Source organism: Agelaius phoeniceus, chromosome Z, assembly GCF_051311805.1.
Source record: "Agelaius phoeniceus isolate bAgePho1 chromosome Z, bAgePho1.hap1, whole genome shotgun sequence".
Lineage (NCBI taxonomy): Eukaryota > Metazoa > Chordata > Aves > Passeriformes > Icteridae > Agelaius > Agelaius phoeniceus.
This window is the reverse complement of record NC_135303.1, coordinates 79,625,556-79,769,734: the sequence shown is the minus strand read 5'-3', so window position 1 is coordinate 79,769,734 and position 144,179 is coordinate 79,625,556. Positions and strand designations below refer to the sequence as shown.

The following is a 144,179-nucleotide window of genomic DNA, read 5'->3' as shown; positions in this document are numbered from 1 at the left end:
AAACCAAACAGAACAAAAACAAAACAAAAAACCTACCAAAAATCAACCAAACAACCAACGTAAAAAAAAAAACGAAACTCAAAACTACACAGTATGAAAAAACAGAACCAGAGCCGTATCCTTGTTCTGAACATCAAAATGGACTCCTAGTACCAGCCTCAATATGCTCTTGGTGACAAAATGTTTCCTGCCACAGGGATGCCTGGATTGCCCAGGCTTTCTGGAAGAGGTGCTGGGGAGCAGAGGGACCACTCCACTTCCCTGCTCCCTGGGGACTGGGCTGCCTGTGCTCCAGGCCACCACTGGCTCCCACGTCTCAGGCAGCCTGGGCTGGGGCTGCCCTGGAGAAGGCAGTGTGATGGAGCTGTGGGGAGCCTCCTTGACTACCTCGTCCCTTCCACCTGGGAGCTGTGTTCAAGCTTGGGCCATTGCCAGAGGGGCGCCATGAATGTGCCTGTGCATGGTACCGCCCTTGCTGACCCTGACCCAGTGACTTGACTTCCCAGCTTCACCTCCGACCTACTCTGAAAATCTGGACTCTTGTTTGACCCTGTTTTGCCATCGCTGGCCCCGCTCTGCACGTTTGTTTGGGCACTGTGAGAGCGCGCCCTTGGTGAGGTCACTGGCCTGCCTGCTGCCTTGTCATGGCTCTGGCTGCTCCTGGCAATGCAAGCCTGGGAGCCTGCACTCACCTGTGAGGGGGGTTCCTTCTGATAAAGGTCTTACTTGCTTTCAAAATGGCGATGTCAGAATTGGGTTCTGCAATTTTTTTTGGTGCATGTATAGTCAACACTAAATGGAGATCTTAAAAATGCAGATCTTCTACAGATGTCATAAAGAAACCCTGCCAAAATTACTAAGATTAGCTTGGGGAGGTGAGCCACGTTATTGCTTTCTTTCCTATAGTCTATGTATCTCTACTCTCTATTTAGAGATTTACCTGGTCTTTATACTGCTAAAAGCATTGGTTTTGTCTCCTCAGGATGTTTATGGATCCAGATGCTAATTTAAATTTATATGAAGTCCAGACATCCTCCTCTTGCAGACTGGTTTGATGACTAAGCCTTTATAGCCTAAGACCTAGAACCTACTTTTTCTTATTAATCAGTGCAATTTATTGTATAATTGTTGTCAATAGTGTTATTATTTTTATTCAGCTTTATGACACTATTTGCTTTTCCTGCTACAGACTGTATTACAAGGGAAGACTTATAAAAAATTGCAGTCATTTCTTCACAAGAAAGGATCTGCCTATGCTGCTGTTGCAATAGTCTACAATTGTTTTACATTAATTTCTTGTAAGGATTGCATTAATATCATTAAAGTTGTTGGTGAATCTTATTCCAAACCTCTTAGTTAATTAATTATAGTTTTCTAACCAAATTATGCTCCAGACATGCAACTGCACTATTTCCAGCCCAGCTAGTGAGAATCCCTTTCGTGGCTGTAGAGCTTAACCAATCTGCCCAGAGAGATATTCAATCAAAAATTGTATTTGCAAATTGTGTTTATTTGTTTGAACTAAGAACAGGTTGTTTTAATAAAAATGGTACTACCAAAGAAGCTCAGCATAACTCAGAATAACATTGTCTCAGAAATGTGCTCAGGTGTGCTAGTCAGGGGTCAAGCAGGCATCCTCTTCCTCTGTTAAAATCCAGGCTGTTTTGGTAAAAGAGGGGTTTGAATTAGAGCCTCTATCAACATTTTTCAACTGTGTAAAAGAGTGTGGTAACTCCTAACCTAGTGTTTTGAAAGAAAAGTGTTTGCAATCTTATGACTCTAGTCTGACTTCTAATTTTAAGCAAGAGTATGAAATTCAGGGTGCTGGTTTTGCTTGAATAGACCCAATAGATTCTTTGCTTTTGTTAGCACTTCTTAAGCAATGCTACCTGTGATTTCTTTAAAGCATCCTAAAGACTTAGAGGCTGTCACATTAAGTTAATAACTCTTAAAATAAATTTTAAAAGTGGATGATAATAATCTATTAAGCTGTTTCTTAAAAGTGGTTGAGTGACTTTATTGCATTTCTCAAGAATATTAATTACAAGTCTAATTTGGACTTAATTCAGTGGAAGTTGCACTTCTAAGCCACTAAGATACTCACTGGTGTTTTCAAATGCATCCAACTATATCTTTTAGGCACCTAAACTTATTGAAGAGAGAGCTTTTTTCAGCATTTTCAGGGAAAACAAAGTAATGTGCCCTAATAATCTCTTCCACAAAACAAGATGTTGAGATGACTTTAACAAAAAAGGCATTGATTTTATATTGCTGCCAAGTACAAAATAGCAAAGGTCAAAAATAATGCTCAGGTACAGAGAATATGAGATCATTCAAGTGAAGGTTTGGAAACTGGAAGATTTTTCTTCTACATATTTGTGTGGCAGCATTCAGGGCTAAATGAAACTGTACGAGGCAGCGGATCTTTCAATTGTTGTTTTTGGTACTTTATATACCAATACCAGGAAATAAAGTTTTTATTAGATTAAATGACTGGTATAAGTTATTTCTAATTCAATTCCCAAAAGAATGCACAGTAACCAGAACTTGAAATACAGCTGGAAGCAGGGAGTGGACTTTGTAATCTCATAATCTCTCAGACTGATCTACTGATTCCAGAAGAACCTGACAGGAGACATCACACTGATGAACTGGAAGATGTAAACAAAAATATCAAAGCCTGTCTTTAAAGTAGGTCCAGTAAATGCAAATATTTCAATAACATTTGCCTTGTAGATCTGATTGGGTCTTTAATTTCAATACAAAGAAGGAATTGCTAAACTGATAAGAATCATAGATTTGGAGGCCAGAAAGGCTGACAGTACAAAAATCAGTTACTAGTATCTGTACTGCTTTCCAAATGGGAGGGATAACTGCAGCTGTGCTGTGATCCTACAGCTGTCAGAGTTGGTCTGCAAGCCAAGACTGCATGGAGCTTCCCAGCAGCCTGTACCTTAATCAGCATGAACCCCTTCCCTTCCCTTCCCTTCCCTTCCCTTCCCTTCCCTTCCCTTCCCTTCCCTTCCCTTCCCTTCCCTTCCCTTCCCTTCCCTTCCCTTCCCTTCCCTTCCCTTCCCTTCCCTTCCCTTCCCTTCCCTTCCCTTCCCTTCCCTTCCCTTCCCTTCCCTTCCCTTCCCTTCCCTTCCCTTCCCTTCCCTTCCCTTCCCTTCCCTTCCCTTCCCTTCCCTTCCCTTCCCTTCCCTTCCCTTCCCTCAGCTTGGGAAGGTTGTTCCATACTCTGTGAAATGCTGTCTCCCATAGCACAGCCATGGAAATTAGGGTACAGCCCATGCTTCAGTCAGTATGTTTATACTCTCAAAAGGTCACTGGTTGCATTGATGGCACAGCTCTGAGGAGCTGAGATGCCATCATAAACCCACCTAGAAATCAGAAGGAAGCAAGAAGGTTCAAAATCTGAAAGGCAGAGCAGAACATGAGGAAGAAAATAGAACTGCCAGAAAGAGCAATGTGCTGCTCCCATATTGTAAAGTGCTTCAGCAGTTTTGCATTCCTGGTGCTCTGCTGACCTGGGCCCAGGGGGTCTGGATTCTGTGTGATACCCATTAGCTAATTATCCGTGTGGTGTCCAGGCAGTGCAAATGAGAGGTGGGAAGCGTGTGCCATTTCAGCTTGCATTAGCCAGGGTCACATCCTCTGCCTCAGCAGTGTGCCAAGCACAGGCTTGGGAGGAAGAGCCTCTGTGCACGCTCGGAGTCAGAGAGGGCAGCCCCAGCTCCTGCTCCCAGCAGCAGGCTTCCTGCACGCTATTCCAGCAGGCAGAGGATGGGGCTGTGCCAGTGTACATGCTGTACAAAATATTCCCTAGATTCTGGAAGAATATATCAGTTGCCTCATCCCTGGCAGTTGGCTCATTACAGCAGTAATTGTTTCTCTTACCTGTTTTGAAAGGAGTCAGGTTTCTTTCACCAGATTTGCATCTGTATATGCTGTTCGTCTCTAGTGACCTTGCTGCAGTTTTCATCTTTCTTATTTTTAGGGAACCTACCAGCATCTGCTGCTATCCCCTGTCATCAGACTTGCTTTCTCCCATGCTTGCAGGATGTAGCTTTACATAAAAATTTCAAAGCAAACACTAGAGGCAACTCAGAGGATCTCATTTAAGTCAAATGCAGTCATTGAAAAAAACCAGTAATTGCTAGGGGAAGAGGAGAAAGAGCAGAAATGTGCTGCTAAATTAAGTATTTTTGGCTTATGAGATGTGTACATTCTATGGCACTGACTCTTTTAAAGACCTCTCTTCTCCCTATTTGCTGCTTTCTGTATACGTGTCTGTGAGGAGAAGTGCTGTTGATGACATGTCTTTGTGGAAATACTAAATTACTTTGAAGTTTCCAAGGAAGGAGGGAGGGAATCCAGACTGTGCCACACAGGAGAAGGCAGTACTGTACAATGGAAGAGAGGCGCTGGAGTGGGTAGCCAGACTGTCATCATTGCTAGTCTTTGAAAAAAGGCCTTGAGATGTAATCCTCAGTCTCAATTATGAGAAATTCAGCAAAGAAAGTAGGAAGGACCCATATGAAGGATCTGAGTATTTGAATGAACAAAACTGAATGAAATAAAGCAATAGAGATGATATTTATTGCATAGCTCTGAGGGCCACACTTTGAGTCTTGTGAAGAGGATCAGGTATTATCCCTGAAATTGTATTTCATGATAGTAACAGTTGGGAGCAGAGATTGTTTAAAAGAGGCAAAAGACATGGTTTTGGCAAACAAGCTGGAAGTATCTGAAAAAAATTTTGTAAATCAATGTAAAATGAATCAAAAAAGAAAGATTAGTGACTGAAAGACAGAATATAAACAAGGCAGGCAACAGCAGAAAGATGATTGCAGACCGGAAAGAATAGGGACCAAGTATAGGACTGGGAAAAAATGGAGGACTGAGAAGGAGCAGCATGTTAAAACAGAAGTCACAGGGGAGGTTGCCATAAAAGCAGGGTGAGAGAGAGGAAGATTTAAGTCTGCCAAAATATTCAGGAGGTACAGTGAGCACTTGCTACAAGACACTACCAGGAACACTTTGTCATTTGTCTGATCAGCATCATTCTGAGTACAGGTGATGTTTTCTGCCTCTGCTTTCTCTAGCACATAGAGATTTGAAAAGTAATTTTAGTGCTACAATAGTCCATCAGTGGTGAAATCTGGTATCCTTGCCCACAGTGCCATATGCCACAGAATCTTCATCATGGGTCATTTTGCTTCATTTTCCATCATCTTGCTTCATTTTGCTACTACTTCTGTTCTTTCTCTCTGGTTCTTCTGGTTCTTCTCTGCTTTCTAACATGAGATTTGCTCCTGTGAATCTTGTGCTTCATCTTCTTCATCATTTTTTCAACTTTTCTGTTCCATGGATTCACACAGAATTTTCTACCTTTCACGTGGAGACTAACATTTAAAGAAATGGTTGTCAGTTTCAAAGAAAAAAAGTAAAAATCCCAGCTTTTAAAAATCATCATAATTATCACCCACCTATGAAAACCACAAAGTTAGACTTGGTTAAAGTCTAACTTAAATTATAAGTTAAATTATATTTTATGCTGTGTTTAAATTATATTTTATGCTGTGTTTATTAATTTTTTTCTGGTTTAAAATACATTAGGATCTAAGTTTTACGTTATTAAACTTATATTCCAAAATCTGTAAAAAGGCTTTACTACTTCAGTGCAAAAAGAACCACAGTGCAAAGCAGTACATTTCTATGGCAAATAAATAAGCAGACTACTGTGTAGTTATTATGACTGTGATGATTATCATGCAAAAGTCTAGGAAATGTACCAATTTAATCCAAATGGTGTGATATTGTACCAGAAAAAAAAATCAGATATATGTTTATGTACAAAAGTAAAGCTGATTTAATGAGTTTAGGCCAGGGGTTTATGGGATAAATAATTGGAAAAAGCAGAGAAGTCTTAAGGTGCATGAGTAATTTTTCAGTTCTGAAAATAAAGCAAGTGTCAATGAAGGCGGAATAATATTCAGTATTATTACTGAAAAAATAATTAACTTTTAACAATCAAGTTTAAATAGCACAAGGAAGGATAGTTCTTAAATCACATAAACCATTGTTTTTTGAATCTGTGTTAGCTTTCCAAGATTCTCCTTATTTAAATGCTGCATGATGGATTTTAACACGCAGTATCCCTTTCACAGTGAAGGACACAAAATATCTCTTACATAACAGCGTCTAGGTGACACAGGCCATCAGCTTTCTGGATTTCAAATCTCTCCACTCTTCTGAGAATTCCTTTGGAAATTTCATCTGAAATTTTCATGCAACAGCTAAAGGCCCCAGGAAACAAAGCTAAAAAGAGGAGTAACAATGTTAGAAACAACACAGATATAAGAGGGATAACTCATAGTTTGACTGCACAGAGTCACAGAGGGGTTGAGATTGGAAGGCACCACTGGAAGTCATCTGGCACAGCTCTCTGCTCAATCAGGGCCATCTGGTCCCTGGGTCCTGCTTGAGCTCCACTCCCAGCCCCTATAATGTGGTTAGCTTAATTAACTCAATTTTATGAGACAAGCAGCCATGACTTTCTGTGACCAAGCAAGTCATGTGTTCATACCCCTTCCCTCATTATCAGGCCCTGGAGGTCCTGTGAAACAAGAGACAAACCAATCAGACTTCTATTTCTGTTCCCTAGCAGCCCCCAGCCTGCCATCATTGCTCCCCAGATGCAGGACTTGGCATTTCCCCTTGTTGAACTTCCTGAGTTTCTTCTCTGCCCATTTCTATGTCAGCAAAACCATGTGGTTCATCACCTACTGCTCCCAGCTTGTTACCATCTGCAAATATGGCACAGGCACATTCTGTTCCATCATCCAGGTCTTTAATGAAGATGTTGAACTCTGTTGTCTCCCGTGGTGACCCCTGAGGTTCGTGGCACCGATTACAACCGCCTGGACCTGGTCCTTCATTCAGTTCTCTGTCTGCCTCAATCTTTACTTGCCTATCCTGTACTTTGTCAGCTAGTCTATAATGGCATTACAAGAAACAGTAATCAAAGCCTTTCCTGAAGTCAAGATACACTAAGCCCATGTCTCTCCTCTTCACCAATAAGCTAGTCACACTATTGGAGATGGCTACCAGGTTGGGAAGCATGATGTCCCCTTCATAAATCCACGCTGACCACTCCTGATGACTATCTTGTCTTTCAGATCTTGGGAAATGCTTTCTCAGAGAATTTTCTTCATCACCTTCCCATGGACTGAGATGAGGTTTAGCAGCCTATAGTTCTCTGGATCTTCCTTCTTGCCCTACTTGAAGATAGGGGTAATACTTGCTCTCTTTCAGTCTTCAGGAACTTCTCCCACTTGCCATGACTGTTCCAGGGTGGCCTCACATGACAGTGTTCCATGACAGTGGCCTCACAATGGCATCAACCAGCTTCCTCAGCACTGGTTGTGGTCTATCCTACTAGTCCTGTGACCTTATATATGTGTAGTTTTTAAAAGTGCTCTCTAGTTTGATCCTTCTCCACTGACGATAAATCATCCTTGCTGCAAATATTCCCTCTGGTCCCAGGAACCTGGGTTTCTTGTTAGATTGCCTAGTTTGCATGGTGAAGAGCAAGACAAAGAAAGTGTTGAGTGCCTCAGCCTTATCCATGTAATTTGTCACCAATTTCTCTGCCCAGTTTAGCAGTGGGCTTTTGTATTCACCCCTCTTTCTTCTGTTATTTCTATACTTATGAAACATTTTGTCACACATCACATTCCTTGACAGATTCAATTCCAGCTCAGCTTTGTCTTTGTCTTTCCCAGCAGCATTCCTGCGTGATCAGACAGCCCTATACTCCACTTGGGTCACCTGGCCCTGCTTCCACCCCTTTGTTCCACACATTTTTTTATGTTCTGATGCAGTTAAAAGCTCTGAGAACATCCAGCCAGGCCTCCTGCTTGGGTTTTTATTTGTCAGGACAGACCTTTATAATGCTTGGAGGGGGTGACCCTTGAACATCAGCCAGCTCTGCTTGACCTCTCTTCTGTCCAGGATCACATTCCATGGGATTCTTCCAAACTTGTGAAGAGGTTGTAAATCAGCTCTTATTAAATCCAGGGCCATGATCTTGTTTTTTGCTCTGCTCCCTTCTCCTAGAATCTCAAACTCCCCCACTTTATGGACGCTATAGCCAGTGCTGCCTCTGATTTCATGCCCTTGACTAGATCTGCTCTGTTTGCAAGTATCTTGTCCACCTGAGAGCTTTTCTGTGCCAGTTCCTTGATCACTTGTCGTGGAAGATGTCATCAATGCACATCAAAGCTTGTGGATTGCTTCAGCACTGTTGTATTGTCCTGCCAGCAGATATCAGCATGGGTGAAGTCCCCCATGAAGATTAAGGCCTGTGAATATGAGAATTTTTCCAGCTATTTGAAGAAGGCCTCAGCTTCTTCTTCCTGGTCAGGAGGTCTATAGCAGACCCCCACACTACCAGATCACCCTGGCTGGTCTGCCCACTGATCCTGCCCTGTGAGCTCTCAGCCAGCTCATCCTCCGTCCCAGGCAGAGTCGATGCATTCCTGCTGCTCTCTTGCCTAAAGGCCAAGCCTGTCGTTTCCTTGTCGTTCCCTCTCCATCCTGCCGTTCCTAAAAGCCTGTATCCCTCAGCTGCAGCACAGCAGTGACATGAGGCACCCCTGAGCACGTCCCTGAGCCCAGTGAGGTGCGAGCTGCAGCCACCCTTTGTGCTGCTGCTTGTCCCCTTTGTGCTGCTGCTTGTCCCCTTTGTGCTGCTGCTTGTCCCCATGCTGCATGCCGGAGTGGGAGGGCAGCTCCCAGTGCTGACAAGGACTAGTTATCCCCACAGCTTGTGCCTGAGATCTGTCCTCTCTGCTTCTCCCACAAGAGAGATTGGTGGTTTAAATCAGTTTCCTTCCCTCCTCCTTCTGCGTGCATATGTAAAGGCTTGTTACAGTAATATAAAAGTAATTTTAAATGATTTATTTTTACTTGTGGAAGATCACTAACATTTACCACACAGGAAGTGCCAGGAGTATAATTTAAAAGCTCTGCCTTTTTAGGTCAAATCAGGCCCATTATGTTTTGTTGTCTTTTTGAAATGATAAATGCTCTTGCTGGGCTTTGTGTTTTCTTTTACCCCAAAGGCTCCCATGGTTGAATGTGTCTCCACTATGGAATTATCTCCTGCACATTTTTTCCTGTTTGCAAATACCATCTTAAAAATTAAAAGTCACTGAACTTTTAAGAGCAAATAATAAATTTAGGTGGGTTTTTATTTTTTAAGAAAAATACTAACATTTTGGGACTTGATTTTCTTCTGTGCTAGCAGAGAAATAGATCTTCTAAAAGGGATTTCCTCCACTAGCTCAAGGACAAGCAAAGCTGTATTGCTCAGGGATTTATCTAGGATGAAGGTCTCAAGATTAAACCCACTCTTCAAAATGAGCACAGCAAAGACCCCTGTGTCCCAGACCTTGAACTAATCTGGGAGAAGTGGGGAGAGAATCTTCTTCCTATTTGTTTTCATTTTTCTTCCTATCCATGCTTTCCCTAAGTAATCATTTGGCCTTGAATGCAAGAGTCATGAGCTAGGAAAAAAAAAAAAGACAGAGAATCAATTTCAGCTTCTGTAAGCAGGAGATAAATCTGTTTAAACATTTTCCTGTAAGCAAGACGATTGTGTGCCCTTCTTCTTATGAGAGTGCTTGCTGAGTGCTGGAATAGCAGATGCTGGCACAGCTGAAGCAGTGAGCTTGAGCAGCCAGCAATGGAGCTGGAGTCCTCGGAGAGCACTCACGCTGCCCACTGCTGCCTACAGGGGGATTTTGTACCTGTGGGGTTGATGGCAGGGCCCTGGGATTTCATGGTCAGAGGGGAGGTGGAACGACAGAAGCTGGTTCAGCAGTTGTCTCCCCAGCAACCCAGAGAGGAGGGCTATAAATAATCATATGGTGCAGAAGGACTAATTAAGTGTTGAGTGCTACCTGTGCTATTTCTCCATTGTCCTTTGTTTTTCTCATCTTCAACAGCATACTTCTTGTGAAGCAGGCTAATTGATGTTCACAAGTGGAAATTCAGCTCATTGAGCACCACTAAGTTTAAGGTTTTTTCTGGGTCCTCAAGATAGAGTTGGTAAAACTAAAGTAAAACTTTTGTTGCTGCTAGTCAGCTCCTGACAGAAGAATTCCATCAGATGAAAACTTAAGGAAGGGTAATTATATTTTCAACTCTGTCTGATGTTGTCTGCTAAGCTTTTAAAAGAGGTCTACTCCAGTACTTCTTTGGGGTCTAGTAAACTAAAATGCTTGGCAAGACCAGTACTACCAGCTTCTGTAGAATGGCAGGAGGTGTTAGAGAGAGCCAGCTGCCAGCTGTCCCCTGAACTATTCCTCAACTGGTTTTGCTGATGCTTGACTATCTCTTGCCCTCATCTTATTTAATATGCTTAAAACCAACCCTTGCTTTGATACTCAGATCTGAACTGTCACTATTGCAGTTTACAGTGCACTATATACCACCATGTTAGCCATTTGTACACTTTATAACTGGAAATTATTAAATTAATATTGATGTACTTTTATAGCTTTGTAATGAAAAACATACACAGGCTCAACCAAGGAAAATAAAGCAAAACTCCTGATGCATCCAGGTAGGCTTGTGAGTGTCTCACTGGCCACTTCTGACTGACTGATTGCCCTTTTGCAAAAATCTTAACCAAAAGGAATTGCATCCTTTAGCAACTTGTTTACAACTGCACATTTAGACATCACTTACATGACCAGAGTTGCCATTTTAGAGCAAATTCAATCACCCACTGCTCAGTCAGTCTTTGACCCAGAGCATTGGATGCCACTGACATCCAGCCCCTGCAGCTGTACAAAAGCTGTGCCCCACAGCTGTGAGCACAGGCTGCATGGGAAACTGGGGAATGCCCCAGTAAAAAACAGATTGAAATTCTACATAAAATGTAAATGAGTCGTGCTAAAAGGGCAAGAGCATTTCTTATGGACATTGAGAGCCTGCTAGTACATTTTTATTAGAAGTATGTGCCTGGAGAGGTTTTCTTGCTTTCATATGTATGTATTCCCTGATGTGCACTGTTTTTTTGATGAAAAAGAAGCTCTCACAATTTTTTTTTTGCTGCATTTTTGTTATGTGTATGAAAGCACAGCTACAATATGGAAAATATAAATCAATAATCTGTGAGTCATAGACAAAGCATGGCATGAGGGTCTTTCTGTCAGAGAACATGAAAGTGTCGCCAGCAACCTTCTGCTGACAGAGGCACTCAGGAGAACTGCTACCTTTCTACATGGAAGTCAGTAATAAAAGCAATATTTTTCCTGTGTGTGAAGTATGAGAGCAGTGAGCCGAGGAAATCCTGTAATTCCCCAAAGCCCAGAAAAACTGATGCAGCTCTCATGGAGCACTGAGCCATCCTGCACCTCCATTGTTACTATAACTTCATTCTAATCCTGAACATGGGAAGAAATTAGGAGGTAATCCTAAACAAAGATAATAATTTCAGCCCAGCCCAGGCCATGGTTTTTTGTTTTTTTTTTTTTTTTTTTTTTTTTTTTGTGGTTTCAGCAATTAGATAAAGGGTTATTAGTAGTTGTTAATCTAAACAGTAGTTAAAAGGAAAGAACTGTGGTTTTGCATATGGATGTTGGCACGGCCTTTTTTGTGCCATTTATCAGTCAATAGGATTTTTTCAGTGCTGCTGATTTCATTTGTCTCTATTGCTCAGTGACATGGTAAGAAATACACAGCAGCTTACCCAAAAATTATTCAGACCTGTTGTCTGACACTGAGATTCTTAGAGCCTAAAGGAACTGCTGAAAGGACTAAGCTTAGTGGTGGATCTTGAGACAGAAAGGATTCCTCTGTTGTTATTTTAGCAAGTGATATTATCTATTTTGGTATTTCTTCCCTGGGAACTATAGTTCCCTGGGAACTATCTCCAGGGAATGACCTGTTGTTTTCAAAGTTATTTATCACATTCAGAAAAAGAAAAGAAAAAAAAAAAAGAAAAAAAAAAAAAAAGAAAGGTGAAAGTTGTCCAAGTTTTCCCTGCACAGGACAGAAGGGGTTGGAACTGAATGATCTTCAAGGTCTCTTTCAAACCAAACAATTCTATGATTGAAGTGGAGTACTTGGGAATGGAGCACAGTGAAAACAAAGCCTTTCATGGAAAAATACCTCCATGAGTACTGTCCATTATATCTGCTTTTACATTTAAGTTGATCAGTATCAAATCTCCTTGATCTGCCTAAACTTTCCTTTTCCATTTCCTCTCTGCTATCTGACCAAACTTAGTCTATAGAAACTTGTCTTACTCTTCTGCTCTACTTTTTCATTGTGATTCTCAAACTTGAGAGCCACATGTTAATCATGCAGAGAAGGCTGGTTGTCTAGGGTTCAGGCAAAAATCCAAAAAAAGTTATTGGTGCATGCTTGGTTTCTGGGGCCACAAAGAACTTTTCTGTCCATCTTCAGTTCCAAGCTGATATTCCTAGATTTGCCAAGTCTTTTAGGAAAATTGCTGTGCCTGATGAAGAGCCCTCCTGTGGCACCCAGTGGGAGCCTGCCAGGCTCTTGCACTGCTCTCCTCTGCAGTTTTAGGCAGCTGGGCAGAGCACTGGTAAGGACAGACAGGGCAGTCAGTGGTTCGGCCAGCCTCCTCCAGAGAGAATTTAACATGGCAGGGCAGGTCTTTGCCTCATGAGGGAGGAGGGCCAGATGGAGGAAAAAAGAGGAGATGATGCCCCATGGAAACAGATGTTGAGTGATGGAGCCATTGTGCCCCCAACCCCTCTGCTTGCTCTTACCTACTGGTTTAATTTTGGTCTCTTTTGGCTAAGCATGATAAAGAAAAGGTGTGCTTTAAGTGAGAACAGTAGGGAAGGCATTTTTCCTTCCTTTCTCCATTTCCCTCCACTCCAGACCCAACCCAGCTGCCCTAGGCAGGACTTGTGCAGCTCTTTTCTTCACAAGTTTCACTCCAGCAGTTAGTGTTTTGACCAGGCCTTTGGTGGTCCCTCCTGAATCCTGCTGGCAGTGCACGGGAGCCTGTCTAATGCTGGCAGAGCACCTGGTTCACCTTTGTGAACCGGACTGCTTGAATGAAAAACCATGCTGTACTTGTTCTTTTATGTAACCAAGAAAACCAGGACAGTTCTTGAATTTACACAAAATATCGGAGCCCAGCAAATATGGGTAACATTTATTAAGCAGGATGTGTTCCCCCAACACTTTGTGTGTTCTGAGGGGACGCTTCTCTTGCACAGTGAGATCCATACACCTGAGGCACTTTCTGTGCTGGAATGTGAGACCTGCTGGTAATTGTGCCTCAAGTTCACTCACCCTGAACTTGCAGCTCTGCACACATTGCACAAGTTTGGCACAGCTGTGCTATTAGCAGCAGGCATTAGTGTTTCCTAATGGAATTCTTTTGTGGTTACAAAGTAGGCTTTGTACATCTTGAAAGAAAACCCACATAACTTTGCATTGTTTAATTGTATTACGGTCTTGCTTAGTCAGAACATGGTGTTTATTGATATGCTCTGGTATCAGTACAGCCACCTCGACAGATGAATTTCTGCACTTAGTCCCATGTTGTTGGCTTATGAACATAGAATCCAGGCTCTGCCCTTGTAGGGAAATGGACTATCACATCATCTACACTTAATATTAGGTACTGTTAAGCAGCTTGCTTAGCACTCATTTCATAAAGCTGACAGAAACTGTTTCTCTCATTTAAAACAAACTTGAGGCTATTTTAAGAGCTCAGCACCTCAAGGGAGGTCTTTTTATCTTGACCTAAAGAAAGTCATTAACTATTTCGTTATGTAGAAGACTGTGATCCTGATTGACAGGTGAACAAAGCCGGATGCTAGAATTCTTGGGAAATGTAACAACAAGGAGGTTGCTTAACAGCTGGACTTGACAGGGGAACTCAAATGCTGAAATATGTTCCAATGCATCCTACTATTTTAACATGGCAATGCACACAGTTAAAGCACAATTCTGAGACAGAGTTTAAAAAAAAGATAAAGGGATTCTAAGCTATAACCATATAACCATAAACAATAATACATAAATCTAAAAAGCATATTTAAAGAATAAATATAATTGAAGTTGTGGAGTGATGCTTTTCCTGTTTTGCTATGAGGGCTGCTCGTAATGTGGACATTTTCAAAGCTGGAAGGCTGATAGGAGATGGATAGATGGGTATTTTCTATAGGTCAGGATTTTAGGATGGGGTTTTGTCCATCAAATCATGATCAGTTTGCAAGCTGTCTGTCTTCACACAACATCCTTGGTGCTTGGGTTACAGAGCATCAGAGAAATGCAAGCTGAAAATTGGCAAAAGAGAATGTAATATTGACGTGGTGAAAAAAATATTTACTGCCTTACCAGAAGGGGAAATTTCTGCTATTCCTAGCAAAAATAAACATCACAATGTCTTGCATATTAAGATGCAGAAAGAAGCTGTCATTTCAACAGAAATCTGGTTTGTTTCTATAAAGAAATACATTTTGATAAGAGGGAACCCATCTCCCACACTGCACAGCCCAGACTAATATTACTGCAATACCTTCAGTAGGATAAGTGCAGATAAATCCTTTGGGAAGTGTCAGACAGTCTTACTTAGTTGTTGTTCCTATGCTGTAGCATCAAACATTTGATTTGGATGATTTTACTGTATGAGAATTACCAAATTTCTCCTTTCATGTCTTCAAGATGAAATACGTGTAGGAGCTTCCAGAAGAGAACTTTTGTCTTCTCAAATTGAAATTCAAACCAACCATCTCTGGAATAAGCTCCATTGTCCAGCCTGCTGCATACTCCATGCAGTGCTGCCTCCTTCACTGCATATGTGGCACCCTGTAAATCCCTGGCACTGGGATGTGATCATGGAAGATTACTGGGATTTTTGAAGTAAAATTTCAAAAACTTATTTTGAATCATATTATGGGAAATTGGGGTAGAGAATGTGGAGGGGGAAATCCCCATCACACTGATCTTTGTTTTCTGGCCTTGCCTGGCTGGGTGATGCTTAAGCCTGTAGCTAGGTGTGATTTTGGACAATAGATGGCTTTCCTGGCCTCTGTCAACAGCTGCCAATTCACATCCACCAGCAAAGGAAGCCTCTGTAGCTGCCAGCCCAGTTCTTACTCGTATGTCTACTGTCACCCTGAAATAAATGGATGCATAAATCCTAGGTAGGGTTACGCCCAAATCTGGTTCAGCTCAGGTAGGGCATGCCTGTAAGCCAGCCAGCCACCTGAAATTCTGCTCATTTTTATTGTGGGTTCTGCCATTTGAGTATTGCAGTCCAGTATGGAGCACATCTGTTTGAGGAAAGTTGGGTGGTAATGGCATTTATTTCCCCTGCGTCAGGTGGTTCAGTGTAAAAGAACAGTTTCTAAGAGAGCCTTTGCTTTGGCCTGAGCATGCAGGCGTCAGTTCTGTTGTGCAAGACCTTGCTGACTGGCCAGATCATTTATCCAGACCAAAAGCACTTGCAGAGCATTCCCATGCCAGCAGGTGTAGTGGCCATTTTAACAGGATAAAATTCTAAGGCAGATTTTGTCCATATGTTATCAAAATCTTCAAGGAATTCCACAATTCCTACTCCTACAGAAGCCAGAAGAGCCTGAGATGGATTGTCCTGAAGAAAGTGCTCCAGAATCTGAGTTACCTTCTCTGTGAACACAGTCTATTTTACAGTAAAAAATTACAAAGAAAAAGAAAGGATTCAAGCACAGCATTGCCTAGATGGTTTTGAAAACTTTTAAAGTTGTTTAGGTTTTTTTTTTTTTTAATTTTAAGTTTAAAGTTAAGTTTAATTTTTTAGTGTTATTAGATCTCCTGAATCCTTGAGACGTGCTGCACTCAAAGCAAAATTGCATGCAAAACTGCTTTACTGCTGGGAAAAATCTCTTACTTGAAGTTTGTCATAAGAAGTTTTTTGAAACCTGTGCTACCCAGGGCAACTTCACCTTAAAGGAAAAAGACCAAGTGACTTTCTAAACACATTTCCTCTAGGAAGTTTGTAAAGGAGAATTTACACCTGAACTTGAGAGATCCATTGAACAAATACTGACATTTTACAAGGTGTTCTCTCAGGAAATCACTGCTTTAAATTTCTTACACCTTCAGCAGCTAAAATCTTCTTGAAATGTCTCCTATGACAAATAGCTTACATGGCTTTTCCTTGCTCAAGCCACTTCACAGAATTATAGTGTGCTCACACCTGCTGAGGAAACATCAGGTTTGCAGAGGAAATTCTCAGGTGAGGCCCTGACTCCACTGAAAATGCCAATTGCTCTGTGCAGTTAAGACACCCAAGTTTCACTTTTTGAAGAAAAGCAGCACAGACATTTAAGCTATCACCTCTGGTCCCATGCAGAGCTGCAAAGGCTCAAGCAGACACAGTTCCAGGTAGGCACACATCAGGTTTTTTATCTTTAAGAGAATAAAGTATAGAAGTAGATAAAGTACAATTACTACTTACTCTCAGATGTCTGACTAACCGTGACTGCTAGAACAACCAGAACAGTGACAAGTTTCACATCCATTCCTCCTGGGAGCTGCAGGAGCACAGCCACAGAGCAGGTGGTGAGCTGCAGGACTAACACCTGACCCTACCTGCTGGTTGCTGGGGATGAACGTGCCTTAAAGCCCCACCCTGAGCAGCAGCTTGGCGTCAGTTCTGTCCTGTGTGGCACTATGGACTTGAACAGGATCCCTCCTCTCACCTGAAGACGTGTGGTTCAGTTTTTTGCCAGGTGGGAAGACAGGCTGTATTCCACATGGCTCCCCAAGAAGGTACTGCCTTACATCCAGATCCTCACAGCCCTCCTCACTGATGAGCCTCTTCAGCAACAGACTTGCCAAGGGTAGGAGTACTTCAGAAACAAGTACTTGCAGGATTGAGGATTAAGAAACATACCCCTCTGCTATTAGGTGTCACCTGCATGGAAGCTACACGTGCAGCGCTGTGGGCCAAACCTGCTGCAGCGCAAAAAACACAACCTCAAGGAGACCCCAGCCTTGCCCTAGCTTTGTGTTTGACCTAATTTTTTCAGTCTATAAGGACCATGCTATTCCTGGCACACTTGGCTTTCAGCACAGTTTCGAAGCTTCCAAACCCCTGAAAAGATTACTGCGTGGTTTCAGTCTGGACTGAGCACAGTGGCTGTAGGAGTAGCAAGCAGCTGCTGTACTCCACCACAGCCAGGGCAGTGACAGCTGCCTGCTTCCACCTTTCCCAGGGCTGAGCTAGAAAATCAGTCTGGGAATTTCCTACACTATTCAACCAAGCTCATCTTTGCACTGGCTCATAACATCATTCTTACTATTACTAAATTTTCAGGCCACAAGGTAGAAGAAATTGTTACTTCAGGGACTTTAGTCTATACTTACATTGTCCCAACACTGGTTTTGCAATTTCTTCTAATAATAAATGAATAAAGTGTAATCAACCTTTCTGGCTATCAGTGTTTTACTTCCTAGCTATTTGTTTCTGTTATTCACTGTTATCTACCAGGATAAAAGACCAGGGCAAATCCAGACGACTGTACTGTGAAATATGTCTACTGTAAAAATAAAAAAAAGAGTAGAAGATAATCATGTGTGTTGTTTAAAGTATGATTTTGAGGAAGTAATTTATGTTGAAATCAGCTAGTTGATTCATTATCACCCTTTAGTTTGTAAAAGCTACACCATCCTGGCCAAAGCTAAGACAGATCACAACAGCTTTATTAACCTGAACCTACATAAGGACAAGAATATTAGCAGCATTATTGTTCTTCAAAGTAGCATGAGGAGGAGAAAACTAGATTAAAAGAAGTACAGTGAGACAGGTGCTACTGGAGTAGCATGGTAAAGAAACAGCTTCAGTCCGTATTAGATTTTGTATTCCAGTGCCTGGTTGATGCTGCAAATCAGGATGCTTTGTTTCCTTGCGGATAATTAATTTGTTTGTCCTGGCAAATTCTTCACAAGGGATGATAGAGTTTTAAAGACCTGATACAGATTACAAGGGTCTTTCCACAGTGAGAGTATGGAGTACAGGGAGCTGTAGCAGGGATGGGGATGGAAGAAGAACCCAAGCATTTTGTGTTTCTTAAGACCTGTTCCTGTATGATGAGTTCTAAGTGCTCCCCAGAGGTAACTCAGACGTGCACAGCTCCTGTGCTCTCAGAACCATGGAGTAAATGCAGGAATCTGAGTATTATTTTCTCTGCTGCTAGCAACAAACAACAGCACACAATAAAACTTATTTCTTTCAGCTTGAGCTCAAGTTTTATATCTTATGTTCCTCTGTCCTGTGTTCATTTATAGGTTCTTACAGTGTCATTTATAGGTTCTTAATGAAGTAAATGGCCATTTGCTTCAGCATTGAATGTGCAGCAAGGAAATTAGGATTGTGTCAGAACCAGAACATGCTTCCCACTTTATGGAGGCTATATAATATGTCAATAATTTAAAATGCTAACCTATTGGAACAGGACAAAATGTAAACTGGGGAAACAACACTGATTTATGAGACTGAGAAATTAAAAATAAAAACAAAGAGAACAATAGAAAATATTGTGCTATGGCTCCACATGAATGTGCAGGCAGTCATCCAATTTAAAAAGGAAGAAGGAGTTAGCCAGAAATTCTTTTCCAAGAACTGGGCTGACAGGAGTTGACAGTGGCATTAGTTACAGGTATAGCTGAAAGAAGGCAAGGAGTTTTATTGACATATTGACTTGGATTGCATTCAAAGCTCAAATCAAAGCTCGAACCTGCAGGCAGAAATTGTTGCAAATGAGAAGCTAGTCGTTCTTCTATCCTGAGAAACAAAGTAAATGCTTTTAAAAATCCTTTTTGAAGTTCTACCTTTTATTTGTGAAAGTAGAACAGCTAGCAAGGCTAAAACTGACCAATCTTTTAATCTGAGCCTTCAGTTTTTGAGCAGAGGTTAATGATTTTAGCTTCTTCTACTTCAGTGTGCACTGTAATATAATCCCCTCAGTTATGTATATCTTTCTGCAGTTACTAAGCTGAGGCAAGAATAAATGCTCCTTCCTTTACCCATTCCTTGCAGTCAAACAATGTTCTTTTGCCACAGGAGTGCTGATTGCTGAGGAAGACTAAGTCCAGTGTGCTAAAGCAGGATAATTAATGTTAAAACAACTTTGGATCTTTAGTGTTTCCAGCAAGACTTAATTTGATGAAGGCTTCCAACACATTGATAGATGCAATAGGCTTATCATAGTACTTGTTATGCTGTAAATGATCATAATAACCAACTCACAGTAATAAATGTTTTTTCTAGTTTGATTTAAACAATGAAAGGACAGATTTCACAATGAAATATACTTTGGACTTCCTAGTCTCAACTGTTTATGTGCGTATCAAAACCCGAGACTGGTCTCCTCAGATGTCCCCTATTCCAGACTGCAACGGCTGGCCCTGTGCCTATCATAAACTTTAAAATGGTTTGCATGCCTCTCATTCAGCCCTCTCCATACCAGATATTTTATCTGTGGGTACTTCATTTTGGGGAAAAAAGAGGAGTCCCAAAGAAAACTTCGGGCTGTGAAAAATTATTAGTCCTTCATATGCAAATTCCAATATGCAAGTCAGATTCAGTCCTCTGCCCAAGAGGGAGGGTATGGATACATCCACATGTCAGGATACCTCTCCAGCAGCCAGCTAGGGCCTCAGTGGGCTCTATCTTACATTCAGCACTACATCTTACGGTGCATAAAACAGGGAAAAAACCTGAGGAGGGACTGGAGCACCCATTCCCCTTGCACCAGATGAATGTCCCCACAGATGATGTTCACATGCTGCTGCTGTGCTCAGAATCCCCAGGAGGTGACAGAGGTGCAGCACTTGCAGGAATTGTTGAAAGTCTTGTCTCTGTCTGTGCTGTTTCCTGGCACTCAGGGCATGGACTTCCCATTCCCTGACTACTAAATTTTGACAGAATAGGATGAAAGTTGAGTTCTTGGGAAGAAGATGCAGGTTTTTGTCCTGAAATGACACTTTGGGCTTTACAGACCAAGAAGGCAAAGGTGCCAGCTCTGGATGCAATGCTAAAATTTCAGAGAAATACCTACTATTTCCCATTGTCTATTTCAGCAAGCTTTATTATGGGTATTTTGAAATCCATCTGGAGCAGCTGACACACAAAATCATGTACAGACAGACAGAGTGATATACAAGCCCAGGTATTTTACCTGAAGGTGGCTGTATGGACTTCAGCTCTTCCTGTGGCAGCAATTATCATCACCAATGGAAAGAGCACAGAGGAAACCCCAACCACCAGCACACTGCAGAAGGGATTGTTCCTCACAGGGCAGTGCTTTGGGGGCCAAACCACAGGGGGAGGAGAGAATGCTGTGGCACAGGTGCTAACAGAGAAGAGAAGATGACTGGCATTCAAAAGAGAAGTGAAAATCTCTCTGAAGTGAGAACTATGAGAAAACTGAGGCTGATATAAGTTCTGTGATTCTGTTCCTCTCTGAAAGAATGAAACAGACTGAAGAGAAGGTGGCCATGAAAATATTGCAGACTAGAGAGGCTGACAACACCCAGAAAACAACTACTGAAGAAGCAAGGAGTACCATTTGATAGACTGCTGTATTAGCATCATGTTGCAGATGTTGGCTGGGAAGATAGCCCTGAGCAGAGCCCCAGGATTCACCTTGGAAACATAATTCAAGACTGCCAAAGAGTACAATACTGCTGGTAAACTGAAAATCTTGGCTTCTGATAGCATGTTTTGGCTATCTGAGATACATTCAGTATGATATTTAAGCCTGACACCTTCTTATGCAGCTTGAGAAGAAGGACGTAATTTATTGAAGCAATGAGCAAAAGGACAAACTGAAGACCCTTCTCTTCTCAACCTCTGTTTTTAACAAAATAATAATAATTCAGATGATTACAAGGTGAGTGCTGAAAAAAAAGAATGTCAGATGTTTTCCATGGCTGAACAGCTCAGGAGAAAACCTGATACTGAGATGCACAAGCAGAAAATAAGTACATTGGTAATTGTGTTTTTGAACAAAGAACAAAGACCAGTAATTCTGCATGCTTCCTTATTATTTTAAAAATAAATGTATCTTCTTGAATACATAGCTAAGTTGTTCTTGAAACCAAATAAAAAAAAAGAAAAACATTTACATGTTGTGTCCACAGAACCTCTTTCCAACTCTACCTCCCAGGAGACTTTGCCTTCTGTCATGACAAAGCTGAGTGCCAAAGACCAGATACCCCTAAGTTTTGGATGTTTGATTTGTTTTTTGTCCTAAGCCTTAACTGACTCTTAAATGAGGAAGTGAGTCTGTCATTCTGATTCCAAAAGGCAAAAACCAAAATAGGGGATGGACAGAAGGTCTACTCACAAACATGTGAAAGCTCATGCCCTACAGAGGCAGTATCTGACCACACAGGATAGTGGTCTGGATCAGCAGGATGTTCTATTCCTAACCTGCTTCTCCTGCATCCTAAAAAACTTGAAGCTGTCCTTCTGGACAAGATGTATCCTGAGCATCTGTTCTGATCTCCCTATCTTTTAAAACACAACATTGTATGCACTTGGATGGTGCATACAATATGATGATACAGGATGATAACAAAAAGTGACAAATGTTCAATGGAAATGCATTAAGTCAAGTTTTTTAAAGAGGTTGCTTCTGTTTTCTACCAACATAAATGCACACAGAAGTGTCCTGGTGTTCCAGTTTGTCCAAACACATTTAGGGCCAGAGAGGCTTGCGCAGGACGAGCGCAAACAGAGCCCACACAAGGTTATACCAACACGAGTGTGCGCGGGGCACGTGCAGCACCCTGCAGCAACGTGTGGGGAGCGGCAGCCTTGCCCCACTCTCACAGAGAACAAATGTGATCCTAGCTCTTTCCTCACCCAAATTCACTCACTCTGACAGCGGCTTGTGAAGTCACTATCAACCCTGAACTATGATCTCTTGCAGCCCTTGTTTATACCAGGAGATTAAATTTTGTTTTACAAACCGTCATGTCCTCATGTTACGTGTTTGTTGTTTAGCTAACACCGAGGCTTTTATAACACTTCACATGACCTCAGGTCTGCCAGGTAACAGGCAGCTGTCCCCTCACATCCCTGAGGCCTCTGAGGCCATGCTGCACTTGTCAGTCCTGCACAGCACACTTGGTTCTTTGTTTAGAGCTGAATTCACAGTCTCTTTAAGAACAGTAGAGGCCAAAACTTCTTTCATGCTTTCTATATTCCAGACTAAGAAATGTGAAGGTGACGCTAATGAAGGATCTTTCCTTCCTGAGCAGGCCTTGTGGCCCCCTGTAAAAGAGTGTTTTCACTCCGTGTCTTTGCATAAATTTCCTATCAATGCCCATTCTGTCTCCGGGGCTGTCAGGTAGCTTGGCACAAGTGGGGAAACTCACCATGGAAGGAGCAGTCATCCAAAACAGCTTCTTCCCCATGCCATTTTGATTTTTTTGGTTCATTTTTTTTCCCACAGAATGGAACAAAATAACTTCAGTGTACAATTTCATCATGTGTTATTATGAAACACAGTAGACAGGACTGCAGTCTGTCTCATTTAGAAAAAAATTGGATTTGCTGTGCTTTCAAAAGACCCAGACTCTACCAACAACAGGACACAGAGAGTACATTTTTGAACAGTAAAATGATGGATGAATTGGATATAGATCCTCCCCATCATTCTCCATGAGCTCATTGTCTCAGGAAAATATACTTAAGAAATTTTTTAAAACATGAATTTAAAGAAAAAGCACAAAAAACATGGGAGTATTCCTGGCCACTCTCTTTTTGGAATACCAGAAGAATTTAACAACTCCCTGAGATACAGAAAATGCCAACAATTTGAGAAAAGAACTACTCACTTGCATTCATTTATTTTAGTTTACATATTTTAAGTCTGTTACTCAAATTTAAGATTACAATCCCTTTCTCTATTCTCATATTTTTACAGTTACATGTTACCTATCCTATATGATATCAACCAAATGATTTACATTGTAAGACTACTTGAGCACAGATTGTCCTACTGTTAAACAACATCTAATACGAGTGACTGAAACCTCCCTGTGCTAACCCAGACAAATAAATTATTAATAAGGATTAATTAATAAGGATGTTATTAATAATATGTAATAGCACGTTCTACAGTTCTTGCTCATTAATACCAGAAGGCTTTGGTTGTTGTATTTAGCCTGCTTTTCTTTTGAATTCCACTTGAAGAAATGTGGTCACCAAATATTGCTCACTTACATTAGAGGTTACATCATTAAACTACCACAGCAAACCAAGATCATCTCACAGCCAGCAGATAGAGGCTGCACAGATGTAACAGAATTAATTTGATTTGTAATGATATACAGGTATAAATCTGCACTTTAAATGCCTTTTAGGTTATGTTAGCCACCTGAAGTTTGGCAAGTAAATGTTTTGTTTAATTTCATTTACACTCTAATATCACTGACTGTATGTTTCCAGTGAAGGATGGACCACCCTGAACTGTTCACTTCTTCCGAGATCCAGTCTTTGGGTTGCAATAGAAATCAAACAGGAATAAGAGACAAATCTTTCAAGTAAATGCTGACTGTCCTGCCATGGGGTGGTTCTGTGCCCTCCAGAAGGAGGACACATGCTGTCTTCCTGTAATCTCTTTCAATGCCTGTTTTTTTTCAAATTATCCAGTGGTTTCCAGTCCATCAAATACTTGGATGAAAAGAGTCCTGCACATTCATATTTATTGAGTAACTTGGGGCATGGAGTTGATTTACTTTGGCAAGTGAATTTGGTATCTTAGTTCCTCATCACTATTCCAGATCCCATTTCCTGGCACTGGAAAGTTGTTTGCAAAACTGCTCTGTTTTTGTAGTTTTAAAACCCAAACTATTTCATCACTTTAGGTCAGCTAGCAGGAAATGACTGGTACATAACATTTAACCATGAAACTCCAAGCTAGTCCTTACAGAGTTTGAAACAAGCTCCTCTCTAGATCAGCCTTTTTCTAGAAGAACTACATTTCATTACAACATTCTCCATTTAGGTCCCCTTCTTTAGCTTCAAAGAATTTATCTTTGGACGTACTTATTGGCTCAGCTACCCCATTTTTTCATATTAGACAATAAGATTTTTTTCCTCCTGTAAACTAATTAGGGACCCAGTGAGATTGGGTAATTCTTACAAAGCACATTGAAGACAAATTTGAAATGCTACCAGGAGACTCTTGGAGATAGAGTACAGAAAGGACTAGCCATGGACTGGAGGAAAGAAAACAAGTGGCAGTGAAGTTTTATTTCTGTAAAGTATGAAGGAATAAAACATTCAATAGCATTGAAATTTATTTTCTGTATGCCCCATAACACCTCTGATCAACTGTTTTAACTTTGAAACCCTAGCAAAAAGCCTTCAGAACACTGATAAACCAGATTTTCTTCTGTATTTAACTCCACAAGTTCTTTCCTTCTGTGTGAAGCAGCTAAGGCAAGTGTGGTTAACTTTGGGATAGAAAGGAAGCAGAAACAGCGAACACCCCTTGTAAACATGGCAGGATGTGAATGTTTTCAAACAACATCTCTAATGCAAAGTATTGTTGCCTTTTTTTTTTTTTTTTGGCAAGTCCAGATATAGCACAAACTTGGAAAATTTTAGTAGAACCTGTTCTCATTACACTGAGAACATCAGTGTTTATTCCCTCTGTAGATGTAATTTTGTAAGTATGGAATCTCAGCTGAAACATAAAGCTTTTATCTCCAGCAGTAAAGTAACTCCTGCCAGGTTCCTTGAAATATCACCAGGGCCAGGGAAATAATTTGTTCTCTACCTCCAATCAATAGTAATGCTTTTGAGAGGTGCTTCCCCCACCCCCTCTTGGTATCACCTACCACCAACTGAGGAACAAAGCATTCTGCTGCCATCAGGAAACTCACCTTTGCCTGTGCACTTGAAACCTTTCCCCTTCCAAATCAGCTTGGTGTATGTGCACCCTGTGTAGCAATGAGAACAAGCCCACTCAAAGGCCAGTCCCCCTGCAAGGCAGGGAGGTAGAACTACTGGGTGAAGAAATAACCCAAAGCAAAGCAATTCTGTCTTCAATGATTTGTTTCCCAATAGACTTTTTCACACTATTAGTTACTTTCTTGCAGAGGAGATGCGCCTAGACTGTGTTGTGAGCAGTTTGGACACATTCTGATTTAAGTATTCAGTGCATACCTAGTCCAAGGCATTTTCCATCTTTTGTTGAATACCTTTCATAACCGTGACAGGTGAATGCTTGTGAATATGTGCCAAAGGCAAAAAGAGTTGTCCCCAATGCTTTCAAAGCCATCTATCTGTTCACTAAAAAGAGGGAAATGCTCACACTTGGTGACTAAGAAAACACATCCTTTTCTGCAAAGCTAATCCAGGCAACAGAGAACTACAGAAATGTGCCAACATTCCTCACTTTGAAACAGACAGCAGGAATATGCTTACTTGTAAATCAAGTCCCTGCCAAACTGGTTTTCTTATCTGAAATGAGTTTTCAAGAAATTTGATCATCCAACAAGACTTTCAGTGGCTGAAATTCATTGGGGAAAAAACCCGTTTCTTTTTGAAACTCATTTTGTTTGTAACAGAAGCAGGTTTTGACACTTACAGAAACCACTGAAGTGTGGAGCGCCATACAGCACAAACTCGAGCCATGGTTTCCCTTAAGTAACACTGCAGCACTCGTTCTTTGCACTGAGTCTGCAGATGGCAGCAGCAAATACAGCCCACAGCTCCCTGGGAGTGCTGCAGACCAGCAGCAGGGTTTCTAACTGCAATAAATGTGTATCATGACAGTATCAGGCAGTCAGCTTTTCTGTATTACCACAGAGCTAGACTACCTAATACAAGCTCTACTTTAGGAAACTTAAACAGAACCTCTTCTGCGTCAAGTTTCAAGGGAGAAAAAGGTGCAAACTTTCAACAGATTTCACGTTGCTAAGTCCCCATACACTGAAGCTTGAATAAATAGTAAGCTGAAGCAAAGATTAGCACTGAAAACTTCAGCCATGATAAATATTCTCACTGAAACTGTGAAATCTTTCAAAGAGACACTCCTGTGTTTGGACAGATAGTCACATAATTGTCTAACTTTACAATAAAAGCTTCATCTACATTTCAAAAGTTAAAATTAATTTTAAAAATATGGTCATCCCTTTACTGAAATATGCCAGTCTAGAAGCAACTGTAGCATCAGTGCCTCTTGAGAACTGCCTCTAGTTGTTTCACTTCTTTATGTGTACATTATTATGTTACACATCAAAGAATCCCTGGATAAAACAGTCCTTGAAAAGATGGTTTACCTCTCCAGCAAGGGGAAATCACATGAAGGAGAGTAAGACAAGCCTAATCTACAATCCCAGTTAGTACCATCTAGTTAGAACAATAGGTGATGACTGGAATGCAATTCAGTACACCAGAAGCAAAAATCTCTTTTAGGATGTAAATTTATATCTTCTTTTAGGAAGATATAAATCACATTTTAAGCACCACTGAATAGACTGAGCAGTCACATACTGAATAGAAAAGGTCTCTATGATTGTTCACTACCAGACAGATGTCTAGCACTTATATTTGCTACACCCAGCTGAGCAATCTGTACACTGAGGCAGTAGGATCATGCTTATCATCCCACCTGAGTTAAGCACCAGGAGAGCACATGAAACACTAACAGTGTCTCTCTAGCCATATAAAAGTACTAGAAATACCATTTGGTCAACATTTATATAGATATTTAAATGCAAGATGCATTATGCTAAAGCATGTGGAACTATTTTTCACCATGGGGAAAAATTGAAAATAAAGTGCACATGTGCACACATTTTTAAAGTTCTGAGTGTCTCTGCTTTGCTTATTCACGTACAAGGCACACAAAACACTCACACAAAAGATGCTGGCAAAGCACTCAAACTTTCAACTTAACAAAACATATCAAATTGAAGGGAACATCTATCTCCACATGGACTAATGAAACAAAAACTACTTGAGTTCAAAGGTCATGCTAGCTAGAGCATTTTGTACCAAACCTCCCCAAGCCATAACCATGTTTCCACAATAAGACCAGGAAATAACTGAGTGTATCTACGCATTGTAAACAGCTACTTTAACAAGATGACAGAGACGATTTTGTTGGAAATAAGTTCATAAAGCCTTACTACTCACTTCTTACAGTATTCACTTGGCCCAGAAAAACCTGAAATTTTTAGAGCAAACTCTGCTTCTAAATTGCTGGCAGTAATAAATAAAAAGGAGGAGGTTTTGATTATCAGCAATTTGAATGGAAATGTGAAACTAGAAACATTCTACCTTCTAAATTCCTTATGTCAATATTATGTCCACTACCTTTGATTTAATTTATTTTGCAGAGTTACTGTACTGAGCTTCTTTGGCTCATTTGTAAAAACTGATGTGAATGACTGGACAGCAGTTTAAAGAAATTACTCCACACCAGGCAAGGAGCTCTTGCTCAATTTAATTTTTAAAGGGAAAAATGAGATCAAAGTAAGACTAAATTCCCTTGGAAACATGAGGAAAGCTCCAGAGATATTACTAACATTCCTAGGCCAAAGGAGCTGTTTCTGTGGTGGATATAGCAACAGCAACTTGGCCGATTATCCCTGCAACAGTTTCAGTATACAAATCCAATTTCATGAAGATTGTTCACTCATATTTACTAAGACAAATGTTTTCAGTCTATTAGTTTTGATTAAGCAAATCTGTTTTCAAGAACTGCCTAGAAACCAACTGAATGCTTCCATCAAAAGGACAGCATAATCTCTTTTCTTGTTTTCAGTATGTGAAGATTTCCTTGCACTAAAATGTTTCTGCTAAGTTGTAGCATGCCTGGTTTTCCACAGTCAGCGAGACAAACACTTCTACACACTCCAGGAAAAAACAATACTAAATTAGCTGAAGAAATGCAAAATTATTATATGAACATAGAAGGAAAGATGTATGTGTATCAGTGTATGATATATATATACATATACATAAACATATATATAGATATGTATGTATATATAAAAGAGACAAGTACCGTTTAACTTTAATTAAGAGGAAACAGTTTTAAATAACAGGTTTAAATAACAGGAAACAATTCTACAATGCACCTTTCAAATATACAATTTGAAAATTATATATTTAATTTATATATAATTATATATATATTCAAAAATTCTATATATAAAAGATTATATATATAAATTTATATATATAAAATTATATATATAAATTCAAAAATTCAATGCAGAGGATGTAAAATTTGGGAAATTTTAAGAAAGAATTGAAGACACCAGCTTATAATTTTGAGGAAAAGCATTACTACTGGTTTTTTTTGTGATGAACACAAAGGGTATTTCAACTTGACAGCTCTTCCTCTGCTTCAATGCAAGGTCCGCCTGTAGCAGGGAAACAAAACCTAATTTGTGGGCTCAAAATTACCAGCTGATCAAAGCTCACAATGTAACACTGAGAATACAAAGTTTCTTCTGCCCTGAATAAATTTGCATAATTGACAGAATTTAGATTGGCTCAATTACACAAACAGACACATACTCTTCTGATGCATTTCATCATCTAGCTTCATACTGACAGTGATGGAATAAAAATGTATGTGCCCAAAGTTAACTGTGTACTAACATTTCCTTCTGAATTTTAACCCCTTCTCTCTCTTTCTGGAACTTCATTTCCATTAGCAGAGGAAATGTTCTTCTCATGATAAGTCAGTATCAGTAGCGTGCTGTAAAAATTACTTCAGTTTAATTCAAACTTAGCATTATTTTCCTTGGGGCATGGGATCAGTTATGAATAATTCACTTACCAGTACCTTATTAAGGGCACATGATATAACATATACTGCACTGTAGTAAAAAGTGATGCCAACAGTCAGGTGAAAATACAGATTAGATTTTAAAGTAGAATACAAAGTTATAGGAAACATGTTCACGCATTCTGTTAAGGCCACTAGGTAATTAGTAAAAAATTTATCTTATTTCTCCAGGACTGGGGGAAGAAATATTTTTCTTTAACTTGAGCTATTAGTACCTACTTTTTACAGCAGAAATCCATCAAAGCAAGAAAAAAAGCAGCACAGTTCTAACAAAGTAAGTCACAAAACCCCAACACTTTGTTCAACTTTTTAAGTTCAACTTGAAAATACATGGAAAATTTTTAGATTGGCATATTAAAAGAATCACTTAAAAACCTAGTGTTTTAGTGATATGTATCATACATTGTGCACAACATCATTAGCTTGACTTTGAAAGCCACATTTTGTGCAATTCACATGCTTTTTGTATTTTACATTTACCTGTAATAGTAATGCATGCAATAAAGTACAAAGTCATTATATTTTTAGTATCTTGGTTTATTTTTGTTATGGTTTTGCTAGACATGGTATCGATGCATAGTTGGATACATCAGTGAATTTGAAATGCACACGGAATACTGGTAAGGAATTGTTGGGCAATTCACCTGTAGCAGGCAGGTGTTGGGTGAGCAGGTGTAGCAGGATGCTCTGCCTGGATGGCAGTAAAACACCTGGAATAATGCCCTGTTTGCAAAGCTACCAGTGGTGAACGGAGGAAGGGGTTGTCCTGGTGCTTTTGGTGCTGAATAATGCTGAAACCAGCCTGACTCATCAATCCCAGAGTTAAACACTCCTCACAGAAAGGTGAACCTGTGGCAGAGCTGGTAAGGTACCAGATAAAGCAACAAACAAGTGGTACTACTAACTTATCTAAAGATGCTGAGCTGACACGGCTGGCCTGGACACAGGGCCCACTCCCACTTTTTAATGAGTGGGGAGAGTCTCCCAACAATCCCCTTTCTGGAGATTCCTTCCTTGAGTTGGGATTTGCGTCAAGGCTACCCTTCAAAGCTAAGAGAAAGAGATTTGCCCACAGTCATCGGTATGGGTGGGTAAAATCAATCTCTACTTCATAATTTCTTTCACTGCCTTTGATATAATTGCTTCAATATTGCTTCAAAAATAGTGGACTGAACTAGACTAGTAGTCATAGCTACTTATACTGTGTAGTAAATAATTCTTTTAAAGATCTTTTAGTCTCATCATTATCATAGAAAATTTTAACCCTAAAAATAACCCTAATTTATTTTTATGTAAGTACCTCTGGTTTGTCATCCTTAATCCTGTGGGACAAAGCTGTGAAAAGGTTCAATAATGGCTATTTAATCCATTAACATAAACCATTGACAGGGTGTGGGGCTGAGGCTGGATCCAGCTGCACCCAGAGGCCTCTATGAGGTGTTTAGAAAGCAAGAGGGTCCTGTCTGTGCCTCGTGACTCAACAGGGGGCTCCTCTATAATCTCTGTAGCTCCCACTCTGCCCACAACACACAGACACACAGGCTGAAACAAACACCTAACTTCCCCTTTGTACCCTACCCTGGCTACCCACAAATTACAGCAGCACATGCCATGTGTCAGGTTACCTTGAACAGCTGCTGATGGCCTCAGTGAAAGCTGCCTAAATGTCAGTCTGAGGTGAGAGACTGCCATGTCTGTCTGGAGGGAGAGAAGTCATGGTACAAAGTACTTGCTATTTTCCTTAATATGTGTCTGAGTTCAAGCGGGGTTCACCTATTGCTGTAGTAGAACTGGTGTAAGAACACGCTGGAAAAAATGGTGTTTCGAAATTCAGCTCAAAGCTACTGTGAATGCTCACACAGAAATATCGAGACACAAAGAGAATTAAAATACGTAGTTTTAAAGAGAATGAAAATACGTAGTTTTAAATTACTGAATATGTACCCATTAAATGGTCCTTAAACATAGCTAGAACAGTACAGTACTGATTTTAAGGACTGTGGGTAGACTTAATTACCAGAAACACTACAGCTACAGTCTGAAAGTGAGAAAGTGTAATTCTACACCTTGTTCCTATTATACATTTCCCTTTGCAAAAAATCTGGATAAAGCACAAAATTATACAAACTTTATACCATGAAACAAGAATAGAGAAAATTTTCTACACAGGTTTCAGTGTTCACCCCTTGCACAAAACTTATTCATTATTGGCATTTCATAGCCTGTACTATAAAATACAGGATAGAAGTAAATGAATGAGCAATGCTCCTCTAGTAAACCATCATGCTTTTGGATAAAAGCCAGTTTTGATCTGAACTTCTAAAGCAAGACATTTCTTATGCTGTTTCTGGAAAACTCTAAAGGAAAGAAATTCACAGCATGAGGATAAACCTCTAAGGAATGTTTTGCTCTTCCAATTTTCTTTCCAACAAAGAAACCTTTTATTCATTTTATAATAAAGGCTAGACAGGCCCACTGTACTATCAGGCAAGTCTGCATTGGCATACATTTCTAACATGAAGAACAGACAGGACAGTGACTATTCTTTTGATGCAAAGACACATTTTAAAGAGGTGCAACACTTTCCACGATTAGCATAGAGTGCTGCAAAGAGCCTTAAGGATTCTGCAGCCACAGGAAGTTTCTGGTACTTATTACGACAAGCATCCCATTTAATAATTCTTTTAAACTTTATTCTAATATACATTTAATAATGCAAATGTACACATCACGTTAAACCCTTACACCCCTTGGTAACCTAAGTTAACACATGCTACCTTATACATGCAGTTCCATAAAAATGATCCCCTTTTGACAGCTATTCATACAAGCTGGAGTAATTAAGGCCCCACTCTTTGACGGGCAGTGAATAAGAAATTTAAAAATTATTAATAGACATTCTCAGCTTCTACATCATAAACTGCACAAGTCTAGACAGTCTTGTCTAGTTAGACAAGACCAGGCAACTTTTAATTTGGGACTCTTTCTGAGAGATGTCTATAAAGAAAATCTGAATAGTCCATAGTGCAAATTACTACCTCATAAACTGCAGCATAATAACACTTTTCCTTATGGATCTTCTTTATGAGGAAATTTATATTTCTGTAGTATAATAATAATAATAATAATAATAATAATAATAATAATGCATTTTATTTTACACTTATGAGGATGATATTGCACTTAATGGAAAATGCTTTACTGAGTAGTAATGTCTTTAAGCAAGCCTGTGTTATAAGCAAATTTTATTTTCTTGAGTCTCCCTGAATCTTCACACAATTCTTAAATATTAACTAAAATTCCTTGGTTTCAAATTAAACAGTACTCATATTTAGTGTATTTTTAAAAATTAAACAAATTGGCCAACACACCATAATACTATAACCAATCTGTATACCCCTTTCTAATTTTGAGGCTAGTAATTATCTGCAAATTTAGTATTAAGCAACCACAGGGGTATACAGAATTTAGTAAAACACTTTGTGATTACAGGGTCAAAGAGGTGTGGATAGACAGTGTGAAATAGAGGCGGTGTTTCTTTTAAAATGGTTGAATGCAAAAAATCCGGCAGGACTCCTAACATATTAATAAATTAGAAAGGCTAACAGGGATTTTTTTAGAATTGCCATACACTATTAAATCCTCAATAATACCTAGCATTTATATAGAACTTCACATTTTTAAAGTGCTATACAAATACTATCTGGATGAAATGTATTCTCCAGAGGCAGAATACAAATCCAAAGTGAAAGGTGATCAAATGAATGGCACCATAACAGTAAAATGTAATGTAATTACTACAGAGAGAAAATAAGTACTTTATAATCAGCTCGCTATGCATGAACTATCATGGAAGATCACACACTGTACAAGGGAAATGTAGAGATATAAAATTATTATCATTCATTAAATAGGTTCTGTGACCACAAGAGCAGTAACTGGCTCCACAACTTTAAAATGCCGAATTCAGAAGGTGTAGGAAACACAAGGAAACCCTTCAGTGACAGACAGGCAGGTTATTTCAAGTGCTTGCACAAACCACCTTGAAAAGCCATTATTCCTATACATCAATGCGGATTCCGTGTTTTATGGACATTAATTCTCTAGTGCCCGTTAAATACATAATAAATGAACACAGATGAGGTAAAGATGCTGTAATTGCCACATACAGCCAATATGGCAAGGGAGGAGTTTTTCCAAACGGGCAGATCCAGAGGCCATGACGAATCCCATCACGGACATGATGAGAAGTCCAGGATATGAACAACATCCAGGGAAGAAAGCACCATGAGTCCTTAAGCCTGAAAAGCTGCATGATAAACTTTAATGTCAGAGCCACCACTGGAATCACAGTAGAACAATGAAGAAGTGGTCTCCGTGGAAGAGTCAGAGCAGCCTGCAGAAGAGAAAAATATTACTGCCAATGGCTACAACTGTGACAAGAGAAGAAAAGTTTCATGAGTGTTTACAAGTGCATTGTCAGGTGACTAAATGGAAGCAGAAAGAAAAACATACTGTTCCTTTCCACTGCAATAATTTAAAACCAATTTTATGCACGAGAGTTGTGTGCTGCCCTGTCTCTACTGTATGATATGAATCATGCATCCTACTAAGTACTATCATCAGCAAAACAGGGAGGGAGAGGGATGAGGAATCCTGTTTGCCACACAGTCAGGTGGAACACGGGAACCTGTATTATCTGCCGCACTGATTATATGTCTTTAATTTCAAGACAATTAAAAGGAAAACAACCATGCAATACACTTGAAATATTTAGTATGTTTTACTTGAAATAAATAATATGCTTTAATGGCATTTACTCCCAAAAATACATCCTGTATTTTACTATAGTTGTCACCTGTAAAGTTGGTTTAGTTGCACAGTGTTTAAAACACCAAAATAATTTTCAATAGGACAAAAATATGAGCAAAGTTACATGTATTTTGATACCTTGAGACAGTATTCTTCATGGACAGGCAAAAAAAAGTTCATGAACGAAGATCTGAAACATTTGTGAGTGGGATTTTTGTGTCAACAACTTGTTTAACAATAACTCAGCTGAAAGCCTGATATTTGGTTTTAATATTGGTGAAGCCTGATATTTGGTGAATGTCTAGGTATTGAGATTAGATTTAGCCATTTTAAGAAGTGATAATGTCAATTTAACATACATATTTGAGGAGATATTCTGAGGGTGTACTCAGTAGCAACAGCAACAATAAAAAAACTGTAATGGTATTTTGGATTATTACTTCACAAATAAGTAGATTCTTGTGTCTGTAAACACAGGAGAAACAACAGCACACTACCAGAAGGACTACAGAAGTGCTGATGTGATATTCATTGGCTCAATTCAGTTGCTGGGGGAAAACTCAGAAAACCTGGAACAAGGCCCCAGAGATGTTAAGCAAAAGTGTATCTTTGCTGTGTTGAACACATCCCTCACTGCACCTAGTGCAGAAGGCAAACAAAGCCATCTCTAACCTGTTCAATCTTCAGTTGTGTTAATCCTTGCAGGATGCAACAGGAAGAGGGCCTGGGAGTGGGACTCTGGAATGGGTTCATCAAGCTCAGGCATAACTTAGATAACTGCATGGAACACTACCTTCTCTGCAAGGAAGCTCTGATGTACCCTTACCCAGTTTATTAACTGATTAGAGATGGGAAGTTACAGGCTACCCTGAAATAAAACAGCTCATGTTTTAAATCATAGTCAACCATAGAAGGCCTGCAGAAAGCTTTGTTCTAGTAGCTTCCCACCACACACTTGTCCTTGACTCCTGATCAGGTAATGGGATTTAAAAGCTCACAAACTGTCTCAACAATTTTTAACTCTAATGTTGTGGACGCAATTCCTTTAAGTTGGAGCAAAAGGTATATTTTCTTCAACTTCAGTTCTGCTTCACACAAGCAGATTGTTCATGGATTAAGGCAGAAAAATCTTGTGATGGTGAAATTGTTTATCACTTGCCTTACAAAGAGTCCAATTTTTGTTACTGTCAACAAAAGGCTCAAAAGTACATACTAACTTAATTTTGAAAAAACCTGAATGTTTCTGCAGATAATCTATTGACTGGCCTATATTTCTGCACTTTGGAAAAAAACAGTAGTACAGTCTTTAATCAGTCTCTTCCCTCTGGCCTATTAAGGTTAGGTGCCAACTGCACACAGTGAGTAAGGAAAATTTTAATGATACTTAGGTACACAGTTTATCAGTACTGGTGCCAAGGTGATGCTTACATTCTTTTCACATAAATTTCAGATGGCAGGGTTGTTCATATAGCAAACCTGAGTGTTCAATGTCAGCAAGAGAAAGTCCTATTCTGTAACTGCAGTACAGCCATCAAGCTTCTGATATGCTGTTGCCCAAGGCCTGAGAGAACAGTCTGTTTCCTCTTTTACATTCTGTGACTAAAGGAACACTTACATCCTTGAGTTGCCAAGCCCTGGACACAGACAGGTAGGTCCATTTGCTGATTTAAGCTGCTATACTCTCTTTCTCCTAACAGGAAAACTTGTTTGCCTTTAGAAAGCACCAGATCTTTAAAAAACCCGCCAAAACACAAAAACCAAAAAAACCCCACCAACAACGAAAAAAACAAAAAAAACCCCACTGCAAAACACAGAAAAACCCCCTTTTCTGCCTTAGACCTCTTGGAAAAAGTTGCAAACAGAATTTATTTACAAATGACCTTTTCCATTTGCCTACATATGCAATCAGATGCAAGATCATCTTGCAGTTGCTGCTCCTCCAGCCCCTCTAACTACAATGAGCAGCTGGAGACAGGATACAATAATTGCATGCAGGAGAACCCACGCAAATTATCTGCTTTAATGCTCACGGCAACACCATGGATGTTATGTAATAACAGATGCTCCCTCACTGATATTCTGTAGTGCTTCACAACCCTGAAGTCTTTAGTTCATAGTAACATATTCAATGTAACATAAAGTAGTAATATTAACAACATAGTATGATATTCAATGCTACATCAATTGTGCTTGCGCAAAGGTTATTCTCAAGTTCCAGAAATGCTCCTGTACAGCCCGGGTCAGTCATGGGCGGCACATTTCCCAGCCAGTGTTATGTATGTTTGCCACCAACTGAATGTTCTACACTTCCAAAATTTGGTGACACCAAGACAGCAATTTCTGCATGTCTGTTCTGCAACGTCAGCATCTGGGCTACAATCCTGGTGGAGTCTGGGAGCAGCCCATCATGTCATACCAGCACTCCTGACTGACAACAGGCTGCTGGAACTACCATCTTTGGAGTAGTCAGCGAGACAGATTCTTCTATACTTGTGTGCACAGTAAAAACCACATGGAGCACAAAGAACTACAAATTCCAAGTAGTGGAGTCATTGTAGACTATCATACTCATTGCAAAAATAATGTGGGCAAAAGGTCAGATCACATGGTACTTGGTACACAAGTATTTATCAAAGCAAACATACAAATACCACAGGTGACTATTTACCCTGAATACTGCAGAAAAATAATGATGACCATGAAAAACAGACCAATGACCAAACAATCCAGGTGCTGAATGGCGTCAGCAAGAACAGAAGTAGGTGACTAGAGTAGTGTGAAGGTAGCAATTGGAGGTGGAAGGCAGTACCGCCTTGTGCCGCACAGAAAGGTTACTCCAGAAAAAATAACTCGTCATCAGATTTAAAAGTGATGATGATGATGAGCTTTATAGGTGATTGTGTACAGTAACGTGAAATACACTATTGGTACAAATTAGTAATAATGGTGTGGTTGGTTAATTATATGAATTAATTTATTAGTTATTTAGTAATGTGTTGCAAAAGCAGTAAACATGTTAGTATCTTAAAGCAGTTACTCTCAACCATGCAATTTAAAGACAAAGAATGGGACTGTAACTACAAAATATGTAGTAAAAAAGTATCCCATGAAGTGATAAATTATATAAGTGACTGCCTGAAATTATGCCAAGAAACTGACAAGCACATCATAAAAAGCCAAGGAAAGAAAAATTACATATTACAATCAGATCTAGCTGGCTAGACAGCACACAGAAGAAAAGTTTATGGGGATTATGTTACATCACAAACCAAAGAGACTCTGATGGCACTGTAAGAAGACAAAACCTGTAACAGATTATTATTCTTTTTTTAAAGGACAGAAGGATTGTACTTTTTTGCCACTGAAAGGAATTAAACTACAGTACTTGGCTCAAATGAAGTCTCACCTAAAATACTACTCATGGTTTTGGACAGGACCCTTTAGAGGTTATTTAGGCAAAAAAGCCATAGATAGGAGAGGAGAAAAATAGTGTGAGGTTTAGAAAACACAAACTTGTTTCCTTAAGATTTTTTTTTGAAAGTTATTTAGTTGAGAAGATAGTCTTTGCAAAGCATAGGGTCTTTGCAAGTTGTAATGAGAGTTGAGAGACCTACACCAGATTATTTCCTTTATTAGCCCAGTTAACATATGGAAAGCAAAGGAGTTGGTAGGCAAATCACTGAAAAAGCCTTTGGGCATCTTGTCTTTTCCTCCTCTCAGCTAAATACATTTGGCTACTAAAATGCAATGTTTCGTGTTTCTGATTTGAAAAAAATTTTGGAGGAGATCACAGAAATCAGCTGTCTTTTGCAAAAAAAAAAACCTTTTAAGAACAAGAGAACTAGATCTAACTGTCATCAACAATTAGAAAATTAATTGCTATCTGCTTGGGAACTGAAACAACACAGGAAGAAATTAGGTCACAAAATTACAAAAATTTACTTGGTTTCACATAGTAGGGATAGGCTATGCTACAGAAACATTCCCCATCAAGGAAGGTGTAAGTATATTTAACCTTGCCTCACTACCAAGTGGCAAGTCACCTCCCAATTCCGTAACAAAATTCAACAGTCAGCTTCTCAAACTGACATCGGTGAAGTGTGACATCTAGTGGTCATAATTAAGGAAAATACTGGTAATCATCTCAAATGCATGAAAAAGCAGCAATAAAATTTTAATACTTTCTAACAACTAGCCATTCATTTACTTGCATTCACTGATTTTAAAATAAGAAAAAACAGATGAGACTAATTTGAGATTTAAATTCTATTCCATATTGTTATTCAGTAGTAACATTATGCAATACATTAACCAACCAAGCTAACTTTCCTTTTCTTTACTTAGTTTTGTAATTGCACAGTATTTCCACATGCAGGAAGTACAGAAAAGGGGAGAACCAGGGACTTCCCCGGGAAGAATGATGCCAGGCACCAGAACATGCTGGAGCCTGACTGTCCATGTGGCAAGATGGTGGGTCAGTGATATCCTGGACTGCACTGGGAATGTGGCCAGCAGGTTCAGGGACCCAATTCTTCCCTTTCCCCTCAGCACTGGTAAAGCCAAGAGGGGAAAACTGACCAAACACGCAAATAAGAGGCATCTTTTCTCTACAATAAATACACTGTATGGAAACAAAAACTATTTTTCCACTGTAAATCTGATTTTTACATCTCAACTAAAAGCAGTATTTGCCTCTTGCAGTTAGCTCTCACTTAAATATTTTTTAAAAATGGGTAAACCATTGTTCTTCTTTACCTACATGTTTATAAAAAAGAGGGGTTCCTTCTTCCTTCCTCCCTCCCTCCCTGGCTTTTACCTATTTCCCTATGAACAGTTAGCTATTCCCTATGAACTTAATAATACTATGAGCAAACTAGAGGAGGAAAACTTCTGGAAAAGAGTGCCATAATCTGGTAATACTAATGCTATTGAGAAACTCTGTTCTAACAAGCAGGTCTGCAAATAGACAATGATCCATTAACAGGAGCCAATTCACCGTTTTACATTTATTAAGCTGATGCTTGCTTACCTACTATTTTTTGGATTGTTTTTTTTTCCTCCAATGAACTATATTTAAATACAACTCAAACTGCCTTTTTAAAGGTGACAGCTCACATATAGCTTGTTCGTGGGAGAAATATTTAGGGCTGGCTAAAACAAATGTACTACTCATAATGACTGAATTAAATAAAACAGAAGCTCTATCATTTACATTTCAGATATTTCTACTCCACATTTCACGTATTTCTAACCCTTACTGTAAAGTGAAGTGGAATAATCCACTTCATTGGCAAAAGTGTGCAGGCAGCACTTAACTCCTCACCAAGGCAACTATGTGATACATGTAGAATAGCATCTACATGCACAAAACTCTTTTTTTCCTTTCTAAACAGCAGAAACTGAACACTAGATGTAAAATATTTTTATGGCTTTTAAAATTGTAACAACTGCATAAAAACATTATTCCTGTATATCTATGAAATTTATTTAATTAAATTACCAGTGGAACTTTTTTTGTCTAGGACATGGTAGAAGAACAGTAACATAAACAGTGATAAATTAACAAATTACTGATCTACTGACTTACCTTTAATGACAGAGATCCAGCAAGAAAGAAGTGGTCCACATCAATGACAGAGGCAAGGAAGCCAGCCAGGGTGACCTCAGTGAAGTCACTTTTCTTCCTGAGTCCAATCACTATTGCCCAGGACCACATCCCCAGTATACCATGCACTGCATTATCAGATAAGGCTCTTAGCCAGTCATTTTGCTGAATGAAGGAAAACTGCAGGAGTCTGTCTGCTACAAAGCAGAATATCCCCAAACCTAGACTGGAAAGAACTGACGCTGTGCTGAAAGTCTGGAGAAGAGCGTGGGCCTTTTCAGTCTCGGATGCCATGACGAGAGCCATGTTGCAGCACACAAAATGTCATCAGGACACACACTGTGCATTGTCCCTCGTATCGTCAGTTGTTCTGTAAATGTCAGAGATCAGAAAGGAAAGTATTCAACAAAGAAAATCCATTTGCACAAAACATTTGTCACCACAGCTACAATTGGGCATTAAGACCCCAATTTCACTGTTTGCATTTAACATTCCCAGGGAATTTTTTATTTCAATTAGTCTATTGACTAGAACACTACAGCTTTGAATTAAAACACCTGCCTTTTTTTAACTAGAACCAGCACAAGTAACACAGAGAGCTCTAATTCCACTTACTGAAACCTTAAATATTACAAAATAACCTCAAACATCTCTGTGATAACTCACTGAATGTGTTTCAAGATTCCTTCTTATCTTAAATACATGATTTAACCCAATTAAATACTTTACACTATAATAACAAAAGAAGATTCAGTTTGGAAGATTCTTATGACTGATGCTCAAAATCCCAGCTTTCTCTATAAAACAACTGCTAAAACTGAGTTTTCAATGTATAATCCAAACCACTGCTTTAATTTACATTCTTTGTTAACATATGTAGTACTCCCCTGGTACCCTTTCCTGAGCAATGCCTTGTTTTATTTAGAGACTGGAACGTAGAATAAACCTTAAGAAAACCAAACCCACTAAATATCTTCTTTGTGTTTATTATTATTTATAATAAACACAAAGACAACAACCATTTAGTCAAGCAAAGTAATCAAAATCATTTCCTTATAGAGCAAAACTACCTAAGCTTTTCCTCAGGATGTGCTCCAGCAGAGAAGCTGGCTGTTACTTTCAGGATTTATCTACTGTCTGCCACCTTACCTTCATAACTCCTCTTTTTGCAAGAGAAGTTCTAACTGTCCCAGCTGTTATGCAAGTCTTTTTGGGAAGCTATACAGACATAACACAGTTTTAAAGCCTACATCCTGCCTAAAAATGGATACTTCCCATCAGTTCACCATTTTTGTGCAATACATTAAATCTTGACAACCCTTCTTTACTAGGTAAGTTCTTATTCTAAAGGGCCTTTTTGAGTGTATTAGACTTCCTAACATGACACATAACAATTTATGGTATTAAAGACACTATAAATCTCATATATAAATATCTATCTCAGACATAAAAATCTCAGATATAAATGTTTGTTCCAGATTATTTACATGCCTGTCTGGTGTAGAATTATTCACAAAACAGAACGACTGGCACTCTCTGTAGGAAAAGAAAAAGCCCACTGAATCATTTATTTAGAAAACATTTAAAAAAATAAAAGAGAAGAAAGCATGAATAATACATGGACTTTGCACAGACATCAAAAAGTGGGTCAAGTTTAGAGTCTGTTAACCATGACAGTACCTCTTCTGAATGAATGAGTAGACACAAAGTATTTCCTGAAACAATGGAAGTGCTGTTTTCTGGTGGGCGGCTTTATGGTACACAGGACATGGCTGAACAAATTCCATGTTAAGGAAAAAAAAAATGGCAGTCTCCTCACAAATGTTTCTTCTATATGAGCCATCATGTCAGATTGGATTTCATTTAAAATTACCATAAAGGCTGTGTAAGAATACAATCTGTGAAGAGGTGATGTAGGAACATACCTTTAAAAAGCACACCGGTAATCAGAATCAAACCTCCCCTGGGAGTAGGAGAACATTTTTTTTTCCATCACAGGTGCCTTACTCCAGTAGGAAATGTCTGTGGCCTATGCCTCAGCATTGAGCCTCCGTGCTTTCTGAATCCAGTCTGCCCAGCCCAAACACCACTTGTTCCATCCTAAATAAAAACAAAACAGGTATCAGTAAGCAATTACTGATATTAGGCAAAACAGCATATATGAAATATGAAGAACAGTAAAAAAATCCAGAAAGAATAAACATGTATTTAATTAATTTGTAAACAAATATAACTGAGGTAAAAGCAACTTCAGCTAAGCTTTGAAGCTCTGTGAAAGAAAGCAGAAAAAAACCCTAAACCAAGAGAAGAGCAGAAATAAAAAGAGAGCATTATAGTACCTAAAAAATAATAAAACAGAAAGTCCAGTCTTCTACCTAACTGTCAAAACCAAAACCAAGTCCAGTCTTCTACCTAACTGCATTTCAACAGACAGAGCAAACCCTTTTCATAGATTTCTTCTTGTGCCTAGAAGATTCCCACCTAATGAAACATTTATTAAGTCCCATTCAGGGATCTCTTTTTAACTTCCACCCCATCACTTCGTGACCCTGGAATAGACAAAGAGAGACCTAGAAATTCATACAGCAACAGAGGTCTGTGTCAGTTCTGGGTTAGGCTTACACTTGTGCTATGGGTGGTATTAGCATGTGTTCCTTGAGCCAGAATGAAAAACAGGATGCAAAACTGGCTTCAGGTTGACCATAGTCAAGAGCCATGTCCAACTGTTCTTTTTAAGCCGTTTCAGCCTCCTTTTAAGAAAAAAATGAGTGCCGCCTATGTAAAAATCAACTCACATTCCCAGGTACAACAGAATTTCCCAGAATTTTTCTGCAGATCAAGAGGGAAAGCAGACCACAAAAAGCAAAACTCTGGAAAACCAAAATAATATCTGAAATTATAAATTTTAATGTAAAACTAGAACATTTCTTTCTCCCTGAAAAATGATGCTTTTCAGGCTCTTTACAAAATATCACAATAAAGTGTAGATTTTTCCAGTCTGTATATCTCACAAAGCAGCTGTTTAGCTCACATTTTTGCTAAAACAGAAAAGTGGGGAATAATTCACACGGAAATGTTTATAGACCTCTGTGTGGTCACTACAGTTAACACCCTGAAGGGAAGTTCTAGGTTGGTTTTATGTAACAGCTGACAGAGTAACCCAGCTTTGAGTTGTGGTTGCTCATGACATTTTTAAATGAGATAAGGCACTGAGCAGAATCGCTGTCTATAGGCTCAAAATGGAATTTTGTAGATATGCTTACTTTAATTTAAGGAAATTACCAAAATAATTTTAATGAACACACAGTTAACACTTTAAACTACTGTCACAAGAAGTTATTTAGATCAAAACTGTATATACACTTTTGGGAAAACAGCTAAGAGGCTATGGTGTATGAGCAAAACAAAAATCAAATGGCTAAAATTATCACTTAGAAATATCGCTCTGCATAATTTTTGCTCCAGTTTTGCATGACGCTATTAGATACACGAATACCTATAGGAATTTAATGCATGAAGTTACAGAATCACACAATCAATTAGGTTGGGCAAGACATCTGAGATCATCTAGTCAACCTACAACCAGACAACACCCTGCCAACTAATAGAATTACGCATTCTACACAGGAAGTTAAAAGACTTGTAATCCCTCACAATTCTATAATCTCCTAAACCCCTCATTATTTGATATTGGCTGTTAATTTATGTTAAAAACCGCATGAAGCAGAATTAAGACACCAGCTCAAACCTTTAGCATACAATCGCGTGGAAAAGGAGATGCTAACCTAAGACTATCTGCGAAGAACTGACAGTGGCAACATTTTTGGGTCAAATAATTATAACACATTGTTGGAGTGATCATGCAAATATTTTTGGGCCAGATAATTACAATGCATCATTGCAGCGATCTGGCAAATATTTTTGAGCCAGATATAATTATAACGCATTTTTGGGGCTGGAGAGGGCAAAATCCCAGAAGGAAACGGTAGGATTTTACCAAGACGCCGAAGAACAAACTAAATTAAACCGAGCAGGAAATTAACCTGTGAACCCGAGATCAGCGGGAGCGTGAGGGGAGGCGCGGGCCTCGCAGCCGCCGCCGCCCGCCCCGCCCGCCCCGGAGCCCACCTGGAGCGCGGCCGCCGCCGTCCGCCCTTCGCCCCATGGGGCTCGGCCAGCCCGATCCCGGCCGGAGCGGGCGGGCAGCGCGGAGGCAGGGGGGCTGAAGAGCGCCCCGGGGAGCCGGTCAGGAAGCATGCGTGGCCGCGGAGCCAGCTGGGAGCCCGGCCCGCCTCCTCTCCGCCCATCCCCGCCGGCAGCGGCGCTGGTTGTGAGGGAGAAGTGTTTTCTGGATTATTACATGGAGGGTTTGGTGTTCGCGCTTTGGCTCTTTTAAATGCTGGGAGGGAAATCGATGATGAGAGTTTAGTGTTTTGTCATTTAGGACATGGTGCGCCTCTGACAGACCACGGAGCAGAGTAGTATCTTCTGTCCTCAAATTAGTACTTATTTACACAAAGAGAGCACTATAGAAAGCATTTGGGAAACATTTTATTCAGTATTAAGACTTCTTGGTGTGAGCATCTGAACAAAAGCACGTTTTTACAGTGGAACCTTCCCATGTCCATTTCAGCAGCAATCCATCAATCAAGTTGATTCGAATATATATTCAAACATTAAAAGCAGCACTGTCAGGTCAGGGCTGATCTATTTATACAGCAGTGCTCCATTATCGCAACTGTTTTCTTTGCCTATACTAAATACAGCACTGGCGTTATTATTGATATTACACTGGCACCTGACAGACTTCACCAGGAATACACCGGCAGCCTGTCCCTCTGGCCTCAGCCTTCATTCCTGTCTCCCTGCAGAGCCTCCTCAGACACAGCTGGGACAGCTCCTGTGAGCACAGGGAACACAGGGCCTCACCTCCCAGAAGCGGCAAGCAGAGATTCAATATCCTGAATGACTTTAGAAGTTTTTTCCAAAGCCTCCGAGACACAATCCTCATTGAGTTCTTCTGTCTCACACCCGTTTTCTTTTTGTCTGACAGTGACACCAGATGGATTGGATTTTGTGGCAGATGATCTTTTCAGAATGTTGCTACTGTCTAATAAAACTAGTGTTACTTTGTTAAGAAAAAAAAATTCAGACTCTTCCTCCTAAAGAGAAAAATTAGTCTCGGTATTTGTATTCATCATTCTGCCTTGCAAAGTCTCACATTTTGTAGCATGGTAATTACATACAAGTAAAAAAAGAAAAAGATTGTATTACTTAAAACGTCTACAACATCAATAGAAAAATGTCTTTTAGACTTCAATTTATCCAAAAGTTACTTTGAAAAGAAAAAGGGTGTTACACTTCAGTTTAACAGCATGCACTTTTCATACTAATGGAATTGAACACTGGCTTAAAGACAGTTTTAGAGTGGCTTTAAGCAGATTCAGCACAGTGCACATATCCAGCTGGCTGAACACAATAGAACAATACTAAGGTAGCTGATAAACAGAAATATACTGTACTGCAACAACAAGCCCAAAGGCAACTGTGTTGTTCCTCTTTCAAGAACAGATCAGCAGATGACTCTTAGCAAAACTGATGCAATACACATTAAAGGGCTTTGTTTTCTGGCAACTTTTCATTTTTGTTTTGTACTTCAACACTGTTTTTAAGTTTTTTTTAATCTTTTCCACAAAATCAGTGATAAAACAAAAAAGATAAGTAAGAAAATGAGGGTTTTTAAGTAAGACAGTAGAAGAAGGTAAGACCAGGATAGAGAGCCTTTGATGATCTAAAGTGCAGAGTTGAACATGCAGATAAACAGCAGAATATAAAAGTGAAAAAAATCTTTACAGCTTTTAAAAGGATACAATTAAATCTCTGTATTTTTTCAAGCTCAGCATCAGCAGACCTGTCCAAAAAAAGAAAGGTTACTTCTCAAGGACATTTTCTACTTCAGATTTTATTTTTTGACAGTTTCCAGCAATACTGAGAATTAGATTAGCAAAATCTCTGTCTTTGATACCACTGTTCAATGGCTGACATTTGTAAATCATTTTTGTTTCCAAAAATTTGGTCTCTGCTCTAAGAATAGTCTCTTTGCTGTAAGCATGTATAAATAGAGATAGAATTTTCATTTCAGCAGCTATAAAATGCTATAAATATAACATAGCTGATGCTATAAAATACATCAGCTGAATCTGCTATAATTTAAGTAACAAGTGCAATTGTAATTGATTTCAGTTAGCACATTTTTAATATTCTAATGTTTGCAGATGATGTCAGTAGATTTTTGGTCAGTAAGTAGCAAGTGCAACTGCAATTGATTTCAATTAGCACATTTTTAATATTCCAATATGTTTAGAGATGATGTCAATAGATTTTTGGTCTGTAGCATCTATTAGAAAGGACAAATACATCAGCAAGAGAAACAACTGTCATTAGGCAGTTCAAAGTACTGTTTCAGATGCTTGATGTTCTGTTAAAAGACATCTTTCTTGGTCTGATATCTTTCCACTGCAAGACACCATCTTTGTAACATTAACTGTGCTTTGACAAAGTTAACATAATTCTGATTTTTAAGACAGGCAAAGCACAACGAAACAACCTTCACCTGAAACTCACTTAACATTTTAAACACTGAATGAAAAATATGAAACCATATACAAAATAAATGGACTTTAAAAATAAATGTTCATTTTTGTCCATTAGGAAATGCAAGATATAAAATTCAGATTATAATATTTTTGAGTTTTGTTTTCAATGTTATTTAAGTCAATTATTTGGGATAAAGATGAATACCAATTTTCTTCAGTTATGGAGTGTACAGGATATTCAGCAGTCTCCTTCCTTTCATTCAAACTTCTGCACCATTCTATTGCTGTTCTGATGTACCTGTGTTAATATGAAAATTCAAAAAAGTAGTTATTTATTTAAGAAATAAACTCCATTTTTGAGAGAAAAACTGAAGGCACTAAGGAACACACCTGGATCTGAAAGAAAAAGCTACGATTCAAAATGTATATTTTTCTCCTAGCTTGCCTTGCCATTTTTTGTCTAGAATCTTCTTCATATTTAGATCTATACAGTTATAGTAAACTAGAACAAAGCTGTATGTTTTGCAATGAACAGTGTACAAGTGTCAATTTTTGTTTGTGAATATCCGCTTGCTAAAATGCAGCACAGAAAACTTCTGATGATTCCAATAATGAGGCTGTATTACAGCAAGCAGATTAGAAAACAATCTGTAGACAGAGGTCAATATCTGTAATAAAGCAAAAATAAGATAAACTACTGTTCAGTTCAGTTCTGTATATCAGCTCTATATAGGACAAATCATTTTTTTTTTTTAATCCACTGCAGTAAATGCCAAGTTGTATCTCTAGTTCTTTTTCTAAAAAGACATTGCCATAACAGTTATAATGGAATCACAGCATGCAGTGGCCCTGAGTCACAGAGGTCTTGAATCTCCGCCAGAAATAAGATGGAGCTTTTATCATTACATGTTTGGTCCACCCCTACCAGTTTATCATCAGAAAATAGTGTTTCTTCATCTAAGAGGATCTATAAAGAGAAATTTTTATATTTAATTTTTTTTAATTGAACAACTAAATTAAATTACCTTTCATAAACTCCAGGATGACTTATTTGTATTAGCTGCTGTAGCCCATCAGGAGTAGTTAATTTACACCAGCCTACATCTTCATTTATCTTAGAAGAAAAAAAAACAAACTCAAATATTAATTTTCTGCTGCAGTCCAAAGGAAAAAAAAATCAAGTATAATATGCCAATTTAAGAATGAAATATCTATGAACAATCCACTTTAAAAACTTGCAAGTCTGTGATTTGCTAGGGATAGAATCTGCTGAAGCCTGCTATGACAATTGCAGGGGAAAAACACCTGGCACAGCCCCAACTCTTCCTTTGTGCTATTCAAGAATAAATTATTTCTAGAAGTGTGTAAAAATGTCTCCAAACCTGTAGAATTCTCAAGTCTTTTGTGTTTTTGAATTTTATTGGCATCAGAACTTTTGTTTGGTATTCTCATTAATTTCCTAGAAACACTTTTTCATGGATAGTCCTTTCTCTAAGTCACATGTTACCTGCATCTCACTACCGGAAGAGCTGAAATCCCAAACCATAGTCAGGATCATCCTATCCCAAAAAACAGCATGGACTTTATGATCTGAGTACACAACCAGTCTTCCTGTGCTGGGAATAACCTTTTCATGCAGCAAAACCGGCAACATTTCTCGTCCATCAGTCTCAGATACCTAGAACCAAACAAATACATTAAAAACTTGAAAAAAGGCTATTTACATCATTACAACTGTCTGTATCTGTTCCAGATATTTTTTTCACTTGTTTTTCCAGATCACAACCAGCTCTCTTCCTCATGCAATTGCTTCTTAAATATAACTTCTAAATGCATGCTTTTGGTTCCCAAATATCTGCCTTCCTGTCTGTGAGGATACACTCACCATTCTTCCCTCTAGATTAAGTCCTATTCCCTACAGTCTGTATAATCATCCTTATAACACTGCAAGATTTATAAATTTTCAGCTACATACCATTTTCCAGCAGCAGAGATAATAATTATGACTTAAGGACAGTTTTGTTTTGCAGCAATACTGAAGAATTCTGAGGAGACAAAAAAAAACCCCAAAAAAGTATCAAACATTTAATTCTTATTGTGTCTTCTAAGCACTTGCAAACTTTGTTCTGTAAGTTTCAATATGCCCTCAGTGCTAAGATAACTTCCTTTAATTTTTTACTTAAAGTAATAAGCGTTTTGTGTAATTTTAACTCCTGTCCTTTCTAAGTCAGCAGAATTAATGTAACAAAAGTTACTTGGTTGCCTGAGTAATAATGGAGGATATTGAGTATGGATGTCCGGGCACATCTGGAGGTAGGCTGCTCACTGAATACATCTTTTCTTCCATCTGAGTAAAGAGCAGAAAGAAGATTAGTTAGTTACAGGTAGCATAAAAACAGAATTAAAAGCAAGTTATGAAATTTCTGACCTCCCAGAAGCCAACTATAATCACATTTAAATCTGCCACAGAACACAGACAAATATCTGATTGAAAATTGAAAATCCTTAAGCCTATGCCTGCATGAAGAAATATTCAAATATTCAGTTTCTTTACAGTCAGTAAGAACCAGAAACTTTTCTTGTCAGAGAGTAGCCTACAGGTCATTACTGAGCAGCAATGTTTGACTACAAGTTAAAGGCTGGGTTCCAAGAGTACAAATTTGATCCTTAATTCTGCTTTAAAAATACAAGGTGTTGCATTAGCACTTGAGAGGACCTCGCCTCTGGGGTAACTTTACAGACAGGCACAAAGGCAAAATCCTTTTCCACTGAACAAATGGTCTGCAGCAAAGCCAGAACAAAACCTGCATCTTCTAGATTCTGTCTTCATACAGTAGTAAACACTTCCAAGTACAAAGAGATTAAACTCTAATCAATAACATTAGCTTCAAGACTAAACTTCAAAATTCATGAGAAATGGTTGTTGTAGAATCTTACTCTTGAGTTTGATAAAATAAATGTTACAATGAAGAAGAATTTTCTTATTGCATAAAATTTACAATACCTTCTGAAACAGAAGGAATAATCTCATCTTTTTGCATAACTAATGGCGTGATTAATGCATTATAGTAATTACCAGTGTAGGGACTTCACTACACACTGCATAGACAAATGTCTTAAGGCAGCTGCTAATTTGAAGGAATTTGAAACATCCTTTTAAGTAGTTCTAGTTTTTAAATAGTTTCATACCTTTTTTGTTCCTTTTTGGATTGCATAACGTACAAAATATTTTCCCAAAAATTCTCCCTCTGACTTGAAAAATGAGTCATCACCAGGATAAATTTCTATGATGTTTGTCCTACCATGGATAAATCTAAGAAAAATAATAAGATTTTTAGCAAGTATTTGAAATGCTGTGTCACTAGACAAGCAAAACAGGTTATTAAACCTGAAGAAAACAATAAGCAGAGACATATTTTCAGCAACTCAGATGTTAAAAATTTCTACTGTTTCACAAACAGTAGAATGTACCGATAATGTCTTTTAACACAGAATATTAATATTACTAGGCTCTTTGACATGTGCATGGGGGTGGAATTCTACTAAGCTAAAGAAAGCTTTTTTGTGTCAAGGTAAACATATTCAAGAGCTGCTCATTCCACAAAACACTGTGATCCTGTAAAGAAAAATCCAACCTTCTTAGAAGACCAGCCACATCTAGTGTACACAGGAAAATGCCAGACTGAACAATTCCTGAACAATCTAAAAGTCTTAATTGAGAAAAAAACTTCTGAAAAAACTCTGAAGTGCGGCTAAACATTTTGTTTAGATGAGATAAAAATTTTGGAATTACACTGAGGAAAAATTAAGAATACTCTGCAGAAAGATTAAAGGGCTAAACACCAGTGATGCTTTTGATGCTTTTATCAAAGACTTTTAAGCGCTAATAGCAGTTATAGCAATTTCAATTTGAAAGTCCTGTTGTTGGGTTTTTTTTGTTTGGGTTTTTTTTTTTCCTTAACCATATGGACAAGGTGACTTGCCAGGAAAATCCACAGCTGAACATGTGAATTATGTAGGTCACCAAGATAAACACTTCTAAGCTATGAAGTCTTCAGCAGCAAGAGGAGAGAACTAATTTGCAAAGAAACCAAGTACCATTATTTTAAGTGAAATCTGTGGTAACTCCAGCTGTCCAGTAAACATTTAAGAAATCAGATTATCAGATCACTTAAACATGACTTCAGATTCAGGCCTGATAATATACTGTGCTTTAAGTCCAGTGAAAAAAAGCAGAAACAGACTTTGACATGAAGACTGTGCTCCATTTCTTAAAGAGCGAGAAAGGGACAAAGTAACACATTTCATCTTAGAGTTTAATTCCCATACAAATAAAGTCTTCCAGATAACAGATGACCTCTGTTACATACCTGTAGAAAACACCCTGGCACCACACAACTTGAATTAGCTGATGGAATGAATACTCCTCTGTATCTTCATTCTGAAAGAAGTCACAGAATGCCCACCTGTGTGTGTAAAATACAATGACAGCCTCACTAAGTCCATATATTGGTTGTTCTTTTGTTTGTGTTGTGTTTGCTGGTAATCACTTCTGTAACTAGAACTGAAGTGTGCACACTTATTCAAATGACAAATTGACACATATTTTCAGAGTCCTCCAATTCCTTAGTGATCCACTTCAGTTACCAAATTAAACTTCTCAATCATGCAAATGATTTTTTTTCTTTAGTGATGGTGAGAGACAACATATGCCACTGGCCCACCTCAGAGATACTCTTTTCATAACAAGAGGAAAAACCAACCCACCCCAATACAAAACCTGTGTTCTTTTTTCAATAGTCTCTTTTTCATTTACATATTCATAAAGCATGTCAGAAAATATATTTTTTAATCTGAACTAATTACTATAGCTTCATTAGAGTAGGTTACAGAATGGTTTTACAAGGTCAAGTTTCAAGAAATTTCTAAAAGACCCAAAACTGAAAACAATTTTAAACTTTTTTTTATAGTTAGGATTCAATTATTTTGCTAGAAGTTGGGGATCCAAAATGCAGAATTGTAAAGCATATGATAACAACTACAAAGTAAAGAGTTTAAATTACCTGTGTAGATGTGGGGCTCTGCAGCTGAGTGGCAAAGCTGTGGGTAAACAAGACACTGTCTCATGTGTTTCAGGGTCTGCTAAAACATCACCTTCAACAGCTGTACAGCTGTTTGTCTCATATGTCTTTATTACATTTTCCACAGTATGTAAGTTACAGCATTTTAGTGCCAAGGACAAAGGGTATTTCCATTCTTCTGGGCACAAGGAAACAGACCAACGCTGTGTAACCCATGTGTATTCAGAAGAACAACTTGTGTGGAACAAAGGCACTCCATCTCCATCTTTTTGGTCCTTTGGTTTGGCTGGTTCCCTATACCTACCTTCAGCACAACCACAATTATTCCTATTCTCTATTCTTCTTTGTTTTGATGAGACTTCTGCAGCAGAATTTTTACTTGGTTTTCCACACTGATCTCCGCTTTGATAGTTGCTGTTCTTTTCAGAGGAGCATGAGGATGCCGCAGATGACTGGCTGACTTTGCATAAGAACTCCACTGTAAATTCTTGCTGCAATTCTGACAAGTAAAGGTGAGCATAGCCATCTACAGATGAGATCTTCACACTGCCATTGTCTAAACATCTTGTCAGATCAGCTGTCACAGGGTCAGGCCATTTAATTTCTGAGATATCACTGAGAAGAATCTAATACAAGAAAAAGGATTGAAATATGCAGCAAGATAAAAATTACCTGCCTCCCAGAAATTCAATGAAGCATTTACATTTAAATTAATTCAGTCCTTCTGCAAGGTGATGAATGGCAAGAAATGTTGTTCTGTATTTACCTGCGTGTATGAGCTCAGAGGAAGCAAAACATCTAATCTTCATATCTGCTTCCTCCTGTATTAACAGAGCTCTATCTAGCAATAATGTTTTAATTTAATCCAGCCATAAATTACGTAAGGTACATGGGCAACTGATCAGGCACAATTGTACATGTTTGTGTTTCCATCGGCCTCTTCAGAAACAAGAGAGATAATGGTGAAATTATCTTGTTCAGAGCAATTATCTGATAAAGAATTGCAAAAGGACACTAAAAAATAACCAATGCCAGACAACAAGGCTGCAGGTAAAACTTCAGTTGAGATAAACGTAATGTTATCTCAATGAGGAAAGGCAATCCTAACTATTTATAGTTCTATATAGGAGGATGGGCTCTGAGCTGACTGCCACCAACCAGAATCCTGGTGTTGTAATTCTCAGTCCCATGAAAACACACTCAATGCTCACCTGCGATTTAATCAGTATGAAATGTTTGAAAGTTCTCGGAATGGAACAAGAGCAAACTAAACCTACCACTGAATACGTATTCACGGCTAACCTGCATTTTGAATACTAGCTGCAGTGGCCAAATGAGAGCCTAAGCACACCGCAGGAATGGGCTGTTTTGAACTCAAGCATAAGGCTAGTAACACAGTCTAAGTGTTTTTGTGCCCATGAAGGTATTGTCATGGTAGTAACAGGCCTCAGGGCTTAGGTTACCTCTGCTAGGCCCTGGGCTGCCCTGTCAGGCTTGTTAACAATTTGTTATGGCAGCTGAAGCTTAGTAACTCTTACTTTATTATGGTGGACCACTGGAGTGTGGGAAACAGCAAGGGCCTTGAAAACACGGGCACTGTTTGATAACAGGCCACACAACAATAAAGTGACAGTAAATTGCCGGACAAGGACAATGTCAGGAGTTCTAAAAAGAGTATTTTGGCTTTATGAAAAGCAGTTTTTCTCAAAGTGAGGGGGAAGAAACCAAAGCAACAGAAAACGGGTGTGGGGGAGAAGCCAACAAATATGGTCAAGTGCTTGCTGTGGCCTAGGAAAGCTATCCTTCAGCATTCTGAAGCAAGTTGACAAAATGGATGCTGCAAGTTAAAAACAGTCTAGAAACCCAGCCAATCTCCAAAGGAGCTAGATTGTTCAAGGCCTGAGAGAAGGTGGAACTTACTCCTCAGTGCTATGAGCAGAGCATCAGCTCTTTGCACTGGCTGCATGACTGGTAAGGACTGCTGTCTTTTAATTAAGTATATAGTGACACTGAGTGACAGTGCTTTAGGCAGCTAAACATTAGCATGAAGGGTGTTACTTCTGAAGGGTCAGTCTAAAAGCTTTAAAACTCGCCTGATTAATCAGTTGTCTTAAGATTCCCACCACGCTGTGCAGACACTCATATTCAGTGGGAACCCAGAGAGATGCTGATGTGGAGCAAAGCTTCCAGAAATACCAAATTGGTCTCTACATGGATGTTCAGTCTGACCTGGACATTGTTCCATTCCTCCCACAGACCCCAGCACCATTTTCACAGGGGTTTTCCAATGGGGAGATCTGATAGCCTTGGAAAATACCATCCTGTTGCAGTGTGACCTCCCTGAGAAGTTTCTACTGCCAAAATAAACCAACACAAAAAAATCCTAGGTTTTACACTTGCTAAGTATAAACTAAGTTTTAGTATTTCTTTCTACAAAGGAAATGCATTAACAGAGGTCTAAGTAACAGTTAAAACTGTAAATTAAAACGGCAGTAATTTAAGAAAGATGACAACTCCATTAGCCAAACTGTATTCGATAGATCTTCACGGCGTGTACTCACACACAGGCATGTGAAATTAAATTAAATCCGCTGGATAAGTTTTTTTTATGAAAGCATTACTCGCCTAATGTGCAATCCCACCTTTTTTCTTTCTGGAGGTATAAGACGTGAAGGCAAGTACGGGCGAGAAGAAAACGCGTTCCGGAAATCTAGCGCTCGTAGAAGTTGTTCCTGTTTAAGTGCAGAGAAAAACAAACCCTATTACGATTTTTTACATGCAGTGATAACATTTTATGCTGATTTTATACTTTTTGTGGAGGTGAGGCTATGAAATCCGCTCCGTTTTTTACAGAGACAAGCAAGAACTCCTGTTGGGGCCGTGATCCCCGGGCCGGCCCGTTCCCGAGCAGGAAGGCAACTGCGGCACTGCCCAAGGGATGCTCCCCGGGACGGCGCAGGGACGAGGGATAGCGCTCCCGTCCCCAGAGGCACTGCCCACCGCATACCCGGTAGGCACTGACGACAAAAGCGACCCGCTGGCGGGTGGTCTCCGCCGGCTGGAGCGGGTGGGCGGCCGCGGGCAGCGCCGCTTCGTACAGATACTCAGAGCCGCAAGGAGACAGCAGCAAGCGGGACCCCCCCGCGTAGTGCACCTCCACCGAGTCGTCCCCGAACAGCACTATCAGCCTTTCCGCCTCCATCGCTCGGAGGCCGAGCAAGAACCGCGGGCGGCGCCCGGATCCAGGCGGTTGAAGCGGCCGCGCCGCCGCACGGCGGGAACAGCGGGGCGGGGCGACCGCCCGAACTCCGACCGAGCTCCGCTTGAACTCTGACCGAGCTCCGCTTGAACTCTGACCGAGCTCCGCCCGAACTCCTCCTGAGCTCCGCCCCAACTCTGACCGAGCGCCGCTCGAACTCCCCCACGAGCTCCGCTTGAACTTCCACCGGAGCTCCGCCCCCGAGCTCCCGCCGAGCTTCTCCTGATGTGCTGCCGACCTGATCTCCTGCCGAGCTTCTCCCCAGCTCCCTCCGCCGGTGAGGTAACCGCGCCTTCCTGATCCCTCAGGCAAGATGAGCGCATTCCGTACGCACATCTGTAAAATAAGCTTGAGGGAACTGCTGACAGTGTCCTTGTACTTTTTTTTTTCTTCTTAATAAATTTTAAAAAAATTTTTTATTTGCTGAAAATGGCAGGGTGAGCCAACACACAGCTCTGTACCTAGAACTGGGCGGTAGCTTTATCTGAACAGAAAGGCCAAGACGCCAAAGGACTATTTTAACATGATGACTAGTTGCCTTTTTTGACTATTAAATACACCCTCCACCAATACTTAGAGTTTAATCAAAGCTGTTTTAAGTGGTTTGACAGTTCACAGCTGAGTGACAATTATTATCAACCCCTACTCCCAGCCCTTAGCAAATGGAGTTGACTATCCCCACTAGTCCATATGGTCTTTCTTAGCTCCCTGACCTGCTTAGGGAAGTACCTCAGATCGACTGACTGCATTCAGTACAACTTTCTGTTCTTGACAGCTGTTGTCTCAGCAGAGAGTAGATCCACACCCAGTCAAGTGGCTGCTGACATAGCCATGCATCATATTACCCTGATTCTATTCAGAATACCCCTTTTTAATGAGTATTTTTCTGTTCAGTAGTTGTCTGAAGCAAGTTTCAAAGTATATATTGGGATTATGAATGAGTATGAATATTATTATTTATGGATGATGCCTTGCATTTTGCTCACAATTTCGCTGCTTTGGTTAGAACCCTCAGCATAGGAAGTGTGGAAGTAGGTGACACAGGCTGAAGTAGAGGTGGCAAATTAGCAGTTCAGGGTACAGTGTGGTATCTTCCCTGAGTTTTGGCTGGAAAGCCATTTTCTGTTCTGGTATCAACTAGATGATTTGGATAATTGGATGATTAGAACTATAATTCACTCAGAGAGAAGTTGCAAATTTCAGCTGTCAGTGAGTTGTGTGTAGTAGGAAGGAAAGGCAGAATGTGATAAGGAAATAATGTCCCAGGGGAAAATAAAGATTACTAGTACAAACCAGACTGAGTGTCACTAACATTCAGTGTCATAACAGATTATTCTATTGAAAAAAGAAAACAACCTAGCTATGTGCAGTTTGTGATACCACATGTGGCTGGGCCAGTCTTGCTTCTCTCTGGTGGTACAATTATTCTCAAACCCAACAGTTAAAACCCAGTGACCTCATCTGTTAAAAAAAAAAAAAAAGCCAAAGGCCAGTAGCAAGAACTTCTTTGCAGATTTTAAAGGGAAATACTGAGAACAAGCTGCATTTCTGGATATGAAAATCACAGAACAGCAAAGCACATGCAAAGCAGCAATTCTTGCAGCCGATTTTGAAATTCCTTTAAACAAAAGTGTGATTTTCAAATACTAAACATTTTTGCTAAATCATAATAATTTGCCAAGAGTGGGAAATAGTGTGCATACTTTACTGATCTGCAAAGTCTGGGTCTCATGCTCAAATTTGAATGTGAAGCCTGTTTCTTTTCAGAACCAGTGCTAAAGAACCTTGCTTCACATCTCGCACAAATTTTGCTTTCCATACTTCTGTGCCTTCACTGATTTACCATTATGCCATTAAGAAAATACATATTTTAAAAAGCTGTACATTTGCAAGGCATTGTTCAGAAACCTGGAGATGAGAAACACTTTTACACAGTGCATGTGAAATTTGTAAATGCTAAAATTCAGGTGAAATAACCTTTAAACCTCTCGTGACTCATCTCTATTGTACACGGAACAATGGGTGATTAAGAGTGGGCAGACAAGCAGCAAAGGGGATCCTGACAGTGAGAAACCTACTGCTTTCTTTTGCTCACATTCACTAGCTTGTAGTGAAGTTCTTTGAGATTTAAGATAAGTGGGAAATACTTGAGTGTTTAATAAAAATATTATCCTGTTTTTTTAATGCAGCAGGACAGACTTAAAACCAATTTTTCCCTGCTGCAGTAAAGACTGAAAGCACTTACAAAGTTCATATGTACAGACTATAAACTTCTACACTAGTTTGAATGAAAGTCTCACTTTATGATTTTTAATATTTTCAGTGGAGGAAAAACCTTGTATTGCAAACTTGACTTGAGCTGCTCCTGATTTTTTTACCCAATGATTTGGCATGCTTCTTATCTACTTATAAAATTACTGTTTCCACAAGCTGACAGTACATCTGGAGCTGACAGCTACCTGACAGAAAAAGACCACTCACCACAAAGCATGCAAAACTAAAACATGTAAAATGCATGTCCCTTTGAGTCACTGTTACCTTACTGTAAAGCATATATGAATGCTTGTTCCTTGGGATTCTAAGTTCTGAATAAAACCAATTTCCACAAGACATCTGCTTGTAAAGCCAGCAGAAAGTCTGATCTGTATTTAGATTAAAAGTTTTGTATAAAAATTGTGCTCAACTTAGAGAATATGTATTTGAAAGTCATCTAATTTTCACATTTCTAGTTTCTGAATTTTAGTTTAAAGACTTTGGAATGCTAATACAGTCTTTATGAGCATACTGCATTTTGATACATTTTATTTTTTCAGCAAGAATCAAAAGATTATCGACTCTGCAATTGTGTACTTTCAAGAGAAAGGAGTGCTCAGTGAAGGAAAGATAAAAGAAGATAAAATATCATTTTTGTTTTAAAGCAAGAAGACAAGGTAGTGATATTATACCAAAGGAAATAAAGCTAGTTAAATTTTATTTTCCAAAACTCCAACCTAAATAAGTATGTTAAATAAACATCCAGAAAACAGCCACTGCTTACTCTACTAGCAGATGCACAACTTATTTAACCAAACAAATAACAGTGAAATATTATCAGAATTATTTACATGCATATTTACAATGCGTGTTCTTTAGAGTAGCTAACTGTTGGGAAATACTTGTGTTTGGTTTTGGTAATGATTTCTAATCAAGTCTAACCAGCAACAGGTAACAGGAAACACTTCAACTGAGTTTGGCAACAACAACAATGGACTATCCTAGGAAAACTAACATGATTATATGGAGTCAAAAAAAAGAGCAGTTGGTTTCACAATGTTAACATTTATGAAATATATGAATTTACTCCAACTACAAAATTAAATCAAACTACATAAAATTAGAAGAATAAAAGAAAGTTACAGGGGTTGGGAAAGGTTAGACATGTTAGATACATTACTAGAAAAAAAAGCAAAAGAAAAAAAGCACTGCACATACTCTTGAGAAGCATGGTTTAGAACATAACTGTATTACTATTGCCTTGAAGAACACAACAAATTACAGAATAGCTTTTTCTTGTAGATTTGAAAAGAAGCTTATCTGAACTAAAGATCTTGAAAGCATCTCACTTCCAAAATACTGCTTGCTTTTTCACATATCAACATGTAACATATTTATTCCAGGAAAAAAGAAAAGTCCAGACCTCACCCATGTGTGTTTTGAAAGAAGAAGAAAAAGGAAATGAACAAAACAAAAACTCATACACAAAACTTTCACAAGCCACTTTTCATGATTGTGATATACAGAAAAGAAATCTTCTTTCTTATTTGGATCATACTTTTCTTGGACGGGGAAGTGGAGGAAGTAAATGCAAGATATAGTGTATATGGTAAATAGGATGAGTAAATCCCAATATATACTAAAGCAAACAAGCAAGCAAATTCAGATCATTATTCTTTCCCTTTCTTCCTCAAGGGAAGTTTTATGGGACAGTTCCCCATTAAATTTTAATTTCAATTATAACTTTTAAATAATTTTTATTGCAGCCAAAACATTGTTCAAAAAACATTTTTCACAAAATAAACTATGATATATACACAACATTTTAAGTTACAGGGCATAAGTTTACATTTTTTGGCAGGTTCTGTTAAACAAAATGGAAATTGTGTAACTTTAGTACTTGGAGAAACTCAAGTTTCTCATTTTGGTACAAATGTTTTGTGTCCCCCTTCACTCTAACAATACCTAAAGTGGTTAAATAAACTAACATTAATACATAACATCTCACTGTTTTCTGTTATGTTCTGATTCTAGACAGAATTTTTCATATGCTTCTTCAATTTCTGGATCCATCTCATCATCAATCTCATCAAAATACCTGAGGGGGAGAAAAAAAATGACCAAAGGTTAACACCTTTACATACAGATTTACATACAGATTTTCAGAGCCAGCAGATTTTTAGAATTAGTGTAGATGTCAAGAATAAAACAAAGCTTTATAAATGACTGTTATTTATGACATTTTCCTAAAGGGAATGGAAAGGAAAAAAATAATGGATACTAGGAAAACAAATAAACAGAAACCTCAAAGCAGTACAGATTTGTTCAAATACCTACAGTGTTTGCCACCTTTTTAGATCATCTTATGCTGCCCAGTTTAAAAGACAGAAGTAGTTTCCAAGATGATAGAAAATTTAATAATGCATCTGTACTGATCCAATTACAAAAAACCATAATTAATAACATATTAGTGTAATTTTGATTGGTGAACATCCTAGTTCAAAGACAGAATACATTAATATAGAAACCCTGCATTCCTGTTTGTTGATATGTGAAAGAAGGACATAGAAAATATGTAAGAAAGTTTTTTTGCTTCAAAGTGATGTGCACTGAGGAAGCAGACTACATATTTGTCATGTGTTCCTTTGTTCTTGTAGAAGTGTAGCCTTCAAAAGAAAGGGGCTTCACAAAGAACCCTCCTCCCTGATGTCATGAGAAATAGCTGACAGAGAATCAGCAGACATTTGTCTAAGCTTTTCTTAAGTCTTCAACAAAGAAGGTTACAGTCACTGTGCTTGAAGGTTGACTCAGTGTGTTCTACATGACACTTTTAGGATTTGCTGTGTTTTTAATAGATGTCTGTGTTCAATTTGCATTTTTCTTCTAAGCAGAGGTTCACATGGGTCCTTTTTTCCCTTTAGTATGAGCTTGTTGATTTCTGATGACATCTCTAATATATCTTCCAGTTCTTGACGTTCTTTACGTTCCCCTCAGCTAGGTACATACTGAAAGTTTTCTAATGTACTAAAAAAAATACTGATCCAGGCCTGCACTCTTATCACACATAAAAACAACACTGAAAATGCTCTTGTGTGTCAAATCATGGTCTGAAAGTCCTCTTTAGTGAGCAAAAAGCTCATAGCAATTTATTTTAGACCATATTTCTTATGATGGTACCAAACTGGTCAGGCTATATTCTGGTGCCAAAACGTCAGGCTATATTCTCAACTATTGCTTCCCCTTTTGCCATTAGGTTGCTTTTCTTGCTCTGCAGGAAGACTGGCTAGCCCTCTAATTGAAGGGGATAGTCCTTAGGCTGAAGAGAGAAAGTTAATACTTTCTCCCTTTCAAAGACACTGGAAATTTGGTAATCATCTCTTGCTGGGATGTTCATGCACATCAGTCAAACAAATTTAGTTTGCCTCTCTACAAACACGTAAAGGCTTGGTGCTTCATTTTGCTTGCAAATTTTTTTTTAAGTGCAGAAGTATGTTTGCACATGTGCATAAATATCTGAATTACATCTGAAATGTAATTACCATACTCAGTAAAATAAACATGAAATAGGTTTCAAACTTGTGTGATTAAAAACCAATTTAAACCTGAACAAATACATCCACTGTAGAACTAAGTAACAATTACATTATTTAGTTTCATTTTTGTCAACATTGGAATCCTAAGTCTGAACTATCACAGCATCACAGTAAAAATAAATATTATTAAAAAAATACGTCACTAAAAAGGAAAACATACAGCTCTCCAGGTCCTGACAGATCTGCTCCATTTTCTTCATAATATGGAAACAAATCCTCTCTTTCAAGCAACTCTTGGTATTTTTCTTGATAATCTGACAAAGTAAAAATGAGACTGAGTAATGTAGAAGACTACTCTGCTAAATTAACAGAAATATATCAAGTTTGAAAATTGGCTGGTTAACGAAATCACAAAAGGCAGGAAATGTATTTACAGGAAAAGATCCTTTGGCAATGTTTTCTCAGGACATGAATGGATGTCTAGGAATGATGCCCAATTTCCCATAGAAATGTAAAGGTTGTGACAGATGTCTTTACCTCAAATGATGTTCTGCCACGCTGTGCTCAGATTACATATAAGGAAACCAAGGATTTTGATTTGATTTTGATGCTAACAATGGACAAACAAAAGAAGACTTGAATATTTTTGCCTTTCTGGAAAGGTCAGATGCTGTGGATTACTGAACAAGTTCTTCTGACCTGTATGAACTCAAATGCACATTCTCCATTTCAAACATCTACCTTCTATAACGCAGAATAAATCCTGTGCTCTACCAGGAATTCAGGCAGAATTTTGTCTTCTAAGTTGAATAGGTTTTAGATTCTTGAAGAATAACATTTTATGTTCTTCAACAGGCTGTAAACTTAATTACAGCTTTTTAAAGAAGATTGAGAAGACAGGTAAGCTAAACTTGTGCCATACCTGGGTCTGCTGCAGTGAAAGGAACTCCATCAGAAGTGTAAAATGTTGGTTCATTCTAAAAATAAAGTCATCCAGAAAGTTATATGTATTCAGAGAGAAAGAGGCTTGCAGTTTCAAGTAATGCAATTGTCTATTAACCAAACCAAATTCACATGAAATTAAGGAACTGAAATGTCCATATATTCTTACCATAAAATAGTTTGGGTCATTTTCAGGGGTAGCTTCTGCATGTGGGGTTGTTCCATGAACTCTACCCCAGTTACTAGATCGCAGTTCTACTAGTTTCAGAAGCATGTGTTTCACATCTCTGAAATAGAAAAGCACTACAAAAGTTAGAATGTTTTGTGCCAAGCAAGAAATTTGGCTTTCTCTTACTGTGCAAATACAAGATAGTTAAATCCATCAAAAAAAAACAAGTTCAAGAAGGATAATATTTGGGCCATTGTGTAGATCATTTTGCATTCAATTTTACAACTGCAAGTCTAGATGCTTTATGTGTCAGTAATGAGATATTCAACCTCCTCACTTCCTCTGCTGTTAAGTAGGGAACTCACATGAAAAAGGAAACTGCTGTAATTTTTACTGAGATACCACACCTTGAAATACAAGTTAAAGAACACAATCCTTTTTGATAAAAGAATAATACTGGGGAAAAAAGGAAGATTATCTTCAAATTTTATTTTAGTTATCTATTCTATCCTCCTAACTTTAGTCTTCTTCATCATAATGAAATGTTTTAGTCAAAAGTAAGACATAATGCCCCCAGTACATTAGATATCAACACCCATTTAATCCCTAAAATAAGAGAAAATTCCTTCTTCTTTTAAGCTAGTTTATGGAGAAGTATATCGTTAAAGAATACATTAAAAAAATCAGTTATTTTCCCAGCTGAAATTGATGCCAAATTGATTTTTGCCTTTTTTTTTCTTTTATAGATTCTCCATATTCTTTACATGTATATTTATAGCTCCATAGCCTATTACAGTATTTGCAGCTAGCATTTTATCTACTCTATTACACAGAAAGACAAAAGAAATTCCTCAGCAGCTCCAAGCTGGTGGTGCAGGATTAGATTCTCTGGAAAGACAAGGCTGAGACCAGCTGTCCCAGACACATTTTCATAAACAAAGTTTAGTTCCTACCTGAGTGGGGGAGGAATTCAGAAATGGGTTGCCCTGGGGGAGAATTACCTCACCACTTCTGTCTCTCCCTTGGGATCCCTGTCAGTTAATGTTAATTTGCTAAACATACAGACATTGTCTGCACATTATGCTGGGCGTGCATCTTCAGCTCTTTTCCACCCAGTGAGTTGAGCACCTAAGGATCCTTGTAAGATAAGCCCTTTTGGTCACCTAACTGTGTCTAGCTCATGATTTTAGGACCAGTGAAAAGGCATCAAAATTTGTTTGTTGTTCTACATCTTTGAGGCCTCAGCTTGTGCCATCTATTTTGGTTCCTGAGGCAAAAATTTCCTCATCCTCCTTGTGGGCAGCTCAATTACAACCTACAGATGTTATGAGCCACTCTTGGCCTCCCTCCATATGGCAAGAGATCAGTGTTTGAGCCCTCTAGAGGTTTTTACTAAGTTTTTTTGCAAGAAGCTGAGGATGAAGCACAGAAGAATCAGATAACCTCATGCACACAGGTGGTTTTATGACAATTTCATGATTAGTCAGTCACTAATATATTACTAATACATTAGTCAACCACTTGTTTTTTCCCAGATTAAAGCTAAAACCTTGCCAAAAAGGTATGCTCTCCAAAAAAAAAAAAAAAAACCAAACAAAAATCAAACCCCAAAGTATATTTCATTTTGCCTTTACATTTACAATAATTTGTATCTATTTAATACTGCTACATATTTAGTACTGTTTGTGTGTATTTAAGCCGGTTCAATTGAAAATGAAAACTATAAACTATAAGATGTAGCTCCTGTTTTCTCTTTGTATATACTTGCTTTAAGAGCCTAAAGCACTCACTGAAGATATTGAGATCTAACAGGTTAAAAAAACCTAACTGAATAGTGGAACTTGAATCTCTATTAAAAATAAAATACAAAAACCCACCTCAAAAATCAACCCAACTGCCAAAAAAGCCACATTACCTTCAACTGAAAACCACTTTTTTTCACATGGAAGATGACCTGCACACACAACACATCAATTTTCATAATTATAAGTTTCAAAGATAATTTTTTTGCCCTGTTCATTATAGTTGAAGATTTTTTCAAGGTGTTCTTTTTCATATAAACAAAACACTGCACATAAACTTATCTTCTCACCTGCTACAGTTTGCATCCAACACAACATTTTCAATTCTTTGAATCATTTCCTCCATATCATTCTTTCCTTTTTCTTTCCAGGCATCTTCTAAAACAGAACCTGTCAACTAAAGACAAGGAATTAGTATTTTTTTAAATTAGAAATCCTTAATAAACAGTCAACTTAAGAGATTCTGTAACAATTCATGACACTTGGACTACCTGATGGCTGACACTCCCAGCTGCCTGTATCTCTTTGCTAAACAGATTAATAGACCTCATAAATAGTTTATTTTAAACTACAAACAGTATAGGAGCTTCATGTCCAATATTTATATTACCTAAAAGTTCACAGCCACTTGTTTCAGTCTTGAAATACGATTTCAAAACAACTCTTCAGTGACATTGGTCAGATCTTACTTGATTTAAGTACATACTACCATCATTTATTTCCTTTAAATCTTACTTTGCAGCTGATTCCACCAGTTTACATGACAACAGGAAATACTTTATTGAGCTTTAGAAACACTTCAGTCAACTTGGCCAGCATCACACATGCCAGAGAATTTCTTCTGGGTATATATAAAGGAAACCAGAATTATCTGAAGCCAGCCTGAACTTTAATATAGAAAAGTGTAAGAGGCTAGAACTGCTGCCAGGAAGTTTAGCAGGAGTCAGTCTAGAGCAGCTGTGGATGAAAGCTTTTTACTACAACAATAGGTACTTCATTACCCAATAATTGTACAGGAGGAGTTAAATCAGAAAAATAATTAGTTTGCCACTAATAGCAATCTCCTCAGCATAAATGCTACATGATCAAAAATGCTTGGAATGGCGCTTGATGATACAAAGGATAAAATCCCAAGAGAAAAGCAAGTGTATTGGTCAGTATTTGCTTGACATTCATAGTATTCCACAGTGGTCTCACCTTAATCCTGGATAATTAGGTAATAGCATCAAGATTAATTAAAATAAACATATTGCACAGCAAACAGAGAAAAACCTGTATCTATCACCGTATAAAATGGAAAAGACAAAGTGAGACATTTATTGCTTCAGTAGTGAAATGAAGGTTTCATGAGGCAGCCCAGTCTAGCTACACATAAACTCAACATTTGTAGATACTATTTCTTCTTTACTACACTGCAAAGCTTCCTGATTTGTGTATTGCTGCTTAAAAAGGTTCTTCAGTGGGCCTTGCCTCAGGGAAGCACTGCCGACATAAGGACTGACCACAGGAGGGAATGTGCTCACTGAGCTCAATCTCACACTTGCTGTGAAGCAACCTCCTTAAACATCTAAACGTCAAATGAAGGTTTTAAATTACAAAAATCTCTTGTCCCTACTCTTATGTTTAGGATATAAAGAGAAACTGTCAGAAATGAAATTCAAGATAGAGCAGGCTGAGAAGCAGTGGAGTATGAGGAAGGTAAGGAATGAGGAAAAAAACTAAGCCAATCAAAAATCTTCAGAAAAATATTGTTTAGCATTTAACCTTCATTCCTATTTTAAACTGTTTTCCCAACTACAGGTATAATGATACCTAGTGAAGATAAGAGTTTCTCCTACACAGAGGCTAAAAATTTTACAAGAAAAGCTATGGGTTATGAGCAAAGAGGTTTATTTTCCACATTAAAGAGAAATCTGTATATTTCTACAATAGTAATGACATAGCACAGAAGGAAGGAAGAGATATTTAGAACCTTTTGCCACAAAAAGTTCTGGACCCCAATGGCCAGGTGTCCTTCAGAACACAGAGCATACCTAAGATATCACAATTCATTCAGACATGTTACAGCTTTCTCCTACACCAGAAGCAGCAATATGAGATCTAGAGGAAGCACTTATTTGTTGGCACCTCAACTTCAGTTCTATTGCTCATTTGTACACAAATGGCCTTGAATTTATTTTTAGAGCATCTTGTTACTTTTTTTACTGGCTCAATTTCCTAATGGTACTAAGGAAAACAAAAATAGTAGTTTGCCCTGCTAATGCTGTAATGCATAAACCCCTATAAATACTTTCTCATTTGCAATTTAGCCTACTGTTCCCTATATTAAAGCTAGACAGCTTAAAAAACATGATTTTTTTCCTTCTAAAGCTACTGTCTCACCTTCAGCAGCTTCACTGCACATATCAAATTACTGTCCACAGGATTAGAGAAGAGTGCATTCAGTAATTCCCGAAGGCCTTCTTGAAGAATTTCTGCCCGTGTAACCTGTCCCTTTGTTCCCTTAATCTGCAAAACATATAAGAAACCCCCCAATATTTAAAATACTTAGAAATTAATTTGGGCACATTTTCTCCCTTGAATGCTGTATTATTTGGTTTCTGATCAATATAGTTGACATCTATATGCCAAATACTGTAACCATTTTAGAACACAGATTTTGATGGAATCACAGCATGGTTTGGGTTGGAAGGGACTTAAAATATCATGTAGATCATCACCTACCTCAATCTGCTGGCCATACATTTTCTGATGCATGTTATGTTGGTCCTCATCCACCAACACCCAAAACCCTTCTCAGGAGAGCTGCTTCTGACTGATTCTCCACCCAGCCTGTATTTGTGCCTGGCCCAGATGAGTACTTGCACTTGACCTTGTTTTTATGGTCCCACCTCCCAAGCCTGTCTTGGTCCCTCTGGGTGGCATCCCCTTCTGCCAGCACATGGACTGCACCACATAGCTCAGTGTCAGTGGAAAACTTACTCTGAGTAATTTCCTTGCAATTCTGGCATAACAATTCATGTCTAGAATTTTGTTTCTCTGCTAAAATAAGAAAAGCTACCAAATGCCTGCCTAATGGTCCAAAAATTACCAAATTCCCAGAACCTCATGCTCTTTTCCACACTGCATTGCCTATTCTCTACAGCAGTGGTAGTTTAGTTCTAGAAAGCAGTATTTATATAATTAAAAAATTACAGAAAATGGTTTAAAAGCAAATGGCATACTCCAAGGACTATGGTATACTCCACAAACAGACAACTTCCCCTGTTCCAAAGTCTTTGAAAATCTTCATTTTTTTTCATCTAGGAAGTGAAAAGTAGATTCCAAGGACCACTTACAGTCCAGAAATGGAAGAGAAAGATCTTCCTCATGCCAGCAGAACATTTTTATAGTGTTTGCTTAAATCAAACCACTGAAACAATCAAGTTATATGTGTATTTTTAACTACGCTACAGCAGGAAGTGAACTTGGTGAATGCACAGGCATAAAAATAAAAAAAAAAAGTACACATTTTTGAACATATCACAGATGCATGAAGTCTAAATACAAGATTGCATGCACCAATGCATGCATGCACCAATGACTCAACAATCAGAAGAAGTACCTTTAAAAATGTGCATTTTTAATTCCTCATTTTGAGGATTTTCACATCTGCCTCAGGTGTTTGTTAACACCTCTTATTAGCACCTGAATACTGAAAAAATTCCATATTTTTCATCCTGATCTGCTTCTGCTAGGCATTTAATAACATTTAATATGTTGGTTAAGTATAGCCATCTAGGAGTTTTGCCAGTAAAAAAGAAAATAAAAGTTTCATTTCAAAGATGTTTGTGGTTGGCTCTTACCCAAATTCTTACACTTTCATTTTTATACATTTCTCTTCTAATGATCTTGTCCTTTTTTGTTTATATATTTCTTGGACATACCCAATATAATGAAACTGTTCTAAAGTTCTTTTACTTTACTCCCCTCTGCCTTTAGAAAAACACCTCAAATTATAGTCCACTTCAGTGTTTACCTACACACACCAAAAAATATATGAAGAGCCACATGACAGCCAACTTTCTTCTTACCTCTAAGTTAAGATAAAGTTCAGCTAAGAACAGCACAAAGGCATGAAATTGTTTTCTAGTAGTCTCATCCCCTTTAGTAGCTTCATCTCTGTTTTCATACTCTGTTCGACACCTGTAAAAATCAAAGCACAATTACACCATCTGTAGCCATTCCAACATATGTAACATGCTACTCATTTAAAGGAATACTGAGAACTTATGAACTGCATGAAAACTATTACATGCTGAATGCTGGGATGTATGATCTGTGAAGGGAATGAGAGGCCTTCACAAAGAAACAGTGGATTTGCATCCTTTTAGAGAAAAACATATGATTACATGATTAGGTCTTGAAGCACTGAGATATCTGATGCAGCAAAATTAAATAGAACAACTTACAACATGTAGAAATTAATAGTTACACAATTTTTACAACTGAATATGGGTCCAGGATTTGCAACAGTAACACAGGGAACCAGTGCCCAAAGAAATGAAGTAGACATGTGCTCTTCTTCAGGGTGCTTACCACATTGTCTTCGATGCCTTTACACTTACTTCATTAATTCTTTATCTTGCCATGTTAAGTGACAGTAATATATAATTCATGACACCCAGCTGAGCAGTGTTAAGTGACACTCTAGAGGGAAGGGATGGCACACAAGAGGGACCCTGACAGGCTTGAGAGGTGGCCTCATGCAACTCATGAAGTTCAAGTGTAAAGTTCTGCATATGGGTCAGGGCAATCCCAAGCATTAAGAACAGCTTAGGCAGGGAAGTGGTTGAAAGCAGTCCTGCCAGGAAGGACTCGGGGGTGTGATGAGAAGATCAATATGACAGTGCATGCTTGAAGCCCAGAAAGCCAACTGTATCCTGCACCAGAGCCCTGTGGGCAGCAGGGCAGGGAGGGGATTCTGCCCCTCTGCTCTGCTGAGACCCACCTGGAGCACTGCATCCAGAGCTGGGGTCCTCTGAACAGGGAGGACACAAACATATTGAGTGAGACCAGAGGAGGCCACTAAGCTGATCACAGGCCCTGAGCAGCTCTCCTGTGTGCACAGGCTGAGGGAGCTGGGACTGCTCAGCAGGGAGCAGAGAAGGCATGGGTGACACGTTGTAGCACTTTCCAGTACCTAAAGGGGACCCCAAAGAGGGCGGGAGAAGGACTTTTCACATGGGCATGTAGTGACAGGACAGAGGGGAATGGATTCAAACTAACAGGGGACAGGTTTAGACTAGATGTTAGAAAGAAATTTTTTCTGTGACTGCGGTGAGGCACCGAGACAGGTTCCCAGAGAAGCTGTGGATGCCCCATCCCTGTGTTTAAAGCCAGGCCGTATGGGGCTCTGAGCAACCTGGTCTAGCAGAAGGTTCTCTGCCCATGGCAGAGGGGTTTGGAACTAGATGATTTTTAAGGTCTCTTCCAACCCAATAGTTCTATGATTCTGTAATTTAAATATAAATACAAAAATAGGATTAACATACTATGGCAGTGAAGTAATTTTTCTAGTATTTAGCAACTGTGCCAAACCACACAAGTTTACATAACAGTACAAAAACAAAATTAAAAATATTTGAGATAAAAGGAAACCCAGACAAATTTTAATGTATTCTGAATGATTGTGTAATGGATTGAAAAAAAGTGGAGAAACTGAAAAATCTTAAGAATTGAAATACAAAGTTTCAGGTAGAGACTTAGTTGAGAAACAGAAGATGACCTCTTTACAGTCACATTATTAGGTTGTTTATCTGCACACACACTCCCTGCTCCCAATTTCTCCATATTATCAAGCAAAATATAAGCAACTTTAAATTAATAGCTTCAGGGTGCTAACATTAATGTTATCCATTGGGTTTGCTTCAAAACCAAGAAGCAGAAAATGCAACATTAACAGGGATTTCCTTTCATGTTCAAGTAACAAAGTAACACACAGTTAAAAAAAATCATAAGCAATGACTTTGAAAGAAAGAACAAAACAAACCAAACAAACAACAACAACAACAAAAAAAAGGAGAACAACAACCAAAAAAAGAGAGAAAAATTAGTGTTTTCAGCTTCTGCATTCCCCGTTTTTAGCTTTTGCCTCAGTGTTTGCACTACATCAAGGCCTCTTCTGCTTCTCACCCCAGCCTGCCAGTGAGGAGGCTGAGGTGAAGCTGAGGGGAGACACCACTGACCCCACAGATATTCCATCCCATGTGCCCTCATGCTCAGCATATAAAACCAGGGAGAAAGCTGCTGGAGGCCACTGCTCAGGAACTCTCTGGGCCTTGTGGGCGGTGAGCAACTGCACGGTGTGCCTCTTGTTTTGTATATGCTAATTCTTTTATCACTGTTATTATATCCACATCCTTTTCTGTCCTAATAAAATATCTTTATCTCAACCCATGAATACTTCTTCTTCTGCCCACAAATCTCTTGCCTATCTCATTGGGAGGGTGGGGAAAGTGAGTGAGGGGCTGCAAGCCGTTAAGCTACCTGCCAGGTTAAACCACAACATTCCACTCATGATAAAAGACCACTGGAATGCACTACAGTAAAAGTTTACCACGCTTTTGCTGGACTAAGTAAAACTTTTCAAATAAGAGGCAAACCCAAAGCTTAGAATGCCGTTCTTTAAACAAAAAGCCGTCTTTAAACAAAAAACAAAAGGTAAATTTCTAAAGAATTCTGAAGTGTCCAAGACAGTACTCCTTCAAATGTCATGCAGTAATATTTGAGAGGATATATAATAATTTAAAAATGTTGCATTTTTGTCAACTACGAAGTCTAATCATTATTAAGTGCGGTCCCCAGAAATTTGCAACAACTGAAACTGAAAAAAAAGTATCCTTCTGGATTTTATACAACTATTTCAAAGATACAAAGTCAGTTAGCCTATCAGTGAATAAACCTTACACAGCAATTCCAGGCAAAAATTCAAAGCACTAATTAAAAAACCACAATTAAGTAAGTACTGGCAAGAGTCAAAGGACAAGGACAGTACCTATGTGTGCATTTAGTATACTTTTAAAATAGATTAACTTTCCAATTTGCACTATTTTGGGGATCAGTCTAATATACTCAGTTCAAAAGAGCACATAGAACTTCAAATGGAGTCCTATTTTTATATTTAAAAATATTAAAATATTTTAGGATGCATGTGTTCAGTAGTCAGCATGTACCTGGTGTTTTGATATTCCTCAATCTGTAATATTTTAAATAAGTATCTCTTTGTATGCTACAGAAGGAGTTAACACACAAACCAGAAAGATGCAACTGAAGAGAATAAGGCTTAAATTGACTGATACTGACCTTTGAAGCAGCAACTGTCGGAAGTTCCCACTTTGTGGACTAATGGTTAGGTGGTGAGATAGATAGTTACACAACCGGGCTCCCATGTATGAAAAATTTGGGACAGATGTGGCCTTCCAAAATAAAAATGGAAAAATAAATTATTTATAAAAGTAATAATTAGGCTATCAGAAAATATTTTTAAAAGCTTTTTTGAAATCCATGCTTAATGTTGATCAGACAACTCATGAGCAGAAAATTAATGATTAATAATTACTATTTGCCATGTTCATTCTTGTATTGCTTCAGCATGTTGATATATGCACTTCAGCAGAACTTAAAAGTTAATTATACTGTAATTCTATGGCTCTAAGAAAACAACCACCATTATGCCACGTGTCTTCATGTAACTCTACTTCTGCACTGTGACCTACAACTGAAGAGTGTCTCAAAGTCACTTACAGACTGCTTATACAAAAAAATCAACAGTGGACATTAAGACAGTTTTTCGAGGAACAATGAGTACATTCAAACAACATCATAAAAAGTTGTCTTCTTTCAGTCTATAAGTTATTTATTCCATAATCTCTTTTTGTCATGGTTAATACCCAAGGAAAGAGTGTAAGAACATGGCAAGTAAAGAGAAATACTTTCTCCCATACATCCTCCAGCAATCTGCAGAATTGCAAACTTCTGAATTAGAGAGTAAGACTAGACCATTATAAGTAAAAGCTCTCAATGCAGCCTTTTTTTGCTAAAATAAGTCCTCTTACTGCTGGACATCTACACCTTTGTCACGTAAAAAAACATGGTAGGAATGATATTGTGTAAAAAATCTTCTGTTTTAATCTGATAATTAAAACTTTAAAGAGGTGGAAATTTATTTTGTTCACTCATTTTCAAACCTTCTCTAACAACACCCGTATTTCAGATTATTTCTCAGATGCAGTTTCAGTGAAAAGAGGTTCTGCTGCAAATAACTTCACCTGCTCTGTCCAAAAGAAAATGAGGATACTAAGAACTCAGTAAACTTCTCCTTTGGTGTTATAATCTTTGAATATTTTTTTTGCATCTTGATCATCTATCAGTGCTACAGATATGTTTGCATGCTTGAGCTGTTCCAACATGTTTGAAAAAAAAAGTCTTGCTAATGCAATTATACCTAGCTACCTATTACAGGTAGAGAAAAAGACATAATCTTCTATGTGCATAGAGTTGCTGGAAAAAAAATTAAGTGTCTCTGGAAGACACAACAAGTTTAAGTAATTAAGACAGACAAATGGAATTCACTTTCCAGTAAGGGGCATGTGAACTACCTAAAAACACTTTGATGCTGTGGTTCAATCAGTTGCTCTGACTAGAAAAGGTACCCCTTTTTTTATAAAGTGAGCCTTTTTAATACTTTTTCCTAACAAAAAAAACTCCAACCCAACAAACCCCCAGCAAACAAAAACTTTAACATCCAAACACATAACACAAATTCTTCAAATCTCAGTTGTATTTTTTAAACATTATCTTCCTTATTAGTTGGTCTGTACTTGTGGTTATACCAAACATTGAAATAACTAAATTTTAGGTATTATGATCTGGTGTAGCACACACAGACAAAAAAAATATCTTCCTAATAATCAATCATTATCAATCAATCAACTGCAAAATCATATTCTTGGAACAATTATTGCTGGTAATACCACTTTATCTCCAATTCAAAAAAGTCACAATCTAAGCATGAAGGCTAATCTACCAACACATATCTTGGGAAACTGTGGTTGCTCTAACAGGAACAATCCACTGCATTAACTAGACAACAGTAAAGGTTCTTAAACTATGAATTCAGTGTCCAACTTTTGGAAGACTGTCACAAAAGAACTGTCACTTCAGTCTGTTCTGACATAAATAAGAAGATAAGCCAGCCTGATACATAAGATATCTAAAATTAGATGCTTGTGGATACCAACAGAGGTTTTCAGCATTAAGCTTTATTTTTCATGTAACTTTTTCATGCAAATTTTTCAGACTAATGTTGAACTTCTGAGTTGAGGGAGTCACAGTAAACCCCAATGCTTTGCTTTTAAAAGGGGACAGAGAGGAAGAGGTAACATTAAAGACTTCTATTAAATGCAAGTCAGTGTATTTAAAATACAGTAAGTTAAAAATAGTATAAAATCCTCTTCTTTCCGTTCCAATAAATTGTCCTCCATGGGTTCAAATAAAGAAAGGTAAAATGATGCTGCCCAATGCAGCACAGGTGATCATCATGTCTAACTAAACTGGTCTCAATTAAATTTGCATTAATTCTGTATAATAATGAGAAACCTGAGACTCTACAGTTCTGTACAACGGCCAACCAGTCATTCCACTTCTACATACACCAGATTAAAATATTCTGCAGGTATCTTCACTTAAGTAAAAGTCTACTTTCTTACTTTTATTCAAGGTAGAACTTGTAAGCAACAAACCTATGAAAGGTTTGTTGGGATAACAACAAATAATGAAGAGCCAGCCAGAAGCATGGCTTCCTTTTCCACAGCGAGCCCAAAAGACAGTAACAGCAGCTCATTTGCTAAGCAACACATATTAAGCTGTTCTTTCCAATGGCTCCCCCAATTAGTGCAGAGTTCAGCTCAAGGTCTCTGTCCTCATTTCCATGGCCATCAATGGGGCTGGACCTAGTTACCCTTACAGGAGCTTTCCTTTTCTCCAAGGAATGTTGTTCTGAAATAGGTATATTTCAAATAAAGAAAAAGCCTGGCAGAAAGGAGGTATTTCCCAAAAGATGGTGTGCAAAGTAGGTATGAATTTAAATTTTTTAAATACCGAGGAATTAAAAGTGTCTTAGGACTATGAAGAATTTTTTTTGCACAAGATAATAAAAGTGTACAATATTGTATAAGTTTCTTCAATCTTTACTAACAAAAATTAAAATACAACTTCCTTTAATTAAGTAGCATAATTTCAACTGTAGTATGCTACCCAGGAGATACAAACACAGAACAAAGGAAACAGCAAACTGGGAAAATGTATCCAATTTAGGCATTCGAAATCTGAGCTACCATTTCAATTTACTGAGCAAAATCCTTCCCTATATATTTCAGTCTAAAGGGAAAAAATATCAAGCATTAAATTACTGCATTGATACAATAATGTAACAAATACTGGAATGCCTATCTTGGACACTGGGTAACAGAGGCATAATGTCCATCTTGTAACACATTACCTGCTGATAGATGAGTTCAACAAGTTCTTGTAAAGCTTCATCTGCAATAACCCAGCCATTCAGTGTTTCAGCAAACTGTTCTATTTCTGTTTCAAAACAACCTGGCTGCTCCGTGAGGTGATTTAGGAAGTCTTGTACATATTCTGCCAGAGTCAGATAGCCATCACATCTATCTTCAAAGGACGAATCCTGTAGAAGTGAAAGAATATGACAACTCCTTAAAAACAACCTTGAAGAATTGTTACACCTTCTGTCTCCAGAAATAACCGTACAGCCCTGAGTTTTGAGTCTCTGTATACTGGATTACACAGTTCACTTCAACATTTTTACAGAGCATAGACCCCAACATCTCCTGGAGTGTAGATTTCAGAAGCCTCCAATCACCTTAAGAACCAGGCAAAGTATTTTTACAGACATTAGGGTCTCCCAGGACAATACATTAAAAATGGATTAAAAAGAAATAAGTTTCCCAAGTTGGTTACAAGATTAACTAACAAACCAAGTTTATCTGTTAAGGGTAGAACTACCAAACTGAGGGTCAACACCCATTCCTTGTACTGTACTGTGGATTTATGAACCATAGAAGTAAAAAGAAGGAAAAATTTGAAACAAAGTATTTTGGGCTTAGATAGTGTGTATAGTGCTTCAAAAATATGCAGAAGTGAGAGTAATTAGAGAAATACAGTAAATACATAGTACTGTTCCCATCTAAGAAGTATAATCAGAAAAACTGCTATTTTAAAGTCAGAGTATTTTTATCTCTTGGCAAAAGATTAAAGATTACAAGGCATGAAATGAAACTATTCAAATTGAATTGCATTAATTTACAGCTACTGAGGTTTAAAACCAGACAAGACAGTAAACACAACTGCTCTCTAAACAGAGGAGGGGCTACCCACTATCACTTTATTGATATTTATGCTCCCACTGATGAAACAGAATTTTTGTCCATTCAGAAATGAATCTATGTGAGAGTATCTAAAATCAACACTGTTCCAGATGATTATAATGCAGGTATATGAAGAGAATAGCAAAGAAAGCAGCATCCTTCGTGATGTCACTAGTAGTAACACAGTCCAAATAAATAACTTTGTCACTCTACACAAAAGGTTGTGTAAATCACCTCATATATTTCAGAAATGCAAGAAGGAGCCTTAAGTGGCACTTCTAAAAAAATGGCTTACAGTTAGCAATTCAAGACATAAGAGTAATGTAAAGAAAATCAGAATTCTCAACTGTTCTACCATTTAAAAATGCTTAAAGGGTATCCACGGTAAAGCTGAGCTAAAATAAAACACTTTTTCTTTACTTAGTGTACATAAATATATTGACAAGGGTTGTAACTATATTGTCCCCCTCCCCTTCTACTCCCTTAATAGGGATTTTTAATTTCTTTTTCTTCTAAATGCCTATCTCTCCTCTACTGAGAAGCAACACGGATCTGTGAAAAATTTCTTGCTGGGTATGAGCTATGAGAAATACAAGATACACATTGTTGAAAATTACATCCTGATATTAATTGCATGACTTGTGAAGAATGTGTGGGTAAAAAAGTAGACTTTCCAAAATCATTCAGATATGTTGTAAGTTAGTGAGGTGGGACATACATCAGTGTAACAGAGGTAAAATATATTTAACTAGAAGATATGCCAGTTAATAACACTAAATGCTAAATAACTTAATGTTGCCCACCAGAAACATGAAAAAAAATATGGGTTTATGTAAACAAAGGAAAATTATTACTACATAAAGCCTTTGACAACCTGAGGATTGGAGCATGGGCACTTCAAAGGTCCTTTCTAAGCTAAAGTTTTCTATGATTCTAATTGCTTGGAGCTTAAAAATCCAAAAAGTAAAGGCTAACAGGCCTATGTATGATTTGCTACATACTCTGCTTCACTAAAGAAAATCAACTTTTATAAGGCAATTTCAAACAGCCCAGTAGGAATTCTGTACAATAAATTTAAAACTAGTTTGTTCCACAGAACTGTTACTGTGCAGCTACTGCAGCAGAATCACATACAGCTGAACTAGCATCTCTCCAAACAACCTGTCTGAAAACTCTCCAGCCAGGCTGCAGAGCCTGCAATTGCTGTAGCTAGTAAAAGAAGCTGCTCCTTCTGACAGCCATCAGATTGTTACAAGATCCTCCTTCAGCAGAGAGGAAGGTATCTTCCTCTCACACTCACTTGGCAAGAATCCAGTCTTAGAGAACATCCTCGTGTTGTAAGGGATCCCAGGTGCCATTTGGTATACTAGTGTCCCTGTTGTATACTCTTATTTTCAGTTTGTAATTAAGAGGCTAAACACAGAAATAAACTCTGTACCATATTCATCTACCTGTACTAAATATGCAACTTCAAAAGAAGTCTAGGTTCCAGTAACTATGTCAGGGAACTGAACAAATGGGAAAGAAAAATGAGTACTTTGGAAATTCAGAAATATACAACTTTATTAAAATTATTTATAATTGATTCCTTAAAGAATAACTAAATTTAGCTTCTAGAAATAAAGTACTTGCACGTCTCATTGTCAGATTTTAAAATTTAACATAAATGTAGAATCACGCAATGTATGAACCCAAGGAAAACAAAGCAAATGGCTCTTGATTATTTTTCAAGAGGAGCTGGCTAACAGAAACCTGTAAGATTACACATCACTACAAAGTTATAATTTAAAGCCACAAAAGTAAACTAGAGATTTTCTGTTAATTTCAATAATTGCTCCATTAAGTCAGTGCTCCAATTTCTTTCTCAAATCTTTGATAGCTATAGGATGGGGTCCTGGATTATTCACAACAAAAGAGTAATTGATGAAAAGATTATAGATTTTCCTCTCTTTTATTATGTGTCAGTACATGAGTTTACATACAGAAGGGTAGAAGGCTAAATAAGTACTAGAACTCCTCTGATATACAAAAAGATAAAACAGAAAGTCTGTAGCCAAGATTCATGAGACAAATCTGCTCTTACTCAGTTTCTTAATATGTACCAATTGCTGTTTTCCTTTATCTAGTAAATTCATATTTTCACATATGAACTTAGTCACCAATAACTTAACAACTTACTGATTTTTCTTCAGACTTCTTAGGAACAAGCTTTTTGTCCTTTCAGTTAAATGAACTCAACAAGTTTCCAATAAAGTTATTGCAAACCCAAGTCCAAAAAGACTAAAACCACCTATTCATGCTGAATGAGATTAAGCGGCACTTTCATGCTTGGTCTTCTGATGGAAATTACTGAAGTTAAAAAAGAAAAAAGCAGGAGGGAAGGATTGTGGAACCCTAAAACAACAAAAACCTCACTCCTAAAGCTATGAAGTAAGAACGTCATTATGCCCATCTGATGCAGCGACAGCCATATTATTATCATGCAGCCATTCCAAGGAACAAACCTGGTGTTTCCTACTGGCAATTCAAACCCATCTAGTTGCTAGTTCTGCAGCAGACAACTACAATTTCTATGGGTTGGACTCTGCATGCAAACAGAGAATTCCATGGAGGCCTTTCTTCAAAGTCCTAGTAAAGTTTTTCTGAAAATTCTAGAAAACCTTGTAAGCTGTACTCCTTAAACCATCTTCACAGGTAATTGATAGTTTTGAGCATCAAAAACTGGAAAGACTGGAAATTACTGACCTAATAGCAAATGTTACGTGGACAGACACAGTAATTATAATGGTGCACAATCAAACAACAAATCAACACTATTTTTAAAATAATAAATGTTATTTTGCCATTGCAAAACAACTGTGTATTTTATGAGAGAAATAAAATATTTCAGATCTAAAAATTCAGGAATCTTTACAAATGGAACCTATTAAGTACTAATTTTAAGTAAAAAAAGAAGTTTCTCAAAACTTTGTTTTGATTCAAATTTTAAAACTCATGGTCAAAATCAGTGTAACTGTAAAGTGTGCTAAATTTTTTATTTTTATGACAAATGAGCCCAGTATATAAAATTACTTCAGTTACTAAACTAAAAAAAACCAGATTTTCTAATAGTGAAGAATGAAAGAAAAATACCACTGCTTTATGTGTATCATATTCTAATTAGATTAAAGTCCCTGCAATATGTTTTCCTAACATTTTCAGAGGTAGTTTTATTAATAGATGAGTCACATTCATAGCATATTCCAACAACATAGCAACCAGGCACTCCCACATGCTTGTATGTTTTTGCAAAACAGCTGAAAAGCAACATTGTTGGCATTGAAACTTTGCAGTTTTAGGAGTGCACTATGTTTGCTATTGGAAAGGCTGTTTGGGTTTTTCTTTGTCTTGAAACTGAAACACTTTATTTATAGAAAACATGTAACCAGTGCTGGGGCAAAGCAGTTATTTTTTCTCCTAGATTATCAATTCACCAAAACACGCTCACAGTGGCATTAACAGTTGTATATTGGCTGTGGGGTTTATTATACAGGACAGTAATTACATTCAGTAAACAGGCAAAGTGGGTAACACTAAGGTAACATCAATTTTACTGGTGAGGAAAAGATTTCAGAATACCAAACCACCATATTCAGCATTCAAATGAGGCATTTTTCTACCAGTTATCAAAAATCAATTTGATTCAGCATCCCTCTTGTTTTTTTTTTTAATCACTTGATTGTAATTGTAAAAGTTCCCATCTGTTTAGATATAGTACCAGAGTCTGACTGTTTGCATAACAAAAGGATATACCAAGAATTCACAGACATCTTCCCTGGAATAGAGTTACTGAAGCAGTAACGTGGATGACAATGGAGCAGCAAACAGAAGTACCAGCTTTTATTACATGATGCATCTACAAATTGATCTGAGTCTGGCTGGAAATACATTTCTTACTAGGTGTGTTGGTAGGTAACTGTTAACTTTTTTTGCCCTTTGGTGATACAACACCACTGATGACACATGATGCTACACTAGCTTAGGCAGTCATGAGGAATGGTACCTTTGGCAGAGGAAATTCAGGAAAGGCAAAGCCTGTGCTCAGAGAAGCTAAAGTTCAAGCTTTCTCTCCCTGTGAATTCTGCATAAGAGTGAAGCTATGCTTTTATTTAAAATGCAGTATAGATGTAACTACAACAGAGGTAGTCACCAAAAGAACAGGTTACTCTCATACTGTATGCAACCAATGCCTGGTGTAGTCAAAAAGGAATATGGTTATCTGCAACAAGCTTTGGCAAAATATTTCACAGCAGAGGTGCTCATGTACATCATAATATTCACCCAATATCACTTAATATCCTGGCTGCAACTCAGGAGGTTATATTCAGATTATTTGCAATACTTTAGCAAATGCAGAATTCAAATTATCTGACATACAAGATTTCAAGAAAACATTATTAATTTGAATACAAGTAAATTGGCTCATACTAAAGAATGAAGTTAAAACACTCACTGTAAAATTCTGATTGAAGTTCTGGTTGTACCCTGATGGATAAAATTCAGGTGCTTTAGCAGACAAGTTTGATGTTACTACAGGATCCACAGCTAACTGAGGTTCAGTCATTTCTGGTCCAGAATCAAGAACTGAAACTTTATCTTGAGATCCAGATGGAATTCCCGTCTTTTGCAGGTGTTCTGAAAAATTTTTGTTAACAGCTTTTCTTAGAAATCACTAAATTAGTATGTATTCACACAGAGTAAACACAGAATATATATATATATTTTTTTTCCTTTTTTTAACTTAAAGTATGGTTTTACTATAAATATTCTTCCTTTAAATACATAGGTTTTTTTTTTTATTCTTAGGTGTGGATATTCATTTAAGCACACTCCACATGTCTTTCTACACGACGGAAAGTAAACAGTGCTCTTGTGCAGGTGAACAAAAAAAAAAAACAGGAGAAGGGGATAAAAAACTTATTTTCCATCTAAACACATTATTTAAGAGTTAACCTATACAACTAGTAAATCTGCTTATCTGATTATCCTGTGATTTTTCATTGATTTTAGATACAGATACAAGATACATTTGGAAGGTAAATAAATGACAGACATCACTGATTTTGACCAACACTTATTTTCAACAAAATGCTGAAAGGACACTTGGCTATTCTTGTTCTTATATACCATGTACCACAACATCCAACTGAACTGTTTTTAAAACACTATTTTCCAAACCTCTCTTTACAGATTAGCTCATAAGTTAATTGAAAACAGAACCTGATACCTACCTGAAAAACTTGACCAACAAACATTGCTTTGTGTTACTGTTGGGTTGGGTTTATTTTTTTGCAAATAGACTGGAATTCTTCAGTGGGGGAAGTCTGAGACCATCTGCAGTCAGATTAACAGATGGATAAAAAAGTACACTCAGATGTGGGGGCACAAAAGGGGGGGAAAAACAGAGTATTGCAAGCAGCTGCAATACAACATCACACCTTTACCTGGTCCAGGTCCATAACCCAGTATCCTGGTTTCAGCTGGGATAGAGTTAATTTTTTTCTTGCTAGCTAGTACAGCACCGTATTTTGGATTCAGTATGAGGCAAGTGTCGATAACATGGGTTTCCCATGCTGTGATGGTGAGCAGATGCACAAGAAGCATGGAAGCAGCAAAGACTGGACAGCTGACCCGAACTGGTCAAAGGGATAATCCGTACCACCGAATGTGACGTTCAGTATATAAACCGGGGGAGAGTTGGCCAGGAGCTGGCAATTGTTGCTGAGGGACAGGCTGGGCATCGGTCAGCAGGTGCTGAGCTGACTGCACAGGGCATCACATGATTCTCTTTGGTTTTCTTCCTCTTACCCCTCCCTACTCACCCAGGTGTCCGCCGGCCCCAGGGCTCACCAGGCTGACCCGGCCTCAGCGCGGTGCCCGCATCGCACACCCGGGAACGGGACCACGCTCCCGAGGGCGGGTGGAGCCCCTGCGGCGGGCGGGGAGCTGCGCAGGTGCCCCGCGAAAAGAAAGAGCGGGGAGAGCAGCCCGTACCTGCCATCCCGGTGCCCAGGGGCGCCGTCTTCGGAGGCCGCAATGGTTCCTGCTGCGGGAAGAGGCCGCCCGGCTGGTGCTGCTGCTCCTCGGCCGAGCCTGAGCCGCGGGACGCGCTGCCCGCGGGCCGGGCCCCGCCGCCGCTCTCCGGCGCGCCGCACCCGCGGCCCCGGCCGGCACCCGGCGCTCGGTCGAAACTCTCCGACATGCTGAGGCCGGGCGGCTCGGGCGCTCATGGGAGGGAGGAGCGCAGCGGAGCGGAGCGGGGAGGGCGGGCCGCGGGAGGCGGGCGGAACGCGGGCCCGCCCCAGCCCCGCACTTTCGCTTTCACCCCCGCGCAGCGTCGCGATGGCCGCGCCCGCCCCGAGCCGCGGCAGCCTGGAAACAGCGTTTCCAAAGGCACCGTAATCCCTGCGACTGCATCTCCACGGTAACGAGCGGGGCGAGGTGACCGTGGCAGGGCCAAGGCTTAAGCTACAACAGGAGAGACGTGCAGCCACAGGTGCATCACGTCACGCTGTGCATACACAGTTGTTTACACCAGAGAGGGATGAAAAAGCTACAGGCGAAATTTTAAATTTAACCCCATAAAGTTAAGCCTCCAACATGACCATATTATTGTATGGCTAGGGCTACTTAATGAAACTATGGTTGTTCAGAAAAAATATATTTTCATTTATAATTTATGCATGATATGATAACAAATGCTCTTCTGATTTAATGTTTAACAACCACCTTCCACACCAATAGGAACCAACTGAAGAACATGGTTCATGTAATGCATTTTTCCTAATATTATCACATAAACTGAGAACGATTCAACTCACATGTCCATTTACAATTTAATTAATCTACTCTTCTTCAGTTTCATTCCAAAGTCTTTCTCTCATTGTTTTGCAAACTCTGTATCACAATCAGCTTTCAAAATGAGGAGGGCAAATGTAATCTGGTGTGCCACAAATACACCTCAGCTAATCCTTCTGGGGGAGTTTATGTTTTGTCTCCTTGAACAGTCTGATCTGTGCTGTCCTTGCCACTTGTTCCTACCACAAAAAAAAAAAAATCAAAAGATTGTGTGGCATTGGGTCCCGCTCTGTTCACCACTATGAAGGGCTGAAAAAAATAGGCGAGTATGTATGAAACATTATTAAAATATTACAATAGTGCTGTCTTGTATTAAAAAAAAATCCAATTGCATTGTAAAATGGTGCCTTTAGTAGTCAGGTTCCTATTGGTTTTATTATTACATGTTACCATTTTCAATTATTAACAGGGGAGGGGCAGGATATAAAATATTTGTTTGCTCCCCAAGGAATGAATTGGACTGATTTTTGCCAAGATAAAAAGGTGGCCAGACATTAAAGGTGTCATAAGTTAAAATTAATGAGGCTCATGGGAAAACTGTTCCTAGGCAACCCTTCTGGAAATATAGAATGGTAAACTAATAAATCTATACTCTGCAAGTGGAATGTGAGCCAATGCAGGATGTTTTGAATGAGTCTTAAAAAACCATTATAATACTTCACTTGTGTAAACCATTGTCAAAACTATTTTAAGCAGAATTACCAATTCTTTAAAGATCATAAAATAGCTACTAAATTTCTCCATTAAAATATTCAGTGTTCTTGTGTTATCAGCTCCAGTTTTAATGCCTATATTGTGACTCTGTCCACATCTGTAGACTTTGCCTTACCAGGAGGAGAATGAAAAGCTTACATTAATGTGAAGAAAAATGAAAATCTCCATCATTATATTCTAATGGAGAATTTGCCAATTTTGAATATGCCAATCTTTCAAGTTAGCAAATCTCATTCTTTAAAGTTTACACCTAAGAGGAATGGAGTGCCTTAAGTTATGGAACAAGACAAGTTTTCACCTTTGGACATAAATGTGTCCAAACGTCTTTTCACTTAGCAGACATTTTATGTTATTTAATTATTGTTTTGCAACTGCTTACCATTTAAAGTGGAATGTGATCCCAAATCCATATTTTTCTTAGAGATGCACTACTTAAGTTTGCATGAACGCAGTTGAGTTTGGTTGGGAACCCAATTTCCTCTCCCGAGTGTAGACACCTAAAACAAAGTTAAGAAAAATAATCAGGTAGTTAATTCTAAAATAACAAGCCCCAAATACTGCCTACAACAGTACACCCCTTTAGACTGCTTAACATTATGCTTAGAAGGTTTTGGCTTGAGCAGCTGAAGTCCTGTGAATTACTTCAAGCCTTGGAGGCCACACAGCAGAACCCCTGAGATCATTAACTAGACAGACCTCACCTAAGCACCCAATGACTGGATTAAAACTTTCACCAAATACAATTATGAACAATTCTAGGCAGTCACTAGGAGATACCTGCTTTGTCCTAAGTGTCCTACCAAATAATCTAAAACTTAGCTCAGAACCAAATCCACACACACCTTCAGTGCCTGGTGCAAAAAGTCACACACTTTTTGTCACTATTCAGAACACAGGCATTTTTACTTGCTCTATTTTTTTTAATGCTGATAATGTATTTCTAATAGAAAAAAAAGGAGAGGGCTGGTTCTAGCTTTTTAAGTGTAATTTATTGTTACTAGCTGGAATTATTCCAATCGCTCCCATACTGATAAGACATGTTTTTGTAGGGGTTAGTGGTTATTGAGCCCAAAACATAAACCACAGGCATAATCTGTAGCTCTAAAGCTCAACAGATTTCACACAAGCTTATTTAAAAGCACAAAAGTAATGAACATTTATTAGTAGAGAATCCTATTAATTATTTTTAGGGTAACTCTCATGTTTTCAGTGCTTAACTTTACTTGCTAAGTCACCATTTACAAGTCTGGAAGCTGTGTCATCTCCAGCAACATGTAGTTTGTGTGAGCAGCTACAGAGACTTCAGTAAATTAAAAAAAAAATCTCTAACCAAAATAAGCCTCATACACGGAACCCACAGATCGTGTGAAGTAAGACAACATATGCAGGACTGTGTGAAGACCATGCATGGAGGCAATGGGCAGCGTGGCTAGCTGTCCTCTGGAACTGCCTCTCCAACCCCATGTGCTCTTCATCCAGACATGTATTATTTCAACAGCTACAGAATCACAGAATCGATTAAGTTGGAAAACACCGCTGAGATAATCGAGTCCAGCCTATGACGGAACATCACCACGACAATCAGACCATGGCACTGAGTGCCACGTCCAGCCTTTCCTTAAACACCCCCAGGGACGGCGACTGCACCACCCCAACATCAAATCACCCTTTCTATGAAGAAATTCCTCCTAATGCCCAAAGCCGACACAGCTCCCCATTTTCTGTTCCCATACTGCGCCTACCACTCCGACACCTCGCTGCTTTATCCCGCATTTTAAGAAATAACAATAACGAAGAGGACATCACTTACGTGCTATGGCGTTAGCCCCACGTCCAACACGCGCGTTTCGGCACGTCTCCTCGCCAGCCCCGACCTTCGCCGCCGCGCCGCAGCCAGCCGGGCACGCTTATCCCGCTCTGCCACCGCCGGCGCCGCGGGCTCGACTAGTACCTCGGCAGCCCCGCGCCACCGCCCCTCAGACGCCGCGTGACGCGGCCGCCCGACCCCCGCGTGCCCCTCAGTCCTTCCGGGTTGGCGGGCACGGGCCCGCCCCCGCCCCGCCCCAAGGTCGGTGGGAGCCGCGGCGGCGGCACCGCGGGTGGGAGCGCGGCGTCGTGCGGGGCTGCGGCGGTGCGCGGAGCTCTCTGTGGAGGTCCGTGGAGCGGGCTCGGAGCGGGCTCCGTGCGGGCTCGGTGCTGGCTCGGTGCTGGCTCGGTGCTGGCTCGGTGCTAGCTCGGTGCGGGGCTGCGGGAGGAGCGTGTGCGGGGCTCCGCGCGGGGCGTGTGCGCCGCGTCGTGAGGGGCTGCGCCGGCACCGCCTCATTCTCCTGTTGCGTGTGGGGGCCACCCGCTGTTAGGGAGAAGACAGCGGTGCCACGCTGTCGGGGGGAAGGGAGGAAAGGAGGGAGGGAGCGTGGTGGGACGGGCGTGCGGGAGGAGGCAGGTGGCCCAGGAAGGGGTCCCCGGGAGCGGGGCGGTGGCGGCTGCGGGGTGTCCCCCGAGCGGCGACGGTGCATGGCGGGGGACGAGCCGCCCGCCCAAGGTCATTCGGTGGCCGTGGGCTATAAATAGTGACAGCAGAGAAAAGGGGCCGCTGCTGCGGGGGCCGGCGGGATTCCGGGCGAAGAGCACATTCCCGGCTCCCCTGCCCGGGGTGTCCCGCCCCGAGTGCGCGCTCTGCTGCGCCTCCTAAGCTGTGTCCCTGAGGGTGACTCCTGAGGGAGCTGTGGCACGGATTGGAGTCGTTTGTTTGGTGCCTCGGGGCGCCGCACTTTTCCCGTACCAAAGTTCCCGTTTTAAAGAAACGGCGTAAAGAGCAAATGGCCTTGAGTCGCAGAAATGAGATCCCGGGTCGCGGCTGGTCACGCCAGTTGCTTTGGTTAAGAGCTGTCTTACCTAATTTAGAAAAAAAAAAAGTGTTTTTTTTTCCTAGCCTGAAAGATAAAGGTGGTGAGGAATGATTGTCTCGTGGCTACTGGCAGTCGACTGGTTCTAAATCTGCTGCGTTTACATGCCTTCTGTGCAGTGTCATTAATAACTCTTGATTTGTTTTCACATTTGCTGTAGGGGTTCCATACGTGGCAAGGAATTTGTTGGGAGGTCTGGGTGCAATGGCGAGCCTTCTGCGTGTTGCTGTGGGTGGATGCTCAGCTCTTGTTTTTGGCAATGTACTCCCGCCGAAGGCATGTTCTGCAAAGGTGCTGTGCTTGCGAATGTTTAGAACCCACCAGGTGCTTGGGTCTCAGGCAGCTCCAAAGCCAGGTAAATTGATTAAAGTACTGTAAGCAATGTTTTATTTTAAAACATGAATTTAAATGGTTTCTTTCTTTTTTCTTTCTTTCAGATCTGCATTAGTACAGAAAAGACTTAGAAAGTCTTAGAAAGAACACTCTTAAATCATGTCGGCAGCATACTTGAGTCAGTTGCAGCACAATTTTAGTCTTAGACTTAGAAAGAGCACTCTTAAATCATGTCAACAGCATACTTGAGTCAGTTGCAGCACAATTTTAGTCTGGCTTTATAGGGCTTACGCAGAAGGTGTTTGTGTTTATTATAAATACTTTGGATCCATGTAGTTTTTGTGGTTAGAGGGTTTGAGCTCCTGCTAATACTTTCCTTGCTTGAAGGAAGTATTTAAATAAATGCTTTTCTTAGTTCAAATCCTGAGTTCCTCATTAGTTTTGGTAGTGCAGCTATTTGCATGCATGTGAGAAAATACAGATCTCACAAGGACAGCATCTGCTAGCATGAGTATATGTAGACATTATTATCCAATCTTAAAAAAGCCTCTTAACTTTGTTTAGGAAACACATTGTATCACTTTGAAAAACTATTGATATGTATCTTCACGTGTAGGGTTTGTTAGTGTATTTGCAAAAAATTGCATTTCAGCAGATAATGGACAAGTTCTGGTATTTTCAGGAAAAAAAACTGGGAAAGGGGGCACTCTTATTTCCAGTTTCTGCTATGAGCTTGGTATATGAAGATCAGACCTGACAATTTTTTTTCTCTATTCTATACTGTATATAACCTGACAGTTGGAAGGAAGACTGAAGAATACCTAATGCAGATTTAATGCTATTTTTGCCCATTATTACTGAATGGGTCATGTGTCCCTTGGAATTTAGAGACCTTGCTTCTGTGGAGATGTAGGATCTTAGTCTGCAAAAGATTAGTGTGGAGAGTTGGACGGATTGCACACATGACATTTGGTTCTTCCAAATGTAGACAATAGGTAACTGCATTAGGTACTTGAGAGTATAAGGAAAGTAGTGCTGCTGGAAACAGAAGTGTCTGTTAGTGAAAACATGGGACACAAAAGTAGCATGTAGTAGTTCAGAGAAGCCTGCATTGTGTAGAATTTATGGCAGTACTAACAGAAAATGGTGCATTTTGTGGTCCTTTCAACTTGGTGACTGAAGATTTTGGAACTTCCAAAGAAATGTCATGAGGGGAAGTTTCTTTACTCTGAGGGCTTCTGATAAATCTGTATCGCAGTTGTGTGTTGAAACCAGAATGTCTGTGATAGATTTGAGATGCTTTCAGTTTTTTTTCCACATTAAATATCAGAATGAAAGAGACATCTGTCAGTCTTCATATGGCAGATTGTCCCTTGGTTGGGAGCATAAACTGGAACATAGGAAACTAGGTTCAAAGTTCTTTCTCAAATATCCCAGGTAAGTGTCCTTGTTTGAGTTTGGAATCAATTCTGTATTTGGCTTTGACTGCAAATTTCATCATGAAACTAAAGAGTCTCTTCTGTTTTATTGAAATTGGTATGCTACTCTGTGTGTGTGAATTTTCTTATTTTTAAGAATAACTTTTGAAAAATTTTCCCACAAGGATGAAGAATTCTGATTAGTGTCATGTTTAAATGCTCAGTGCTGCCCTGTCAAATCTGTTGTGTGGAAGCCCTTATTTAAGGATTAGTAATATTCATGAAATGCAGGTATTTAATGTGGAGAATTACAAGTTTGGTAGTCTTTTGGTTGATAATTAAGCTGTCCTTGTAGTATGCTTTGGTAACATGTGATTTGTCATTTGGTAGAGGACAAATCAAGGAGAAAACAGCAATTTAATGACAAATTAGAAGCAGGGCTATTGCTTATATTTACTTTTTAAGTGCTCTTGAATCAAAATGGAACAGATTCAAAAGAACTGTGTTTTAGTCTTTCAGAAAATAGCTTTGATTATTGTAACACTTGGTAAAATCACTGTATTAGTAAGAAGAGTAAATTTTCTGAAAAGACTAGTGTCACAGTGATTCTTCTTAAGACTGTAGTTATTACTTACTCAGGTTAGCTTTCATTCCATCCAGGCTATGTTATGTGCAAGAGCAATAGCTGCTTGAGGAGAAGAAATACAGAGATAGAGTCAGCTGAAAAGTGAACTTGGAGCATGGATAATTTTCTTACTGCCAGCTATTATGCTGCTACTTGCTTAATAGAAACATAGGAACTTTCAAAGAGATGTAAACAAGTATTCCCATAATCTGTGCCAGGTAGTCACTAGGACCAGTTACTTCAGAAACAGGTACAAAACTTTCTGAAGCCCTGGGAAAGATGCATATGGAGTGATTGACTGAGCTTCCCAGTATCCTTCCAGATTAGTTTGTCCTACAGCTCTATGACTTTTACCCCTCTCTATTTCGGGATTTTAAATATCCTTTTTATTTTGAGGCTTCTTTCTTAAATTTTCCTGCTTTTTTCTAAACCTGTAGCAGTTCATTTTTAATTAGTTCTCTAGGTAAGCTTTATTTTATTTATAAACGAAGAAATATTCTCCTTTAATTTCCCTTTAAAAAAAAAATCCTTATTTATGTAATAGGAGGGTCAGGTGTTCGTTTAATCTTCTGTACCGTTTTTTTTTCTTTTTGCCAACATCATATTGCTGTTCTTTGGAATATGTCCTCATCTCCAGGACAGGTGAGATGGTTTGTTTAAAGGTTATTAGAGTAACACTAAAAATAGGCATCCTGTTTTCAATCCCAGAACATGTGGCATATAGTCAAAACTTCTCCTTTATCTTTTCCCTAAGTCACTTTCTATTGGTTGATCCTGTTTTGTTGCAGACTACTTCCCAAAGTCAGGTTAAGGAGATCAAAAAACTGTATTTTCTGCTAAAGTTTTGACTTATAATCTTCTCTAAGATTCTTGTAGATAGAAGTTACATGGAGAAAGTCAGTTACAGTTTTGTTTACTTGAAGTTTCACAATGTCTTCATTACACAGTTAGGATTGTTGTATGGGAATGAGAGAGTGGCTTCTTGCTAGTTTTTTGAAGTTCTAAGTTATGTATATGCCAGAGCATTTCACTGGAATGTATATTCCAAGACTTGTGAAATGTAATGTTTCTACTTCTGATAGTGGCAGAATCTAAGTACTGTGTATCTTCTACTCAAGATATTTAAAAACTTAATGAGTCAAAAAGGTGCTCCAGGTATGTAATATCACTCAGTATTTGCAAGATGTCCATGATGTCATAAAGCAGCACTAAAACATACTCAAGGCAGTACTTAAAGAGATTACCTGACATGAAGGATTAGAGAGACAATTTGTAGCCTTCACACTGTAACATGACTTCAAATCCCTGGCAGGGATAGCAGATGGTCTTCCTCAAAATAAAAACTAAATCAAGGTCCTAAGTTTATAGTATTAGTTTTCAACCTTTCAAAACTATCAACTTTAATGAAATTGCTGAATCCAAAACCAGCAAACCAAATCTGTGTTAGTCACAAAGCTTCCTCCAGCTCAAATATTGATCATACGCTGTTGTGTATGTCAGCACAGAAAGGGAGGTGGGACAGCCATAAAGTCATGTCTAGAATCTAAAGGGTAAATTTATAATTTATTTCCATTACTTCGCTAACAGGGTATTGCTGAAGCAGCACCCGGGCAGAGAAAAACAAGTGGAGACACAGGCACCAGTAAATCATCACAGACCTGCTGTTCACACAGGCTTATCAAGAGTTATGTCCAGCTGAAAGGGAGCTTTGAAATCCTCAGTGCCAGTGTTCCACTTTTTAACCCTTTCTTCCCAAGACCTGTACTGCAGTTTTCAGATAGATCTTTGTTTTTCATGAGCTGTAGATATCTGCTCCATTTTGGTGCTGAATAATCATGTGGAAGCTCATGGCAGTCTACTTGAAAAATGTCCAATACCTACTCTAGCTAAAAGCTGGCAAACTGACAGTTTGCTTATGTATTCATTTGCTTTTATATTTATGGACTGCTGGAGTTCTGGTAGTGGGATAGAGAAGAAAGGTAGGTAGGCAGATGAGACTTGTTGGATATTTATCTTGGATTTGATCTCGTAAAGCTCTGAGAAGAGCATGTTCCTCAGTGCTGGTCTGTGATCATTCTGCTTACTAAATAAGGTGCAAATACTTTCTATCTGAAAAAGTTGTACTAATTTTTATTGCATGCAAGATGCACAAGTAAAGAAAGAAGTGAGGAATGAGGAAACACATCTGGCATCTAGTGAATGTATATTTCTGGCCTTTTACTCCTAGCCATTTACTCTTCTATTCTGATACTCCACACAGAAGCAAATGAGCAAAAGGAAATTAGAAGCATGTGTTGTCATTTGAGCCTTAGGAGCTGAAGAAGATTTGCTTGAGAAAAATAAAAGCTTTATTTTTTTACAAATGTCTTTGTACCTTTAAATTTGCAGTTATCTATTTCCTTTATGCTATAATTTATTCCTTTCCCTGTTTGCTCCTCCTTTCCCCTCTCTTTTTTCCTTCCTCCTTTCCCTTTGTTTTTCCCTTTCCCTATTTTCCCCCATGTTTTCCCCTTCCTTTCCTCCCCTTTGGCATTCTTGTGCTACAAGAACTTCCAAAAGGAGAAAGGGAAGGTAGGACTTTAGTTCTTCTAAAGTGCTTTTTGAAAAGTGTTTTGCATCCTACCCTACCCTAGAGCTGCTTCCTCTCTGAAATTCTGGTTGGTCCCTGTTATCCTAACAAATTTCAATCTTCTAGGTTTCATTCCTGCTTCTAAAAGACAAGAGAGCTCATTTGCACCGAGTTGATTTAGTGAAAATCAGAAGCAGTACTTTATTGTGTAGTAATTAGAAGAGATGAGGAGAAAAGTCTCTTCAAATGACAAGAGTAATTTGAGTGACAGCAACAGTTACCACAGCTGGTAACAAGTGGTTAGTGCTGCTGTGGTGGGTATGGCCTGAGTTGCACGGTGATGCTTAGATTTGATGTATGCTGGTGGAACAAATCATTGCAAAGCTCTGTTACCTTTGTGGATCTGTTGTTTTAGATGTGCATTCTTGATCCTGTTTTGGCTTTATGTTCTATGAATGTATGTTTTTCTGAATCTGAGTGTTGTCTTGTGATTAAAATATTTCAGATGTTCTGCAACATATAAAACATCAAAACACTTCTATCTTTAAATTATTTGTTACTATTTTATTAGTCAAATTTCAAAGGCAAAGATTAAAACAAAAAGTAGAAGTAATTAGAATCATAGAATCATTAAGGTTGGAGAAGACCTCTAAGATCAAGTCCAACCTTTGACTGAAGACCACCTTGTCAATTAAGCCATAGCACTAAGTGCCACATCCAGTTGTTCCTTGAGCACCTCCAGGGATATTGGCTTGACCACTTCCCTTTAGCAACCCATTCCAGTGCTTAACCGTCCTTTCAGTGAAGAAGTTCTTTCTGGTGTCCAACCTGAACTTCCTGTGGTTCAGTAAAACCTCCCCTGGTGCAGCAATTAGAAGTAATGATCTTCTTTGTCTGGTGAGCTGTCATTCTGTCTTGTTGGATGTGTTAATATATTTTTTTAATGTGTTAGTGGGCTGAGAAATATAATTAGGTGTTTAAGTACCAGTTCTTAGCAGCTCTGTACTGGTTTTTCAGAACATAGTAAGTTGACAGTAGCTTGAAAATTTCTAACCAAAAACATTTTCAGATTGCTGACTTTAGGCACATTGTAATCCAGGTTCAATTTCACAGATAATTTATTTTGATATTTTAAATCTAAATCTAGTTCCTCAAAGCTCTTATATTGTAGTATGTTTTTAGGTTTTTTTTTACTTGTTTCTATCTCAAAGTCAAAAGGAGGCCTTTCTAAAATTTGCATTCTTTGCTTGGTACAATTTTTTGTAGCACAATACACAGTATTGTTGGACAACTTAAAAAGAGATTTGTAATTTTAAACAAGCCTCTCATTCACTTTCTCTCCTTTTTTAGGTTTGGGGTTTCTTTGGTGGGTTTTGTTGTTGTTGTTGCTTGATCATTAATATGAGTGACTGCTTAGATTGCTCAAATTATAGTTTATTAATATTCATGTGGTGTAAATGTCTTGCATAGTAATGTCACAATCCAGGTTTGAATTCTGGATAGATGTAAGTGAAAGCTGGTACAGGATTCAGTGTATGTGTTGGACTGCATGCTGTCAGTGTAATTAAAGCAATGTAATAGTTTTATGTATGATTATTCTGCTTGAGCCTGTGTATTCATAAATAATGTATTTAAACACTTGTTTGGATCAGAGAAGTTTATCTCTCAGATACGAGACTGAAAGCCCCCAAATTGTACTCAAATAAAGTTAGATGTTTGTAATTTGAAAACTTTAACTAAAACATAAATTTCAGCTTCATCAGTTTCCTGGTGTTACTTAGTGGAGCTTTGAACAAGTTAAGACAAGGAAATAACTTTGAAGATAAATACTTTGAAGAAACTAGTAGCTGGATATTCCTTTATTCTTCAACTACTTCTGAATTCACATTTTTCATTTCTGTGGCAACTTTTAGAGTACCTTATTGATGTATTTATATCTTTCAATGTACTTTGTGGTGTGTATGTTGCATTCAATAATTTGGCATAATTTGATATACATTACAAACATATTCAGTTAAAATGCAGTTCCACTGTTCAAGCTCATTTATTTCTTTCTTCACAATAACCTGGAAGTGATTGGAAAGCGATTTAAATTCTGGCCTGAGGCAGCATTTGTTATCAGCAGTACACCAGGTATTGTGTAAATCAGAATGCCAGTTACACAATCGGAGCTGTGTAAACGACAATGAGTATGAACTGCACCAAACACTTGTTACTGCTTGTGTGGCTGATTGTGCTCACCTGCTGATTGCTGAGAAAAGGATCTCTAGGAAGATGGTGTAATTTAAGGAAATGTAAAAGATGTTCCTAGGAAATAGCATTCTGCTTCCTCCTCCCTTAGGAGGGAGAGTTGCTAACTGTGACATGTGTTTGCATGTGTCTGTACAGCATTGGAGAGTGTCCCTTATACCAGTTAATTAATGTTTAGTACAACTAATGCTGTCTTACCTGCCACTCTTACAGGAATTCCATATAAACAACTGACTGTGGGTGTCCCCAAGGAGATATTTGAGAATGAGAAGAGAGTGGCTCTGTCACCAGCTGGAGTTCAAGCCTTGGTTAAGCAAGGCTTCAATGTTGTGGTGGAATCTGGTGCTGGAGAAGCTTCTAAATTTTCTGATGACCATTACAGAGAAGTTGGAGCAAAGATCCAGGGGACCAAGGAAGTCTTGGCTTCTGATTTGGTTGTGAAAGTAATTGCTTTATTAGTATATTTCCTATTACATTGTTTTTGGAGAAATGTATAGGCAATTTTTTTTTCTGATAATCTGTGGAAAATTCAGTAAGTAAGGTCCTTTAAATTAGTGTTTTCCATTTTGAGTTCTGATTCGAGTTTTGGGGTTTTTTTAATAGCTCAGGCATGCACCTACACTAAAAAAAAGTAAATGAGAGTGTTGAAAAAAATGTGGATAATATCTCTAACAAGTTTTTACCTACCTAAGAGTTGTTATATTTTCTAGAGTGAGGTAGACTAGTTCTGGAATCTAGTCAGATGAAATCCCTGCTCTAAGAAATCTTTTGTCCAAAATTGGTAACATGTAATTCTAGTTACTCTTTAAATAGCATGGTTTGGGATTTAGAAAATATGATTTTGTAACTTCTCTGAATTCCACAGCAAAGGTGTTTTTAAAAATTTGAGAAAAGAGCTAAAAGCAATCTTACTTGAGGGGTCTTAGGTTGTGCAGAGTCCTGAAGGGAAAAAAAGAGAAAAATACCTTTACCTTATTGAGACTTCCTTCAGTTGCTCTGTTTAAAATTATCCCATCAGCATTGAACATTGAATTTCTGTGAGCTGCTTTGTGAACAATGCTTTTAAGTAGGTTTCTGTTTGGAGAAAAGTGAGAAACTCAGAAGTGAATATAGATGAAGATCAGTGTCTGCTGGACATCTGGCATGAAACGCCCTGTATATATATAGTCATACACTGTGACCTTATTAGTGATTCTTAGTTTGTAGAGATTGTCATATCTGTTGAGTAATCATTTTGCTTAAAAATGGTGGGTTTGAGGGTAGCTGTCTGTTACAAAAGCAAGCGACTGCTAGCTAGAAGTCATCAGATCTTTGTGAAGGTGTGTGCTGACAATTTTTGCCCTGTCACCAATCCACCTAGAGCCAATTCCATGATGTGGATTGCAGCTGGGAAGTGCAGTTACTCAGTTCAGTTGTGTAAATAGCCTTTGATGTACTTTCTTCTTTCTGTACTTTTTGGATGGGAATGGATAGATTGCAACCTGAGAGAAAGTAAGTGGAATGTGTTCTGATTTCTTTCCTCTGATTAACTTGGAGACTTCTATCTTTTTCAGGTGAGAGCTCCTATATATAACTCATCTCTAGGTGTACATGAGGCAGATCTTTTTAAGACAGCAGCAACCCTGATTAGTTTTATCTACCCAGCACAAAATCCAGACCTCCTGAAAAAGCTTGCAGAAAAAAAAGCTACTGTCTTGGCTATGGATCAGGTTCCACGGGTCACCATTGCTCAGGGATATGATGCACTTAGCTCCATGGCCAACATTGCTGGGTATGATTTTTTTTTTTTTGCTTCATTAAGTATAGTTGGATTAAAATCATTGGCTTTGATATTAGGTATATCTAAAATTATTCTACATCTCTATTTTCATGCAGAGCTGTTTCAAGCAGGGTAGTGTTAAAGTTTTTTATGGTTAGCTTTATAGCAGATCAGAGCAGTGCTTTTAAAATAAGCAAAACTGAACACAATTCTTCTAATTCCTTGACTGTTTTGTCTAGTACCTTTTTGCTCTGAACTAAGTTATGTTGAATACAGATTGTCTGTAATGGGGATCTGATGTTGTTAGGGGCTAACTAACCCAAAGAACACCCAGTGTGAATGCAATTGCTGTGGCAGTTACAAACAAAAGATCAAATATTGTCAGATGTCTCCACAGAAATATGAATAAAGACTATTAAGCTTGTGTTCAGTTGTAAAATACTAAGCTTGCTTTATCCTACACATACTGTGGTCAAATGTTCATTTTTTGATTGATGTAATGAATGGAATTTACTGAATCTGAGAAAGCACTGATATGTGTTCATCCTTGACTGACAGTTACAAGGCTGTGGTCCTGGCAGCAAATCACTTCGGTCGATTTTTCACGGGTCAAATCACAGCTGCTGGTAAAGTTCCTCCAGCAAAGGTATGTGCAATTAAACACACTGTGGCAAAAGAATATGTGAATTTCGGAGCAAAGGTAGCTGTTGCTGAAACTATGTTAAAAGGTTTTTTTCCTGTCTTTCGGCTGTTTCTAGAGACTTCAGAAATTACTGTAATTATTCTCATACCACTTTTTGTTCACATCTGTTCTGGTTTTGTTTGGGGAATAATAGAATAATTTGAATTTTATTTAAGCTTGCTTAGTTTTAAACATCAGATTAGCTGTAAGGGGTTGGATTTATTTTTTTTCAAAGTAGGAGAGGGTAAGAAAGCAGTTAAGAAAATTCAGAGATATTGGGATTTCTGGTGCATTGAGGAGTGCAATAGAAAGATTTACTTGATTGGAATTACAAGTGGATTGGGTTGAAGAGAAATGAAAGTAGAATTAGGGAAGAAAAAAAGGAAGATAAAATCAAGGAGAAAACCTATGTTTACTTGGAGAAACTGTTAGCTACAGAAGAGTTGCCTCTTAGATATGTGTAATTAGGAGTTACAGCTTTTAAACTGTTGGATATGTGGGGCAGCTCTGCCCCACATAAGGTATCTAGTTTATCATAAGGTATCTAGTTTAAATGGTTGGTTAATGAGTTTTATCATTTTAGGTGCTGATCATCGGAGGAGGGGTTGCTGGCCTGGCTTCTGCAGGAGCAGCAAAATCTATGGGTGCAGTGGTTCGTGGATTTGATACTAGGTAAGGGTGTGAAAATTGTAATACCAATCTGAAATGACTTGAAGATTAAGTTGTTTATGGCTGTATTAGAGTGAAATAATTTTTACTACACTAAGTCATAATTAACTTCCTACTATTTTCATGCCATTATTAGTCCTTCATGTTTTATTAATTTTAAAATCTGTCTAAAACTTTTCCATTTTTATTTTAATTCCCTTCTTAAGCACTCTTGATACTTCTAACTTGAGATTCAAGGACATTTATGTTTAATTCTCTGCATGTGGTCACTGTTCACCTAACACTGAAATTTAGTCTCTTTTTTAAATGTGATGTTATATGATGCAAAATAAATTACAGAATATTGGCAAGCCACAACTTCAAACACCCACCCCCTGGTAATTTTCCCTGTGAAAATAAGACTTACTAATACTTCCCATCTCACAGTTTAAAGACAAGGTCATTGGTTCTGTGCTTGTCTCCCATTTTTGGCTCCTTCATTTGGGCTTTAGATTGACGAAGTCATGACAACAGAAATGCATAAGGAGAGTTATCTAGCAGAGCCTCAGCTTTGAGGTTTTTCTTAAAGCAACTCTGTTGACTACACAGGAAACCATAAGGTGGCTTCATTCCTTATTCAAGTCTGACCGGAACCTAAATTTATCAATGCAATTATTTTTTGCACTGAATACAGAAAGCTGGGGATTTTTGTTATGGTCTCCTTAATACTAGAATAAGTTTTACATCTCTTGTCTGAAGATTGCTACTAAAACCACTGGTAAAGTCATGATGCATTTTTAAAGTAGTGGTTTTCCCTCAACAACAATTTTCTTTTTCTAGAGCTGCAGCCCTGGAACAGTTCAAGTCTCTTGGTGCTGAGCCATTGGAAGTAGACATAAAGGAATCTGGAGAGGGACAAGGTGGTTATGCTAAAGAAATGTCCAAAGAGTTTATTGAAGCTGAAATGAAACTCTTTGCCAAACAGTGCCAAGATGTTGACATTATCATCACTACAGCACTTATTCCAGGTATGCTTTATGTGAAAAAATGACAATTTTTATTCTTTTAGGTAAGTTGTATTTTGAGGTTGAATCTGCATGAAAACAGAGGTGTTAATGAATTATGTCTGTGTGTACCTTTACACATCTGTGATAAAGGCCTGGTTTTAAAGTGTGTCCTTTTTTTTTTAAACAACTTTTGTTTTCATAGACTATCAGTATGAATCAAATACTGTCATGTTTTTTCTTACTAAAAAAGGAGTATTTAGTAATAAAGTGAGAATACATAATTCTCTCGCTTATCTATTGCATCATGGCTACTTCTGCTATACAACTCGTGCACTGCAACAAGTCTGACTGAAATGCAACTGTCCTTTGTAACTGAAACATAGTAAAGTAGAGCTTTGATTTTAGTGCTTTGTGTTGCACAATGTCTCTATTTTAATAGCTGGCAATGTGGTGGCTCTTTTTTTTTAAATTTTTTTTTGTTATGAACGAGATGGTAAGATTGGATGTTAAGACTGTCAGTTTGCTGGCAAAATTTGACTTTGGTAGCCTACCATGTATAACTTTCCTGTATGCTTTTGGAGCAGGGTGTTCTAACACTTCTTCTGTCTTTCTAAAAAAAATTCTGTGTTTTTTTTATCCTAGATACCAATTACTTAATTTTGCTTACAAAATTAAAGCTTATATATAGAGCAAAGAGGAGTCATCTCCTAAGCTCAATAGATAGAAAGCTGTATTTTGTGTTTAACTTGCTATGCCTTGTTTTGTCAGGCAAAAAAGCTCCAATTTTGTTTAAGAAAGATATGATTGAATCTATGAAGGAAGGTTCAGTTGTTGTGGATTTAGCTGCAGAAGCAGGAGGAAATATTGAGACTACAAAGCCTGGAGAAATGTATGTTCATAAGGTGAGCATTTTAATCTACAGTTCATTCTCAGTCCCCTGAACAAAACTGTAAACTGCATGCTGAAAATAAGCAGCTGGATTTTCAACAGTCTCTCAGCTGCTTTGGGCTGAAGTAATCCTTTAGATTTGCATTTGGTCACTATTTAAATACATAAATTTGAATATTTTTAAAGAAACTAACACCTTTGTATAGTGTTAATTTGGTTGTTTATGGATATTACAGAATTCTTGCTACTTAAAATTCCAAGTCCAGTGTTTGTCTCTTCTGAGTTGAAGGTGGGATTTGATATCTATTTCTTGGTCTAGCTAAAAAACACAGCAGTAGCAATAGGTTCTTTGATTTGCTTATCACCTCCCATGGCTGGAGGTTAACATTTCCTGTCATAGGCAAAGCTAAGCAGGTTCAGACTCTCGGTGTTTACTTCAGTACAAAGTCTCTGGCTTACTCAGTACTATTTCAGCTTCAGGAGTGTGCTGACTTTGCTTTTCTTTATCTTCAATAATGTGAGTGTGTTGCCCATACAGTATCCAAAGCACTTGAAACCCAAAGTAGATGTAGCATAAATTGGTTCCTTAAAGAAAGTCCTTTGGCCTGGACTGAGCTACTTTGGTTTTGCTCCAGTGTTCATTTGCTCAGCTGAGAATTTGTCTTTCTGCTTTTTGGGTTTTGTTTTGGTGCTTATGGGAAGTCTGCTAACAATTACAGAAATCTGGGTGATGAGATTTATAGTAGCAGATTTCCTAGAGTGTAATTTGGTAATGCAAGGATATATCCTTGCATTACCTTGTAAATTACCTTACAATTTATCCTTGTAAATAATTATGCCTTTATTTGGGAAGCCTATAGGACACTGCTGCCATGGTTGTCATTGACATAAGCAGAATTCTGTTTGTCTATATCAAAGAACCACATGTTGCACTTGTCTTTGTGGCTTTCTAGGGCTTTTGATGTCATTGCTTAAAACCTGAAACTAGAGAATGTAGAAGAGAAGTAAGCAGATACTTGCATGAAGGGTTTATATGGAACACTTTAGTCAGAGGAGTATTACCCCTGGATTTAGTGTACTGGCTCTGTGTTATGGAAAACAGGAGCAGTGCAGAACTATTAGGATTGCGCCAGAGCATTGCATTATGAAGCCAGAGTTCTGGAAGCATGTATGGATCTTAGCTGTAAGTTGTGGGAGCAGTGTTTTAGCACATACCTGCTTTTGAATACCTCAGAGTGTATGCCAGCCTCAGCTTCCCATTCTTTTCTAAAACCTGATATCCTTTAGTTCTCATTAGTTCTTTAAGCAGTGAGGATATATTAGGCTACATTTTTACATACATGTGAACTCAGACGTATCTCTTGCACGGCTCTGAGGGAGTTCCCTTCACTCCAGTGGCATACAGAAACTTGTCTCCTGTCCCTGCCTTACAGAAAAACTGAGAAGATGCCAAGCATTAGGTGGATGGATCTGTTACCTGATTGCTTAAAGAATTTAGGTTCTGAGAGAATGTAGGATTTGGAGAAGACAAGGTCTTGCACCAATACGTCTTCCTCTCTGTGAAATCTTGTTGCTAATAGAGTTTAAGGTGTTGAATTGATCATGTTGGATTCTGTAGCTATTGTGAGTGATCTCCCTGACTTAGTAGGATCAGAGCTGCAGGTAACCAATTTAGTTGAGATTATAAACCGAGATAAATGATACAGTTTGGATAGATATCTCTAGAAGGATATACTGGAAGAGATGACGCTTTTTCAGAGATTGTACAAATCCTTATTATTTTACTTGGATTTTTTTCAGGGTGTTACACACATTGGGTACACAGATCTGCCTAGCAGAATGGCTACTCAGGCCAGTACCCTGTATTCTAATAATATTATCAAACTTCTAAAAGCTATTAGTCCTGACAAAGAGAACTTCTACTTTGATCCAAAAGATGACTTCGACTATGGGACTCTGGATCATGTTATTAGAGGAACTGTAGTAATGAAGGTGAGCCACTAAATACTCTATAAATACTCTCTTCTTAATTTGTGAGTACAGACCTATCATTTATAATTTCTGTCTCTTCAAAATGTGTTCAGAGATACTGCATGTCAGCAGATTTCAGAGGTGGCTTGGTGGAGCGTATGGGTAATGGTGTGTTTATTCAGCTGAAAATTCCTCTGTTTCTTTTTAGTCTTGTCTTCTTGTCAAGGTTAAACCTAATGTATTTACTAATGAAAAATAGGGAAAAAGATAAAGTTTGTGTGTTTCGTGTGATAAAAACATAGCTATTTAAAACATATTTGAGGCTTTACCAGACCAAAACATTCTTCCAGAAAAACATTCTTCCCTTTAAAAAAAAAGTGTTCCATTTATAGTAAGAGAGAAAAATGGTGAAACTAGAATACGCAAAAAATTGAAGCTTTATCAGAAAATAATAAAATAAAAACTCAGGGCATGGCATAGACTTCAGCTCTCCCAGGTCATTGAAGTGGTGAGTACAGCTCAGTGCTGATAGCTCCACAGAGGCCTGAAGATTAACAAGGAATGTGGGATATCATCCTTGGTTTCTATCGGAGGTCTGGAAAGGCTGTGATTACAGTTCACATCTGTAGCAGATTTTGTTATTTCCAAGACTTAGTTTTATTTTGCCTAGATGTTTTCCACTTAAGGAACTTTATCTCTGCTTTTCTCTTGTTTCTGCCCTGGAGCCTTGTGCTGTGTCTTCACCAGGTACTCTTGGACACTAATATCAAATCTTGTCTGAAGAATGTGTAAACCAGTATGATTAACTTGGTCATGCCTTGCAAACTTCTGCTGGTGCAGAAAAAGAGCCTGTTCCTGGGCATGGCTGTAGGATGTTAGCACTTGCCTGAATTGCAGGATCGAGAAGAAAAGTACTAAGCATATACCATGCTAGGCATAACTGTAAATGTCTCTTGTCAGGATGGCAAAGTGATTTTCCCAGCACCTCCACCAAAAAACATTCCTCAGGGAGCGCCAGTGAAGCAGAAGACTGTAGCAGAGCTAGAAGCAGAAAAAGCAGCTACTATTACACCTTTTAGAAAAACCATGACTACTGCATCTGTATACACAGCAGGTAGGCATCTTCCATAGCTGGAGAATCAGTGCAGGGTACTTCTCAGGGTATTTCTCAAGAGAAATACACTTCTCTTAGTATTTGGCTAATACTTTTGAATGACCCATCATCTAACTCATTTAATTGAATAGCTATTTGGGGAGCAATTGATTGGCTGGTGTATCCTGGTGCAAAATCAGTATAGTGTAAGAATTGCTTGAGAGGGAAAATAAAACTTCTGAAATTTTACCATAAGTATTTGACATTTCAATAAGTGCTGGTTCTCTGTATATACATGTGTTTGACTCTACTTAAATATTAGGACTCCTGCCAGGGACTGTGCCTCTACTTTGCAGCAGATTCAGTTCCATGGCTTTTGCTTTCTTCAGGTTTTACTGTATTGTGTGAGACTTAAAAGGCCACAGTCTACTGAAGTATTGGAAATAGGACTTTACTATGACAAATAAACATTGGCTCTTCATTTCATTTGTTACTCTCGGTGTATCAGAATTTTTGCATGAAGTAATTAATGAATTCAGTAATCTTAATTTTAATCCTTGTTCTTCATACATATGCTTTAATACATCCAAGCAATATCTCAACATAAGTGTGACTTCTACATTTTTTTTCTACAGAACAAGAGAGTGACAGGATTCAGTGTTGGTGTAGAAACCTATCTGTGCTGCATTGTGTCCATGTGTAACAATTATGTGTGGATTATATTTATGGCTTTATTTTCTGTTACAAAGGAAAGAAAGAACTTAGTGCATTTGAAAAAATTATCTCCCTGATTTTGAAACCAGTCCATGCGGAGTTTTGCTTTTGTGTCAGTACTAGGCTCCTGTTTTATACAGTTTAAATGTAAGAAGTCATTGAAAAGTTACAGAGCTTTCCTGTGCTTTCCTTCTAGGTTTAGCTGGTATGTTAGGGCTGGGCATTGTAGCACCTAATGATGCTTTCACACAAATGGTGACAACGTTTGGCCTCTCTGGGATAGTGGGGTACCACACAGTGTGGGGTGTGACTCCTGCTCTGCACTCCCCACTCATGTCTGTGACTAATGCTATCTCAGGTAAGTGGCTGTCACACAGCCTCTTGTTTTCTACTTGAAGCAGGCACAACTCCTTTTACCTGAATTAGTACAGCTGTGCATGTTTGAGTTTACTTTCATAAATAGCAAGGACACCTGAAACAATGTATTTCTGAGAGTATGATTTTTTCAAAAGAAAGGCAAATGTGATGTTTTAATTTATCCTTTTGATATCCTTTTAATTTCCCTAAGTAATTTTTACAATTGTCCTATTTGCTTAAAAGTTTGTTTTACTTGGAGTGATGCAGTCTCCTTTCATAGACCACATCTTTTCTCCCATCTCTTCAAAAGATTGCCCTGAAAATAACTAATCTTTCCTATTTTTTACATTCTTCTATTCATCTACTCAAACTATGTGTTTTGAGAGAGGGGAAAAAAGAAAATAAATCCTAAAATACCCATAAAATTCATAATTCTTATAAGTAAGATTTTATGTATCTGTGTTTGGCTATATGTGGATCTGCTTTGATTATTATGAACAAAGTTTTTTTTATTGAACAAGTACTTGGCTAATTCTGTGCCTGGGACACTGTTCTTCAAAACTACATTAATTTACTCGTTTTTTTTTTCCTTTTGAAGCATGTTTGTTTGTATTCCTAAAAAAGACTGTGGTTGTCTTCTTTTAAGCATTAATGTGTGAAGTAGCGGTCAAAATTTGAGTTGACTGATATTTGTCCAACAGTTGAAAGGAAAGTTCCTACAGGTGTAGAGCCTTTTAAGGTTACATAGTAACCTCTTCGAGTAACACTTTCATCTCCTCTAAATAGGTCTGACTGCAGTTGGTGGGCTGGTACTGATGGGAGGACACTATCTCCCTCAAGACATTTCCCAAAGCCTAGCAGTGCTTTCAACCTTTATATCTTCAGTCAATATTGCAGGTATGAATGTTAGCTTTTCTCCCAAGGATAACTTCAAGTACTAGTGTAATTTTTAAATTTCTTGTAGTTATTTAATTGTATAATTCCAGAAATACTAGTCTGAGAATAGACTCTGAGAGCATTTATCAATAAAAACCCATCAGCCCTCCAATTTTCACAGTAGTTATTGTAGATATTTTGCATACCCTGTGGAATAACCTCTTTTAGGAATTATTTAAATGTGCATTTTCCTTTCATAAATTTGGCTGGTGATTATATACAATATTTTTTCCTGTGTAACCCAAGGGGGGTAGTTGTAGAGGATTTGTACTTGTATTAATTTTCCTACTTGAAATACATACTAGCAGCATAGAATAAAATTCTGTTTCTTTGAGCTTCAGAAGTCCCAGCTTCAATAATAAAATGGCAACAAAGTGAGCAACGTGACTTAGAAATACTGCTTTTGCTAGAGCAGGTTGGGAAAAGAGTGCAGTCATAAACTAAGCTGTACCCTACAGTCAGTGCAGAGTATGGAGCTAGAACAATTCCTCCTTTTCTTCTGAAAAGGCTAAAAGAGACAGCAAAATCTAACACTGATTATGCCTTTGTTTCATGTAGTTTTCCAGGTTACTAGCTTTATTGGTTGCTGAATCATGTGGTAATATGGTATTACTAAATATTTCTCTTATAATTTGGTATATGCTTGATTTCAGATTTTATTTTTTTAAAATTGCTCCTTTACTTTGTCCAGGTGGCTTTTTAGTTACACAGAGAATGCTGGATATGTTCAAACGTCCCACAGACCCTCCTGAGTACAACTACTTGTACCTGCTCCCTGGTGGTGTATTTGTAGGAGGCTATGCAGCTGCTCTCAGCAGTGGCTATTACATTGAACAAGTAAGACGATAACTTCATGGCTCTTAGCCCGGTGCTCAGTGTTATGTTTCTTCATGCCTCTTCTGTGGAGGAGTAGATAACAAATAATCCAAGGTCTTTCCATCAGCTGCATGTTCCCACAAGGCCAATCTGAAGCTGATTAACTGTAAGCTTGCAGTCACATAGCTAACACACTTTAAAAGCTCTGTTGTTGTTTGGTTTTGTGTTAACATAGCAAGTGCTTTTATTTATTGGACTGTTTTCCTAAACTGCAGTCTAAATAATACAGTAACTTCAGAAATCAGACTTTGTTTTAAATGTTTCTGAAAGTTCAACTTGGCATGACAGTTAAAAAAGGATGGGATCAGTTTTCAGTGCAGAGGGATGTACAGGGATTTTACCTATAACACTTTTTATAGTAAACTTTTGTTTGCATTTGTTTTAATAGTAAGAAAAATCACTTTGTATTGCCTTGTGCATTTGGAAAAAGTGAATCCAAACATACTGTTATGGCAGAGGCTTGTAATGTATTTGTGTTTTGTCAATTATCTGGACATATATAGCTCAGTTCATGTAAGTTTGTTTATACTTTTAGCAAACAACAGTTACAGAATGCCACAGAATCATTAATGTAGGAAAAGACCTTTAAGATCATCAAATCCAGCTGTCAGCCTTGCACCATGGTCACCGCTAGACCATGTCCTCAAGTACCACATCCACAAGTTTTTTCGAACACTTCCAGGGATGGTGACTCCATCACTTTTCTAGGCAGCCTGTTCCAAAGTATGGCCTTGCTTTCCATGAAAAAAATGTCCTGATAGCTAATATAACCTTCCCCATGAACTTGAGGCCATTTCCTCTTGTCCTCTCACTTGTTACCTGGGAGATGAGACCAATTCCCACCTGGCTACAATCTCATTTTGAGGAATTGTACAGAGTAATAAAGTCTCCATTGATCTTCCTTTTCTCCAGACTTAACACCCCCAAATCCTTCCTCATCAGACTTGCGCTCCAGATGCTTCATCAGCTCAGTTGACCATCTCTGGACTTGCTCTTTATTGGAGTGAGAGGTCCAAAACTGGACATAAGATTCAAGGTGTGGCTTCTCCAGTGCTGACTACAGGGAAATGATCACAGTTTTACTCCTTCTGGCCACACTCTTGCTGGTAGTTCAGAACTATCAAAGCTATTTCTTAGTTCAAATTTGCCATAAACAAATTATGAAACTATCCCCATAATGAAGAGGACCATATAGTTTTGGATTTGTGTGCTAAAGGAAAGGTTGCTTCTGAACTGATGAGAAACATTGGTTTGGCTTTAGTTGATAGTCATTTTGCAGATAAAAAAGGGTCATCAAGGGAGGAAAAATCTTTATAGATATCACATTTTAATTGGCCAAAACCTCATCCTGTAAAGTTTCTTGACTTTAATTAAGAATTGTGACTTAAAGACATTCTGGAGAAATCAGTCATTTTGTGTAATTATCAGAGATGTTTTATAGCAATGCAATTTGTCACTACTTCATACTGATGTTTTTTCTTACTTTAAAGGTGATGTATCTAGGCTCAGGACTGTGCTGTGTTGGTGCCCTGGCTGGTTTGTCTACCCAAGGAACAGCTCGTCTTGGAAATGCTTTGGGTATGATTGGTGTTGCAGGAGGTTTAGCCGCAACTCTTGGAAGCCTTAATCCCACTCCTGCATTGTTGGCACAGATGTCAGGTGCAATGGCACTTGGTGGGACCATAGGTATGTGTATGATGAACTAACAATCTATATTCCATGCATGCATATGTGCAACCTGTATATACATAAAATACAGTATAGCTCCCAAGTGAATTGACTAACTGACATTTGTGGCTTGTGCAAAATTATTCGGTAACTGTGTGAACAAAATATTGTAACTGTCAGGGCTTTTGTTAATGCTTCACAATGTGATAAGGAATGTGCTGACTGAAAAGTGGGACCACATCATCTCTGATAGGAAAACTTGTGTCCAGAGGTAAATGATCTTGCCCAACTTTGTACTTCTGTTCACTTCCTGACCGAATACTGCGAAATTCTCTCTTTCACACTGTGCCTTGGTCACAGAAAACAATTAATTTCTCAATATTTGGTGAAGCTTCTTAGCACATGATATGCTTTAATCTTTCTATTTTTCATGATGCACAAAATTCACATGTGCAACCTTTGGTTCAATACCATAGGGATTTCTAGTTGGAACAGACTTGTGTATGTGTAATCATTGCACGTTGAACCATCCTGTACTAATTTCTAGCTGAACAGGTGGGCTGTGTTTTCTAAGACTTCCCTTCTGTCTTCAACTCTCAATAGGTTTGACAATTGCTAAACGCATCCAGATTACAGATCTGCCTCAGCTAGTGGCTGCTTTCCACAGTTTGGTTGGTTTGGCTGCTGTGCTCACTTGCGTAGCAGAGTACATGATTGAATATCCTCACTTCTCCGGCAACCCTGCTGCAAACCTCACCAAGATTGTGGCGTATCTTGGCACATACATTGGTGGAGTGACATTCAGTGGCTCTCTTGTTGCGTATGGAAAACTGCAAGGTGAGACCTGCTGAGAATTAAATATTTGTTAAAGGGTTTTTCTTCCCCCGGGATTTGGCTCTACTTTCAGACTGCTATGTAATTGGAAAAAAAACGTTGTATTTTGGACCAGGTAAAAGTTTAAATGTTTAATTTTTACGAGTGTACTTTTTTGTTTCTAATTCTGTTTAATTTGTGTACAGCTTTAATTATGAAAGATTGTCTTCTGTGCTTTGACATATTATTATTCATCTTGTCTAGAAATAAGTCTTGCTTTGGTGTTTAGACACTACCTGATGCTTTTTCTCAAATTAATTTTAATGAACTTTTATGATCACAACTTTGTATTTCTGAGCAGAATTTTGATTGAAACTCTCATGTTACTGTATTCAGTGAGCACTAGTAATACTTCTAGGATTTTGTTCTTAACACTGAAATCTTCATTAAGGTAGGCAGCCTGCAGTATTGAGGCTGCCTCACTTTAAACCATTCAGTTCACTGTCTATTTACCTATTGCACAGACTCCATGCTCCATGCCTCTTGCAGTTTTAGCAAATATGTTTTCTAAGTTAAATACTCACTAATTCCTGGTTGTTATGCATGCAAAGGTTTCTTTATTGCATTTATTTTTGGTTTTGTAAGGACACAGCTTTTGAGAAGCTGAAATAATACTTGTACTAAGAATTTTGGGCTAAGAGCTTCCTATTACTAATCCTGTTGTTAACTTTGCAATAGTTCCTTTGGGAAACATCTCTTTGCTTTCTTCAATGTTTGTGAGACCAGCCTTTGAAGGAGGAAATATGACAAGGATGGAAAGCTGTCTTCTCTAATAATCTTTTGAAGGATTTGTCAGTAGTATGTATTTCTGATGTATCTCTGCTAAGTAGTTACTAATTTATTTCCTCTGAGTTATTTTATCTCTCTCCATTGTATCTCCTCAGTGATTTGTGCGCATGTCCCTGGTAAACTTCACTGCCTGTTTGAGCCTGCTCTCCTATTTCTGTTTACTTTTTTCTCCCTTGCATTTTCATATCATCATAGTATGAAATATGAAGCTTGTCTGTATTAGCAAACTACTGATCCTATGGTATGGAAAAGGGTAGTAAGTGACACACTTTGACTCCCCTGGCTGAGATCGTCAGTTCATTCTTTCCCTTGAATTCAGCTTTTCTGAAATTTTTATGAGAAAATTAAAATGAATGAAATGAAATTAAAATGAATGAAATTAAAATGAATTTTAAATGAGAATTAATTTTTTTTCTCAAATCTAAATGAGACACTTATTTCTGATGTAAGTAATTACTGGGAAATATGCATTGTTTCAGCCCTTTGCCATGTGATTTGAAAAAAAACAAACCCTAGTATGAAATAAATATGATTGTCTTTTTGAACTGAATCACACAAATACTGAACTGCCTTTTCCCTTAAACTTTCTGCAGATGTGGGAAGCTGTGGGAGTTCTGTGTGACTGAGGGTAGTTGTGAAATTAATGCATTTGAAAATAGGAATGTTTTGTACTTGGTGTTACCTGTGTAGTCATATTTTTTTAAGCACACAGTTTTTGAGAGACTGAGATAATCCTTGTGTAGAAGTTCCAGCTAAAAGCTTCCTTTTACTATATGTCACATTCAACATACAAAGACCTGGAGATAAAGTGGAAGGGCTTTGTTGAAGGAAAAATAAAAAGGCTTTTCAAAAGGAAAAGATATTTTTCTAGCCATTCTGGAGCACTTCAGTGAAATAAGAAGTAAATACAGTTTAAAGAAGAATATTTGAGAATCTAGAGGAAGTTTGAATGTATTGCAGTTCTGAGTCAGCAGAAAATCTCAGCTTCAACTAACTTGTTTTATCTTCTACCCCTCCCTTTTTTTTTTTTAATTTTTCTTTTGCTGAGTTATTCAGTCTTCTCTGAACGTTAGCAACAGGCTTCCTTGAATGCACATTTTCATGTCTGAAAATGTGTTTGATTGCAGGTATCCTGAACTCTGCACCTCTGCTCCTGCCTGGTCGGCATGCATTGAATGCAGGATTGCTGGCTGCCAGCTTTGGTGGGATGATACCTTACATGCTTGATCCTTCTTACACCACGGGAATTACTTGCCTGGGTTCTGTGTCAGCACTCTCAGCCATAATGGTAAGTTGAGGAATTGTAGAAAGTGAAACAAGTTACAAAAGGAGTTTATTCTCCAGTCTGCAAGTTTCCTCTTTATGCATTATATTTTGCCATCCTGAGTCACAGTGAGCATGGTGCCTGCCTGTGTGGTAACTTGCAGTAATGAGTAGCAACTGACTTTTCTAGATCTAGGTGTAAACCAGAAGTGTTCCAGAGAACTGGAATGCATTTTTATACTTACTTTTTGCAGCTGCTGATTAATGAAGCTTTTTATACGACAGAGTGATGTTAGAGAAGACTTTTTAGAAAGCTAATCCCTAAAATACCTAAAAGAGCTCTGGATTTACAGATTATTATTATAACCTCTTGAGATGATGTCCTTGTATAACTTCTGCCATTCACCTACACCAGAGTATGCCAGTGTACGCCAGTGTTGCAAAATTTACCTTGAATATTGCCATTCTGTAAACTGAGTCCTGCAAGACTGTTCAATATGAATGCCATAATGGTATGAACAGTTCCATGGAGCTAGTAGGATAATTTTGCAAGTAAAAAAATGTGACTCAGCTGAGCATTAAATGGTGGGGTACCTTCCTGTCCTCTCTAAAAAGGCAGATTTGGTGAGTCCACTTCTCAGCCTGAATACCTACACTGACAATACTTGAATAGGCTCTAAGTAACTTGATAGTTGCTTAGAAAGGTTGTGGATGCCCCATTCCTGAGGCCAGGTTGGTTGGGACCCTAACCAACATGATTTAGTGGGTAATATCCCTGCCCAAGGCAGGGCAGTTGGGACTGGCTGATCTTTAAGATCCCTTCCAACACAAACCATTCTATGATTGTATATTTATTTTTCGGTGCTGCAGGCTGAGTGTCTTTTCTGAGTGTTCTCCTTAGTGATTGCTGACGTGAAGTATTTTCTTTCCTTCTCCAGGGTGTCACTTTAACAGCAGCTATTGGAGGTGCTGACATGCCTGTAGTTATTACTGTCCTGAACAGTTACTCTGGATGGGCTTTGTGTGCTGAGGGCTTTCTCCTGAACAACAACTTGCTGACCATTGTTGGTGCACTCATCGGCTCCTCTGGGGCCATCCTCTCTTACATCATGTGTGTGGTAAGAAGTCAATAGAAACTCTGCTTGTTTGCTGAGTAATGAAAAAGCTTTTTTAACCATGTTTTTTAGGAAGATAAGCCAATGGATCTCAAACTGTTAGATGTTTACAGACTAGAAAATTCTTGATTGAAACTGTTGGACTAGATGTCAGTAATTTTTTTTTGATTTGGTGAGAGACATATCTCAAAACTGAGGAAAGCCCTTGCATTGACTTAAGCATTAAGGATTTGAATCTGGGTTCAAAGTATGATTACTTGTGGTCAGCTATTTTTTTTCAGTCATACAGCTTCTGAAATGTGGTTAAATTTAAGCTAGATTTAATATGTAGCAGGAGCTACTTTAATAAGTGTGTTCGTTGGTTAGGCAGTGATTTACAGTTTGGTTTTTGGAGTGCAGAAAAGTGTGCCCTTTTCTTCAGAGCAGCTACTTTGGAGTACCACGGGGTGGCAGCAGGCCTGCACGAGTTCAGTGCTGTGTGTCAGCAAGCTTGAGCTTCATCTCGGTGTGAGTTGTATTGTGCTATTAGTAATGACCTCCTTTTCTCTGCAACATTTGTATAAAGGCCTTGTATTCAAAGATGGAGAGGTAATAGTTTAAAGAGAACAGTTTGCAGTGCCACAGCTGCCAACTTTCTCATTCTCTGTTGTGTAATCCTGCTTTGTTTCTGCCCCTGTGCTCTTGTGTGATCAGTGCCACTGATCTCCTGTCTGATGTTTTCCTCTGGTCAGCTCTGACAATCATCTTTTACTTCGTCTCCACTGATAAATAGTATTGTTACCATTTTAGGAATGTTTCAGTATCATTCTTTTTCATCATTCTTGAGGAAAAACTTCAGAAAAACTCATAAAGGTATTCTTGTAAAACTACATGAAAGTGAGTTAAAATTAACAATTCTAAGTATGAATTGCAAAGAATCTTGTTCCTTCTTGAGCATTTTCTGTCTCCATATGAAAAGGAAATCAAATTATGTAGCTCATGTATTTAGTTGTATACATTCAGGAATTTAGTCCACATCAGTGGAAAAATAGTGCTTATGGATTACACAAGTATAAAAACTCTTTTAAGAATCAAATTCTTGTAAACTTCAGGGAAAATGTGAACTGTTTGGTGTGTGTTTACCAGTAATCTATCTATACCTTCATTTTTGTTTTACTGTCTCTTTCCTTTCTTAATATTGCTCACTCTCTTAGCACTCACAAGAGAGTTTTGAAATACTTATAGAGTTGGTTGGAGGAACCTAGGTAAATAGGAAGCCTGGGGGAGTAGTTAGCAAAATAGTTAGGCAGTGACAGAGTGGCTTTCCCCAATGTTTCTCAGATTACAGGAAGTTTAGTTTTTGAGGTAGTGTCTAGAAATCTTGTGCTGCTTTATATAAGCTTAGACAACTGAAGTTTATCAACCAGTAAAATGAAAATTATTTTGTATAATTTCTGCACAGTAAGCAGAATAACATGCTCTTAGCCCAGAATTTTTCTTTTCTGCTATACTTCCTTTAATGGAAATCATTACTTTAGAAAGCATTGTTATAATCAGGGGATTCAGTATCATTGTCTTGAAGCTGCATTTCAGGAGAAGGAAATGCTCAAGACTTTCAATAAATTCTGCACTTGGTGTTTCAACCTGTGCTAATGAAGCAAAAGTTTCCCTTTCCCCTTTTTTTGTCCTTTTTTTTTTTCCTGTGGGTTTTAGGTTTTTTAGGGGGGGATTTTTTTGTCAATTTCTTTTTTTGGTTTTTTTTTTTTTTATTTTTTTGCTTTTTCGTTTTTTGGGTGGGTTTTTTTTTGTTTGTTTAGTTTGGTTTTTTGGATTTTTTTTTTGTTTTTTTGGTTTTTTATTTGGTTTGGTTTTTCCCCCCTACTTTTTAGTATGATTTCTGTCAAAACTAGTATATTTATTGACACTTACCTAATTATCCAAAGTCAGTCCAGCTAATGTTTTAAAGCCTCAGTTGATAACTGAGTTAAAGACAGGGAATTTAACTTCAAAAAGAAAAGGCCTGTACTGTTTGCTTATCCTGTGAATTGTGACTCTTTTAAGACACCAACACAATACATTTTATTCAGAACACTTGATTGTTAGCATGTCCTTGTCCCTCCTTTTTTACCCAGAGGGAATACTTGATGATTGCAATTCTGGTATTAGACTCATTATTGGATGCAGAAGAAACTTAAGGTTGAAGAGGAACCATTAACTGGGTTGATGAAACAGAGCAAGAGAGGGGACAAACTGTGTTAGTCTTACAAATTTTATGCTGACCATTCCTGTGTATACTAGCTGTGAACTTTCTGTGGGCACAGTGGAAGCACTTGCAGTTCTCAGGATTCAGGTATTTAATTTTCCCTGGACTGTAAACTCCTGACCATTGTTGTTATTTATCTGTGCTCAGCGTAGAGGGCTTTTTGCCACTTGTTGGATTATCAGTGAGTGATGAAGCTTGCACTTTATACCTCCATATTTGTGGTGTGTGGTGGTAAAGAAAGTGGAAGAGGCTACAGAAGAGTTTTCACACTGTCCCAGATATGTTGGTTAATGATTGCTTGATAAGGTCTTGGCTCTTCTCTGCCTTCCGCATTTTCTCTTGGAAGTTCTTGGCTCTTTGCAGTGGAGCCAGGCAAGGGTACTTCAATCTTATGCTTGCTTTTAGCTGTTTCTCAGATTTCTAGTAATATTTTATCTTCTTTTTTTTTCCCCCTTTGACTTGGTCTAACTGTTGTCTTTTGGTTTAGATATGTGTAGGAAGTGCTCTCCTCCCTGTAAGCTTGGCATGTGCAACATCTGCAGAGGGTATTCTTCTGTCTAGGCTGTCTTACCTGACACAACTGCTAAAATGTTGAGATAGATGCCAAAGGCAGTGCGTTCTCAGGGTATGTGAAATAGTGTGTGCTGCAGACAGTGAAAAATATTGATGTCACCATGTTTGTGTGCATCCCTTACAGTATCTGAAACAGTGAGGACTTCTCAGGAAAAACAGAAGTTCTAACATCATCATTTTACTTATTTGCTAGATAATAAATTTCAAAGAATGGCACATCTTCTGAGACTATAGTAAAAAAACTGTGAAGCTGCATGATTTGAAATGTCAGTGGAGAATGGACATCTGGAAGCACAATTTTGTGCTTCCTCCTACTTATATTTGTGACTCTCCAGATCCATTCCTAAATTTTGTCGTGGCTTCTCAGCTAGTACAGAAGATGTATGACTCATATGTGTAATTAAAGAAGCATTTTATCCTCTTCCTTTCCTGCTTCTAAAGTTTTTTCTCGCCTGCAGTTACAAGTTTTTCCTATTTCTAGTTATTGACAGATATTGCTTTGGGACCACAGTCACAAGCAGGCATGCCAAAGAAAGCATTTAGCCAATGGCTTTTCCTGGCTATGTGTCTAATGGAGCCAGATTTTCAGGGTGTGTTCTTCTCTTAAACATTCTAGTTAAAATCTCTTGTTTTCCTTTGGTGGTCAGCCAGTAAGTCAATGGCCCCCTTCAGTTCTTTACAATGTGGCTGGTTCAGTGCGACTGATTAGCTGCTTTTGTGTTTTCCTGTTTTGTTGCTGTAGCAGTTTTGCTTCAGTACTACCTGTAAGAGTTTTGTGGATTCCATGCTGTCATGGAGCAGTGCTGTGCTTACATGTTAAATTGGTTAAAAACTATGGAAAATATCTTGGAAAAATGTGTGTGTGTATATACCAATGTAAAAAAATTTTTAGAAACTCTGTCATCAAACATGCATTCTTTCATATTCTTCCCTTTTAAGAACAAAAAGAGACCAATATTTGCTATTTGCATAGTTTTGTTCTTTGTTTTTGAGAAATATTGGTGCTCTCCCACTATGTGTGTAATGTAATGTGTTCAAAGCTGATGTTTGGTGATGGCCATGGTAAACTGTTTTAAAGACCCTGTTTTAAGAGTCTTTGGATTATAAGAAGGCAAAACCAGCTTATAAAGACTATTGTCAGGAAGTCTTTAATATTTTCAGAAGTCTTTTTCAGAAGTTTTCTTTGTGGAGTCTCACCTTTATATTTGGATTTCATCTTTATATGACAAAACCATCCTATCTTTTAGGCTATGAACCGTTCCCTTGCAAATGTGATTCTTGGGGGCTATGGCACTGCATCAACAGCTGGTGGGAAACCCATGGAAATTACTGGAACTCACACAGAAATCAATTTGGACAATGCAGTTGAAATGATAAAAGAAGCTAATAGCATTATTATTACTCCAGGTAAGACTCTCTTGACTTATACAACAAGATGTTCAGAAGATGTGATTTAAAAAAAAATATCCCAACCAAACAAAAACACAAAACAAACCAAAAAAAGGTAGCAGCAAAGAGGTTGCAGTATGGCAGCAGCATATCAAATGTTGACTGGGCCCATGTGATTTGTTTTTGTTCCCTGGTCAGATATCATTCCCCTGTGCAGAGATGTGGGCCACTTCATTTTTCTTTGTGTATGTGTCCTCAAAGTTTGTCCTTTTTATTTGCATTTTAAATTCTTCAGAACAAAGACTATCTTTTGTAAATTAAGCTTACACCATAACAGCTGTACACAAAATTAACTGAATTCCAAGCACAACTACAGTACCAGTGGTACCAATTGTACCGACAGATCTGTTAAATCCTGAAAGACAGGATTTTGTTTACACTTCTCATGTACTTGTTCAATTCTGCATTTGTTTATGAAAAAGAAAGGCCAAAAACCCCCATCCAAAATGTAGTAAATATAAATACTATAATTAAAGTAAAAAAACCCAACCTGAAAACCAAAACCTGAATTGTCTGAAATGATTATGTTGGCTGTTCACATCATTTAGTAGTACATTCCCTGAAAGGAAAACTCAGATAGGGGACAGTTTAAGACTTCTCCTTCAACTAAATGGCATGACTATCATGTTAAACTTATTTTAGCGCTGGAATGTGAAGAATGCTAAAATACAAAGTTATCTTTCATTTTGCTTCAAATTTAAAGAGACCATCAGTGAGGTAGGGTTCTAATTTGGTAAGCTACCTTTTTTTCTGATGAAGCTTGCAATCGTCTTGAAGGAGTTTGCCTCTTTCTCCTGTGGTCAAACCTGGAGCACACCATTAATAATAAATGTTTTTTATTTTTATCTTGGACATGGTTGCTCTGATGAATTAGCTCAGAGAGACTGAAAACATTATTTGCTGCTAAAAGCCATATCTAGCTACTAGATTTGCATTAAGCAATTTGAAATTCTGTTGAGGATAATGGTTGTGAAGTAACCTGACAGTCACCCTTTTATCAATTTTTCAAAATACCTGTCTGAAACATCCTTTTCTGATATAGAAAGGAACATGTCTTTTTGTGAAGGTGAAATAAGTGCTTTTGTAGTTTGACTGGTCAAATCACTGTAAGTGGTCAGGAGATCAAAAAAGAGATTAATTACAGTGGTCAGGCTGGGAATGTAGGAGAATCTGATGTGTGTTTTTTAAATTTCTTTCATTATTTTTAATTATGAGAACATCTCTGTGTGTGGACGGTGCGCTTATTGTCTGCAACTGGTCTTTCTGCACTAAAACAGGAAAATATGTTAAAATTTTGGAATTCTTTCAGGTTATGGCTTGTGTGCAGCAAAAGCTCAGTACCCAATAGCTGATCTGGTGAAGATGTTGAGAGAACAAGGGAAAAACGTTAGGTAAGTGCTTTTCTTGATGAGAAGTATTACAGGTGGTTTGTTTTGTTTTCTTTCATTCCATTAAAACCGCTAGTTTTGGTTTAACGTTTTTTTCAGCTTTGACAGAGGCACAGAATAGCAAAGTTAAAGACACCTCTGAAGATTATCTAGTTCATCCAGCCCCCTTGCTCAGACCAGGATCAACTCGAGAAGTTGCCTGGAATCTTGTCCAATTGGATTTTGAATATCTTGATGGAGACTGACAACCTCTTTTGGGCAGTTTCTTACAATGTTTAGTCATCCTTAGGGTAAAACCAGTTTTTTCTGTGTTGCAATTTGCAGCTGTTGCCTCTTGCCCGTTCCCTGGATATCCCTGAGAAGAATTTGGCTCTATCTTTTTTTAATATAGATGCCCTTCATCTATATTTATATACAGCGATAAGATTCCCTTGACCTTCTCTTCTGCAGGCAGAAGAATCCCAGATTTCAGCCTCTCCTCTTATGGCAGATAGTCCTAACCATTAAGCAACTTATAGGACTCCTACACTTATGGGGCTCCTGTAAGATTTTACTGTTGCAGACAAGACTGCTATTAGAGTTTGTTGAGCATCTCATGAAAGGATTATGGAAGTGCATGTCTCCAGTTGCATGAATTTATTCTGCTGGAGTGCTATTCCAAAAAACAGAGATAATTCTTAGGTTTCCAGTATTGGCCTCAAGTCCTTTCCTCCTTCAGTTTTTCTGTAGACCTTATAGATTCTCAAAGTACTGGAAAGCAAACATTATGTCTATCTTGCTGATTGTTTGAAATTTTGCTTGTTTTCTATTTATGATAACTTAATATTTTAAAATCAATTGAGGCTCAGTTTTCATTTCAAACAATGTATTTTGGCAGATGCTGGTTAGCCAGACTCATTCTCTGATTTCCATATGTTTATTTCAATTAGATGGTGACTTCCCTTTGGAATCGTTCCTCTAGTAATTAGAGTTTTTTGGTTTTGTTTTTCTTCTTCCACTACTTTTCCAACCTTATTAAAAAGTTGTCTGTAAGCTTTTGCAGCATATTACAGCATTGTGTTGGGTAACAGTAGAGTTCTAGGGTTTAGCAGCAATGACTTGTTAGTGTTTAACCAGGATTTTGCAATTTTGCATATAAAATTGCTTTATGGATGTATTTGTTTGGGCATACATGAGAAATGAGGGTTTGTGGTGGTGTATTTGCTTCCTGGAGCAGTCTTCACACCTAGATTCTCCATGTTTAGCAACAGCTCTGTGTCCAGATCGCATTTGAGGGCACCTTAGTTGTGCAACAAAAAAACCCTTTCATGGCTAATGCGATGACAGTCTTGTACACTTCCGGCTTTCCTTTTAGTGCTTCTGGGGGGTTAGCTCTTTTTTGACCAACCTTGGTGAAATAAAAAAAAAGAAAAAAATTGGTTTTGCCTTTTATGTTGGCTTTGCAGGGGAGAAAAGTGAACGAATCCTTGAAATAAATGGCTTATACTTAAAATGAATCAATTTCAGGAAGGGATCGCTGCAGTGGTTACCTAGTATTTTAATGAAATAAATCTGTATTTACAGTTTGTGGTAATTCAGGCCTTTCATCACTTTGCTGAGCTCCCATGGTGTTCATTGAGTGCAGCTGTTGTCCTCTGGTTTCAGTAGGCCTGGAGTGCCTCGGGACCCTAATGCACTCACCATCCAGATGTAGTGACACTCTCACACACACACGCTGTGGAGGGCTGCCAGCATGGACACAGGATTGCATCAGTCTGTAATGCCCATCGTGTGCCAAGAAAAATTGCGACTGTCATATGGTCTGGTTTTTTGTTTCATGGCTCACCACTGATCCAGAGAAGCTGTTGTTTTAATTTGCTTTGCCTATAGCCATAACATTCTCATTGAAGACCGCAGATTATATAACATGATGCGTAACCTTTGACTAGGATTTAAATTTAGAAATACAGGAGAGATTTTGGAAACTTTAGACTGTTTTAGTTACTCAGTTGCATAGCTAACATCATTGCTCACTTGAGATGGTTTTGCAGCAGATCACATCTTTAATGCATTAGTAAAGTCACAGAGAAAGCTGGATATTACTGAGCCTTGAGTATAGCTTTCCCTTGTCATGGATGGATAAACAACAAAACTTTTTATAGGCTAAATCCCATAGCCCCCTGAATCTATTGGCCTTGGAGAGGAAATGGCTGTTCTACAACTGGTGTTGTATTTCTGCAAAGTTAGAAGTAAGTAAATTGTTGAAAGTTCTTGCCTTACTGAAGTTCATCAGTAATGTTGAAGTTCACATATAATGTTGTTTGTAGAACTCTGATTGTGAAATTCTGATTTTTCCAATATAATAAAACTATGTTCTGTAGTAATTTTGTATATAAAAACATAATTACAGTCTAAAACTGTATGTTCTCGTATATGCAAGGGTTGTTGATGCTCTCCATATCCACATCCAGGTAATTGTCCTAGTTTTTACCACAGTATAACTTTCTTGAGACATTTTCTGTCAATGTGTTTTGTTCTCCTGCAAGATGTTATTGATAAGAAAAATTCATTTTGGTATGGAAGGACTCCTAAAATTATGCTTCATGCAGACTTTCTAAATAATTACATAGTTAATAAGTTGATTTTCTGGGAATTCATAGTTTAGGGACATGCACATGGCCTCTTTAACAGCTTTTCAAAATAGTTGCTAGGAAGTTAGTGTGCTGGTTTGGGGTTTTTTTACCTTTTTAAAGGTAGATATCTTGAAGGACTTGGATTTCTGTCTTTTGATGATGGAGAATGTAATTACTTTTGAACAACATGAAAACAAGAGTTTTCTACATTTTTGAAAATATGGTAGTATTGATTTAATGTTGTACCTGTGTTTTAAAGTTTTTCTTATTGATATGTCAGTGGTTGAACTCTAATCAGATGTGTTTAGTGTTCTGATCTTTTTCTCCACTCTTTAATTTCTTGTAGGTAATAGAACATGTGTGTGAGTATCAGTTACACATTTATCTGCAAATTAATAAATAAGCCTGATTACCTAAAACTATTTATGGTATTAATTTAAAACCATCATCTGTTGTGGCTCTACAAGAAAATCTAGAAGAATTTTAAAGGATGAGCCGTTAAGATGCTGTCCCAAGCAGCCTTAACACACTGTGTAGCTCACGTGCAAGATGGAAATTATTGTCACTGATGAGAGGAAGCATAAGGACAGTGTGTACTGGTGCAGGTTTCTGGGAAGCTGAGTTATTATACACAGCATGAAAACAGAAACTGTACCTGTGTGTCAGTTCTTGGTTTGTTGTAAAACTTTGGTGTGTGGGTTCTGAATTATTAATGCTGCACATGAAGGGACAGCTGAAGTCCAACAGGTCTGTTTAGCTCCAGTGCTTTATTGCTGTAGTTAGAACTTGCAAGCCATGCAGTGCCTGATCGCTTCTGCAAGGATGCAGCTGTAACTGTGTTTTCCTGGGGGAGTATTGTAGATGGGCTGTTTGTTCCATATGTGTCAGCTCGCCTCTGGATGACCTTACTAGGTCAGTATATGATGCTTTGTGGTTGTGGAAGCAGGGTCTTGTTTTTTGCCTGTAGTTGGGTTCTTGGGAAGGCTATTGCGCAGAGCTAAGATCCATCTGCATCTTGCCCCTGCTGTCATAAGCTATAGTGGTTGGAAATACAGAGCCAGTACCAGCCCTTACTTAAGTATGTGTAATTTAGCTGTCTAACTTAATTTAAGTGTAACTGGCTTGACTGCAGCAGAGCCACCAAGCTGGATCCATGCCATAGGACTGGTTTTGGGGGCCTTCAGCATGACAGTAAGTCTAAGCTAGCTGGGCTAGCTTGTAACTTACAGTTGTCCATACCTATGATAAACATTATACTCTAAGTCATGCTGCACTGCAACTGTTACATGGCAGGATTCAAGATGTGGAATACTTGAATGACGTACTTCTCTGTTCATATAGTTTGTTGGTGGCTTTTTTTCCCTTCCCGTTACCTAGAGTGATGGATTCTTGTTTTTACTGAAAACAGAGCTGCAGAGAGGTGTCTAAATAAAGTGAATGAGATGTGAGAACCTGTAAGTGAAGCCAAACCCTTGGGCAAATATGACATTTAAATTGTTGAGTAAGCTCACTTAGGCACCAGGCAGATGTTACTTTGCTCTGCCCAGCTCTGGTATAATGACTGGAACCCTATCTTCACATTGATGAAGTGATCTTGAAATACTTCTGTACTGAGTTAGGTGCTGCTATTGTGAGCCAGCTCTTTCACTTTTGATTACAAGAATGTTATCTAGCCAGCTGTAATAAAGATAGATACTGACTTTATAAGCTGTATGAAAAGTAATTTATATTTTGAGATTTTTCAATCATTTTTCATGCTATAGCTGTCTTTTTGATATTGCTGAGTTCATACTACTTCAGCCACGTTCAGTCCTTTCTATCCCCCTCAACTCCAAATGCAGTTTTCTGTGCTGAAAGTGCTAGATATGTGTATGTCATATGTTTTAGATGTTTAGCCTATATTTAAAATAAAATGCTGCACTTTTTGTATTACTTAAAAAAGTTCAAAACATAAACTTGTGCACTGTGTTGTCGTTATAAAACTATAAATCTAAAAGGTATTCAGTAGAGGCTGGTTAAAAGAGTTGAATATCCTTGCCTCAAGCTGTTTACCTGTGAAGTCTAAGTAGCAAGGTGATGTACACTTACTTCAGTATTTGACAATTGTTGGTGGTAAGCAAGCCCCACATTATGTTTTCAAGGTCAAAAGAAAAAATTCTTGTTGAATTCTGTGTTTCAGTGAAATACTAGAATAATGCTTCAAGTCATACACAACTATGTGTTGTGGTTTAAGATTTCTTCTTGATTTTTAAACAAACCGACCAATTTAAGGGAGTTCCTGCATTACTGATGACAAAAGAGTATCAAAGAAACTTCACAATTTTTCACTTGAAAGCACTTTTGCCATAAAACATGTTTCCCTTTTAAAATAATTTGTGTTAAATTTTTTGAATATGAATGAGGTTCATGTTATGAACATCTGAGACAGCATATGTAACAAAATGTTCCTGCTGAAATGCACGTAACTTTGAAGAACTGCTGCTGTTGTGAGTTGGAGACAAGATTGCTGCTTTTATTAGACTTATTAGGAGCCATCAAGGATTTTTAGTATCTATTTTGCATGGTTACCTGAATTCTGAATCCTGCTTTCTATTGGATAGGCTGATTTCAATCCAGAAGTGTCTAAGTGTTACCTTGTGACATTGTGAGCGTCTTAGAGAAGCTATAATTTTAAATTTCTCTTTTTTTACATTCCTGCACATCCAATTTTGAGTAGTACTGGCAGACTACTGTCATATTTGGTTAACAGACTCTTACAAGCAGACTTTTGGGAGTCACTTCAATATTTGTCCAAAAAAGCTTTTGTATGAGCAGCTTTCTCAAACTTTTTGAATACACAGTATGTGGTTTCAAGCAGAGTCTGTCAGAAGTCTCTAACTACTGATGGTTCATGCCATAACTCTTCCTGTATGAAGATAATTTGCCCTTTCTTTTCTTCTTTCCTTGCCTCTTGCCAGGAATGGCGAAGTCAAAGGTGAAATTCATTCTCTTGGCAGCTTAAATTTTGGCTTTCCAGCCCTTGAAATAAGATTGTATGTGTATATAGTACTTAATAGAAACCTCACGAGTGTTTTGTTTTGTGTATTGCCAAAGCAGCTTTGGTCACAAAGGCACTCAAATAATTTTATTAGACACAAAAAAGAATTTTGTTGGAAAATCTATTTTCACTGCCAGAGGAGTGATGAGTTTTCTCAAGGGTACTTCAGAATAAGAGTTCTCCTACTGTACTGTTAGTGATCAAATTTGGTATATTTAAGATCTATCTGCAGTACTACACATGGCTTGTGTTACTGAGTGAGTGGTGTGAAACATAAGCTGTTAGTAATTTGTGCTGTATGTTTACTCTCCTTCTGATTCTAGGTATTAGCCTTTGCAACAGGGTTCCAAATGTTTACTAGTTGAATACAATCTATTCCCGTTCTTCTTTAAAAGCATTCCTTCTAAAACTAGCTTTTATCCTACTCTTTGACCTAGAGCTTAAAGCTGTATTATATCTAGTATTATGTGGATTAATCATATGTCCTTAATTTTGTTGCTGGAGTTCCAATTGTCTTGTATTTTATTGTATTAATGTTGCCTTGATGATGGAGTGCTCAGTTGCCCATTTAAGGATGTATTTGTTCAGTCTTTAATTCACAAGTGATCTGGGTTGATTGGACTGTCACTCGTGGTCCGTCAGTCATTCCCATTGCAGTGGAGTTGAAAATAGAAGTATATGACAATCTATCTGTCATGGCAAATTGATTTATTAGTAATTCTCTCCTTTCTGAAGAATTCTGAATTACTTTCATTTAATTCCTGATTTACCTGGATTTCTGTTCAGAAGTTTCTCTTCCAAAATCCAATAATTCAAAAATCCAAGCTTTTATTTGACTATTTTCCTTCTCTTCCAAAGTATCTGTAGACTTCTGAATTAAACATTATCTTCAGCCCCATACAATCTTAATCTGAGGCACTTCTGGTGTGCATGAGTCAGTATTCCATCTGGTGATAGCTTTGGAGATGGAAAGACAGAAAGTGCACATGACAGTAGGCATGGATATTCCTTGCTTGTAAGGGCCAGTAGATGATCAGAAGAGTAACAACAGGAAACAGATTTGCTTCTAACGAAATACGTCTTTGATTTGCAGCTAAACCAGTTTAACATCTCCATTCTGGCTTTTTCGGGTTTGTAATCTTAGGGAGCTGCATACATGCCTGAGCACCCCAGGTCTGTTGGTCTGTCTGAAGCTTTAGTAACTCATGAGCAGTGTATTTTCTCTAAGTTGTTTTTGAGCTGTTCTGAAAACATTTTAAAAATGTTTATGCTTAAACTGTTTGTTTCTTAGCTCTTTACCTTTTCACTCCCCATCCTTTTTTTGGTCCTCTTTTCATTTCCTCCTAAGGTCAATCCGGAGAAGAAAGTGGCATGTTAACCTAATTCAGCTAGACATTCTCTTGTGCTTGAAGTCTTGTGCTGTTAATTTTTCTGTTGGATTGAAAGTGTTCGTACAAGTGTTTCTTGTACATACTCTAGACATATCTGAGTCAATAAAGTCATTTGTTAAGGGCATCTCTAGGTTTAGGAGTAGTTTTGCTTCTGAAAGGTGGCATGGTCTCTTGTCTTTCTCATGGCAATTTTATTTAAACACTGTGGTGTTTTCAGTCATGTAAAGGACCTGAAAAACATATTAATGTGGATGGTAGTTTTGGAGTTAAAAGGATCGTTTGTTAAAAGTCCAAAAGAATCTGTCACAAGGTTTGAAATACAGTACTGCTTGGAAGGTGAACTGTTAAATTTTAACAGATTCTTTTCATTAATTTCCATTTGTGCTTATACTTAAGAACTTCTCAGCCTTCTAAGTCACAGGTGACAGTTTTAATGTATAAAACACAGTAGTCCAAACTTATTAATGGAGTTTCTTCCCTTTTAGGTTTGGTATTCACCCTGTGGCTGGCCGTATGCCTGGTCAGCTGAACGTACTGCTAGCAGAAGCTGGTGTTCCCTATGATATTGTACTGGAAATGGATGAAATCAATGAAGACTTCCCAGGTTAGCACATGAGCCATAAGCTTCCACTAGATTAGATGATTGATTTGATTCTGTTTTTGCACTGCACAGGGATTTTAACAATAGAAAGTCAAGAAGTCAAGCCATTCAGTTTCTCTTTGTAGAGAACTAGAGGTCTTTTTGTGGGGGTGGTAGGTAGGGGGAGCTTTTTTTTAATTTCTTGTAGTTGTGAAGTAAATGGCAAATGCTGTATCCTTATCTCTTACTGCCCTGTCCTTGCAGAGGAAAATTATTATTACTTCTTTGGGTCAGTTATTGTGGATGACTTGACCCTGTCATGTACAGCATTGTACTGGCAACTTCTTGCTTTTTTACATTTTTATTTAAAAGGCAGAAGTTTGCTGCTAAAGGTTTTTCAGAAGAATATTCAAAAGAAAAGCCAGGCACAAAAAAATTTGGAAGTGATGTGTGTATTCAACCACATTTAAATATAAAAAGGTTCTAAATTTTTTGTGGCAGGGTTGAATTGGATTGTGAATGTGTGTAGTTTGTTAGAGGTAGCTGGCAGCACATTTGAACTCTCACATATAATTTGCTTGGGAAGTTTGTAAAATACTTGTGAGCATGCTTAACCATTAGGGGTCTAGAATTCTAGGATCTGCCTAGAATGTGCATCAGCCTCAATGTTTCAATTTCAGATAATTTTTCATCAGTGTTATTTTCTTTGTCTTGCTGCAGAGACTGACTTGGTCCTTGTAATTGGTGCAAATGATACAGTTAATTCAGCAGCTCAGGAAGATCCGAACTCTATCATAGCTGGAATGCCAGTTCTTGAGGTCTGGAAGTCCAAACAGGTGAGATTAATGGGGTTGAATTATCACCTACCTTTACCAAGCTTTTAAAAACATGGTTTGTAGGATAAGCTAACAGGATTCTTCCACTATTCTGGTTTCCACAAGAAGCTTTTCTTCAGGTTGTCCAATAAAATGGTCAGTGCTTTGCAAGTGTGATGCACTTTTCATGATTTTAGAATCATCATCAAGTGCTTTAGTGAGACCAATGATGACTGCAATAGAAAAGATCAGTTAGGCTGCTTCTACTAGAATGTGATTAGAATAAATGGTGGTCTGCTTACATTCACAGCCCTGAAACATTTCTGTACTAATTGCTGTTTTGTTAAGTTTATAGTTCACAACTTTAATACTGAGGTAGAAATACAAGAATTAATAGTATGCTTAAATAAAATAATAAATAGTAATTAAAAACCAACAAACATCCCTCCAAAAAAACCAAACAAAACCCCTAAAAAATGCATGGCTGAGACAAGTAGAGCACTTACACTATCCAAATTGAACCAACAGGGTAGTTACCTTAACAGTTTTGCTCTGATCTAAAGTACATATACTTGTGTTTCTTTGGTGTGAAATCTTTGATACTTTGTTCTGAATGAAGTCCTGGCCTCAGTTGTTCTGTGGGTTATCCATTCAAGTTCTCAGGCATATACATTTATTAGCAGTGTGTGCTGATATTGCAATTTGATATAGCAGTGTGTGCTATGTATTGCAATTTGAGAAATAAAAATGGACACAGTTAAGATAAAGTTTCTCAGTTTCTCTGCTAAAGATGCCATGGTTAACTAATTATACACTCAATAGGTAAAACTGGCTATTTTTTTTATGTCCTATGTATGAAGTAATACAGATGAATAGTAAAGACACTGTTGCACCAAGTATTGGTGTGGACACTTATCTGAATTTTGTTGCTATCAGGGAATTCAACACTTCAAAATTAAAGTTTCAAAACCCTTCAATGTCATGGTCATCAGTGGACATGCCATGCTTTGACTTTATTACATGGAATAAAGTAAATGCATGTGCAATGTCCACAATCTCTTAATCTGAAATATAACATTGTTTTTAACAAGAAAATGTTTCTGAAATTGGTCTGGATATCAGTTCGTCTTCTATATTAAAATTTGAAATACATTTTCATAGCAGTGAGCACCCTGTTTTGGTCAGAGGTTTCTCTTTATTTGTTGGTTTTGTGTTGCCATTGTTTGTGGAAGGGTGGTGGCTGTGCTTTGCTGTTTCAAACATGAACTCTTTATGTGCAGGTCATTGTAATGAAGAGATCTCTGGGAGTTGGTTATGCAGCGGTGGACAATCCCATCTTCTACAAGCCCAATACTGCCATGTTGTTGGGAGATGCTAAAAAGACCTGTGATGCCCTGCAGGCCAAAGTCAGGGAATCATACCAAAGCTAAATACTGATTTATATTCTGCTCATATTGCCGACTACAGTTTTGTCACAGAAGTCACAGAAAATGAGAGGTGGAAGCATCTCTCAATGTCCTAAGGCAGCTGGCTTTTAGGGAAGACTGCATTGACTCCTAGGAGATGTAGTTCAGTCAGGGGATATAGACTTTTATAAAAAGATGGGCAGATTAGCCCTTCAAACTAAATCTCCAACGAGACAATGCATAAGAGAATAAAAATGTTTTTTTTTAAGGTCAACATTGAGCTGTTACAAGAAGAAACTAATAACTCATGGCCATCTTTAAATAGTTACTGACTTCCTTCTCCTTACTGTCTGTACTTCTGTCATGGAAATTCACTAAAAAATACTGTGCCAAAACTGTATTCAGTCTTATCATCAAAGCTGTTTTTTGGCTGGTATGGACAATGCAACTTTTGATTTCATCAAAACTTAAAAATAAATTTCAAACAGATGCAAGCAGAAGAAAATCCCTGCATGTCCCTTCAAACTCAGGACATTCTCTGAACTAGATGTGTACATGATTTGAGATCTAAGCATAATGTTCTTTTTCTTTTGGGGATTGTATGGATGCTGTGAATCAGGAACATTTTAGGAAAGTTACTTTACTTTAAAATGCTGTTCCACTTTTTATGGTGCACACTTATGTTAAATGAAACACAGGATATCAGGCACTTGCCAAGTAATCTTCAAGTCTGACAAGGAAATGTACATTTACTTGCACTGCTTACCTATTTTAAGCAGCTGCTAAATTGTCCATCATTTCCAGTTGTTGCCTTTTTAAGTGTCTGAGAAAAAATATGGTCCAGTTCTGCACAGGCAGAATGTCTTGCATACCTATCTGTTCACAGAATTTGGACCACAGTGTTTCAGTTTGTTCACTTAGCTTTTAATTGTACTTACTACTTTAGTAGTAGTGATGCTTAGTGATGCTTTCTTAATTAATATTCTTGTGATGCTGAAAAAAACACATTTGAATTCTCACTCTCTATTCTGCTCTTGTGAGATCCCACCTGGAATGCTGTCTTCAGCTCTGGGGCCCCCAACACAAGAAAGATGTTGACCTGTTGGAACAAATGCAGAGGAGGCCACTAAGCTGATCACAGGCCCTGAGCAGCTCTCCTGTGTGCACAGGCTGAGGGAGCTGGGACTGCTCAGCAGGGAGCAGAGAAGGCATGGGTGACACGTTGTAGCACTTTCCAGTGCCTAAAGGGGACCCCAAAGAGGGCGGGAGAAGGACTTTTCACATGGGCATGTAGTGACAGGACAGAGGGGAATGGATTCACACTAACAGAGGATGGGTTTAGACTAGATGTTAAGAAATTCTTTGCTGTGGGAGTAATGAGGCAGTGGAACAGGTTCCCAGAGAAGCTGTGGATTCCCCATCCCTGGAATTGCCAAGGCTGTATGGGGCTCTGAGCAACCTGATCTAGCAGAAGGTTCCCTGCCCATGGGGTTCCAATTGCACCTGGATGGTCTTTAAGGTCCCTTACAGTCCAAGCTGTTCTGTGCTTCTATATTTAAGATGCTGAAGTTCATTGGAATTTTTTTCTAAATAAATAAGCTATTGTTTGGACAGCACAGAAACATACTAAACTCAAAATCCAGTGCTTTGATTGACTTTTCGCTAATTTAATTAAAAGCACTGTTTAATTTCCATAATAAGTCCAGCAAATTTAAATTATGACATAGATTGCTGTTTCATTTTTATTCTAGTAAGTATCCTTGACTGAAATTCAAATATTTGCCTAATAACATGAATTTGTCATATTTCCATAATGATATAGCAACTGTCCATGGTGAAAAGGCAAAAAAGAAATCACTGTCTTTGTGTTAGAGAAGACAAACTATTATGAAGAAAATCTTGAAATTAATCCATCTTGGTCGAGAGAACAAACATTTTTTTATTACACCATGCATAGAGACCTCATATAAAATACAGCATTTCTTCTTGGCTACCTCTGTTTTTATGTGAAGATCACTTAAAACACAGATTTTGAACAGGTAATACATTAAAAATGTAACAATATATAGGAGATCTGTCATTTTTGCAGATCTCTTTTCTATGATTTGACAAAATTTTTCATGCAAGCACTATGTTGTATACTGCAGGAAAAGGCTTGTAATTGAATCTTAATTTAAAACACTGTGACAGCTATATTTGAATGTAGCACGTATGGCTTCTCAATTTCATTGTATTCAACTTTTCCTTCAGGTCTATAAAAAATAGGAGGGAAATTGGAGAAGAGGGAAGACAAAGGATTAATTCTCCATATCCCTCCTATCTAAGCAAAAGAAAAAAAGGGGATTTGAAGGGATCTAACATGCTAAAGCATTAATTTTTGTCTTGTCAAACTTCAAGTATCCAGCTGCAGTATGCATCATGTCTCTGTTCATAGATAGCTAATAAAAGATCTAGCTTTTCTTTAAAAAATAGCAAATGGGGGAGGGGGAACACTTTTTCATTTGTTCTTGGAGAAAAACCCCATTCTGTTACTTTGGGTAAGTAGTACCACGGTTCTCTTTAACATGTGCTTTACCGTGGAACACTAGATAATTGCTGAAGTGCTAATAAAAAGCCAGTTATTTTTCTCTGTTGATCACTGTGTTTGTTTTCTTCTGTTGTTTTTCCTGAGTAGTTAACTAGTCCAGTGTTACTTTTGAAAGTTAAAATAATCAAGCTGCCACCAAAAGATGTTGAGATTGAAGGCTGTAGTGAATGGAAATCATAATAAAATATTATTTTTCTTTTTTCTTTTCTAATTGCATTGGTTCTTTGCATTTTTTCATTCTAGGTTTGATTGTCACCTGACCATAGCAATTTCACTTAGCTTTTCTAGTGAATGAAAAGGGTTAGACAACTGAGAGTGATTGAACAAGATATGTGTTGCTTTTTTGAGATTAAAGAAGTTAAAAGAAAAGCTATAATAACTGACTAGCTAATTAACTGAGTAGTTAATTTTCTAGTAGCTGCAGTGTGAGATGAATACTATCCCTTTGAGCCAGATACCATGTAGATTTGCTTCCACTGTTTTTTAGTTCTGCAAGACTGTTGAGTTGATTGCTGTGATGATTCCAGTTTCTACCTTCAAAGGAGTGATAAGTGAATAATTTTAGCCATCTGACAGTCTGTTCAGTAATATCACAAGTCTGACAATACACCTTTCATGTTTTCCTCAAGCTTTGGTGAAGCCCAGACTGGAGGTCTCTTCCAGAGGCTGCAGCCTGGCATTGGCCCATGAAGTAACCTGTCTTCCCCCTTAATGGAAAAAGGGAAGCATATACAGAGAGCCTGCGGGTTTGTAGTGTGACAGAGGGCAAAGATCTAGCCTATGTCCTGTGGATCTGACTGCTGCTTTGAAGATTTTACTCTCTCTACCCTATCTCCAACCTCTTATTATCACCCAAGAGGTGTTTGCTCTAGCCTGACTCAAGCAGGCTATGAAAATCTGATCAGGCCATGGCAAACAGTGCAGCAAGAACGAGAGTATGTAGGACACTTGTCTCTGTTCAGCTGTGGAGCTTTTGCAGTTTGCAGTGTGTGTCCATGACTCACTAAGAACTTCAACCTTTGCTGTTTATTTTTTTTTAAATTTATTTCTGTTAATACAAATTGTTACAGTACTAAAGCTACAGAGAAATTTAGTTTGGAAAGATCTGCTAACTTGCATCAGTTCCCTGCTGAAAACAGATCCAATTTGATTAGATTGGTACAGGCTTTCATTTGAACTTCTTGGTGGAGGTGTCCGCCTCCCTGTTGTTGCAGTGTTCAATTCTTCCAGTGGGGAACGAATTATTTTTTTAAAATTGTAATTGGAATTTCCTTTTCAACTGTAATTATAATTTCCTTTACTGGAATTACCTGCAACCTCAGGAGACCAGTTTGCCCAGTTGTTCCAGTCTCCAGCAGCACTTCATACCCTTTAGCAGGCTGATGTGCTTACCCATCTCTGGAATGCATTAATTGTGCAAGCGTCCAGTCCCCTCTGCCATACCCACCTGGTGTTTTCTTAGACAAACCATATTGAACATCAGAGGAGGCTGAAAGGGAGGGGATGCGTGGGGGGAAGATGGACTGAAAACAGAACTGAAGCCCAACTATTTCCCATCATTTTTCCACTCTTCTTGAGCCAGAGACTTATTTAGATCAGAAATTAAATTTATAAAATATGGTATTTCGAAGAAACATTTCTTACTTTTTGTACTGAGAAGTACAACATTTTTTGTGCTGTTAAATTGGCTTTGAAATCTTTTGTAAGTAGGGCAATTTTACTGTTTAGAAAATAACAAGGTTTCCAAAATGACAAGGTTTCCATTATGTGATCTATCAATTTGTGTCTCTCAGATTCTTGCTTCTGTATAAGATGTGGTTTCTGAAATTCCAGTCTAATGTGTCATGTGTATCCCACTATATTGGTATCATGCAGCAAGCATGTAATTCTGATCCATTCAAACAGAGAAACTGGGGACTGAACCTGCTTCTGTATTGAAGTTTGACTAAAACCCCCAGCATCTGGAGTTTTATCCACTTGCTAAGTTTTGGATTCTGTTGGAGGGCACTGTTGGAACACACAAACCAGGATGTTTTTGAAACTAAGCCAGAAGATACATTAGCACCATGAAGGAACATTTAGTCTGTAGGACTTAGATTAGGGGTCATCTATAGTAAACATCTTCAAACAAATAGCAATGAATTTCATATCCTCAGCACAGAAGGCATTGTTTGCTAGGTTTGTTTCTAGAGTGCCAGTTGAGGAAGTCTTCCAGATCTGCAGTGATGAGAAACAATAAGCGGAAATATTTCAGTATCTTCCATTCTAAGCCTCAGTTATTTGTAGTAAGTAAACAGAACGTTTAAATTCAAAGAAATGCTCAAAATCAAGAGTGTTTTGCACTATCAGTGCATGTGAGTTTTTGTGTAAGCTTACAAATTTGCAGGAAAACTTTACAGAAGGGGATTTGAGTAGTAGGAGATCTGAGTCCTCTGTTCTGTACCTAAGAAGTGCAGTTCAAATACTCATTTCATAAGACTTGCAATGAGTATTGTTCCATCAATATGATTAGTGTGGGGTGGTTTATGAATAAACGAATTACAAATGGTAATAGCTTGCATAATCCAACTGCTCTGCAGCTGCCCAGAGGATATATTGCATTGATGTCTTAGGCTGTTTTGATACATGGCTCTTTCTGAGAGGAAAATACACAATTAGATATTTCCATAAATGGAGTTAATAATATTTCAAGCTCTAAGTTCTCAAAAAGATGATTTTTTTAAGCAGCAGAAACAATCCTAAAATACTAATTTAAGGTATTACTTGAGAAATTAAGGGACTAATTTATAGCCCTTATTCCAGGGTGATCATCCTAATGACTTCTAAGGAAAGAGTGTTTTCTCCAGTTGCAATGATAGTGAGGAATGTTAGCTAATGGGAAGACAGCGATCAGAAAAAAGGGTTAGAGGAAACAACTGTTCTGCTTTGTCTTTTTCACTTTTGCCTGGAGACACATTTTCCTTGAGAATGAGTGGGATCATATTATTCAACTGAACATATGAAGAGGTCATTTTGTGTTCTTCCTTTAGTGACAGTTCATCAGTTTTGTTTTACCCCATACACTCACAGGCTGAACATAGGCCTCTATATCACTTTGAAACCTGGCACTTCAGAGTCCAATTTTCTGCACAGCATATATAAATTACATGTTAATCCCCATTTTTACTCGCTTATTAGAGAAATGGCAGTGTAAATCCTCCATTACTGAGTGAATTCCCACCTCTTGACACTTTTTTGAACTCTGTAGACTGTACTTCTGAAAAGCAGTTTTAATTGGAAAATGATATGGAAAATAGCTGTTAAACTTTATTTACCAACTACAACTGTTTTTAGAATATTATGTAAACAAGGTACAAAATATGTCTGTTACTCATTTTGATAAGAGGGTCAAAATGGGCCAGAAAAGGGGAAAAGAATTGTTTATCAGAGAATTAAAGGAGTCATGCTGTAAAGATCAAACCTCACATGTAAGTATGGCTTTAAATTAAGGTTATACATGATGCGGTTCCGTTAAATGTGCTACGGATGACATTTACTAAGTATGATGTTTTGCAATTAGACACGATACTGTGAAAAAGGCCCTGTCTGTCTCCTGACCATTTTTTCCTGTCCCTTGTTGACAAAACCCCATAAAACTGGTTATTATCCATCCATTTCCTTATGAAAGGAAGCAACAAAGGAACTGGAGGAAAGAAGGACTGAAGGGGCTTCACACTCAATAAGAAATGTTTTCTGAAAGAAGATTGAGGTTGAACTTCAGCACAGCATGAAATTAAGTTATTCTATTACATGGTCAGTCTAACCCATAATTTAAAAAAATCCCTAACAGAAGGGAAACTAACAGCTAATGAATATAAAAAGCTCAAGCAGATGTTAAAGCTGTCTCATGCAGTAATAACTAGCAGTTGCCTATTCGCCTTATTAAAATATTACAGATGTGGGTAAGAAAAGCCATTTAATTTTCTGATTTTACATTCTCAGAAGCTCATTTTTGTTATGGACCATGGAACAATGAACTTCAGTTTTCAGGAGTTTTATGGTGGATTTATTGATGTACAGACACAATACAGGAAGTCTCTCATCAACATCAACAACCTTATTTTTCACTATAATTTTGTCTCCCAAAATAATAATTGAATAATTGACTAATTGAAGGTTATTTTAGTGAACCATATAATTTCATGTGATTGAATTATATCTGAGTTTTGAAACCTGAAAAAAAGTAAAACATGTCAACAAATGCAATGTGCTATGAATTGCTATAATTTTCATGTCATATTGCTGATGCAACACTGACTTATTTTTTTTAACTTTCAAGAGATATCATAAGCCACACTTTATACCTGATTAATTTGATCTGTGAAAAGTGTTAAGGTGATCCATGGAGCTGCTGAACTCTGGCTGTAGACCTTGGAACCATTTTTTTTTTTTCCTGCAGGATGAGATAGCAAGTAGCATCTGTTGCCTTTTTACCTACTCATTCCATTTTGTGTTCTGTGAGAAATTATGACATTTGGTACTTAAATGTTAACTCTTTCTGAGGCACCTACTTTCTATTGTCTACCTCAGGAGCTAGTCATCTTGGCAAGATTTTTATGGAGTTATTCTTACAGGAAACCCTACAGTAGCCCCACCTTACTGCCCTGTATCTCTAACTCTGCTGCCAGTTTTAGAAAAGAGAAGGAGCTTTTCATTTCTTCTGGACCAGCTGTTGTGGTTGTTCCTAAAATGTTACTTGCCTGCTGCTCATTTGTCTTTACAGTGAGGATGGTGAGGCACTGGCACAGGTAGCCCCTTATGTTCATTACAGCCTGGATGGGACAGGATATGAGTGAGAAGCTCCAGTTTTAACATGGAAACATGCCCTAGTGTATTGTGTTACTTTGGGACTACATAGTCTTCATGTTAGACATATGTTACAATTCCTTGAAGTTAATTTTATTAATTTGTTGAAGTTAGTTTTATTAAAAGTTTAAGTAAAACAATATTGGGATGAAGTTGAAGTGACTGAAGACCAAAATATAGCTTAGAACCTTAGTGTAATAAATGGCATAACAGTGCACATAAAAAGCCTTGCTTTGGTTATCCTGCAGATGCACTGGATTGATCTCCCTAATGAGTTGCAGTGCATGCCTCTGAATAAGAAGGAGACATCTGAAATTTTATGTCTTTTGCTGATGACATGAGAAATGAGAAAATTTTCAAGAGAGGGTGATTTTGACAGCTGTAACAGTCAATTCTCTTTCACTCTATTCAGGGACAAGTTCTGTGGCTTTGGGCTGAACAGTTAAATCTCAGTGTTTGGAGGGGCGTGATATCCTTCCATCTCAGAAAATGTACAATGGCTTACAAACAGCAACAATTTTTTAAATAAAGTAAGTAGTAGCCTTAGCAACACATTGTTTCTGTGCATGCATTCTTTTCAAAATAATTGTTTTCATAATTGTCAGCTCTTAAAAAGAGAAAGAAGAAAGCTGGATCTTTTGCCAGCCAGAACCTGGAACACATATAGTCTACAGACTGGTCCCTTGCTGCTCTTGTGCTTGTAAGGTGGTATTCTACCCTTAGATCTTAATAAACCTGTAGCACAGGCTTCTGTGGATAAGGTAACTTCTCACTCCAAACAGCTGTAAAAGCTGTTTAGCCTACTTGTCTCTTTAATTTAGGAGTATGTTCAGTATATGAAAGACATGTATTTGAGAGGATGTTTTGTTAAAATTGTTCCTGCAGACAATGCTTTTTCTTTCCTCAAAAAAAATCCCACACCAGTGAGGTGCAAAAGTTAGTATTTGAGCCTTAGTTTTCAACCAATATCTTTTTTATTCTATCCTCAAAATATACTGATTTGATTCTTTTCAAGACTTATCTAATATATTACAAAGTTAAGACAGGGAAGTAGCTCAGGTTTTGATCAGTTTGACATTAGGTTTACCATCCCTGAAGAATTATGTTCTTTGCAGGAAATACCAAAGCATTCTGCCAGAGTTTATGTTCATTAATATTCTTCTATTTCCAAGCTTAGTTAGTATCAACTTGCTTTTGTCTACCTAGCTCCAAAGTTTGTTTCCCTCATGGCTTTTACTTTTGAGACTAGTTGTAATTGCCTTGGAAATTACTCTGATGATCTTGCAGTATAAATTTTGATGCATTCATTTTGTGGGTGAAAATTAGTTTTGGTAATTTTCTTAATTGTCTGTGTTTTGCATTGGAGGAGGTGGCCATAGTTTGTAGGAATAAAAACATGGGAAAGAATTACCATGCTTTGCAAGCAATTAAATTGTGTTGAATACAAATATAATAGGAAGGGAACAGAGACAAATAGGAGTTGGGTATCTAGAGCATCTTTTTTACCAAAAAAATTTTGGTGTTTTTATAAGAAAGTTTCTACAAAATAAAAAAGATACTTTATCCAGTGTAAATTTGATGCTGTATCCAAAAATTTCTGTACTCCTTATAGGAAGTACTTATGATTTGTTACAGTATTCACAAGCTTTCAAAAAAGAAAAAGGCATTTAAGAAATGTAAATGTTGAGATGTTTCTATATGACATTCATGTTTTCTGATTAATAAGTAGATAAACCATTATCCCCTTACTGGATTGTATTTGCTGTGTAGAAAATATTTTCAGCATCCCAAAACAAGGGATGGTGGAAAAGAAAGACCCTTAATACCAGACCTTTCTTTCCTTAATAACAGACCTTTCTGAGCAGGGGAGTCCCAGTTTGCCTCTTGTCTGCCCTGTGATGGTAGCACTAGTTTACAAGAGGACTTATGATCTTTGTCACCCCAATCACTACTTAAGTGTTCAGGGTGTGGAACACGAGTTCCCACAAAATAAGAAGACCTTTAAAGGCCAAAGTTTTGCCATCATTTATTAAAATTCTGTAGAAATAAATACTGTTGAGGTCTAAACAGTGGGAGTAGAGTGCTCTGCATGTGTTGCAGTATGTTGTCAAAACCTATGTCTCAGTAGATATGTATCTCCACAAACATATTTGCTCAAGTATCCAAGACTTTTATATATGTTGCTGCCTGGTTGCATATTTAGAGAGTTTTTTTGAAAGCTTGTTCCAGAAACATCAGTTAGGTTTCTTTGGCTTAGCTTGTATTTGCATTACCACTGAGAATTAACCTCGTGCAGAATGTGTAATGGAGCAGCTATGGCATTGTCTTCTGAAAAAGACCTTTCCCTCTTGGTGGGTTGGTCGTTGCTATTGTTTGGTGGTCTGCTGTTGTCATAACAGACTAAAAATGAAAGGGAGAGTTGACATCTTTTATTAGGCAACTGCTGTAGTTGGGAAAAGAATAGACACATTTTTTTCAGCCCTCATTTTCTTCCTCTAGTCAGAAATGGCCTTGTACTTAGCTTTGAAGTATGCTTAGCTTGAAATATTCTGGTCCTTTTCCAAGTTATATCGTTAGGTCTTACATTATTTCTTCTAACAAAACTTGCTGTCCATGGCATGTCAGGCAAACCTTTATAAAATTTCTTATTGCTGTGGGATCTGAAATGATTGAACAATAATATGGCACTAAATATATCTAGTGTGGTTTTTTTTTCTGGTATTTATTCTTAAATGAATGTCTGTTTTCCTTTTTCTCCAGCAGAAATATTTGTTAATCTTATTGTAAATTGTAACATCTTGAAAATTCTTAAATAAGAATTTAAAATGGAATGCACATGTTTCTATTGACACAGCACAAATTAATCTTGTTCCTGTAAGTTAGCAACAGCAAAAAAAGAGTATGCATGGTAAATAGGTATAGATGAGATTTCAAGAGAGGAAAAAAGGGCAAAATTTTTAAAATACTGTATGGTGGTTTTTTTAATATTAAATATTTTTATTTAATAAATAAAATATTAAATATAAAAGTATTTAATATTTTTATATTTAATAAAACATTCAAATCAGAGTACTTGATTTGAATGTTTTATTAAATATATCTTTAAAGTTAACTGAAACACTTCAGCCTCTTACAGAATTACATATCTTGTAGTCTATCATTGCTTACCGGGATCATTGCATCCAACCATAAACCTTACACTCATCCATGTCCCTAAGTGACATGTAGTAGTTTTCATGGCACAAATGGTCAGCAGCTGCCTTTTGATAGGACCTGGCCTGATTTTCTGTGCTGTGTCGTTTTTCAGTGAGTGCTGGTGGTAAGGACAACAGCAAGGTCTAAGTCCCTGATGCTGTGGCAGGGCCTTGTGCTTGTGACTGTCACAGGAATCACTCCAGGGTGTCCAGGTGGAAGATCTGCCCATCCCCATCTTCTCTGGTGTATACATTCTGCCCATGTGATGCTGTTGTGAGTAGTTCTCAGGAAAACAGGTTAATGAGATGATTTAGTAGGTTTTAATGTAACCATCTCTTCTGAGAAAGTTAGTATGAAAATGGTTGATTTTTGAGCTCATAAAGATGAGGTTGAATGTAGTTTATAAGTGTGAAAATACCCCATAACAGCATACAGAATACCAGGAAAAAATGCCTAATGCAGCAGCTGTGTTCTGTTTCCTAGTCCCAGAATAGTCTTGCTGGGATTTTTTAGATACAATCTCTAATATGCCCTCTCATTTCAGCTGTGTTTTTGAGAGTATTCTATGCAGCACTTTGAGAATTGATGAATATCAGACAAGTAGCAAACTTCATCAGACTGCCTTTGGGAAATCAACTTTCATTCTGCCTTTTTGAGGATTAAAACAACCTGCAAAATATATAGTCTTGTAGTCAAATTCCACTGCAAACCTGAACATCAAAATCCTTATTTAAATGTAGTCTGGGCTATTTCTGTGCCTCCCTAATCCTTGTGTCAGTCTCCCATGTGATTTTTCTAGTGAGGGCTTTGAAGAAGCTCTTTTCAGTCAGAAAAATTGGTTTGGGCACTTGGGCTAAAGAGGGAGCAGAACAAGGGAAGAAGAAAGATGTGGATGCTGGAGCACTTGGCTTGACAGCTGAATGGTAATTGACTGTACCGGCCACTGGATGTCACTTGTTCCACATAAATACATCTAAGCAGCTCATTATCTGGCTGCAGAGACAATAGTTAGCGTGTCTGCTGGGAACGTGCAAATGGTGCCTAAGTGAGCACGGGCAGCAGAATTTTCCTTTCCCTGCCTTATGCTTTTTCATCTGAAAATCAAGAGAACTTAATTTGAAGTGACATCTTGTTACTTTGGAGCCACAAGATGCTTGTGGCTGACTTTTGCCTATGCTACCCTTCTTAAGTTTGGATGCTGGCTTTTCCTGGAATGTGGAACTGTGAGGAAGCCATAAAGAGGGTCCTATTTCTCCTGCTACAGTGCTGTCTCCATCCCCTTTGTATCATTAACAGTGACTTGCACCATGTTGGTTTGCTTGCACAGCAAACCAACAGAAACATGGTTTGCACAACAGTGCTTTTGATTTCTGTGTGTAGGTTTGCCTTAAGGATGAAAATTTGGGTGTAGAGAAAGATACATCAAAGTCAGAAAAGGAAAAAAAGCAGGAAAAAACCCCAAACAAACAAACAAACAAAACAAAACTAAAACCCCATAAAGACAGAGAAAAGATAGAAAGGAACAAAGCCCAAGAGGAAATATTCTACTCTTGAGATAGAGACAGTTCACTGCAGAAAAGCTAACTAAGGAAATTCACATCTTGGAAAAAAATGTGTGGGCAATGTCAACACCAGTCAAATATTTACTGTCCTTTAGGGTGTTGGCTTATGTAGTTTTCTGGCCATGTGCTGTGCAAGCAGAATTGTGCCTGGATGTACAGCCCGTCTGTCACCCTTGAGAGGGGGCTGTAGCCAGGTAGGGTCAGTCTCTTCTCCCCATCAACCAGTGACAGGACAAGAGGACACAGTCTTAAGCTGTGCCAGGGTAGGGCTCAGGTTGGACATCAGGAAGAATTTCACCACAGAAGGGTTGATCAGACATTGGGAGGGGCTGCCCAGGGATGTGATGAAGTCAGTGTCCCTGGAGGTGTTAAAGGAAAGACTGGACTGCCACTCAGTGTTTAGTTGACAAGGTGGTGTTGAGTCACAGGCTGGGCTCAATGACCTCAAAGGTCTTTTCCAGCCTAACTGAGTCTGTGTGATTCTGCAATTGCATCATCTATCTGACAGCAATCAAAAACTGTTATAAAAGGAGGAAGGGCCTTTTCCTGACTGATCCTCAGATAACTGTGTCAAGTCTTTCACCTAGGTGTCAATGCAACCCTCAGCCAGAGCACATTGTCCCATCACTTCTTTTCCTGGCTAAATTTTCATCATTCTAGTAAGTATGTAAACTATGTAAAAATTTACTATAAGTTAACTATAAGTCAGTAAAACTATGTAAAAAAATTAATTCCAAATATATTCATGAAATGTAATATGAAGACTTGTAAAATAATCTAAAATATATAGAATGCATAATATTAATTATATGTATATATAATATCCCATAGTTAGTGACTTTATGTCAATACCGGCTTTCTGTAGTGTCAGAATGTGATTTTCTACTGAAATGCTTCTTGTTGAGGTGTCAGCTCTTAAAATTTTCCTAGCATGATGACTTCAGGCTGAGAATGATCTTCTTATGTGAACTGAGTTTTTTTGAAGTGTTACTGCATTCTTGGAAATAAAAACAAAAACCCAAACAAAATTGCTTCCTGTCATCTGGGAAAAAAACATTTTAAAAATCATCCAGTGAAAAAAAAAAATCTGATTTTTATTTCTAACCAAAACTTGTTCAAAATGAAAATACATATTGTTGCATCTTACAAAATTCTTGCATTTGACTTGAAGAATGGGAGCTCAAGTGTGGATCCAATCTAAAAACCAGTAATTATTGTTAACCATTTCCTCCTACTTGTTATTCCCTTGAAACTTAATCATAAGTTCACTTATGCATTGTGCAGTGCATAAACACTGAAGTGATAGTGTCTTTGCAGGGTCCATGAATAAATTTTTGATACAATTGTATTTGTTTGTTTTTATTGTGTTTTCACTTGTTTATAGTAAATTGCTATCCTGACGTTTTATTTACTGCTTTGGACATCTTTTAGTTTTTTTACAGCAATGTTATCAAATACTACAGGTGTTTAAAACTGAAATAATGATTGTTTCCCTTCTATTTGTGTTTTCTGCATCTGATGTCATCAGCCATTAAAACTCAAGTCAGGGTCACTGCATTGTAGAGTCTCAGGTATTTGCTGCTTACTGGCTTTACTGGTGTTAGGGAATGATTTGTTAAAGAATGGTCTCTTTCCAAGGGTCTTTCAGTGATCACATCTATTATAAAGGAATTTTGTCTTCTCAGTTCTGTTGTGTCTTAATACTCTACAGTGAAGTCTGAAGTCCCAGTTTTTCATAACTGTGTAGAGTACAAATTTCCCAACAGCAAAGGTTGTCTCTTTCTGTTTATTATAACACCATATTAGATACCAATGGAAACAACAGAGCTTGTTTACTCTTAATTACACACAATTCAAGCAGTGTATAATACAAACCTTTGCTAATTTTGTTTCAACAGTTAAACATATTGGTCAAATTTGGTAAATGATGCCCTAAAGGACTGTGCTATAGATTACAAGAGCTGTAGGAGCTTGTAAGCTGCTTTCTGGCACTGAATTTTAATTAAAAATAGGAGGGGACCTTTTGTAATCACACACATGTGAGGATGGAAAAAAAAAAGAAAAAATGAAAGATTGACCTTTAGCTTATAGTTGTACACTTTAACATATTTTTTTCTTCTAGCAGCTATACCATGATATTTCAAATATTCCCAAAGTAATTCAGATAGGGAAGGAGACAGCTAGCATTTGCATGACAGCTGTTCACGGAGGAAGGCTTTCATGTGCTAGATCTCCTTCCCTGCTTTTAGTAGGAGCTGTATCCACAGTTTCTCACTTCCTATTCCTGAATATTCCTCCAGGAATATTCAGCTTGAGTCTCCTTTCACATTTGGGGGGGCAGGGGACTGCAGGTAGTTAGTGACATGTATTATGGTTTCACGTCCTCTTCCTCCACTTCCCTTTTGTCCTCTGGGCAGTGTGGATTTCATCACAAACAAGCTATTCCAGGTAGTTTTATTTTGGTTGGGGCTTTTCTGTGCAGCTTTCTAATTCATATGATAAGGAATTTCAGGAACAAGAACAAAAAGGTGGCAGGGTTGGTGTGTTGTGAAGTTTCCACTTTGCCCAGTTTTCTTTGCTGGATAACTGAGAGACACCTTGCTGGATTTTTATTAATTTACCTGTCTGGGACTCCTATAGGTCTTTTTGTTTTGTGGAGTTAACCAGTTTTAAATTACAGATGAGTAGACATAAGCAACTTGCTGGTCTTGATTTGTATAGGTTGCTTCCAAAGGAGCTCTTCTCCAAGTTTCACAGAGTATCTCCTACCTCTGATCCATAATATTGAAAACATAATTTAAGGAAGCATTTCCTAGCTTTAAAATCACATTATGTGAAGTCATAGATTGGTATCAGATTGGTATCAACAGAAACACATGTATATAATGATACCAAAAATACAGCAGATCCTTAAGCTAGTAGTATTTTAGTCATAAAAGAGCCCAGGGCTGTAAATTTTACTACAGTCAGGTTACAGACACTGTAGGTGATGAAATGAAACAGTACCTACTTGAGTTCCTCTTCATGCAAACATTTCAAACAAGCTGAGGCAAAATGAGTAATGCATGCATTAGTGTTCTGCATGCATTAGTCTTCTGGGGTGATATATTCATTAATTCTTTTAAAGTGTGTGTGGATCTCCAGGTGAATCATGAGAAAATACCAACTTCCAACCTGCTGAGTGTCAAAAAATGGTAAGAAAAACTTATTTAGGTTTTGTTTTGTTGAATCTTTTTAAAGCGTGTGTGTCTATCTACTTTAAGCTCCTGATAGGCAATTAATTAAAACAGGCTTTTTTCCCTTTTTCAATTCTTCTTTCTTGTACAGCAAATAATGAAGCAGTTCTGCCACTGGCAACTCAGAAAAGAAGTAGAGAGAAGAAAAGTTCAGGCAAAATAGTGTAACTAAAAGTCACTTTTCCAAAGAAAGCAGGCAAGGAGATGAGATTATTTTGTTGAGTTCTGGCAAGTATCAAAATTACTCATGTCGTAACAGTGGGTACACTTAGGTTCCATGCTACCACCCAGGAAAGCTTTGAATCCCATGTCCTGATAGACTTACCATTAAACTGGGAAAAAAAGTCTTTGCATGGAGTATGAACATCCTCTGTCAGAGGATCCAGGCTGGTGAGGTGACCATAGCTTAGAGGAAAAAGGTATCTTGGCTCAGCTGAGCAGAACTCACTTCTCCCACCCTTCTCCCTCTGGTGAGGCAAATTTTAGCCTCAGCTCTGTTATGCTTGTGTGAAAGATCCCTTTGCAGCAGAAAACCCCTTTGACTGTGGGCTCAGGAGGGCAGGCCCAGCTGGAAGCTCCAGGCTGGTGTTAGCACAGCCAGTGCACCTCAGCACTCACGCGGATGCTGTGGGTGACCGGCAGGTAACGCCGCATTTCACGCTGCATCTCACTGCGCACAGACCTCTCAGGGCTGGAGGCAGGAGGAATCTCTGTCTACAGAGCTGCCTGGGTCTGGAGAGGTTTCACTCCCCCAGGTCAGGCAGGGGGGAAGCGCCAGCTCGCACACAGCTTGTGGAAGGCAGGCATTCCTCCCAGTGAAACTGTGCAAGTAAAACTGTGCAGAGAGACACTCGAATGCATTTCAATGGGCAAAGTCACAGGCAGTGCTTTCTCTAATTAAAAAATGTTTATTTGAGTAATCTCTTAGGAAAATGGGGAAAAATGATCATTTTTCCCACATTTTGAACTCTAGAATGTGACCCTGATAGGAGAATTACTTTTGCCAGCTTTTTTTTTTTCATGAGCAATACTCTTTGGTCTGACATTTGAAACTTGTGCCAAAACCACTGGGGTCAAAAGGTAGAATTAAAAAATTCCAAACCTCCTTTTTCCTTTCTTTCCTTTTTTTTTTTTTTTTAAGGAACAGGTATGTCTCTCGATACAGAAATTAAAGAGATGGAGTGTTTTTTGCCTTTCAAAAAGTTACTTATTCACTAGAAGTTTTACAAAAGAAAAACTTATTTACACACTGGGCAAATATGTTCTGTTTATCTGCCAAGACAATTCTTGCACCATAGTAATTCATTCTGAAGAAACAAATGTCCCCTTTCACATTACAGCTATGCACAGTTTACATGAATTTTTCCAGGACTCCACTTTAGAAAACTGCAGCAACACTTACATGTTTTTCTTTTCCTTCATGTGTAAGCTGTGACCTTTTTATCATGGCCCCATGCTTATACAAGCCAAAGCGCTGGTAGGTGATAACCTGTAGGTGTTATGAAAAGTACTTTGCTAAACAGGAGCGCTGCAAATTTGTCAGACCAAATAGTTTTACCACATCCGTGTTAGAAGGGCAGACCAGAACACGATTGAGGAGCTCAGAGTCAGCAAGTGTGGAACTATGAGATCCATGAAAGACAGCCTTGATTTTTCCCTTTCTTTGGGTCGCCCTCTACCAGTGTTAAGAGGGCCACTATATGTAAAGCAAGTCTCCTAACATTTGTTGTTCCAACAATTCTGGTATTGCCTACCAGAGAATTCTTCAAATAAATTCTTGAGCCTGGGCTGAGTGATGCCCTTGGGATGCTAGTCCACTGGGAATTCTCCCAGGACACTTAACCCCAGTGGCTGAGTGAAACTGTATTCCTTTCAAAATACAGTTATACAGATGCTTCATCTTAAAACAAGATTGGCACACAAAATGTCAGCAAATAACTATAAAACAACCTCCTGCTCAGAGCACGCTCCGGAAGTAGAGTGTGTAAGCCATGAGGAGACAACTGCCTCTTCAGACGACTAAGACATGTCTCCAAGAAAGTCCTTAAAGAATGGACTTCAAAAACATCTCACACTTTTATTGTATTTCAAACTGACCTTGTGTTTTGGTTTGACAGACAGGTGTCGGCCAAGGGAGGTGGGAACCTCCCTTGAAATGGAGACTATGACCCCCTTCCCTCTGAATTATTGTAACTTTGAAATTTAGGGGCTTTCAGGCAAATATATGGGAGAAGGAACAACTGTTCTTTACCGGTGTATGTGTGGAAAACAAGGAAAACAAGCAAAGACAAAACAAAACAGACACAGAAAGTCCAGGGAGCTCTCGTCGCTCTTTAGGCGCTCTCCCCTTTGGTGCAGTTCCGGCTGCCGCCAGCAGGGGCGCTGTTGGCCCCCGGCCGGGCGCATGCGCTGTTTCCTCGCGCCTGCAGGGGGCGCTGTTGCGCGGGCTCGGCCGCGGTTCCCTCCGGCGGCAATGGCGGCGGGCTGGGTGGGGAAGGCGAGTGGCAGCAGAAACCTCGGAGCGGCAGCTGGGAGGGCAGAGCGGGCTCACCCGGGGCAGCAAGAAACATCAGGAACCGCAGGGCGTCCCTGCAGGCAGAGGGTGTGTGGCTACAGTGTAGCAAAAAACCCAGAGCAGTGTCAAAGAAACCGCAGTGGCTGGCCAGTGGCAGCCCGGCTCCCAGACAGGGCAGGGAGAGGCTCCCTTCGAGGGAGAAGGGGCTCAGGATACCGGGGTTTGCCCTTCAGCATCTGCCCTGAGCAGATGCTGAAGGGTCCCCCTTGGTGAGGTTGGGTGTGGATGAGGTCCCAGAGCAGCGGCCGCTGCTGTGAGCAGAGCTGCGCTGGCAGGAGCAGAAAGGCGGTGGAGACAGAGCCCCGCAGTGGGGGCGAATTCTCCCCACAGCGACCGCGGCCTCTGGCGCCCCGAACGCCGGGAGAGCCAGGGCGAGCGAGGAGCTGCACCCAACCCCAGCCCAAATCCTGCCCTATCTCTACTCCTCTAAGAGAAACACCTAACATAGAAGTGCAGCCAGGCGCACTCCTGCCCCTCCATCTGTGAACATCTTTTGTTTTCTTCAGTACCTGTCATTATTGTCTCTATTATCAACAAATGGGACAAAATTCCCTGAGAGGGAAACCAAAGGTAAAATACTAACCCCTAACACGTTGGCATTGTAATTATACCAGGCACACGCTTTTAGAAAAGGGGTGTACAAGTATGGGTTGTGAGAGGGGAGTTAGTGCATCTTCATTTTTGGTGAGTTTAGTGCTGTGATCAAATTTATTGCTCCTGCTGGCCATGTCTATCTCAAACTGATCGTGCACAAATAAACATCTGTAACAAACCTTTTGTGGGGTGGAGGTCTCTGACCATTGTGAGTGGCCAAAGTAAAGCTGGTTTTGCTGGACTAACACCCCGCAGGTATATCGCCTCCACCAAGAATTCTCAATAAAACCCAAGAAACATTTTTTTAAACTCATAACTGCTTGGGTATTTCCAATTGCATATCTTCAAAATACTTCACATATCACAAGGATTAAGCATTATTTGGTTTGAGTCACCTGTGCCTTGGAGGCCAGCAGTTACAGATTTGCTTTTACTCTTGATAATGCCTTACTTTAGTGACAAAATACTGGTTTTCCTTGCTATCAAGTTCCTTTCTATTGGTACTGATGTATAGTGTCATTCACAAAATACCAGTGACATTATTTATGTGATGTATGTGATTCACAGAAAATCTTCTTTGATTTTAGCTGTGCAGAGTGATACCATCTTCATAAGCATCATTTTCCAAACACCTTGTGGAAATTGAAACTTTCTTATGTTGTCCTGCATTTTAAAACAAAGGTAAAAATTGTCAGAAATGAAATGTGCAACACAGGTTTTATACAGTAAGTTCAGATGGAGATATTTCCTGTAAGAAATGCTTCACTTTATAAACATATTTCCTTTTTTTTCTGGAAAAGAATTTGATCAGTATTTCCTGTGTTTTTAATACTCTTGACGTATTTGTTATGATTGGTCACAGGAAAAGTAGCTAGACATTTGGCTAGTGGAAATGGAAGATATATTATTGTTTTCATTACCAATGGTAGCTTCACTTCCTTAGGACAAAGGAATGTATTTTCTTTTAAAGGGTGATAGTTTTCCAGATTGTAGGTGCTTTAATGAAAAGCAATATTGATATGAGGTGTGATTAATATAAGATAAAACATTAAAAAAGAAAATTCTGAATATATTTTAGTTAGATTTTTTTTCCCCTTGCATTTTTTTCCTGCCTGTGAAGTGAGAGCAGGCCTGTGTGTTGGACTTTAGAAAAAGAATCTATTTGGTTTCAATTACCAGCTTTTATAGTGTAAAACTTTTCTTAGAAAAGCAACAACATTAAAGAACACTTTAAATTTGAACAGTTCTTTTTGCTGGGGCGGTTTGAAATCACCTTAGATTTTGTATTAACTTCACATTTTTGTTTAAAATTTTAATATTAAATTCAAAATTTAGGCCTAAGGTTTGCTGACACTGTATCTTTAAGGGAATGTCAGCATA

At 38.3% G+C, this 144,179-nt stretch overlaps 4 protein-coding genes across 13 annotated transcripts; 1 reads left to right on the top strand and 3 right to left on the bottom strand.

Moving 5' to 3' along the window:
• Positions 1–29,396: 29,396 nt before the first annotated feature.
• On the bottom strand, positions 29,397–43,780 carry TMEM267 (transmembrane protein 267). 5 transcript variants are annotated; one of them, XM_077171629.1, is made up of 5 exons: positions 43,426–43,592; positions 41,223–41,397; positions 40,789–40,833; positions 39,280–39,667; positions 29,397–33,276 (listed from the first exon to the last, which is right to left on the bottom strand). In XM_077171629.1, exons 4-5 carry the CDS (start codon positions 39,601–39,603, stop codon positions 32,941–32,943), a joined length of 660 nt encoding a protein of 219 aa, XP_077027744.1. In that variant the 5' UTR covers positions 39,604–39,667; positions 40,789–40,833; positions 41,223–41,397; positions 43,426–43,592; the 3' UTR covers positions 29,397–32,940. The 5 variants fall into 5 exon arrangements, 4 of the variants coding, with proteins under 4 accessions (XP_077027744.1, XP_077027745.1, XP_054508042.1 ...); XM_077171630.1 differs by lacking the exon at positions 40,789–40,833 and having other exon boundaries at positions 43,341–43,590; XM_054652067.2 differs by lacking the exon at positions 40,789–40,833 and having other exon boundaries at positions 43,426–43,590.
• A 58-nt stretch (positions 43,781–43,838) lies between these two features.
• On the bottom strand, positions 43,839–57,052 carry CZH5orf34 (chromosome Z C5orf34 homolog). 2 transcript variants are annotated; one of them, XM_054652748.2, is made up of 12 exons: positions 53,982–57,052; positions 53,617–53,706; positions 50,957–51,600; positions 50,264–50,359; positions 49,083–49,206; positions 48,149–48,240; positions 47,869–47,938; positions 47,401–47,571; positions 46,919–47,007; positions 46,099–46,191; positions 45,168–45,208; positions 43,839–44,416 (listed from the first exon to the last, which is right to left on the bottom strand). In XM_054652748.2, exons 1-12 carry the CDS (start codon positions 54,567–54,569, stop codon positions 44,223–44,225), a joined length of 2,292 nt encoding a protein of 763 aa, XP_054508723.2. In that variant the 5' UTR covers positions 54,570–57,052; the 3' UTR covers positions 43,839–44,222. The 2 variants fall into 2 exon arrangements, with proteins under 2 accessions (XP_054508723.2, XP_077027743.1); XM_077171628.1 differs by having other exon boundaries at positions 54,129–57,052.
• Positions 57,053–57,187: 135 nt separating this feature from the next.
• Positions 57,188–83,921, bottom strand: PAIP1 (poly(A) binding protein interacting protein 1). 2 transcript variants are annotated; one of them, XM_054652169.2, is made up of 12 exons: positions 83,783–83,921; positions 82,352–82,469; positions 78,854–79,035; positions 73,473–73,661; positions 70,277–70,389; positions 67,006–67,117; positions 65,315–65,440; positions 63,223–63,329; positions 61,131–61,248; positions 60,942–60,996; positions 60,240–60,333; positions 57,188–58,584 (listed from the first exon to the last, which is right to left on the bottom strand). In XM_054652169.2, the coding sequence occupies exons 2-12, from the start codon at positions 82,380–82,382 to the stop codon at positions 58,491–58,493; spliced, it is 1,221 nt and encodes a 406-aa protein (XP_054508144.1). In that variant the 5' UTR covers positions 82,383–82,469; positions 83,783–83,921; the 3' UTR covers positions 57,188–58,490. The 2 variants fall into 2 exon arrangements, with proteins under 2 accessions (XP_054508144.1, XP_054508142.2); XM_054652167.2 differs by lacking the exons at positions 82,352–82,469; positions 83,783–83,921 and adding an exon at positions 80,395–80,657.
• NNT (nicotinamide nucleotide transhydrogenase) lies at positions 83,788–127,003 on the top strand. 4 transcript variants are annotated; one of them, XM_077171624.1, is made up of 23 exons: positions 83,788–84,040; positions 85,039–85,233; positions 89,802–89,825; positions 92,287–92,516; positions 93,627–93,844; positions 94,391–94,478; positions 95,098–95,186; positions 96,003–96,190; positions 96,938–97,071; positions 98,858–99,049; positions 99,989–100,142; positions 101,032–101,193; positions 101,979–102,089; positions 102,820–102,965; positions 104,495–104,690; positions 105,276–105,509; positions 107,462–107,622; positions 108,536–108,715; positions 112,775–112,934; positions 114,286–114,367; positions 121,890–122,008; positions 122,705–122,820; positions 124,080–127,003. In XM_077171624.1, the coding sequence occupies exons 1-23, from the start codon at positions 83,788–83,790 to the stop codon at positions 124,227–124,229; spliced, it is 3,582 nt and encodes a 1,193-aa protein (XP_077027739.1). In that variant the 3' UTR covers positions 124,230–127,003. The 4 variants fall into 4 exon arrangements, with proteins under 4 accessions (XP_077027739.1, XP_054507894.2, XP_077027741.1 ...); XM_077171626.1 differs by having other exon boundaries at positions 84,015–84,125; XM_054651919.2 differs by lacking the exon at positions 89,802–89,825.
• Positions 127,004–144,179: the final 17,176 nt, after the last annotated feature.

Coding starts and splice junctions, on each gene's coding strand:
- NNT (XM_077171624.1), top strand. CDS start 83,788: ATGGCGTTAGCCCCACGTCCAACACGCGCGTTTCGGCACGTCTCCTCG. Junction 92,517..93,626: donor CTTCTGATTTGGTTGTGAAA/GTAATTGCTTTA, acceptor TATCTTTTTCAG/GTGAGAGCTCCTATATATAA. Junction 94,479..95,097: donor GTAAAGTTCCTCCAGCAAAG/GTATGTGCAATT, acceptor TTATCATTTTAG/GTGCTGATCATCGGAGGAGG.
- CZH5orf34 (XM_054652748.2), bottom strand. CDS start 54,569: ATGTGCGTACGGAATGCGCTCATCTTGCCTGAGGGATCAGGAAGGCGC. Junction 47,939..48,148: donor ATTATTACTCAGGCAACCAA/GTAACTTTTGTT, acceptor TTGTCTCCTCAG/AATTCTTCAGTATTGCTGCA. Junction 47,572..47,868: donor ATCTCTGCTGCTGGAAAATG/GTATGTAGCTGA, acceptor GTTTGGTTCTAG/GTATCTGAGACTGATGGACG.
- PAIP1 (XM_054652167.2), bottom strand. CDS start 80,602: ATGTCGGAGAGTTTCGACCGAGCGCCGGGTGCCGGCCGGGGCCGCGGG. Junction 70,390..73,472: donor TTGAACTCATCTATCAGCAG/GTAATGTGTTAC, acceptor TTATTTTGGAAG/GCCACATCTGTCCCAAATTT. Junction 58,585..60,239: donor CTGTCAGGACCTGGAGAGCT/GTATGTTTTCCT, acceptor TCTCCCCCTCAG/GTATTTTGATGAGATTGATG.
- TMEM267 (XM_077171629.1), bottom strand. CDS start 39,603: ATGGCTCTCGTCATGGCATCCGAGACTGAAAAGGCCCACGCTCTTCTC. Junction 33,277..39,279: donor CTGGATCTCTGTCATTAAAG/GTAAGTCAGTAG, acceptor TCTCTTCTGCAG/GCTGCTCTGACTCTTCCACG.